The sequence below is a fragment of the Anoplophora glabripennis genome, unplaced genomic scaffold (assembly GCF_000390285.2).
Source record: "Anoplophora glabripennis isolate ALB-LARVAE unplaced genomic scaffold, Agla_2.0 scaffold14, whole genome shotgun sequence".
NCBI lineage: Eukaryota > Metazoa > Arthropoda > Insecta > Coleoptera > Cerambycidae > Anoplophora > Anoplophora glabripennis.
The window spans coordinates 1,465,019-1,575,688 of NW_019416352.1; the positions used below are offsets into that span (position 1 = coordinate 1,465,019).

Here is a 110,670-nt window from a genome sequence, read left to right on the forward strand (position 1 = left end):
TATATTTTTTTTGGACCTATACAAATGCTAGGGTCGGGAAGAATGACTATTAGTGAAAGTGATCGGGCCAAAATAGTAAAATCTTACAAAATGTTAAAATGCCGAGTATGATTTATGGTTATGAAATGAATAAAAGTTATATGTATTTTAAATAGTGTCTTTATTTTCTAATTATTAATCTGTCTCTATAATAAATCACGAGGGGCAATCAGTAAATGTTCATAAATATTCGTAATTATTTGTAAATATTCGTAAATATTAGTAAATGCTAGTAAATATTAGTAAATATTTGTAAATATTCATAAATATTAGTAAATATTCATAAATATTAGTAAATATTCATAAATATTAGTAAATATTAGTAAATACTAGTAAATACTAGTAAATATTTGTAAATATTCGTAAATATTTATAAATAATGGTAAATATTTGTAAATGTTAAATGTGGTGTACACATTTTCGTCAAGTGGTTTACCCCTCGAAAAATAATCCCCGACTGATCCTTTTGGCACAATTCATTCATTATTTTTTTTTTAATTTCGCTCACTAATGGCAAAATAGGTAGGACCTAATAAAGAAAAGTTATTTACGTTATATGAATTGAGCGCATGCGTCATCTGCCCCCTTACCCCGCCCCTGCCTACTATTTGAGAAATTCAAACTTAAGTAATTAATAACAAAATTCAATATTTTAATGTGCAAATATTGGCCGACAGTTTCCCTCTCGTTTAAAATGTCGGTATTGGTCACTGTATTTCTGTGGTTCAATAAACTGACAATAAATCATGCATTAAATTATAAATTTAAATTGACTACACTGCACTAAGATATGTAAAAAATGTACTGCAATAAAGTATTTCATCCGACAAGAATTTGTTAATTTTATAAAATCTTTAATTGAGTGGCATTAGATCTGATAATAATGAATACAGTTTAATATTATTTATTTCACATCCTTAGTGTCGGAATAAAATACGGGATATGGTTTTTGACGAGTGACGAGGAGAAACCGCTTGTTAAAAAATTTGTAGACTAAAATACTCATTTTGAGGGACAAATAATTGTTTTAATACTTAGGTAAATATTATCGAAATATTATTCAAATAATACTCGGCATTAGGTACTCAAATAAGTATTACTTAAGCTTGACATCAAATTACCCATGGGTTTTGGAAATGTTTGGATATAAAAATTAACAGTACTTAAAAAATATTACATTTATTTACAAAACATACATTCTAGAATATATAATAAAAATATTTAAAAAATCCTTTTCTCCGAAAATCTTCGATACATAGGTCTGTTCAAAAAAATGATGGTCGGTCAATTGAAGATGATCCTCGACCAGGAAGATCTTCGACTTCAACTGATGTCTCCCACGTTCAGAAAATCAAAGATCTAATGCATGCAAATCGCTGATTGGCTGTCTGAGAAATTGTGAAAGAAGTTAGCATCATAGCCATGAAATTTTAACAGAACGGAAAGAAAATCTGTGGACGTTTGTCGGCAACTAATTGAACAATCCAACGACGATGAAACATTCATTCAAAGGATCATAACCGGAGACAAAGACAGGGTTTACAGCTACGGCATTGAGACAAAAGTTCAATAATCACAATGGATTGGCAAAAAAAGTGATGATCACTGTTTCTTTCGACTTTAATGGAATTGAGCATTTTGAATTCTTGTCTCAAGGTGAAATAGTGAACCGTGTGTAATATCAAGGCGTTTCACAGTGGTTACGTGAAAAAATCCGCAAAGAGAGACCAGAGTCGTGGCGAGACAACTTATGACAATGCGCCAGCTGCATAAAATTAATAATAAAGTTTAAAAAAGTAAAGTTCGGTTATTTTATGTACAGACCTCATACTTAAGAAACCATTACAATACTTGAAAAAACGAAACTAATTTAGATTAAAAAATTTTAAAAAAAACAGGATTTAATAAGTACATATATGATTATTAGTAGATAAGTTCAATTCATACCAAAAAGTATATGAAACTTTTCTACAATCGATGCCATAATTACAGGAAGAACTATATAAACCCAAACCAAATATCGATTTACAATAAATAAAATATTTAATATGATCGACCTTTTAAAATGACTTGTGATAAATTATGGCTAGGAAATAAACTCTGAAATCACATACCCAAGTACAGACATAAACCGTACTTTTTATTTTTTAATAATTTTGCCTATATTTACACAAAACGTTATATAACAATAGAGTAAATATATAGTCCGTAAATTTACTACATTGTTTGAATAAGAAACAAATACTTAATACATATGAGAAGGTAGATAAAAGATAACCAACAAAGTTACGAGAATCAGAGATTGGATGATGTGAATTTTTTACCGTTTAATAATTTTAAAAATATTTTGGAGAAAAATTTTCAGAAGACATTTTTAACATCAACAAACATTTAAGAAAACAGCTTAGTAGAATAAATATTAACTGATTATGCAATTTATAAAGATGGACGAGATTAATAATATTTACAAAACAAAAAAAACGAACATAATCGAAAAAAGATCAGAAACTTGGTATCTTATTTTAAGTTCATAAACTCAAATATAAATCTTGAAATACAGTGTAAAAGTATCTATATAAAAATGAAATCAGATTATAAAAAGGAAGCAAAACCACGGAGAAAATTCTTTTTTATATCGACATCAGTCACCCCTAATTTGGCATAACCTGCAATAAAATATATACCTACTATATAATTTTACGAGCAATCTGAGTGATTTTAATGTGCAATTAGAAACGGACAATTTATTTTCGATTTAATGGCAGGGATAAATAAAATCGAGGATTAAATTGTATAATTCTTTCTTACCCACACATATATCTACTTTCTAGGTAATTTACCTATTAATTACGTAAGCGTATCGACATACGAGATTATTAATAATTCAAAGGTCATATTTTCTCTGCATTTTCTGAAAATACTGCAAGTTAAGTGTGCTCTGGAAACGATAAATCAAACCAGAAAGAAAAATAGGCGAATCTACATAATATGCAAATATCACTGCAGTAGTTATATGATGAAACTACAAAAAAGTACTCCGAATTGAAACTTGATTAATGATGCTGAAAGATGGACCAAACCAACATCCATATAAAGAACCATCTAATTTCAATTAACAAAACTAAGTCGTTATTCAAAAAAGGATTCGACAGGTTGCCTACAATTTTAGTCATTTTATGAATAGAAATGAAAAATAAACTTTTACATATGATGTATCCTACGAATAAAATGTTATTTTTTTCTATAAAATTTTAAAATGCAATTATCATTTGACAGTATTGTATATCTAAATAAATGTTAAATACATTCTCTTACGTTAGTCAATAATGAATAAAAATTATTAGAAGGAAATTTACGACAATGCTGTTAATTTGGCGCATCCGCCACCATTTGCCAGACATTCATTGACAAATCTTGAAATGATTCAACTAAGTATCTACATTTTCACCAATATAGAAATAAAAAAATTGTGAATGGGAAACTAAATTCTCAATAATAATAAATATGAATCACAACTTCTACCGTAATAAATTAAGTACAAATTAAAATGAAAGCAAGAAATCAAAGACCTTAATTTAATAAGTACCTACTAGGACCTTATCAAATAGATATCTACATATATCTACATGTTTGTACCTACTAAGTATATTTTAACTATTTTATTAACATTTACATAGTTAAGGGTGGATGAAATAACTCGAATATTAGCATAGTATAGTAGAACACTAAAAAGCTGTAGGTAATAGCCCCAGAATCAAAATAAATGTTATATTTAACATTGTCACTGTTTTATTTTTGCAGTGATGAGTAAATGTTTACTGTTGTCTTAGGTCGGATTATTTACATAATCCAACAGTGTAACAGGCCGGAGATAATATTTTATTCAGATTAAGGCATTTCTCGGAAATAACGACACCTACCTCTTGAAAAAATGCATCCATGAAGCCCTCGCGACCCTCGACGTTGACAGCAACATCATCGGGTCCGACATCGTCATCATCACTTTGCGCCTGAAATAAATAAAAAAGAAAAATAATAACAAATGTTCACATCTGAGCAAATTACTGACAGTTCCTAAGGGGTGGGGCCTGATCTGACATATATCATAGTTCTTTTTTCACCTAACCTAATAGTTTAATTTAACAATCAAACATTTAGCAACAGTTAATTCTCCAGCTGGGTCTGTCAGCGGCTAACTAGATTGATTGAGTAATAAAAATGTCATTGATGTGAAACATTACAAATATAATTCTCACTAAATTTAGTTAAAAAGTGGATAAAAATTGTAGGATTTTGTGAAATATACAAAACCTACCGCAACAAGAGCTGCTAATCTATCCTTAGTCATCTTGACCCGGCTTTGATCACACACCACTTAAAACTTTAATTTTACAAAATAATCCCATTCAAATTGTTTAAATACCACCACAACTATAGAACTAGAACAACCGACAAAACGGAGCGAACGACCACCAGTCCTCCACACGAAAATCGATAGAGTTCTGCAGTGCCGTCAGTAATTTGCGCATGTGCATATGACGTCACGTTTTCTGTGACGTCACTCATTAATTTTGGAACTAAATTTAGTTTTTCTTCTAAATTAGCGAAAAATTTTAAATTTTACCGTAAAAAACACCATTTTACGAATTTTAAGGGCGATACAGCGGCTCCGTATAAATAAACTCTCTAATAGGTTAATCTATTGGCGGGTACGTTAGTCACCTTTCCCTGGCATCTTGTGAACGCCATTGTGAACTTTAACGACTTTGGAAGAAGGCATCAGTAATCGGTGATTTTCTGTGCCATCGGTGTTTATTAGCAGTTTTTCTTGTAAAGGTAAGTTTATTTTTTTATGTAGAATGTTACCTATGCCCTAGTTTTGTGTTTAGATTATTATCAACATAGAAAAATATATGTAAAGTCGGTACTGTAATGTCAAAATCCTATGATACGTTTTTGTAGCGCCATTTAGCTCAAAAATTAAAACTTACTAAAACGTGTTCAGTCATTTGTCAGTTGTCTTAAAAGAAGTACTTGTAAACTTTCAAAATTTTCATTTATTTTCAGCGTTTTGATACTAGTTTAATATTATTCCAGAAATTTCTTTGACTAACATTGTGTTGTATCTTTTAGACTATTCAAATCCTATCAAAACCATGGCTGCAGAACAAGAAATGCCCACATTTAAGTGTGTGCTAGTCGGAGATGGAGGTACTGGAAAAACCACATTCGTAAAACGCCATTTGACTGGTGAATTCGAAAAAAAATATGTAGCCACTTTAGGTGTCGAAGTTCACCCCTTAGTGTTCCACACTAACCGAGGTCCCATTCGTTTCAATGTCTGGGACACTGCCGGTCAAGAGAAATTCGGGGGACTTCGTGATGGATACTATATTCAGGGACAATGTGCCATCATCATGTTTGACGTCACTTCTCGTGTGACATACAAAAATGTACCGAACTGGCACAGAGATCTCGTTCGAGTCTGTGAAAATATCCCAATTGTGCTCTGTGGCAACAAAGTAGACATTAAGGACAGAAAAGTTAAGGCTAAAAGCATCGTGTTCCACCGAAAGAAGAATTTACAAGTAAGTCTTGACTTAGTTTTACTTAATTGTCAAATTTGACAGAAACACGGTCGTATAATTTTGTCGCCGTGTCAGTTTATGTTAGCCATTCTATTCCTCGTTACATATTACGCAACTGTGATCATTCGTTCAGTAATGATGAAAGCACAGTCAGAATATAGAACTATCTTATAAGACTAATAATTATTAGTAAAATAAAAGTGGCTAGAAGAACTTTAAAATTTAGTTTGAACCTTTAGAACTTTTACTTCATATTAGGTAATATTAAAGTAGATTCAAAATAATTGTGTAATTTATTAATAAAAGTAATAACGTAATATTTGCCAATATGAATCTTAAAAACTTGTTTGTTATTTAAAAGTTTGGGCTAAATAATGAAAAAAACAAGTTTAATTTTGTTAAGATTAAATTAAACCACATTTAAAATAGCATAAAGTTATGTGTGTTACTAAAAATATGTACCTACATGGAAAAAAAAATTAAGTTTGACAGCAGTATCCCTACAAACATACAAATCTGTACGATATTTTAGTTGAGATAGAATTCTAAGAAGACCTTAGCATCACTTTCTTAGAATTAACCACATTCAATACCCAAGGAAGAAAGACATTGTCGGAAAATTTCAAGGCATGCCCTGTCGTAAATTGTTACAGTGGTTCCGATAACAGAACTTTTTTGACTTATTCTTTTCATGGAATCATATCAACAAATATTGTATGGATAATATAATATATAACTATAAGCATTTTAAAATAAATACACATTAATCTACCAAAGATTTCTTCTTCTTTTCCTTTTTTTCATTTTGCTGTTAAATATTTACGATTAGCATTCAAGTAAAGCTGGAGAAATATTCTTGGCGATGTTAAAATTTGCTGAAGCTGAAAAAAAATATATTTTAAGGACTTTTAATCCTTTATAGGCTACTCAAAATAATAGTTACAAATACCTCTTGTTCAATCTGTTTTCATTTGATCACTGATTTCATCAATACAATCAATAATAGACATTTGGATTTTCAGTTTTTAAATCATCGTCGATTATTGAATGTTTTTAAATCTAAGTTAGTGGCATGAAAATTTGGAAATAAAAATGTTAATCTTCTATATCACATTCAGTTATGTTAGTCATACTTTAATTCTAGTTTTATTATACAGTTTTCTTTCCTTTACAAACCATAATTTCTTCCAAGCTGATGTAATTCATATTAATTCATTGGGTAATACTTCCTCTTACCATCTTTCACCAGATTCTTCCGTGTCATTTTCTTTGAGCAGAAGGAATATTCCTTGTCATGTATCTTGCAGAACCAATTAAAAACTGTTTCATCAAGACCAAATCAGCAGTTTTTGGAAGTTTTTTTTTTCTCCTCCATTCTTCTAGAACCGAATTTCACTTGTATTTTTCAATATATCGTTAACTTACGTTTTTCTGTACACTAAACTTTTCCATGAGTTTTTGATTACTTAAATTAAATTGTTGGCTAGCCTCACTGAACCAGTACCATCTTGCCAAAATCCGTCTGTTTTTTTTCACAATTCGCAGAGAACTAAAGAAAATAGATAAAAATGTTTTTGGTCTCAAATTACTCGTCGTAAAAAATTAAGATGAGCATAGCTTTTAGTTTTTTGAAAATTTTCAAAAAGGACGCCCAAAATGAATTGAATATTACCAATAAATATAAAATCTTAGCATGTGAATTTTTCTGTCGAATGATTCTTGATACAAAGAGAGATTTATTCTCATGACTGAAATAAGCATGTTGAATTAGAAAATCCACCCTTAAGCGCGCTCAGGGGGTGGAATCATCCCCAAAATAAAAATATCAGAAATAATTCTAAAAATTCTAAAAAAATATATAAAGTTAATTCACATACTAGTGGTTTTTATGTCGATTGGTAATATTCAAATGCTTCATTTTTGGCATTTTTTCAACCCCTAAGTAGGGGTGATTTTTTAAATTTTCAAAATACTAAAAGCTCATTTCAGTTTTCAAGTAATTTGCGACCAAAAACATAATTTTATGTATTTTTTTAATTTTCTGTGAATTGTGAAAAAACGGGCGAAAATCAGGTTTTTTGTGGTCACTCTTTGTCTGATGTTTACAGGTGTCAACTTTTTGGAGGTGTTCGTAGATAGAGGTTTTACCGAATTTATTTGTGATGATATTTATTAGTTATTATCTTTATTTAATTTGATTTATTTGCCACACAGAGAGAAAAGGAATTCTGAGTAACTGCTTATAATAAATTTTGTCTGTTTTAATTTAAGTTTAGAGAATGAAAACAAAAAAGGTTTGATAAGGTTCATGTTCATTTATCACAGTGCTTATAATTAATTCATCCCTAGAATTTGCTGTCTTCATTTGTCGGTTTAATTTCCCGACACCCTGTATGACAAAATTAAAATATTAAGTAAATTTAAAAAAGTAACGAAACAGAAGTTGATAAATTTAGAACTAAACTGTTTGGAGGACTATTTTTTTGATGTAATGTTTTATTTTATTTGTTGAACGTTATTTTATTTTGGGTATTTACTTTCTCTGAAATAAATTTTATTTAAAATTCTCTCGGTGTCTCAAATAAAAAAAAAAATGTGTTTTTTATTTCAGTATTATGACATCTCTGCTAAATCAAACTACAACTTCGAAAAGCCCTTCCTATGGCTCGCTAGAAAGCTGATCGGCGATCCCAACCTGGAGTTCGTCGCCATGCCCGCCCTAGTGCCCCCAGAAGTCCAGATGGACCCCCACTGGCAACAACAAATCGAAAAGGATCTCAAAGAGGCTCAAGAGACGGCCCTGCCAGAGGATGATGAGGATTTATAAATTAATTACCAACCATTTTGTATAATAAAATTTTATTAAGACTTAACTCAAGAACTAATTTATGTTAAATTAACTTGTGTGTGGCCTGATGGCGGGCTGTTGATATTTTTATAAGCTATGCCTGTTTTCTAAATTTGTCAAATGAGTTTGTCTGGTACTGCTCAATCGGGGCGTCTGTATGATTGCGGAAGGATTGAAATTCTGTGCTTAAATTTTTTGTAATTACCTTCAGTTCTTATTCATGTGAAATAGACAATAGTGTTACTTTATTAATAAACCGTTTTTCACTACAAATTTTTTTCTTCAAGATTACCATTGTTTTTTTTTTTTTTTTTGTGGTGCATAATTGAAATCTTGGATACCTTAAGAGATAGCTCAAATTGGGGCGAAGGAATTTAATGACTAATAACTTGAACAGAAATTTGTCATGATTACAAAACTAAAAATTTTGATTTTTAAATTTTTTAAATCTACAGGGTGTCCCGAAATTCATGCAACAAAATTTGGTCAGATTATTCTTAAGACAAATTTAGGGGACCTTTATTTTTTCTTTTTGCCAACTGCCCCCTCTTTCGGAGTTACAGCCCCCTGAAATCTGCCCCTAGGAAGTCTTTTTTATATCTCAAAACCATGTACGAGAATCACTAAATTTGGTACACAGTGGTTTTATGACGTGGAATTTGACAGTGCTACACTTTTTGGCGAGAAACCCCCTTAAGACCCTTTTTCGTGGGCCCCCTTGTCTTTGGAACCAGAAAAATTTCGTTGCAAATTTGATTGTTTTAATATTATTAATTATCTAGAAAGCCATTGAATTTAGAAACTTTTTATCTCTTGATATTTGTTTTGTAAAACGCAATGTTTTTGAGGAAAATGGCGAATCACAATATGCATTCGATCACATTTTGACATTTTTCTTGAAAACGTTGCGGTTTACAGAAAAAGTATAAAGACAAAAAGTTTCTAAATTTAATGGCTTTCTAGTAATTTTCTGATAATTTTTAAGAAATTTAAATATGCGACCAAATTTTTTTGGCTCCAAAGACAAGGGGGCCCTCAAAAAATTGTCTTCAGGGGGTTTCCCGCTAAAAAACGTAGCACCATCAGATTCCACATGTCATAAAACCCCTGTGTACCAAATTTAGTGATTCTCGTACAACAAGGTTCTGAGATATAAAAAAAAGATTATTCTTAGGGGCGGACTTCAGGGGGCTGTAACTCCGAAAGAGGGGACCACTTGGACAAAATAAAATTATGGCTCCCTTAATTTTGTCTTAAGAATCTGTAACCAAATTTTGTTGCATGAATAACCCTGTATAATGGGAATAGGTATGATTCTTAAAATCAAACATTGTTGAGACACATTTGAGGAATTTAATAGCCATTGAATTTGAAGAAGCAACATTCAACTTTTGTTTTTCATACAGCGCCATATTAAATTTTTGCATTCTTTAATGCGCCACATTTGTCTGATTACTATGATGTGTTACATGTTATGGTTTAGTACTTCATTTTCATCAAACTACCGAATTATCAGCTTTTACGAAGAGTGCTTTGAAAACAAAACATCATCTACTCCAAACCAAATTTTGACAGTTCATATAAGTTATCTCTGATAAAGTTTAGAATCTGGTTCAGGCTGAGGCAGTACAGTATTGGGGGTCACGAAGACTTGCAAAAAATGTAATAAAATTTCCAGGGTCTTATTTAAAAAAATTATGTTGATGATGGTCCTGGAGAGACGAAACGTTACATATAAAATTGATTATGCCATTCTATAGAGGGCAAAAAGTGGCTATGAGATAGTGTTCTTCTTTTTCCAATATCACCTCAACAAGGCTGAAATGAAACAAAAACAGATTTCCAAAATTTCAGTTTTTTTCAAATATTTCGAAAACTAATATTATCTTTGATTTTTTAGAGGCATAATGTTGGTCGCCTGATTACGCAACTTTGCCCCCAGTTTTCGAGATCCCTGTAGTGAGAAGCAAATTTGTAACGGCCTGTATAATTAATGTCCTAATTTATACTAAACAGGGTCATTCACAACTTATAAAAAAAATGGGAATAGATGTGTCATAAAAAATCATATCATAAACAAAAATTGTGTAAAATCCTTATAGTTTTTGAGAAGAGTATTATTAAAGTTGTAGTATTTTCAACCTTTACATCGCTGGGCTACTGTAGTCTCTAGCGTCATTTGCGTTATGCTCTGTGCGATTCCTAATAATGAAATCCGATTTTAGTCTTATCGTTATTGCAATAGTGTTTACATTAGTTTTTCAAGTGTTGAGAAAGATTTACGTGTATAGCAACTCCGAGTTGATGGATATCGTTTTAATTTATGGTGAAGCACGACAAAATGCTTTAGCAACTTCTCATCTGTACATAGGCCGATTTCCGGGATATTTAAAAAATGAAGTGTATCGCACTAAAGTGTGGTGATTTACGAGAATGTATCAGAGCCGCTGCCAATAACTTACGAGTTGAAAACGGACAATAAGAACCAGAAACATTTGTGTTAGTTCATAGAAACTGGGTAAGACGGGCCCATCGGTGGAGAAAATAAGGAAAACAGTTGTTACTTGTAACATCAGGTAAATCAAATTAATTTATTAATTAAAACCACAAATTAATTTAATTAGTTAATAATAACAATGCCGGCAAACGCAGTTGAATTTGTTGAAAGAAATTCTTTAAATTTTTTATCCATTCATTTTTTATTACACCAGTTTCCAGTATTGTGCAGATGTGTATTTTTTAATCATTTTCGAACTGCCGTTTTGAATTTTTTTTTACAAAATTGTAAGTCCCCGTACATTCATTAATGCAGTAAGTAAAATGAACAAATATTTTCAAATTTTTCTCGAAAATCATGCTCTTATATCTCCTGCCTAGTTTTTGTGTTAGAAATGCAAGAAATTTCCTAAGTAGGACCAAAATTGGCATAGGAGTGGATTCTATTTTAGATATGTTAGACCTGATTATTATTGAAGATGAAAATAGCAGTTTTTGTGAACGTATTGAGTGAGGTCTTCAGATCAAAACAGATTTTCCTTGTTTTTAAATATTTTAGAGTTATAGCCAAAAAATCTAAATTTTGATATCAAAGTTGCATTTTTTAAATGGAAACCATGATTTAGTTAAAAAGAGGGTGCTTCATGTTTTTCAAGAACATTTGTTCTGTCTTAACTAAGGGAGTATAAAAATGTAGATACCTAAGCCTATTTCTTAATAAAAGAATGGATCAAGTTGGCCATGGCTAAAAAACAAATGCACCACTAAACACATTGATGGATGCTAGATGGCTGGTTTAGGTATCGAATTGTGTGCTTACAACAATGTTCTGAATTGCAAAATAGTTTATTTTTGAAAATATTTACAATACGTTACCATGTCATAAGTAAGAGAAAAAATTGCATTTAGTTTTTCAGGCTATTTTGGACCTGTCATATGAAACCCTCAGTATAGATTTGGGGCTTATTTTGGGCTCACTTGATGTGTGGCGCTGCTTGAGGTGTTTGAATCGATTTACGGCTCTGTGGACAGCTTCAACAGGTGAATTCAAAACATAGGTAAAATTCTCGATTTTCGCTCATTTTCTTTTACTTCACAAGAACAGTTGGCTAAATACCCTCAAGCATCGACAAGTACTTTTGCCTGGGTTTTCCGAACGTATAGGTCTGCAAACGGCTTCGGATGCCAGATTCAAAAGTGGAGTAAAATTCAAAATGCATTCGGGACTTGGAACATGACAATAACTGATATGTCCAGATCATGACCTCGAAAATAGGATGCACTGTACATATTAATAATTCACTAAATAAAGTCTCAAGATTCATGTCTCTAAATATTAATAAATTTGTTTTGGGAGTTTTTTTTGTTGTATTTAAAAAAATAGCCCAATATCTGCATTTCTTTCTTATTTTATAGCAAAAAAATAAAGCCTTGCAATTTTTTATTAAATTAAATCACAAATGCAACATCGTACAGTATATTTAAAACATACTTCTAATTTATTTAAATATCATACAAAACGTTACTGAAATCGGTTCCGAGCTTAGGAAAAAACTAGTTTCAAGAGATTTGCTTATACTTAAACTGTTTGAATAGTAAAAGTGAACATACATCTAAGTTACAGCTAAAAATAAAAATTAATTCGTACTCTTCGCTTTCTTCTCCCTAGCTTTTTTACCCTCCGTCAGTGATTGTCTCTCCTGCTCGGTAAGCATCGGCAAAGTTTTCGTAACAACGCCAGTTCCTAGAGTTTGGGAACCGTCCCTAAGAGTAAACCTCTGACCTTCCTCTAGCACCATAGGCCTCAACATCTTCAGTATCAACCTGTAAAGTTTGACGATAAAGCGAATATAAAATTATTAAATTACCACATTACTTGGAATCTTCACCGGGCATTACCATCTCCTTGTCTGGTACTATCACTTGAGCGGGACAATCCCACGTTCGGCAGAACATTTGAAGTTGGATGTAAGACGTGAAGGGCTTTGGTCGTCCACCCTCTTCCTTGCTGAGAATGTAAACTTGGGATTCTACTTGATCGTAGCTCTTTACCGTACCGGGTTTGGCCATTACCATACCTACAGAGAAACATTTTATTTGTTTACATTACATTTAGTACAAAACAATTGGTGTATGGGTATACACGGTGGCCAAATGAAAACGAAACGGAGCCATTTTCAGGAACTGCGTCATGATTGTAGAAAAACGCTCAGGCCCGTCGATTTTAGATTAAAGGGGGACATTTTTTGCTGGTATTTTGGAATATTTCTTTTGAAAACTCTTACAATTCTCTTTACAACAGACTTTAAATTTTATAATTCCGCCCAATACTTTGAAAAAAATTTACATTTTAAAATTTAAATTATGTTTAGTTGCTTACTTACTTCCATACAAGAATAAAGATTTTGTTCGAAACGTTCGCGCACATTCCAAAGCATTTCCGGAGTGATTTGATGGCATTCGTCGACGATTCTTTGGCGCAAATCTTCCAGCGAAGCTGGCTGTGTTTTATAGATTTTACTTTTTAGGTATTCCCACAAAAAGAAATCAAGGGACGATAAATCCGGTGATCGTGGAGGCCACTCAATGCTGCCTCTTCTCTCAATCCAATTCCGTAGAAAATGTTGGTCCAAATACTGACGGACAATTAACGCATAATGCGGAGGAGCACTGTCCTGTTGAAAAATCAAATGATCTTCATCATACTCTGGAACATTTTCAATAATGTCAGTCAAGGCAGGGTCAATAGCGTCTTCCAGTAATTGCAAATACATTTGGCCAGCCAAATTAGCAGGTAGAAAAAAAGTATCCACTAGCCGGTCACCGAAAATTCCAGCCCATACATTTAATTTTTCCCGTTGCTATGTATGCACCTCGTGAAAAACTCTTGGGTTTGAATCGGACCAATAGCAGAAATTGTGACAATTTACCGTCCCGTTCAAGAAAAAACTGCATTCATCAGAAAAACAGATGTTAAAAAGGAAGTGTGGATCGTTCCCTGCTCACTCACTCATTATTTCGCAAAATTGCAAACGGAGGTCATAATCATCCTCATGAAGTTCCTGGACTTAATGTATTTTGTATGGACGGAATTTATTTTCTTCAAAATGTTTTGTATGCTAGTTCGATAGATCCCAGACACAGATGCCAGCTGCCTCGTACTTAATGTAGGGTCAAGATGAACTTGTCCCAAAACTGCAACTTCACTAGCTTCATTAACTATAGGTTTTTCAATTTCTCGTGTTTTATTGGCTACATTCCCTGTCTCTTGAAATTATTTTACTAAACTAAAACATACTTCCTCCTGACATGTCGATCTTGATGTTGTTCATTAAATAGCTGAGCTGTTCTATTCGCACATTTATTGTTCATAAAGTAAAACGAAATGATATCTACCCTTTCCGCAATGGAATAAACCGTAGTGTTTAATTTTCAAAAACACAATTAAATAAACTACCAACCAACGCTTCCAAATAATACTAGAAAATAATTTGGAATCCACTAATTTTACGTTCATTGTGTGTGTATAGCATTCATTTATGTTTTTTACAATTTTTTTTTTTTACGAAAGTGATAACAAATCGCCAAAAACCAATGTAATGCAAGAAATACTAAATTTATACCATTGGCGTACTTAACTCGAATGACTAACATTTTCACCGTTACTGATTGTTTGTACATAAATTTCAACTTTAAAATCAAAATTTTTAATAAGTATTGGGCGGAATTATAAAATTTAAAGTCTGTTGTAAAGAGAATTGTAAGAGCTTTCAAAAGAAATATTAGTCAACCCCAATGCCATTTAAATATTTTTGGGGTGAAAGTGGCGGAGTCAAAAATAGCAGCAAAGAATGTCCCCCTTTAATCTAAAAACGACGTGTCTGAACGTTTTTCTACAATCTTGATGCAGTTCCTGAAAATGGCTCTGTTTCGTTTTCATTTAGCCACCCTGTATAAAACCTATAAAGTATACCGTATCTTAAATGTTGTTGTACTTACTGGCAAAGAGGGACCTACTAAGTTGAAGGTGCTATGAAAGCATGGCTATCATTTACGAATAAGATTATCTAATGTAGACAATGGTCAAAAATAGAAATAGTTGTGAAAGTCAAAGTAATTAGTCACAAACAGAAGAATTAGTTTTCAAATCTTCCAGACCATAAAAACAAAATTATGTTTATTTTTAGTGATTTTATAAAAACTGTTCATCATGCTTGTAACAAGTTGACCCCAAAATAAAGAATTTTTGATAAATCTACTACTTGGTCAAAAACCGGTGGAGTAAGCTTATATTTTTATTAAAACAAATTTTAATTTATATATTGATATTAAGCAAGAATAAATAATATTTATTACCTCTCTTAACGTCGTCCCTCTTCAGCCCCCTTACTAAAGCTCCCAACTGATCTCCAGCTTGAGCTTCTTCCAAAATTTGATGGAACATTTCCACCCCTGTGACAGTACTCTTTAGTACTTTATTGTAACCTACAAATTCACATTCGGCCCCCTTTTTAAGCACACCCCTCTCCAACCGTCCAGTAACCACTGTACCTCGTCCAGCAATAGAATACGTGTGCTCAACTGGCAACAAAAACGGTTTGTCCAGTTCTCTTACGGGAGTAGGAATGTAGTTATCCACTTCTTGCAACAATTTTAGGATAGCATCTCTACCAATTTCAGGATTTTTGCCTTCCAAAGCACAGAGTGCTGAACCGCATATAATGGGGATGTTGTCACCGTCAAAACCCATTTCCGAAAGCAGTTCCCTTACTTCCATTTCAACTAGTTCTACCATTTCTTTGTCGGCAGCATCAACTTTGTTAATGAATACAACTAAATGCTTCACACCAATTTGTTTCGCTAGCAATAAATGCTCTCTAGTTTGTGGCATAACGCCGTCAGTGGCCGCGACGACCATGATCGCACCGTCCATCTGAGCTGCTCCTGTGATCATGTTTTTAATATAATCTGCATGACCAGGGCAATCAGTATGCCCATAATGCCTATTTTCAGTCTGATATTCGATGTGTGCCACATTTATAGTAATACCCCTAGCTTTTTCTTCTGGCGCATTATCGATATCTTGATATTTCCTAGCTTTGGCTAGTTTCGCGTCTGCTAGGACTTTTGTTATCGCTGCAGTGAGCGTAGTTTTACCGTGATCCACGTGCCCAATGGTGCCTACATTGCAATGGGGTTTCGTACGTTCGAATACCTTTTTTTCGGAGTAAAGTCTTTTTTGATTGCCTTGAGGCAAAACAATTTGTAATGTCCTCGCGCAGTTGTGTAGTTTAGAAATATTTCCATTGTGTATTAATTGCTTTAAACTACGGTGAATAGCTACAAAAATATAAGCCGCATAGTTACAATTTTAACCTAATTAATTAAGTTATTAATTACCTGGAGCCAGGGCTCTTGCCACAATAATCGAGGACATTTTAAAGTAATACTTTTAAATTCTTTTAATTTGTTTGCGTTACATAAAATGTAAATTTTACTTAAAAGTTCGGCATGGGAAAATTATAGACTACACTAATTATTGCTGGGGACGTTTTTATGCGCATGCGTTGATATCCGCGGGACATTTTAAATTCAATTTAAAAGTTTTCAAAAAAGATGTTGACATGTTAGAAAAATTACAGCTATATGAAGTATAATTACATTTTGTCAAACACATAATAGAATGTTACTTGTGGTTAGCAAGTGAAATGATAATAGTTTTTATATCTTATTTGTATGGCATTAGTCTATAAAGTATAAATTTGTTCTTATTTATGTTTCCGATTTGCTAAAAGTTGAACGCAAATTGTTTAAATTCTTAGGCAAATGTTCTGAAACGTTTTGATTAAATTTTAGGATAGTAGTTTCAATCATACACAAAAGTGGTGAACCCATTTTTGTTTAATTCCAAAGTTACATAGGGTTTTGAAATTTTTGGAGGATACAGAATTAAATTCTAAGATTAAACAGAAACTAATTTTAGTCAGAAAAATGTTCAATTAATATTTTTAAAATGCCCTCTTCTGTTGAAAACTTTGTGCTAACATGAGGATTGATGAAGACTTTTCTCTTGTAACAATTAAACAACTTTTACCTTTTAAGTAGTGTTTATTACGTACACAAAACACATATTATGTATTTACAAAACATGATATAAAATTACACAAGTTTATCAAATATTTTATTTGTAGAAGTACCTATAATGACACTAAAGGCCACTTAAACGCATAGTAACAAATGTTTTATTTATAAATAAATGACAAATTCTCAAAATGTAAAAATGTAAATTGAAATAGAAATAACACAAAGCGAGTCTATTCCTCAATTTGCGGTCAGCAAATTTTTTATTACAGAGGAAACAAGTTCCTGGTAAAATTTCGGTAGAATGATCCATTACGTCCATAGATTATGATTACTTCTGTTAGTTTATATCTAAACATAAACTAAATATCAATTATTTTCTTTCGCCAAAAATAATTCAATTATATAGTTATTTTCTTCTTGTTTGACAAGAAAATTAACACTATATTTTCACTTAGGTATAATTTTATTATAACTATTGTTCTAACGAACAGTTTTAAAAGGCTTTAATTACAACACCTTCAAATAAATGTTCTAATGTTAAACCCAAACCTCAAATAGGTACATAAACATATTTAGACGACGCCGTCCTTTCCCGCCTTTCTGCGGATATCAACGCAATACGCATGCGCATCAAAACGTCCCCAGCAATAATTAATGTAGTCTGAAAATTATTATTTAACCTTATGATACAAATATGGCTGCCAGCAAAAGTCAAAACTAGAAAGATAGATGAAAGTTCCTAGATATGCGCGGGTATTTTAAATATACGAAATATTCAGTCTCAGAAAAAAAAAGAAAAGATGTAAGAACCTTGTATTCTGATTTAAAAAACTGGTCTGTATTATAACGAAATATGAAGAATTTTTATTTTTGAATTTCAACCACTTCGAACTTCATACGCAATTACTATGCAACCAACAATTTACTACATTGTCATGTCGATAATATAAATTTAGGAGTAAGTAATAAAGCAAAGTGAACCCGTATCTGATATTTATTGAGACCCACTGGACTCATCAAATTAGATAAATTATTAACAATACTGGGTGCTACTAATTAAGTGCTCTCACTACGCACAGGGCTTACATAATATTTTTGTTCATAGTTTCTAAGGTGGATATTTACAAAAATCTTGAAAAATAATTTAGTACCTAATTCTTTAGACGAAATAAACCAGTAAGTTTTACACTAACTTGTATTATTTTAATTTTTTATAATCAGACATTTTTAGAAAACATATTTTGTTGCAAGATATATAAATGGTTAAAAATATTAGGCTCTATTTCTATACTGCAGTTATCCTGGTATTGCCTACATACTTTCTTTTGCAATTAATTGCTAAATACAGATATAGATAAATTATAACAAAGTATCTATGCGAATTTATCTGATATATGAATGGAAAATCAATTAATTGTCACAAAAATTTGTGAAATAAATAATATTTAACCGGGTAATTAAATTACTACGATTTTATCTTACATATATGTGAGTATGGCTTTCAAAAGTTATGTTAAAATTTCTTATTTCTTGTAGTCATAGTTCTCACAGTCGCTGATAACGACCTGATACAATGCTTCGAATTATAAAAATACAGTTATCGAGACGTATAGGTAAGCATTTTCACACACTGTCTGGCGAGTCTACTGGAATACAAATCAAAATTCTTATTAGAATGCACTCAAATATCTGCCAACGAACAGAATCAAATAATTAGGTAGCATTGTTCCTAAACCCAGACGCTATTTTTAAATTCCATTTTCTCCGTGAGAAATTTTTTAATGGCAACATTATGCCAGTCGCTCGTGGAATAAAAGAGTAGCTGGATTTCTCGGAAAATAATCATTGTTTTCTCAAATATCGTAGCAAATTCTGCTGGTGAACCAAGTACTAAATTAAGGGTGAATTGTGTTGTGTTGAAAGTTATTTTTTCTTATTCAGAACTTGAATTTTTAACAAAACATTCATAGTAGGTGCCTACTCTAGATTTACGCCTTGTTAAATTAATACTTTTTCTTTTATGGTTTTCTGGAGTATGAACTTGTTAAACGGGAGCATACATTTTTTACATGCCACACTATTCCAGTTTTTGTAACAGTACCTATCACGATGTACCTAGAGTACATTTTTTTGTTACACAAGTATGTAACTGTGTTAATTACGCTATAAAATTGTTGTAAAAAGGTTCAATGCTTATAAACTTCATTTAATATAGTGCGATGGAAGGAAATCTGTCCACATTCTTTCAGAAACAACAAACTGAAGACTGGACTGACATTTTCTCACGTCCTGTTATTTTTTATAAATACCTACACACGTTTGTATTTTGTTTTGTTTGTAATAAAATGCCGTGTCATTTTTTCAGAAGCAGGTTTTATGCACGGAATGTTTACGAGTATTGTAGAATGGTTCAATTATAGCCTACGCTAAAATGAAGTCAGATATATAGGAACATAAATAAAATAAATAATTTAATCAGAAGCAGTACTTTCTTTATGGTCAGTATCAGTTACTTTTCATATTGCCATCCAATAAATATTGCTGATATTATTAAGTTTATGCGTTTATGATGGATATTTCGCAAGTCTCTAATTCTTACCCTCTCCAAACTCTGCAGGCTACAGTTAAAATGCAGAACAATTAATAATTCCACCCTTTAAGCAGATTGTATCGGCATTTATACCTAATCCCCTGGGGTGGGAAGTTGAAAGTTGTTGTCAACTCTAGAGAAACTTATAATTTAACGCCATTATCCAAAGGCTTATAGAAGCTTATTCACTAATTAATTGATTCAAATTTACGTTCCTGGCGTGGCTTAGTTGCAGGATTTGACAGGGATCCGTTTGGGAAGAGGGTTGAAGGGATTTTTTAAGGTATATTGACAAACCAGACCGATATTATTTTATCCACATGATGAAACCCACCATATTGACCATTGTTGTACTACAGCATGCGTTGTTATCAAATCTCATCTTCCTTAATTCATATACATACATGATTTTTCGTAATATCTCACATAAATTTAACAATGAAGACACACAAACACACCGTGTCATCACTAAACACTGAAATAAATAACTTTTATAAGGTTAAGTTAAGTTACACACTTCAAAAAGCAATCTATTTTTATAAACATTTTTGTATTGCAGTTTTGCTCTATGCCACTCCATGTTTCATAAACACTGGCTTCGAGAGCTGACCAATAACGGTGTTTACAAGAGTTTGTCTCGACTATGTATTTGATTTTAGAAATATTAATTTTTTCACTTAAAGGTACACGCTGTAGGTATACTTATTAGGTAAAAGTAAAACAAGTCATGTAACCAATGACCTTATAGCCTTGATTAAATTCTTCTTGACATACGGCTTACTTTTTTAACGGTGTGTAATTCAACGAAACTAATAAAACTTCTGTTGGAATCAACTTTATTGTAGTCATTAATTTGTAATGAGAATTCCATGACTTTGTTCTCGTAAGCGTATAAGTTCTTTATATACTCTATAAAATTATATAGCTACATATGTCAGCCGAAGTCAAAGTTTTATTGGTAAAATCTGAGTGCATTTATCCATCTACAATTTTTGACAAAGTACATTAAATTTATTTTATATTATCTAACTCATATGTGGATGAAAATTTAATTGGAATATTTGTTTACAATTATTAAATAATTATAACTCTTTTAGGCTAAAGTCCAATTCTTTAACAATATGCAAATTTAAATCCTGCAAATCCTTCAATATGTTGGAACGAATGACAATTAATAATTGGTTTTAAATATTGTTGAGGAAAATCCTACAGTTTCCACAAGAAAATTTGTTTAAAGCTTACAAGGTCTGTAGTGTGGCAAGTGTACCCATATACAGGGTGATTCACAACATATCCAAAAAAATTTGGAGATAGATGCGTCATAAAAAATGGAGTCAATATCGTAAAAATAAAGTAGTTATAGTATTTTCAACCCTTCGAATCCGAATACTAAAATAGGATTTTAATTTTTAATATTAACTTTTTTGCGACATTGTTTACATTAGCTTTTCAAGTGTGATAAATGGCTTACGTTAATAGCGACTTGGGAGTTGGATATCGTTTTATGTGTTATGGGGCAGCATTTGTGTTATGGAGAAGCAAGACAACATTTGTGTTAGTTTATTACACTTTGCTGCCGTGACGGTCGCCGACTCCATGCTATGCCTTGCGCAACGTAAGTTTTTACAGTGGAGCTGTTTCCAGTTCCGTGCAGAAATGTATTTTTTAATCATTTTTGATCTGCCCATTTTGATTTATTCTTACAATTGTATTGTAATGGTCTTCAGAACATTCAAAAAATTTTTTCTGGATAAGTTAACTCCAGATATAGAGGGTGAGTATATCTGGAGTATATCGCTGTTTTAATAAAAATATCTACCTAAAATATTTTTCAAAATTTGGAAATTATGAAGTATTAGGTATAGTTTTTCCGAAGTCAATTGAAGAACCTATAATTTCAAGGTATGTACCAGGCTCGGTCACTAAACAGCAACTCGGCATTGAAATATTTGAAAAACTTATAAGTTAACTCCAGATATAGAGGGTGAGTATATCTGGAGTGACAAAAATCCTTATGAGACATACGAATTCCATCAGCACCACACATTCAGTCTGTATAGATAGTATGATAGGACATTACCTCATTACCAAGACCTCATATTATACCGCGTCGTCTATAAAAAGATTATTTCAGTTTTTTAGAAAATATTATAAACGACCTTGTTGATGGGGTTCCATTGGGAGTAAGGCAAAATATGTGGTTCATGAACGATAGTGGTGCTCAAGCAGACTACTATCTGATGTACGTCAGTGGTTACATAAAAATTTTCCCAGAAGATGAATTCTCCAATTGCTTGGACACTGTGAAGTCCAGATCTTAATCCTTGCGATTTTTTTGCCTTTGAAGTCACTTTAAAGACCTATTTATTCTACTCCAGTAGATAATTTGGAAAACCTAGATTTTGTTGATATTTACTTAAAAATATGACTAAGCATTGATCGTGTGCCAAATTTGCAACAGATATCTTCAGATGTTTAGAATGTTTTAAGAGAAATTTCTATTTTTACTTTTTTTATTTCAACTTTAAGGTGCTGTAACTCGTTAGGAATATAATTAGGTTCAAACGATCCATTTTGACTTCTGTTTCCACCGAATAAGTTTGGCTTCATATTTTAGAATCAACCTGTATTATAATGTTTACTAGAACATATCAATTATACATAAATTTGTGGTTTATGTCGCATTAGGTACCATCAAATTTCAGACATGGATCAATAACAGCAGATTCAGTAATTGAATTGGCATTAGACACCGATTAGCGACGTATGTTTCCCAGTTCGATAACTGTAAAATCAACAGATGTTGATGAAACTGATGTTATTAGTTATTACAAATTCATCACTATATATCACAGCAAGGACGGGCACTATGTGTGCCAGTTCAGTTTTTTTAATTTAATTATGGACTAGATATAACTTTTTAAGTACAACGATTAATAGCTTGAACTGTTATAATCACATACGCTTTGTGAAATTGGCTTTATTTTATGTGAAATATGTTACTTCGATTAAGTTTTCTGTTCGATGCCTGCTGATGTGATCGGAATCTTAATATCTAGTTCAATTTCTTCAGTAGACCTACAAATAATGGGTTTTCAAACAATCGGAAAAGTAAATAGTTACATTTTTTATTTAACTGGGTATTTCTGACATAATAAAGAGAAACATTTTTAAATAAATAACCCCTTGAATTAAAATGATCAGTCCAGGGGTTGATTTTATAAATTTAATTTCATCCAACCAGAAAGATCTCGAAAGTATAGAGAAAATATATAACTGTTTACGACTATACGATAATCGTTTCGAAAAACCTTCTGATTTTGTTGTTTTCGTTGTCGAAACAAAAACTAATTTAGAGGTTTTTTTAAAATAGTAACTATAATATCACAAGTAAATAATTACAAACAATACATGGTCCTAAGAAGGGTTTACTCCAATAGTTGTTTAAATGTTATTTACAGGTGACAAAATATTTAATAAATAAAGAAAATATCTTAAGATAAAAATTAGTTAGATAAAATATCTCGATGAAATAAATATATTAATATAAAAATTGTTTAGAAAACTACGATATTCAGTTATTAAATTCATTTGTTATGACAGAATAAAAATATTGCACTTGAATAATGCATTTATACATGAAAAAGCAATTTGTCTGACACTCAAGAGCATATTCATCTGAATGTAAATATATTGCATACAAGAAAGTGATTGCTTTTAAGTTAAAAAACATGCATATAGCGCGGCAAATAAATTTTACACTTCTTAGCAGTTCTGGTTTAGTCCAATCCGTCAGTAAAAGAATTGGTAAAGCAATCATAAATTATTTTAAAAAATTAGTTGATAAAAAAAGGTATTTTAATCAATGTTTGGAAAACTGCAAAATCAAACAAGCTATGGAAATTACATATATTGAATAGAGTGGAATATGTATTTTTACGTTTTATATTTTTTATTAATCAATATTTGTCTTTGTTAGAAACCCAAAAAAAGTGTTGCATTTTTAAAGAGAAAATCTTTTGTAATTTATCAAACTCAATTCTTGTATTTCGCTGTCCTATTAAAAATATCTACCTAAAATATTTTTCAAAATTTGGAAATTATGAAGTATTAGGTATAGTTTTTCCGAAGTCAATTGAAGAACCTATAATTTCAAGATATGTACCAGGCTCGGTCGCTAAACAGCAACTCGGCATTGAAATATTTGAAAAACTTGTTCCCATATTTATTTACCAATATCCATACATAGGTCTGGTCGAACGAGCACAGTTGTATTGGGCTTCTAGGCAATAAATCACAGCAGGCGACAAGTGGTTCATAAATTGCCCAGCAGTGCAGTGCAGTAGTGCGGAATTTGGTGTGAATCAGGCAATTTTAATTTATTATAGGCACCTTCTATCAATTATTCATATTATAATTGCGAACGGGAGAAACAAATATTTTTTTTACTAATATGTATTAACACAACATGGCATTTTGGAGACCTTTTGAAACGGAACAAAACAAAATTTACCACCAACGTAATAAAATTGTTTGAGAACATAAATAATTAGAATATGTTGTTGGCCAAATGAACATATAATAGAAATGTTCAACACATTATATACAAATTATTATAATTTTTTACCTTTAACAGAAATTTTTTTTAGGGACGCCTATGAAACTCATTAAATTTTATTACCAGACGTTTTTTGCATATTCAACAGACTTCGGAAGGACTATACTATCCACGACTCCAGTACTCTGAACCATTTATATTTAGATATTTATGTTCGTAGAATTAATCAGCAACATTAAAATCAATTAATTTTTCTTATATTTTATCGTGTTTCAAAAGTTATAGAAACCTTGTGTGAAGATAACCTCACTTTCGAAACCCCAAAACAGTTTTAGATCAAGACACAAGTTGTTTGGTCTAAAACTCTGCATTACCTACTCGTCTAATATAAAATTATTTATAATTTCTATAATACTCAGCTATTTTCTATTGAAGCTCTTGCTCAGAAATTTACGATTTTGACGGACTTTCCAACCGTACTAAAGGCTTCGCGTCTGCCGCCGACAGGCGACAGTGTAGCAAACCGCGACAATCAACCCCCAGCCCCCAATATCTCATGCGACGCACCGTATAACATATCGCCATCGGGAGTCAATCTGTATATCGATCTGTTTCGAATTCAATTGTCATGATGTACCGAAAAGTGGAGATGAGACGTCCAATAAGGACGACGAACATCCTGATACAATGGAGGGACTGCATCGTGGGGTCCTGCGAGTTCTACCCGGTGAGCCAAACAATGGTTGGCGGCTATTCTGCCACTGGTATATATTTTAGTAGATTATGGATCAACGTTTTTAAGTAATTAAGTTGTTTTAAGGTGTGATTAAGATCTATTGTCCAGAGAAAGACAAACTATTAAATGAAATTTGAATTTCTTCACCAGCAAAAGCAAAACGGGGGTAAATGAAAATTTATTCTCCTTCTTTAGGTACAATACGAAAAACTAAATATTTTCTAAATGGTCTGAGATATCGAGATGCGATTTTGGCCAGTTTTATTTTATCTAAATGTTGGTTATAATGACTTAGAAAAACGTATTTAAAATTTCCAAAAAAAAATTAAGAATAGGTTAGGTTTCAACATATCGCCATTTTGCACCTTTTGCCACCCCTAAGGCATTTATTAAATCTGTAAAGTATTGCAATTTAAACAAACCTAATTGCAAGAAAATCCATTAAAGCGATCCGAAAATACACCATTTTTTCAAATTAACAACAAAAATTTATCCCACCCTTTATTTGTCGATAAAATAAAAAATGTCACTTAGAAAAGTTCTAGGAAATGGACGATCGATTAAAACTGATTAAACGTATATCCACGTTAATAAGGCATTTTTCCATTTAAAGTCAATTTTAAAAATTTCTTCTTTCCTCTTGTGGAGATTTGCGGAAAATGAAAATATTTTTAATGAAATTGTCATGGCTATTTTTGTTATAAGAATTTTTTCCCGGAGCCTGTAGGACCAATAGGTTCCCATATATAGCCGGTGGCCGGCCTGAATCAAACATCCTGTATGACTAAATATTCGCTTCCAATAAAGGTTATTTTTTTCTTGGTTTTTTTCTAATTGGCAGAGTGATCAGCAAACTAATTTCCATATCTTCAATATCTCTAATTTTTATTTAATACAATAATTACCTTTGTAGCTAAAAACTCCTATATGTTCCATTAGAATTTTTTAAATTTGTTTATTTTCTAAATCGTGTGATTTTTTAGCACGATTTCCATCCGATTGCCGTTTCAAGAATGCTTTTAATTTTAAATACTTTCCAATATCTATGTTGTAGAGTTGTAGACATTCAAAGTAACTCTGAGCATAACATATATTGACCATAATGAAAACTTCATACTTTTGCTTAATTCAGAAAAATATTCCAATAGTACATTTTCTGAAAAAGACATGCTTGGTAATCAATATATTTTTTATATGTTGATGATATATCTTCTTCAATTTTTCTAGTAACAAATTACACTCTATTTGCTTTGCTGATTAAATTATTATTATTCATGAAAGAAGTATAATAAATAGCTTTGTTTGATGTTATGATAAAATTAAAAATTTTTTCTCCAATGTTTAAAAATTTCTAAGGTTGTTCCTATTTATAAAAATAATGATGTTAATAATCCCTTTTAATTTCAGACCTATCTCTATAATACTTCATCTAGCTAAAATATATGAAACTATCCTAAAAATACAAGTAACTAATTATTTTCAGACTCAGGGACTTTTCAATCCTCAACAATTCAGTTTTCGAAGTAACCTATCGACCACACTAGCCATAGATTGTCTAACATCCACAAAAAACAATAGTTTTGAAGAAGGGAAATACGTTGCTAGTCAATTTTTAGATCTGACAAAAGCTTTTGATTGTGTGTCACACGAAATTCTTATACATAAACTACATTATTATCGTTTTTCGTCGTACAGTTCGGATTTATTGAGATCATATTTGAGTAATAGATTACAGTATGTTGTATATAATAATAATGTGAAATCATGCATAAAAAATGAACAAGGAGTTCCACAAGGTTCCATATAAGATCCGTTACTGTTTCTAATATATATTAATGATTTTCCTAATTGTTTACCTAATGATACTAAAAGTATACTCTTTGCTGATGCTACCAATATAACTAGAACCAACTTAAACTTTGAACAGTTAATGACTTATGACCAACATGCAACGGTAGAAAACTGGTTTACTAGTAATCAACTCAGTTTGAATACTTCGAAGACCGAAACTATGATTTTTAGTCTCCGGAATATGGAAAACTGGGATAATACAGCACGTGTAAAATTCTTGGGAGTTCATCTTGACCCTAAACTGACTAAATTGTTTATGTTAATTATGTTTGCTCCTATATATCAGAACATACTTATTTACTCCGGAGTCTGAAACGAAGAGTCTCAATATCAAGCTTGCTGATAGTTTATCATGGCTATAACCATTCCATCATAATATATGCTATTTTAGTATGGGATCATGCCCCCTCTATGAAAAAAAAAATTTTTACTCCACAGAGAAAAATTATTAGAATCATATCTGACCTTGGTTTTAGAGATGATTGTAGACATCAGTTTTCTAAATTGAACATACTAACTGTACCCTGTGCATATATACTTCAGTGTCTTATTTATGTCAAAAAACACATACATAACTTTGGAATCAGAAGTGAGACTCACTCTTATAATACCCGAAAGAGCACATACTTATGTAATAAATTTCTAGACTTAGTAAAACGCGGGTCGGTACTAATTATTAGGACATCAAATTTTTTAACATAATCCTCACCAAATTCAAATTCTTGATGAAAATAATTTTAAATCACGGATAAAAAAATACTTAATAGAAAATGCCTTTTATAGTTTTGAAGATTTTATTGACAGTAATGTAGCTCGAATGTGAATGTTATCATTAATCTTAGTATGTCGTTTATCCTATTTATTTTAATTATATGTTGTTTATGTATATTTGTAAGTTAGTTAACTGCTATCATTATATGTATTGTTATTTACCACTTTCTTTTTTTTTTTTGGACACGTATAAACACTTTTATGTGTGTAACACTAGCCCTTATAAATAAAATAAAATAAATTAATTAAAATTGATCGTCGCGGCATTAAATCTTGTACTTTACTGTCTAGTTGTATAAATAACTATTCTAAAGAAAAGGTCCACAAAGATTTTTTATCAAGATATGTTGTTTACAAATTCAGTTTTTTAGAAATGAAGTTAATAATGTTTACTGCCATTTGAAATATCGAGTAGATTATTTCTAACTAAATTTGTATTATTGCAATTGCAAAAATATCTGAAAATCCCGTTTACTTCAGTAATAATTCTACATACATATATCGATTACTTCTCATTTCGATTTGATTACCTGGTAACTGCAACCGTTAATAAATTTTTATAGATGCGCTTAATTGCGAAGATTTGCATAAACCCGTCGATCCATTATTGCCCTTTTTAACAAGCCTATGGTTTTACGCTTAGCATAAACCACTATAATCATTCCCCTGAAAGAATCCACATCAATGAACGCATAATTCAGTGTTCTGTATAAGGAAGAAGGATATAAACGGAATCTCTTGTTGGAATGCAAATTAGCACCGTTTATTTAGCGAGCTGCAAATATTCATAAACAAATCCCAACGGAAATGCGAATTGTGTTTGTAGTGATAAAACGGGACACGAGTGATTTGTAAAGAAATTACTGAAAATTGCAGTTAACTTATTTCGGTTTTTACGTCGAGTTACGTCAAAATTTATAATTTTTTTCAGAAAAGCTTAGAGGATTAATTTTTAGTAAATTGTGTTTATTTGGTTTTCATAAAGAATTAGTTGATTTTCTTCAACCATATTTCTGTCTTAGAAGTCAGTTTGTTCAATATCTACGATCTAAATCAACTATGTTTGTAACTTTGTAGGGTGCCCCTCAAGGTTCAGTATTGGGGCCTCTGCTATTCATTTTGTCCATCAACGACATTGTGAAAGACCTGCATTGTTCACCTCTTCTTTACGCTGACGATACAAAATTATCATAGAGTGACAAAAAAATTACATAAATAAATGCATTGCTGTTTCATACTAAAAAAAATTGATAAAATTTAATTTTATTCCAAAGTCAATGGACATGGTTTAAATTGCACAAGTAATATGTCATATTTATAATATCACAACAACTCTACAGATTTTTTCTATTTAGAGACCCTCAAAATATACTTGAGTACCTAAACTGGAATATGATGAATACTATGATATACGAGTATGTATATTCAAAGAAAATTTTTGAAATTCTTAAGCTTTAAAATGGTCACCATTATCCTCCAATTGGCTATAATCAACAATTGCTATTAAACCCTTTAGGATATAAATCATTGTTGCAAAACTTTAAATAAATTTGTAAATGGACTGTCCTCAGATTATTCAAAAAATTAGTTGTAGAATGTCCGCTAAACCAATTCGGTTTACATCATTTTTCCTCGGAATAATATATGTATTTACTCATCGAAATTATCAGATTATGAAAATGACATTTTATATGTGTCTATTAGAATGAATGAATCAATGAATGAATGAATGAATGAATGAATGAAAGCATGAATGAATGAATGAATGAAAGCATGAATAAATGAATGAATGAATGAATGAATGAATGAATGAATGAATGAATGAATGAATGAATCAGAATTGTGAAATTTAGTTGAACACCGATTTCTTTTTTTGCAATTTCGATGGTTGATGTCTACTTAACTATTAGAGAAGGCATGTCAAAAAACGCTGATTATTTCAGTATTAACAATAGTATCAAAATAATCCAATTAGATGAAGGAGACATTCTCGTACCCTTGTGAGTTTTATGAGATCAACTTTGTAGTTTAAACTAGAATTAAAATAAAAGAGAACAAAAATACCAACCAAACTTTGAACTAGATAAAAAATAGAAAAATAACAATAAGTGTATACATAAATTACGGAAATATGTAGTATTAAAAAAAGAATAAAATAGAAATGCTTAGTGTTAAAAAATATATATAATTTTATCAATGAATAAAAATGAGCTCAAGTGATAAATTTCAACAAACAAAAAAGTGAATGAAAAAACAAATAAAAAATATCAATTATGAAAGCAGAACAATCCTTTAATATCTGCCAAATAAGATTGGAATATGTCCAGTCTGTTCTCGGTGTTAATTCTCCTTTGGTGTAAAGAAAACCTATTTAAAACTAAGCCCTGCAAAAAACTCCTTTACTCTTTTTCTAAAAAAGTTATATTACGAATTACATATGAGAGTACTAAATCCAGAGGTATACTCCAACTTGTGTCTTATATACAGTGTGACTCAATTCAAATAGAAACACTCTTTAGCGATTTTTTTATTTAAAATTTAATTACAGCACTGGATTCTATACCCTCTATACCTAGTAAACTGCATGAAATTTTCAGATTGAAATTAAAAATTAATGTTTAATTTGGTACATTTTATTTGTTTATTTCATATATTTATAATTCAATTGGTTGCTACTCCGTTTTCTTGTTTCTCAAAATTTAGTATAAACCACACTGAAGAGGTGCAGGCTCCAGTGGCGTAGTCGGATTTTAAATAAAAAAATCGTTAACAAATTTAAGAATAAATAAAAGTAGAATTTAATTATTTATTTTTATTTATATATTATATATTTATTTTTTATTTAATTATTAATTAAATTAACTCACATGTTTTGTGATGTAAAATATTATTTTAAGCAATATATTTAAAATAAACTAATTAAAACCGTCAATAAAAACCTGTTTTTCCATTTGAGTTGGATCGCACTGGTCAAATGGTCAAATTCTTTAATATTTTACTGTTATGTAAAGTAAATCTCAAATTTTGATATATTCAACAAAACCTCATCTATCCATCACATAGTCACCCAATATATGGTACTTCATCGAAAGCTCATCCCAGAAGACAATAACTTATTGTTAGTGGCGTATATATGTATCAGAAAAACCTTCGTCACCTTTAGGGATCAGGTTTATGAACAAACTAACCTAGTATCTATGGATTTGCCCTTATCCCCAGATTGAACAAATATCAACTTGGAAGCCTTCAATAGAAAGGCTTTGAAGTTGACTTTTAAGCCATAATGCTGATTCAGATGTGTAGGCAATACAAATGTCTTTTGAAACTTGAAACATCGACATGTCTAAACCGATGACGTGGCAACTATTAACCTACTCAAAAGAGAGGAACATTATGTTTATTTAAAACTTAATGCTAAATTTATTTTTATTAAATACAGTTCTATCAACCTTTTGCTATAAGTACTTTTTTAACTTTCAGAGAATGACAAATATTTATTTGAAACGAATTTTACTGCAACAAACTGCAGATTCTTTGGGCAATTCCAGCTTGGTCATGTCAAGCGTTGCCACGAAAGTTTGCTTTATGTAACGGTCATAAGAGGTATTATGTATGCTTGGGTAGCACTGAGCTTTAATAAACGTATTATTATATTGCAGTATAAGTCAACTACCGTAAATATTAGCGTTACGATCATAAAATACAAGTGAAATTAATACAGAGATTCCTGAATGTATTTAACTATTGATAAAGTATCTAAATATATCATTTAAGAAAGTTATATTCTCTCTTCGTATTGACGACGTTATTAATTTTTACTAATTTGAAATCAAAAGAAAAAATAGGTACTGTGTTTTAAAAAAGTGCATTTTCCTTCTATCTAAGGAGATTCGAATTTCTGAAAATGTGTCAAGAATCCGTAATTTCTGTTTCAATAATATTTTGATTCTGAACTACCAATTTTTCCCAGATTTTCTAAAGCATTCTTGAAAACGCACAGTCAATAAAACTTTGAAATCAAGTAGTAGTTCTGTGTTTGGTGTAATTAGCAAGAAAAATACTGCACCTGCATTGTGGTTAGTTAAAATGCATAAATATACACAGATTAAAATCGACATCCGATTTCCTTCCTTCCTTTCCTCACATGGAACAGCGGGAATGATGTCTATCTGAATCTAATTGTAAATGTTTTGGTCGTTAATTATGAAAAATAATTTTTAATGATTCTATTTTCTTAATCAAATTCTGACGACATCTTTAAAAGATATGTTGTGTTTGGTAGAATCAAATATATTAGGATGCTAAATAGTGTCTTTCGTTTTCAATTTTATTGTAGAAATCGCTAGCGGACTTCCCCAGCAACATTTTACAAAATATATCTTTTACGGGCTAAAATTTTTTGCTTCATACTTGATTTACTATAGAAGAAAGAGAGAAAATTATATTCCTGCCGAAATTTTTAAAAATATACAAGAGAAGAACGCAACTGATTGTGTCTTGTATCTCTAAAAGTTCGTTTTTTATCAACTTCTGCTGAAGTGCAGAAAAACTTATTGTTTTCTTAGTCAATCTTTTTAATCATTAAATGAAAAATTATCTCCAAAAAATTCCAGTCTGACAGGGATAGTCTTTTCATGTATTATTATTAACAAAATCGTATTTTCCTTTAAAACTGAAGAGAATTTTTTTGTTGAAAGGGAATTACAAAAATATATTCAAATAAACAAAGAACCAGTGCATTTTTTTTCTAAGTTGGACATCACTTCCAAAGCCAAGCCCCTGGTGGCATAATAAAATTCTAATTTCGGTAAAAATTTGATTGGATTGAAACATTTATATGATACAGATTTAAAATATGGTAGATTTATCAGATATACAGGGTGACATAGAAAAAAGTACATTGCATAGTGCCACACAATAGAGGACACTAAAATAAGAAGAAAAGTTCCTATGAACATGGGTCAGCAAGGCCTTCGGTTAAAAGATACGGGGTGTTGAATTTTATTTTTGTTTGGGTTTTTTTTTAATATCTTTAGCCAGAGACGCAAGAAATGGATAAAATGTGGTATACAGGGGTTTTTTTATCATGCTAAATTCAAATATGATCTTAGTTTTGTGATTACTGATAGAGGGCGCTACATACAGGGTTCCATATCTATTGAATCGGTCCTAACTTTTTTGCTATACACTGTATGTCATTTTCGACTGAAAAAAAATTGTTATCCCTTCTTTATACGTAAGAAAGGTATACCTTGTCCAAGTCGCTAGAAGCAATAGTTCCAGTACAAAAGCCGACAATGCACGCAAATTATTCAACCTACATAACATGCACCATTGGAGTGATGAAAATCCTAATTAAACTATAATTCGGAGTCACCAATATGGGTTTTCTATTAATGTGTGGGCAGGTATAATCGACAATTACTTAATTGGCCCATTTCGATTGCCCAATCGATTGACAGGTGCACTGTATCGAAATTTCTTGGAGAATGATTTAAACACATTATTAGAGGATGTCCCATTGGCCATTATTGGAAGAATGTATTACATGCATGATGGGGCGCCAGCTCACTTTTCTCGAGTGGCAAGGGAATATTTGGACAGGAGATTTGGAAATAGGTGGATTGGTCGAAGAGGGCCTGTACCCTGGCCAGCTCGTAGTCCCGACCTTAATCCCCTCGATTTTTCATTTTGGGGATTTATGAAAAATGAAGTTTATGCTGTAGAAATACATAATGAAGAACAATTATGGATAAGAATTATGGAATCGGCAGATAGATTTCATAATAACCTAGGAATATTTCAAAGATGCCGTAAATCATTAAGAAGAAGAATGGAAAAATGTATTGAAGTACAAGGGCAACAATTTGAACTTCTTCTAAAAACTTAATGTTTTGTTTTAATTAATCATATTTTTCATCATACCATTAAAATTTAATTGTTGAAGTATTTATCATTGTTTTTGCAAATAAAAAAATATTAAAATTCAACACCCCGTATCCTTTAACCGAAGGCCTTGCGGACCCATGTTCATAGGAACTTTTTTTCTTGTTTTAGTGTCCTCTATTGTATGACACTATGCAATGTACTTTTTTCTATGTCACCCTAAAAAAATCAATTTTCAACGCACTGTCGACAGTTAGAAATTGGTTGAGTCCATATTTTTACTCAAAATGTTCAGTAATTTTCACAATACGTTTTTTATGTCAAAATTTGAGTTTTGTATTATAATGTGATGTGTCTGAATTTGTTATTTATGAAAAAATGTACAGATTCCTAAATAACATGTTTTTTTTCCGTACAGATCCATAGAAATAAATTTAGTTTATTTTATTAATGAAATCGATTCACTTCTTAAAAGTGCAAACTGCATTCAATTAGTTTAAATGATGATTTAGTATATTTTTTTTTTCATTATATCGACAATTTCTTTACAAACTCTGGTGTACCACAAGACTCATCTTTGAGACCACTCCATTTTTAATTTTCATACGATTTGCTAATGGAAGTATCATCAGAATGTCTCACTTTGATTGTCAGTGTCAACATTTCAGATAATTAAAAATGCAATTTTTCCACACGAAACAACAAAGCCAGATATTCTTCAAATTAATTAATCGATAACTTTGAAGCTTTACTCTCCTTCATATGTGAATTAGTTTTTTAAACTGCGAAAATGTCAATAAAAATTTTACTGAACTGTCAAAATTTCGTTTGAAGCAACAGTTAGATGTTTTGCTTTCAAAACACTCTTTATAAAAATGGACAATTTGGTATTTTGACGAGAAAAATAAGTAAGTCATGGAAATAGCGCTCTACGGGAGGTCAGGTAATTTAAAAAGCTGATACACCCAGCGCATCCACCATAAAAGTGCATCTCCGAAATCGCGCCTTTTTCGAGGCCACCCTATACGTATCCACTGCAGCTTACTATACTCCATACGGCCCAGCGGTAACATCTTCTTTGGCGATCATTCATCGCGTGCGCCTTCAGAGTTGAACAACGCGCCCAAGAACTTGTCACACGCGCTTGAGGATTCCCAACTCACGCGAGCGAAGCCACATAAAAACGCATTTTCGTCGGTGATTGCGTCGGATCGAGATTTTGTATTTTCTGTACAGAACAAATTTGGTGTTTTATGTGTTTGTTTGACTTTTCAGTGAAGATGAACTTGTTGGTATTTTTGTCCAGTTGCGTGCTTTTGGTAAGAAAGAATTATTACATTTCAATCCGAATGACTTTTCTTAAGACGTACCAACAAAAGTATACTCGTATGAACACGGTTTATCGTAGACTTTATTTCTGACAAATATAAATCCATTTTCTGAGTCCACTTAAATTTAAAATGCAAATTTGACATAATTTTATATGTAAATACGTTTTAGAACACCTTCAAGAAGTTATGTCAGCTTAAAATTTATTAAAAATCAAGACAAATTGTGTGAACTGTCTCTATTTGGACAATACATCATTTTTCGTAGGTACCCTTCATTTCTGCTAGACCAATATAACAATTTCAATATTTATTACACTTGACAGCCATATAAATGATGTAAATATTAAAGAAATAAATTTATTTTAATGAATCAGACCCCGTTCATGGATTAAATGATCTTTAATGTATGTTCCTATTATTTTACTTCGCAATTAGTTTTTTTTTGTTCTTAAGAAGAGGACTTATAAGGAAAAAATACGGATATTACGTATATACGACACCCTGTATATGTGTCCCGGATAAGAACCAACACAGGGCATGTAGAGATGTCCAAAATATTGTAATTTAACCAAACTTACCTATATACAAATTTGCACCCCTGAGGAGTTATTAGCCCCCAAAGTGGGGCCCTAAATTTCGAAAAAAATTATTATCTTTGCAACACTTTACCGTAAAAGAACCAAATTTGGTACATGATTTAGGTTTATTACTGGTCTTCTTTGACTACCTATGATTTAAAGTTAATTGAAGCACTAAAATTGTAGGTACCTAACTTTTTTTGCATTGACCGAATTGAAAAATAGTAGCATCTATTAATTCACAGCAGAATTTAATTTTAAATTTGTCTTTACTCTTGTTAAATTTTAAAAAACTTTTTGGTTCCCAAGACAAACCATATTAACTGACATAAGATTTCAACAGTGTTCATTACAAAATAATCAAAAAGTCAGTAGTAGGCTTTATCTTTCAAATTTGACAATTGACCAAATAAATTTTACTTCACTTTTCTCTTAATTCTACAAAAAGAAAACAAGTACCTAGGTTGTTTTTAAATAAGCGAATATTCTATTAAGTAAAAAACACAAATAAATAATAAAAATAATAATTGATATTTTTTCAACAATCAGAGGCAATTGTTGAAATAAAATAATTTTATTACTAACTAACAAGTTTGAAGTTTCTTAAAATTTAACAAGAGTAAAAAAATTTTTAAAATTAAATTCTGCTGTGAATTAATATTATCATTTTTCAATTTGGTCAATGAAAAAAAGTACAATTTTAGGGGTGAGTCATCCCCAATGAACACCTTGTAGTGCTTCAATTAACTTTAAATCATAGCCAAAGTAGACCAGTAATAAACCTAAATCATGTACCGAATTTGGTTCTTCTGCGGTAAAGTGTTGCAGATATATTAATTTTTTTCTCGAACTTTGGTTAAATTACAGTATTTTAGACACCCCTACATGTACCTGCCCTGTGTCGGTTCTTATGCGGGACACCCTGTATATTTTCATTGCTTATTAAGCATTACTTCTAGCTGTATCTATGAATATTCGTTTAAATTAGTTATTTATTCAGGAATTATAAAAGTTTTAATGGATCTCAGGGTAAGGAAGTAGGATCAGAAATAATTTATATTAAGAAAATAGATGCATTTCTATAATGGGTGTACCGAACAGTAAAGTCACCTTTGTAGTCCACTTTTGATTAGTGCTAGTGACATCAAATTGGATATTAATAAAATAAGCAACGAATAGACTAATTCCATGAAGAAATCATTTCTCTATACTCCTAGTTTATTAAGAAAATGCCACAATTTCCGAAATTTAAATGGCATACTCTTAAATTCTTCTAGAAAATATCCAGATCATTTTAATTTACCTATTGGAAAATTAAATTTTATGCAGACGTCGAAAATATTGCTATTTATATCTAGTTAAAGATTACTAGAGTGATTTTTTCTAATTTTTTTTTCTACTATTATGCCAAAATCACATAAAACTTTAATAAATATACGGTAATAAAAAAAGTTTAACTTTTTTGAAATAAATTGTAACTAAAACGAAGACAAAGTGTTCAAATGTAATTTCCAAACGAAATAATAAAGAAAACATAGCCCTGCCCATAAAAATTAACTGACTCTACGACTTTCGGAACACCCTGTATATTAAATCTGAAATAGTTAATGAAAACAAGTTTCTGTTTTGCTAAAAAAATCCAGGATAATTCTTAACAATTTGCTACATGGTGAGTCCTGAGAATTGCACCAAAGGTTTAGAGGTCAATGGTGATGTTTTGAACATTCAATCAAAGATTATGATTAATATAATATCAATAAATTATTATTTTTTATTGAAATGTGTTTCTTATTATTTTGACGTATAGAATCCATTTCTGAAGTTTGGTGCAATTCTCCCGACTCGCTGTATAGTAAATCAATTTAAAAAAAAATTGAGGAAATAGAAACATTGTTTGACATCATAAAACCGGCCAACAACGAAAAACGCCCTGTAAATATCTTTCAAGGGAATCATCACGTGTTTTTCACCAATCAATTGTATCAAAAATCGAACTCAAGACATATTTTGTCTCCCAACATGTGAGAAACGCACCAAAAGTGCCCAAATTATAGTCCACCCTGTGCATTACTTTTAAGGATATTCTATGATCTAGGTTCAAAATATTTGATCAATAATAATTAATTCCTCTGAATATTTTGTAACCGTCAGAATAATTAATATGGATTTCGTACACCAAACTATGCTAAAAAATTGTCACTTGAAACATTTTATTACAAAGTAACAGGTATACAACCTTTTACAGAAAGTGTGTTATCATGATGTCATATGCAGACCTAATAAAAATATACACGCAGTGGGATTTCGTCCTTCCAGTATAACTGTTCAATTTTTATGTTAAAAAGATGTAAAGTTTTAAGAACAGTGTAGATTACGCCCAGGTTTTCATATAAACTACACTAATTTCCATAATATAGTTGTTGTGACCGTTACTTCCTCATATACACAAATATGAACTGTTGTGTCTGTTACCATACCTCAAGTGTTAATAAATCAAACGATATAAGGATATACCAGCACTATTAGGTGACATACTGAAAGATGTTAAGAAGTATACGTATAATTTTATAACAGAGATAACCTGGTATTATCTTATTATACTAAATTTTTCAAACGTTAAAAGATAATTTTGTTACAAGAACTGATTTAAAAGTAAGACTTACACTGTGATGAGGAATGTAAAAGTACTGGAAATAGAAATTGTTCTGTTCGTTGCTGCAATATTTTGGTATGGTATATGTTAAATCAGAAAGCGTCAGCGTTATCTCGACTTAAATCAGCAAATCTAGCTTCAAACACTATCACTTAGTTGCAAAACATAATTTCTAGTTTGGCAACTAGAGAAGTTTTCTTAGAAATGTGTTTACTTTATGTTCAATAGATTCAAACATATTTTCAACTAACCTAATCCGCGAAAGGAGATATTGTAAGCAACGTAATAATAAACAAAATCAGCACAAGGATAGTATACTGTTAGCAATAAAAAGCAATTTCCTTTGCACGTCCTGTATCCTGTTTGTTAATCAGCCAGTTTTTTTCTTAAATACGTACAAACAGAACCATAAATACGTTCTGTATTAATACTAAGGTTGTAATTAATTGAAGCAGATAGTTTTCATATTGATTAACAGGTTTCCATCACAAATGACTACTGTGACCGATTTTATGCAAAGCAAATCCAAGGAATTAAACAGAGACATTTTTACAATTTTAACCATGTAATTAGAGTGTCCTAATGTTACATATATGTCAGCTTCCAGCTAACAAGCAGCATATGCTTACAATATATGATATTTGTAGCAAATTGTTAAATTGCCTCCTCAACTTTTTTACTTTCAAACTAGTTACATAAAGACGAGAACTATCACGACAAGCATAAAACAGCCGGTTTCCAGGTAATAATGCTGTTTGTTTAGTACCCTACACATTTATGAAAACTTCCGAAGAACAGCTTGAAGGTGCTTGGAATAAATCTTCGCTTGGTCTTAACACCTGTACCGTACCGCGATTTGAAACACCTTTGATCCTTTGAATAAAATTGAATGAGAAACGCATGACACAGAAATATAATGGAGCATATTGATGGAAGATAATGCTGTATTGAGTAGTTGGATTGTTAGATCCTTTGCAGCTGCATATTCCATTGTTGCTCCAAGTATTTGGCAGTTAAAACGCAATGCAGAAGTAGAACGCCAATTATTTTCTGTTTATATAATAAAATTCTGCAACTGTAAAAGATACTGAAACAAAATGAAGGGATATATTAATTGCAGGTGACATTTTAAGTATTATTTTACAAGCATAGTCTTCCGAAGTTAGTTGTACATGTATGAAAACGACTAGCAATAAAAATTAATGAGTTTCATAGGCGTCCCTAAAAAGTTTTCTGCTAAAAGTAAAAAATTATAAATTATAATAATTCGTATATAATGTGTAGAAAATTTCAATTATATATTCATTCACCAACAACATATTTTAATTATCCGTCCTCAAACAATTTTATTATATTGATGGTAAATATCGTTTTGTTCTGTTTCAAAAGGTCTCCAAAATGCCATATTGTGATAATATCCCTCTTATTTCTCCCTTTCGCAATTAATTTTAATATGAATGATTAATAGAAGGTGCCTATAGTAAATTAAAATTACCTGAATCACTCCAAATTCTGCATTTCTGCACTGCACTGCTAGGCCATTTGTTGACAACCAAATTTATGGCCAGGTGGTCCAGTGCGGCTGTGTCTGTGCCCCGTTTGCCCGCGCGCTCATTCTTCAACTGGGCGACTATACCTGTATATGGGCATGGCTAAATAAAAGTGGGAACAAGTTTTTCAAATATTTCAATGCTGAGTTGCTGCGTCAGCGACCGAAGCTGGTACGTATTGCCAACCTCTTGGTTCTTCAATTGAGATCGGAAAGACTATAATAGCAAAAAATTTTAAATCCAATGAAAATGTAATTTACAATTTTTAGTCTGGAATTCAATAAAAGTTGTAATTTATTTTAAATAAAATTGGAATTGCATTGAAATTTATTTGGAACATTGGTAATAAAAATCTAGTTCAAGCTTCATAATGTTTTTATAATTTATTACTGGGAGTGTTAGTTGAAATAGGGTGGCAACCATGGGCGACGCCAGAAAATGCTTATGAGCCTGATTTTTCTGAAGAGGACATTAATGAAAATGATGACGACGAAATTGATATTAATATTGAAAATGAAACTGAAAATTTATAAGATATATATGATTAATTGTTGTTTAAATAAATAAATAATAATATCCAATTACCTAGAAACTTATTTTAACTTTCATATTCACAAAAATACATTTATTAGACAAAATAATACCGAAAGTAATAAAAATTTTATAAAAATAAGAAAAAGTATCGTTAAATCGACACATCTCGTTTGATTTTAATTCTATAAACTTCTACTAGGCACCATTTTAAAGGTCTTGAAACTAGCTTTCATTTGAATATGGCATTACATATACCTAAATTAACTCAGAAAAAAGTTATAAGACGAAAATCGTCAAAAAAGGGCAAAAATTGGCCAAAAATCCAAAAAGTAGCCAACTTTAATCCAATGTATCTCGGTTTCTATTAGTCGTAGGTACTTTGATAAACTCTTATTTTAAAGGGAAAAACATTAACTTTATTTTCTGTGAAGCAATGCCTATAGGTACCTAACTCCTCTCAGAAAAAAGTTGTGGGCCAAAAATTAAAAAAAAACGCATTTTTTTTGTTTTTTTACTCGTTTTTTGGGCATATTTTAGTTAAAAATTAATTTATTTTACTTCAGAAGGTCTCATTTTGATGGAAAATTCAATTTGCCACAACTTTTCTGTTTAGTTGCATAGTTTTCGAGTAAAACTCAAAAAACTGAAAATACCACCTTTTTACTTCGTTCTCAAAAACGCACCCCTTTAAAAGGTAGCACTCTGCGGTTTTACCATTTTTTAGGGTCAATGGAGGATATTAAACAATAAAATTTCTGTTACTTTGTAATTCCTTTGTACCCTCTTTTTTTACATAGTCAATAGCCTAAAACTGAGTGCAGCAAGACAAATAATGCGGTAGTTATATTTTCTGTATTTTCAAGATGTATATCATTCATACTGTTATTACGCGAATTAAAATAATTCTCGTGGAACTCCAAATGAAATGAACAAAGAAACAGAATATAGAACAGGTCGGGAAATTTAAATGGTTATAGATATACAAGGATTAGAAAGGATAAAGGCACATCTAATATGATAATCACTGAAGCAAGTACTTCATCTTAAGAAAATCTCAAATTGTACTGTAAATTGCAGTGATACTATCTACATCCCTGGTTAAACACTTCACTGTTACTTAAAAGTTTGCGGGACTTCGAGTATTTCATATTTGACAAAATTACATCCTGTCACTAGATTGGACGACCAGTTTCGTATAGTGTCGAAATTAGCTCGCCAACTTTGACGCATCCCGTATACATTTCCATAAATTAGCTTCTGAAATGAAAATCGCTTGATATTAAATTGGTTTTGCGTGTCCCTAAGTCTCACTTAATATGCACCTTGCAATTTCCACTCCAATGCATCCAAAAAGGAATGATTAACTTACCGTATATACCCTCTATTTACCAAGCAGCCACCCCAGAATCAAGCGGTTGACAAATCGCGCTCTTAGTCTGGGGTTAACTACCTCCGGACTGTAGATCTCCAGTTTTTGCCGTTTTTTTACTCAATTCGATTTCGTTCCGCGGCAATCATTTGGTCTTTCCGAATTACTTTTCTGATAGGCCCTAAATTCGATTGCCGGTCGTCAGGGCCGTCGTGTGGGCTCGACGAAGGGCAATTTTACTACCTATAAGTGGATTCTGTACCAATTCGAAGTCAGGTATTACTTTTCATTCGATTTAGAGGTGAGTTATTTTACACTCAACAAAACAATTAAAGGAGCAGAAAAATTTCCAATTTTTTTTAGTGATTTTTGAATTTCAGAAAGATTTTTTGGAAAATCAACGATTACTTTGCAAATATTGCGAAAAGTACCAATGTTCGTAGGTTTCTTTTAGCTGAATACATGTCTCTAAATTTTGAAAACGATCTGCCTAATCTTTTTTCTTTCCTGAATCGTCAAAGTTTTATAAAAGATTAAATTAGCAGGTTTAATGCTCCTTAAACATCAATTAATGATTAATAGATTAATCAAATATTTTCTCGTTATTTTTCTCACATTTTCGTGTAAAATAATGAAATATCGAAACTTTTCATATTTTCAACTTTTTTTAAATTCCCACAAAATTTTTTTTCTCTACATTTGAAATATTCAATGTTAAAATTGTAAAAAAGAGGAAGCAAATAAATTTTTAAAAATTTCATTTTTTTTAATTTATTTTTTTGCTGGGTTCATAATTTGCAAAAGAGATACCCAGTCACTTGGAATTAGCGAAATAGGAGATTTTGTTAAAATAGTTCGAGGTGTAATTCAATAAAATACAGCTTGCTGTTTGAAATTTTTAAGAAGTTAATTTTACTCAAAAGTTTAAAGCAATCATTAAAGATAATATTATAATATATAATCAATTTTTGTATGTAACGTTTCGTCTCTCCAGGACCATCATCAACTTCATTGTTTTAAATACGACCCTAGGAATTTTATTACATTTTTTGCAAGCCTTCATGACCCCCAATATTCTACTGTCTCAGCCCGAACCAGATTCAGGTGATTCTTTCAGCATAGGACAAATGTATATCTCTCTCGTACCATTTTGATGAAAGTGAAAAAGAACTAGAAGCTTCATTCTTATTTTTTTTTAAATTATTATCTTCAAATTCTGATTCTCTAGCATATTTCTTCAAATTTCATATGTTTACCCCTCGCAATTGCAGCCGATGAACGCCGCTGACCTGGCACGTGCAGCCATGAGCAGCCTCGCAGGCAATAACCTAATGGGGTGGTGCCAAAAACTACGGCTATATATTTCTGAAGCAAGTGAAAGCTGTTGCACATGGTGTACGTTTTAAGTAATAGCTTGAAAACCACTTGTAAATAAAATAATGATTTTTGCAACATAAAAGATAATACAACTGTAGATAAGATAAAAAGAACCTTAAAAATTGGAATAAAGTATAGTAAGTAAAGGTTTTGATGCAGAATTATTTTATATTTATTATTTCTTTTTTTAGTTTCGTTTTATTTCTTTCTTTAATTTTGGGTGTTTTTTAGTTTTGTGTTTTTCAGTTTAATTTAGTGTTATTGTGTGTTTTTTAGTTTTGTATATTTTAATTTTCTGTTTTCTGATGTTTTTTTTAGTGTGTGTTGTTGTCTGTTTTTTAGTTTCGTATGTTTTAGTTTTGTTTTTTAATGTTTTTTTTAATGTATGTGTTTTGTGTGTTTTTTAGTTTAGTGATATTGTGTTTTTTTTTTTGTGTTTTTTAGTTTAGTGTGTTTTTTAGTATAGTTTACTGTTGTTGTGTGTTTTTAGTTTTGTATGTATTAGTTTTGTGTTTTTTGAAAGTTTTTTTTAGTATGTGTGTTTTATGTATTTTTAGTTTAGTTTAGTGTTGTGCTTTTTAGTTTTGTGACTTTTTTAATGTTTTTTTAGTGTGTGTTTTGTTTTTTAGTTTTGTGTTTTTTAATTTAGTCTGTTTTAGTGCGTTTTAATGTTTTTTTAATGTGTGTGTTTTAGTTTAGTTTAGTGTTGTTGTGTGTTTTTTAGTTTTGTGTTTTTAGTTTAGTCTGTGTTTAGTGTTTTTTAATGGTTTTTCAGTGTGTGTTTTATGTGTTTTTTAGTTTTGTATGTTTTTTAGTTTCGTGTGTTTTTAAATTGTGTGTGTTTAGTTGTGTTGTGTGTGTCTGTTGTGTTTTGTGTGTTTCTAGTTTTTTGTAAAAAGATTTTTAATGCTAATAGATATATTCATCTCTGTTGAGAAAGCAATGAATGGAAGTATATTATAACTTGATGATTACATTTTATTTAAAACTGTATTTAGAAAAAAATCCTCTAAATATTTTTTGCGAAATGAACAATTTTGTAGTCATTTTCGATTTATTTAACTACATTTACACATAATTGAAAAATTTGTTTTACTGTTTGCTTATATGCTGAAGTTTGTTTTTTCTTATATGTACTGTAGTTTCTTTTTTCCTGATGATGGCATAATAGCTGAAACTAGTAGAAAAGGTAAATAAACGTTTATATTAAATTAAAAAGGACCGACATTCAATATAACAGTAGATTTTCGTCCTGAATTTAAAGTATACTATTAAATAATTTAATCTGTCATACTGGTAGTAGGGAATCCCCTCGTGATCCCCTCGTTACTAAATATATTAGGATATACCAACAAAAAGTAATTTTGGAGATGTAATGCTGGTTGCAAGATCGTTTACGAATTGTTTGTTCACGAAGGCTCCAAATTTGAGCCTTGTAGTATTCCAGAATTGACCAAAAATAACATATCCAAATAATAGGTATTAGCGGAAAACACGGAGGTATTTGACATATTGAAATATAATATTGCAAATTTATTGTTATTAAAAAATTGTCGTTACTTTTACTTCTTGCAAAATTAGTATACCTAGTGAAAATAAGACTAATCACAGTCATTATCTACAGTCTTGTTCCTCCTGAATGAGTAAAATTCTTACACTCCGTAAACAAAGACAGTGATCATCCAAGATAAAGAGCAGGTAGTTATACTTGTACGTATGCGTTGCATCAATGTCCCTTGACGGAAACCCGTTAATTTTAAATTCTCATTAAAACAGCGTGTGAAATACGTTCGGCCGTCAACGAAAACCGTTAAGGAGCTGTTATTTTTTTCACGGATCCTCCGTTGCAGTTTTGCTCATCTAAAAAGTGAATTTATTCAAAATGCGCCGGCTTACCTGTAATAAACACCCATAACACGTTATGTACAGTTATGCGTGGCACTTGCGGGTTTATTTTCGGACCACAAGATGTGCGTTATAGCTTGTCATATTTCAACTGCGGACCCCATTGGGTAACCTACATGTCGCCCAGGTAATATTACAAAGTTTATGGGTAGTAACTGAAAGTTTAAGTCACTAGACCGTAAGCAATCACTAGAAGTTTATCTTAGTGGACATTTCTTAAAATATTACTTTTACAATTTTATACAGTGATACCTATAGTTTACAATAAAAGTCATCCAATTAAAATGAACTTTTTTGGGCCCATCAAATATACTAGTAGCAAACGGACTGTAACATCATTTAAAAAACAGTTTGTAGATATATGCTTAGAATATGTTTCCTACTCCAATTTACCATTAATTAATTTTTTATAAACATTTTTATGCAAAAAACGCATTTTTTTTTAGTTTTTTGCTTATAGAACTTAAACTAACGCAGCAATCTGAATGCTATAGAGATAATTTGTAGAGAATCGAAAAACGAATAAAACGAGAGGTCGATCGATCCGTTCGGATAATTAGAAACGAAGAAAACCCGGAAAAATCGGAAAATTTAGCGTTTTTTTAAAAATTCATTACTCCGCCATTTTTCAAGTTGTAGAGCTGATCCTATGCACAAAAGTATTGAATTATACAGGGTGATTCAGAACTTATCGAAAAAAAAAATACTGGATGTACAGGGGACCCTTACAAATACAATTTTGTAAAGAAAAAATCAAAAAGGTCAGTTCGAAATTGATTTAAAAATACACGTCTGCACGGCACTGGAAACTGGTCCACTGTAAAACCTGACCTCGCACAATGCGACCGGTATGGCGGCGTAATAAAAACGGACAAAAACTTTCGCAAGGAAAGAAATATGTAAATAGAATTTTATCGCACCTATTTTATATCGGCAAATTAAAATGCTTTTGCCTTTATTAATTATTATTAAAATTAATTTGTGTTTTTAAATAATAAAATCATTTGACACACCCGATGCTGCAACATCAATTGTTCAAAATTTTATCCACTCACGTGTAAACACATTTGGGTCCGTCTTACTCACTTTTTACGAACTAACACAAATGATGTCTTGCTTCACCATAATACAAATGTTGTCTTGCTTCATCATAAATTAAAACGATATCCATCAACTCTGTTGCTATACACGCAAGCCATTTTTGTCACTAACTACTAAAAAACTGATGTAAATACCACAGATAACAGATAAAAACTACCGCAATGACGGATTTCAGTATTAGGAGTCACATGGCTCTCCACGCGTATTGCGAATGACGCTAGAGACTCCAGAGAGTTGTCCAGCCATGTAGTGGTTTAATGTGCTATAACTTCAATAATTTTTTTCTCAGGAACTGTAAGGATTTTACAAAAATTTTTTTTATAATATTGACTCCATTTCTCATGCCGCATCTATTCCCAAATTGTTGTGGATAAGTTGTGAATCACCCTGTATGTACTTTAGGTGTGCACAGGTGCTGTCGGACCATTAGTTTTGGCACAATTGCAGTTTCGTCTTATTCGTATTTCGATTCTCTACAAATTGTCTCTTTATAGCATTCAGATTGCTTCGTTAGTTTAGGTTTTATAAGAAAAAAACTAAAAAAATGCGTTTTTTCCATAAATATGTTTATAAAAAATTAATTAATAGTAAATTGGAGTAGGAAACATAATATAAGCATATATCTACAGACTGTGTTTCGTAGGATGGCACCGTCCGTTTGCTACTAGTATTTTCCTCACAAATAAAACCTCTACATATTGATTGGCCTATTTTGGGAACGTTAAATACCAATGTGTAAGGAGTGACACCTCGTTGGATAGTCCTTTTAAATAATAATTCTGTGGTGCTGATGTTCCTCGATATATCAAATGATTTTCAAGTGGTGCTCAAAATTCAGTATCGGAAGTCTTTGAAGAGCAATTTCACAAATACTGTTTCGGATATGAAAGAAAAACAATCATCAGGGAATTGGTGTTTAAAAGGGTTATCCACTTCGTCGTACCCTGATATTTGAAAAAATTAGCTTGACGTCTTATCCAGAACGCGACTAGCGCTACCTATGCTTCAAAAAGTGCGGGACAAAAAAGCAAAATCGACCTATTCCGGCATTTTGTATAACAAAAGTTTTATGAATTTTTTACAAAGTTTTTGAACTTATGGTATAGGTATTTAAAATATATTTTTTATACTTAAATCGTCCCTGAAAACTCTCGACCAGCACTGATAAAAATTTAAGGAAGAATTATACAAATACTTCCTTTTACGTGTTATTTTCGTTTCCTTCTCTTTCTCTAAATTTTTTATTTAATTCAGATTAATAATGTGATCGAGTTCCCCAAACATGCTCACTTTTAAATTTTTCAAATTCCGTCTTGTTTGTGTTGAAGCGAAACTCAAGGCGGCTAAATATACTAAATATTTGTCAACGTCCACAAAAATGTTTACCCATACATGCGATAAGTTGCCCGTATATTGAATAAGGGATCAGGGCTAGAATTAAAATATGAGAAAATATTATATTTATGAAAGAAATAATAAAGTTGAAACAATTTAATTGTTACTAGCTATCCTTTTTCTATTTTCCATTATTTTTTGCAATTATCTTAATGCTGATGATTCTGATAAAATCAAATACCTAAATATCTTTTATGTAAGATTCTCGAATCAAATTCAGAGGAACAGTTAGTATTTACTGCAATAATTGTGCACTTCGAATAACACATAAATCGTGCAGCAATTTCACATCCCACAGAGTTCTTGATTATTTAGATATCAGAAATGAATATATTCTAAAATGTGCCTTTTTGTTATCATTGCAAATTTAAGTGCTGTGTTAAACAGCAACGCAAACACATTTTGCCAAAACAAACAAACAAATTAACGACCCACTCCTCTCTAAACGCATAATTAAATATTAACATTAGATTTTGATACACGTATTTTTACAGTTTCAATTTACAAACAAGGTATGGGCACATGGTGTTATTGACCTTATTATTTTTCTACTTAACCAGTCATCCATAGAGAGAAGCACTAAAGGATAATCGTTTTATAATTTTCATTTCTCGAATGCCAGCGTGATCTTGTAAGAAATAATGTAAACACGATTATTATGTAGGTGAATATTTCTCGATCACACGTTTTTATAAGGTAGCAAATTTTTTACTGGGACACTTTTAGCTATACTTTCGTTTTCAGCACATTTTTGCAAATTTGTTCAAATACACATTTCTAACCCTATTCGCTTCTCGTATGATGGTCTAGAATTTCAATAATGTCATTTTTAACTGTCAATTTCTCATTTTATACAAATGACAACATAAAAAGCTAAAAATAAAAAAGGAATACAACTAAAGTTCATCTCATTGAGATCAAAAGAAAGGTTCTGTTCCAAGTTTTCGTGGCATAGTTTTCATTTTTCTTTATTTATTGGGTACTTAGCTACCTGTGAAAAAAATTTGAAAGTTAATGAGATTAACCCTTGCGCTAAAAAGAACAGTCAAGGGCTATTTTTATGAAAATAATTTTTCCTAATCAAAAATCTCACAATGAATAAAGCAGACAAATACAAAATACAAAAAAAGCATATCACTATACAGGATGTTAGAAATTAGTAGGTCAACCCGTTAACCACATATTCTTTGAACTAAAATAATGGGACTTTTCTTGTCACTTTCCATTTCGGAGCTTCATTTTCAAAATATAAAAATTAAAATTTAAAAAATGATTTTTGTTGATAACTCCGGTGATTGTAAAGATATTTATTTGAAATTTAGCGCATATTTCGATCTTAAGTCACCACACTTTTTGTGTAATTTTGGTATAAAATATCAGAGCGCGAACTGAGGGGAGGGGGTTGCAGTACCTATGAACTCCCTATTTTTTTTTTTAATTCGCCTATGCTTCCCGAATATATATTTTTAGATAAAACGGCGTTTTATTCTAATTTTTTCACTCTTGTAAGATTTTGATTTGAGGCTCGGTTTACGAGATAGTGTAACTTTTACGAGATAGTGTAACTTTTTTGTATACGGGACATCAATTTAGTCGATGTTAGACTTTAATTTTTGGGATTTATTTGTAGCTTGTACGAAATATTACAACTTTTTTAAATATGTTAGAGTTAGCTCAAATTAAATACCGGTGATCATGATAATGATCATTTTCATTTTATTCAGTAAATTGAAATAAATAACTACTCAAATCTTTCACATAGCCCCCAAAAATAATGTCTAACGTCGAATAAAACGATGTTGCGTATATAAAAAAGTTACAATATCTCGTTAACGAGGCCCCAAAAATCTTACAAGAGTGAAAAAAATCGAATAATACGCTACTTTATCTAAAAAAATATTGGAAAATTGATTAGAACACCGCTTTATATAAAAAAAAATATCTGGAAAGCATAGGCGTACTAAAAAAAAACTGCAACCCCCTCCCCTCCGTTCGCGCTTTAATATTTTAAACCAAAATTACACAAAAAGTGTGCCGACTTAAGACCAAAATATGTGCTAAATTTTAAATAATCTACAATCACTGGAGTTATCAATAAAAACAATTTTTAAAATTTTAATTATGAAACTGTATTTTTTGCAATAAAAAAAGTCCCATTATTTTAGTCCAAAGAATATGTGGTTAACTGCTTGACCTTCTAATTTGCAACAGCCTGTATATTGTGCACTTCAAAAAGTTTTTAATGTTTCAAAACTCAATCTGCCCTCATCTTTTGAACTGATAATAATAATCTATCCTTTTTAATTATTTTTGACAATTTTTTGTGTGCTTTCACCTGTTTCCATAATTAGCGGTATCATATTATATCTATTCGAATGGGTGTCCCAAAAGTAACACAGGATTTGATTTTTGCGCCATTTTCATTCTGAACCATTCTGACAGCATTGGGTACGATCACATCTTATAGTAAACACGTTGCGGTTAGACAAAATGGAGCGCTGTACCACGGATAAGCGAGTGAATATTGTGAAAATTCATTATAAGTACGGAGAGTGTGTAGCTGAGACTGCGCAACATACGTGAATTTTTTTTTAGTAGAAGGAACTCTCCGAATTAAACAACTGTGGGAAGATTAGTTGTACATAGTAGTAAACTTTGATATTGTAGATATTTTGACATTGTCTAAGTTTAAAAACTTCATGTCCTTCGACTATCGACAAAAATAAAATAAAAAACAAATCAAAATTTTCAGTTTTTCGTCGATAACACCAAAATATAGATATCAAATTTCTCATCAGTAAATTGATAATATTCATCATACTCTGCAACTTTGCCCCAATTGGAACACCATGTATACAATTTTTAAATTAATTGCTGTTTTTTTTTTAATTTTAATATCATTAAGTACGTTTTCTTTTTAAAATATACCAGATTTACTACATCAAAGTACCAATTGTGTCTAAACACGCACAAATCATTATTTTCAGGTCACTTTGTATATTTCTCTACATCTCTCCTCTATTTACAGCGGTGTTGTAGGAGCTTTTAAAGAACGAACAGATTCATCTGCCGTAATTAAGATGATACAGGTGCATTAAAACGTGAAAGCAAAAGCGTTCTAAACCTACAAAGCGCAATAGCTGTTTAACGTCGCTTTGAAATTATTTAGCAAAGTGCACAGATTCCTAACAAACTAGAAGCCTGTTGGACTATTCATTAATAACGAATTAATTTGTAGGTGTACAGCGTAACAGCTTTATCGCTCTGCTTGAAATAATAATATATTATTATTATTATTTTCGCAGCGTTCCATGTATGAAATATGAGAGAAGATAATGGCTTATAGGATCTTCCCTGCTGTTGTACAGGGTGTTTCCAATGTACTGAAACGGGGATAATTTTAAGTAAAAAAAAGTTCCTATGGATATGGATCCAAAAATTCACTATCAAAATTATATTGATAGATGTACTATTCAGGGTGGGTCATTCTGATGACGCATGTATTGATAAGAAAATGGTTAAATGGTAGGACATTCGACTGTGTAGATCAAAATATACTTCTAGATAAACTGGCTTTGTATGGTATCCGGGGCAATGCATAGAAATGGATAGAAAGTTTTCTCTTTCAAAGATTAATTCACAATCAGCAGTTATTAATATAGGCGTACCACAGGGTTCCATACTGGGCCCAGTGCTATTTGTTTTATATATAAATGACATTGGCGATTTGTCATCCTCGGTCAGACTTACTATATATGCTGACGATATTTTCATAGTGGTATCTGACAAAGGAAATCATATACCTACTAAAAATAAATGTAATAATGTTCTGCATGACCTTAATGAGTGGTTTTGTTTAAACAGGCTTTTTCTAAATTCTGAAAAAACATTAGCATGAAGGTTTCATAATTGGCAAAAGACTTGTGAAGAACTTGATCTGCAAATAAACGGTAATCGTATGACAAGAGGTACAGAAAGTGTTAAATTTTTAGGGGTTTCATTGTGAGCATATAGTTATGAAATTAAATTCTGTACTTTATCAGTTTAGAAATCTTAGAACAGTTTTAAACATTAATCAGCTAATAAATCTATATTACGCTGAAGTGGAATCCCGATTACGATATGGAATATGTTTTTGAGGGCAGTCTTCAATGTCAGGCAATGTTTTTGTTGCACAAAAAAGTATATTGAGAGTAATGTTTCATATGCCATCTTTTGTTAGCTGTAGGGATTTATTTATTCTCTTAATATATGAGCTTTGTTTCTTTGTTGTTTCTTTGTTTGTATATATATAATAATCAGGACAAATTTATAAAACATGATAATATCCACTCTATAAATACAAGCCAAAAAAATAATTTGTACGTCACTTTTTGTAGGTTAAATGTTGCCAGCAGATCACCCAATTACTTAGGTCTTAAAATATACAATAAGTTGCCTTCTGAACTAAAAAGTTGTTCATCGACTGGGCTATTTAAAAAGCGCTTAAAGCATCATTTAGTATACAAAGGATTTTATAATGTTAACGAATACTTTGATGTATAATATATGTGTATATGTTGTTTGTTAAAATGTTTATTATTTTGTGTGTTTAGTATTTACGAATTTTATGTAGCTTTTACACTTTTATTGACAATTAAAATACAATTTGTAAATTGTCTAATGGAAATAAAGAAATTGAAATTGAAAAGTAAATGTGGCGTTCTCAAAAATAGTCTGTAACGTTTTTATTTAGAAAAATTTTTTAAATCTTAATAAACTTTATCACAGTAAGTTTTTTCTAGGAATATCAATGTGCATTTAGATTTTCATTCCAACGTTTCTGTTGCGAGAAACCATCATCAACTTTCTTTTTTCGTAAGGGCGCCATATTGAATTTTAAGCTGAGCAAATGGTGCATTTTTGATTTTCTAATGATATGATATAAGTAAGAAATAATTTCAAAAACAACCTCAAAAATCAATATTTTAATATTTTTAAGAAATCTGGCAACACCGCATAAGTTTTCGAAACTATTATAGAATCGTCTCAAATTTTTGTAAAAGCTTATTGTGAGTACACATGCCGCAAGTGACCTATTTTTAAGCATTACGTCAGCCAGCAGGACGCAGTCGGACGCACCAGCGTTTCAGGAAGGGTCTACGGCGGATTGGTGCCGGCGACCAAATGCGTACTCATATACCTACGACCGACTCCACACACAGGGACTCTCCAACGAACACTCAAACCGTCAACACGTCCTTTTCCATACAACTTAGTTTTCAATAAAATACTTTATTATTACCGTTGAGAGAGCGTTTTATTTTTGCTGTACAGCGAAAGCAACCCTCACTTATCATTAATATCACGGTGTTGAGTGAAAAAAATACGAAAATGTTAAAGTGCTTTATTAAAAATAATAGAAAAGCAACTGTTATAAGGATTTTCTGTAGTAAGGATGGTAGTTATGTTTATCCGGTCCGTATAATGGTCTGCTGAAGTTATCATCTTGGCATAAAATCGTTTTCCTGAAGATCCTGCACAATGGTCGGCTTGTATGTATTTATTTTTCTTTGAAACCGTGGTAATTGTTGCCTTTGGTATGTTTATTTCTCTATTAAATACTCTTGTTTAAGATGTTGGACTGTTGTTGAAATAATGTACCTATTATTTGACTATTCCGGTTATTGAACTTCTATAAGTTTAGAAAAATACGGTTTATTTGGTGGTTGTCTTTTGGGATAATTTCCAAAATAATAGTTTAAAGCCATAGTTGCATTTCTATTATTTTTTCACATTTTTCTTCATTAGAATAACGCAAAGCCATTTCGACCATTTTAAAACAAGTGTCACTCTAACAGTTAACAATTAACTCTATGATTAACAACAGCTCAAAATGACAGACAGTTTGAAACAAACGAAAATATTATCGTCATAGAGATTCATAAACTACTAACAGGGCTTTTCTTCTTAAACACGTGGCCATTACTATCATTTTTTCACTCAACGCCGTGACATTAACTATAAGCTTTCACACAAATTTGAGAATGTTCTATAATAGTTTCAAAAAATTATGCGGTGTTGCCAGATTTATTAAATATATTGATTTTTGGGGTTGTTTTTGAAATTTTTTCTTACTTATATTATATCATTGAACAGCCAGTAAATAGCTCTATTTGCTCGGCTAAAAATTCAAAATGGCGCCCTTAAGAAAAAAGAAAGTTGATGATGGTTTCTCGCAACAGAATGAAATTTTCTACTCGTAGTTATTAAAAATGATAACAATCTAATTACTACAATACTTGTGTGTTTACATGACGGCGGACTTACATACTATATTTCATTTTGTTACTACAAAACCGTGAGCATAAATTGGTAGTAACTGCCGATAAACGCCGATACTTATCGATCTTAGTGCGAAATTAAAAATTAAGGACCATCCTGTATTCCCATAAAACCGTCCCATGTGCAAATTATGCGCCGCAGGCCACAAGAAAAAAAGATTGCACAAACCGCGCTGTCCATTTTAATTATTCCTCTAACGTCGGTGTGTCGAAGCAAAACAATTTCATGCGGCCATTAATTTACGGCCGCTGAATATTTAAAAGCCAATTCAGCAAGTGGTTAATAACTCTGGCGATAAATCATGCCGGATGGACCCCATGGGACGGGCACCGAGGTCCGACAACTGTTATACTTCGTGAATAATTCCCATTTTGTAGATCACAATGGTCACACGCTCAGTCGCGGGCGGCTGCGTTCGTTTGACGCGGAAAACCGATAAATCGGGTTGGCCATGGGCAGATTGAAAACAATAGTGGGCAATCGGCGCTTTGGGACAAATGAAATCGGCAAAGATGCCACTGAGTTCACGGAAGTTAGGGAGTTGAAGTGTGAAAAATATTTGTATGCAATTTTCTGCCAAATAATGTGCCCAAAGTATTTTTCTGATATAGATAATAATGTTGCTTGTCAGATGAATCAGCCCGACAAAAAGAAAAATTTTGTTTTTTCTCTGTTTTTCCTATGTATTTTGATGTTCTGAAAACGATTTTCAAGGTTAGAAAAAATTCTGAAGCAGGGGTTTTCCACAAATCACCCTCAATTGCGCGATATTTCAGGTTTTCGGGTATGATTTGGATAACCTCATTCCACTCATCAAGTGTCACATGAACGGAATTCTGATTTTCAAAATTTTTGACATAAGATACTACATATGAAAGATTGAAATACAGATTTCCAAGCTATGGAGTATCATCAATTGTCAATTGACTCTCAATATACTGTCGATATAGACCAACAGATCAAGCATTCTGCAGTTGATGAAGGAGCTCATTGTCTGTGGGTTTTTCAAGCTTCTGATGTCGTTGCAACGGTGATTTATCTGTCAAATGTCAATAGACTGTCAAGTGACGGAACAGTGACTGTCAAAGTAGTTCCAATAGACTCTTAATATAAGGTAACAAGGTTTAAATAGAACAATATATAGATCGATCATCATTTAATCATGAATAGATTACCAAGTGAATAAAACAGTCATCAAGGAACAGATGATGCAGTCAATAAATAAATCATTAGGAGAGTCGGACATAAGATGTTGACTGAAAAATGAACCAAAAAATAGAGTTTCGCAGACACCCAGTTTCATTGAGAAAATGGAGCTCTTGACCACACTATCTAAATTGACAGTCAATTAACAATTGATGATACTCCATAACTTGAGAATCTGTAATTCAACCTTTCATACGCAGTTTCTTATGTCAAAAACTTTGAAAATCAGAATTGTGTTGTCTTGACGAGTGTCATGAGGTTACCCACAAAATACCAAAAAACCTGAAATATGATGATATGATTTGCGTCAGAATTTTTTCTAACCCTGAAATTCGTTTTCAAAACATCAAAATACATTGGAAAATCCGGGGCTAATCTAAAAGACAACATTTTTTTTGTCGGCCTGTACCTATAATTAAAATCTTTTTTATTTTTTAATCGGCGTATTGTAATTTGGTAAACAGAAGTATTTTAAAATCATGGTTCATAATTCACAAACTATCTTGAGCGTGATAAAGGCATTATATTTTTCTTCATTTGTATTGTTTCCATTTGACCAAACTCATTCCAACTATTCGGAGTCAGTTCAGAGAAAACTCTTAAAGTTCCTATACAGGGTATCTTTAAAGGATCTGGATAAATTTCTACCACATATTCCTGGGGCCAAAATATGACCAAGTTCCTTAATCCATACTTCATTTTATTTGTATTCTTTGTCCAAATATTCATCCACAGTTTCTGTGCGACGAATCAATGCGCTACAACATATTTCAAAACATCGGTAAATCTGAGCGTGCCGTCTTGGCGTTCTCACACCATTCATGCTCGATGCGAAACACTCCTCAATGCCCTCGTACGAAATTGGAAGCACGACCTGACGCTGAGCCCGCCGCTGATCAGTGGCGGCCCGGCGAGGACGGCAGGGTCAGCAATGCCGACACAAAATATACATAAGCGGAAATTTATTGTGTAATTTATCATACTTCTATAAAAAGTTGAAGAGCGGCACTAGCCTCATTTTGTAAAACAGAAAAGGCACAGCAAAATACTAAATACGGGTTAATTCCAATAGTTAGTTAATTACATTATGATTATTATGAATGGAAGTCACATAAGTATGACCGCTCAGTGGTGTTAGAATCGAATATAGTTTTTTAAAGGTCTATCCCATGCTTCGTTCAATTCTAAACAATTTTTGTCAAATGGCTATTTTTCTAAAACTTAATAGTTTCAGAGATATCAGGCTCTACAGTCGGTGAGGCCCAAACTCAAGCGTATTTTAGAGTTTCGAATTATTACCTTACACGATGAAATTATAATTATCCAAGTCAATTTAACAGTTTTTTTTTAAGGAAAAGTGAAATAAAATATGCAAATTGAAAAACGTTAAACTGCAAGTGTTCAAAAACATTTCCATTTTCGCTAATACATATTTCAAAGCGAAGTCGTAGTTCCTTATCGCAAGAAAAAAGTAAAGAGCGACAGATAATTGCCGCACAGCCAGCATAAATATTATTTATTAAGTCCGCCATAACTTCTATTGGCTCAGTATACACCATACCTTTTAATGTCTCCCATAGAAAAAAATCAGAAGGTATTAGATCTGGCGCCCTTGCTGGCCATCTAATTAGCCCATTTGTACCAAACCATCTACCAGAGTAGCGTCTGTTCAAGTATTCTGTAACTACCTGTGCGCTATAGCCAGGAGCACCATCTTATTGCTATAGGAATATCTTCTAATAAATTTAAATCGTCGTTTTGCAAAAGATTTAAATACTGTACACCAGTTAATTGGCCCTCAAAGAAAAGAGGACCAATGAGATATCCATCTAATATGCCACACCACACATTTATTCCAAATTTATTTTGATTGCCAGTTTCTTTTGTTCATCTGGGATTATTGTCGGACCAATAATGACAGTTGTGTTTATCGACGAGACCATTATTATGAAATCGATTTTCGTCAGTCCAACAAATTTTTTTAAGGATACTATTGTCGTCTTGGTACAAAACTGAGAAACGAGATAGAAAATCTAACCATCTTTCGGGATCTTTGAGTCGTAAATGGTGAACAATATGTTGTTGGAGGACTATTTTCCACATGTTATAAAACTTCCGCTGTTGCTAGATCATTTGTTACCGTATTTAAACGTTTATTGATATTAAAACTTCCATACTGCAAAAGATGTTACGTGATCAATGAGATACGTATATTATCTGTGTGTCTAACATAACCTATATCCATAGATAGGTTTTCGTGCTGGTCAAGTTCTAAAGACGTTTGTTTGTATTACTTGTTAGCGGTATTTGTATCAAACTTTTGATTCCTGTGGTGGTTATTAATATTACAGTCTATTAATACTGACTTCTTGAAATACATTTTTCCGTTTTTAGTTGCATAGAGCATTCATAAATGATTACAAACCACGTGTCGTAATTTTGTTTGAAACAGTAATTTTGTTTCCTTCGCATTAACAGTTACATTTTTTATTCAACCAGTTGGCGATCGCGTTCTCTCATCCGTAGGCGCAATGGTTTGTTATCATAAACAAATGACTGATGACGCTCAGATTTAGGAACTTTTGGTTAACAATACCAATAATGCAATGTTGGTTGCCTATGTTCGGTGGTCACGTGGCTCGTAATCATTTATGAAGACTCTGTCCAACAGACTACCAAAACAAATTTTTGATAATGGAAACCCAATAGATATTGCCACGAGTCGACACTGCCCCTGATCAATACATTTTACGCTGCAGCGGTTTTATTTTATGAATGATCGACTCGACTCTTGCCTAGAAAATCGATTGCACTTACACACTCCAGTAAACACCACAAAATCCAATACAGTCCTCTATTTTTATCGTGGGTCTAATAAATTGACGAGAGCGGTTTGCACTCTTATTGGATTGTCTGGATTTCAGCACCAGTAACATAATGAAACAATTTGCGTGTTGGAAAGAACACAGTTTTTGTTTCTCCGATGTCTGTGAAGGTCGAGAAAAAACAGTATTGCAGTGTCGGAGCTGATTCATAACTTTTTGCAATCACTCTACAGGGCGTAATAGTTTTTGTCTCGATAATTTCTGAGAGACAAGGTGCCCAATTCAGGTCAAAAAATATATACAGGGTGGCCAAATGAAAACGAAACAGAGCCATTTTCACAGGAACTGCGTCAAGATTTTAGAAAAACCAATGTAACGCAAGAAACACTAAATTTATACCATTGGTGTACTTAACTCGAATGACTGACATTTTTACCGTTAGGTACTAATTGTTTGTACATAAGTTTCAACTTTAAAATCAAAATTCTTAATAAGTATTGGGCGAAATTATAAAATTTAAAGTCTGTTGTAAAGAGAATTGTAAGAGCTTTCAAAAGAAATATTACTCAACCCCCAATGCCATTGAAATAATTTGGGGTGATACTTACCATTGCTTGGGGGTGAAAGTGGCGGTGTCAAAAATACCAGCAAAGAATGTCCCCCTTTAATCTAAAATCGACGGGTCTGAGCGTTTTTCTACAATCTTGACGCAGTTCCTGAAAATGGCTCTGTTTCGTTTTCATTTGGCCACCCTGTATATTTGAAGTATTTTGAGACATTCCTGCCTGCATAGCATATTTTTGTCATGTTGTAATCAACTGCAATAAAATTTTTAATTTGGCAAATTAATCCTAGAAAAGATTTATTTTCTTTTATAAAAATCACCGAAGTTATTTTTCTGAAAAATAATTCACCATCATTGAACTACATAATGCGAACCATTTTTTATTTTTATTTTTTATATTTATTATAAATCAATTTTAAACCTACCTATAACATTTAAAAGAAGTAAAACGTATTAATACAACAACGTATTGAAAAAACACCGCGTCTGCAGCATATTTTTCCAAGGAGCATGCCGCTTATGTTTTCTTCCTCACGTTTTCTTGAGTGTTACATAAAGCATCATAACACTATACTTCTCTTGTTATATCAAAGCGTTACAGCGGGTGACTGACTTTCTTTTAACGCATTACATCAGAGGTAAACAGCATCATTGAGAAAATTTCCCATAACAATGAGTTTTATGTCGTAATAAAGTAATCTTATAGGTTTCATGAATTCTAGTCACTTTAGAATAACTTATTCGTCTTATTTTACAAACATAAACAGGATTCTGAAAAATAATAAAAGTATAGCTCACCTTCCAAAAAGCGAGGCGAAAGAATTTTTGTTTAATGATTTGACCAGTCATTGTTTGTTGAAAGGGAAAAATCATGTAAACTTTATCTAATAAAGTTACGATTCGTAACCATTTAACGACATACTAAACCCACATTACTACGTACTTAAATTATCACCAAGGCACCACAGGGTGCCTTAAATGGAACAGGCAATGAAAAAATTCTTAAATTTAATAAAAAATATACAAGGTGCGAAAGTTATAATAAAAATAGTTTTTATTTTTTCATTTCTAAGTTTTGAGAGATATTTAAACCATATTTTGCACAATATGTAGATTTCAAGCCATAAAACGGAATATTCCTAAGTTCCGAATTCTACCAGCGGCGGAGTTAAGGGTAATTAACGATATTAATACATCAAAAAAGTTGTAAAGACCTGATTAAAATTTTTAAAAAATATCATTTTTGGACGAACTATTTAATTCTAAACAAAAGTTGTCTTTTTCCGTATCAGCAGTCGCTAATAATATTTTTAGGATTTATTAATATGTAAAGAACAATAATTACTGACACAAATAAAAGCAGTTACCTTACACACTTTCTTAAACTATAAACAGATGGCTCCTACGAATAATAAACTACCTTACATTTGTAAGTGGTTCTGGAGTTATTGTCTGGGAAATGTTTCGAATTGCTGTCTTAATTCTTCGCGAGGGTTCACTGGCGTAGCATAAACTTCATTTTTGATGTAATCCCCAAACAAAGAAGACGATGGGTGTGAGGTCTGGACAACGCGGTGGCCATACTACAGGCCCTCCTCATACTAACCACCTATGCTTTTAATTTGTATTAAGCCAATCATATCTTCTGTCTCATTTAAATACTTAACACGGGGACACTCTGTAGAATAATTTTATTTTGTTAATACTTTTTCCCAAGAGGTTTTTTTGCTGTCTGTAACACATGAAGTTATATAAAAAGTAATAACACAACAATGTAAGATTAATAAGTACTTGTTATTTTTTTATATCCTTAATCGATGAATATTTTTTCTTCACAATGAATACATTTACATATCATCGTTTCATAATTTCCTTCTTCCTTCAATAGTAATTGATTAGCGCAACATTGTTTTTCTTTTGTTTGTTACAAATACTGGTCTAGAATTATATTACGGCATTACATACATTGTTTATCTACTATTCATGTTTTTTTTTTCAAAAGATGACTTGTCTAGTATGCAGTTTTAGTTATTTTGTGAATATTTGGGGGTGGAGGGGGAATAAACAATATATGTATAATTAATAATACCGCTACACAGAAGTGGACGTTTGTGTTCACTTTAAAGATGCAAGTATGAAATGATTATTGTTACTCGTAATTTGTAAACATGTACCGTTAAAAATTAAAAAACTACATAAATGGAATTTGTCAAACCATTGAGAAGGGTTGCAAAATAATATACTGCTAAAGTCATGTTTTTATGATCTATTCGATACTTAAATAAACAACAACAAAAACCTGAAATGCATTGCTAACGTATTTTTATGAATTGATTTATTAAAAAGAAAATTCAATCTCATAGAAAGATGTATTACACTGTTTCTCATCTTCTAATTGCAATTATCTAAATCAATACATTAAGTTCTTCATAAATTTAAACTATAACATGACAGTTGAGGGATAAAAAACCAGCGCGTACACTCGATTTCCTATTAATTATATAATTACGGTCTTCTCATAAACATAAACAAGCCGCTGAACAACCGACAAGTACTGGCTCCAGGTTATAGACTGGTGAATCTACTGGTACAAATATGTGGTTTGTCGTAGGATTTGATTCGCTTTGCCCAGTCGTCTCGTTTACCAATGAGGTATTACACTGTAAATTGAACTGACTCAATTGAATATGTTGTCAAAAGATTTATTTAATTTTCTCTTTCAGCACTGCAGCACCGCATTATGTCAAAACATGTATGGAATAACAAGAAACAGAAAAATCTATTCAAGAATTTATTTTTTAAACTTATTTTTGTAAAATACCATTGACGTCTCGATTTTTTTTTGCGTAAATATATTTTTAATAGCCATAAAATATGTTTTTCTTAGTTTATTTGAATATTTGCGTCAAAACTTATTGAGTTACATAAAAACAACTCTTGACTGATTTCTTTTTGTGCGCGGATTTATTTAAGAAATTGTTCACAGGGGACAAACCACCCAAATAATATGAGAAAAAATAAAACTGTATCACAAAGAAATAACTTCGCACAGTAAAACGTACTGTTGGATACCCATAAATTGCAGGTCTTTAAATGCACACCTGCAGTGTAGGAAATATGAGTAGGGATATTAAATTTGACTCATTTACAAAACACTGCTATATGTTTTGGCCTAGGCAAGTATTTGCAGACACAGAAGACTGGAAAATGTAATAGTATTACAAATAACATCACAAATAAATACTGAGTCTCACAAGACTTGGCAATAGGCCCATTCAGTGATATATAATTTTAAACTTTTTCTTTCATTTTCTGATAGTATTTAACCACCTAAATATATCTTAAAAAAATTAGGTCAATAGGATTAATAATAAGTGATATATTTAATTCTGAATTTGTAAGACCCTTAAAAAGGTCAACACTGCGAGAGAACAGGTAATGACGTCACGATACCGGCCACTCGCCAGCAGTCGGAGAGATAAATCTCATTTTATACGGCTTCTAAGAAAGAGACGACAGTCTGTTTTCGGCTGCCTCGTCTAAACTGATGTGTAGATATTTGCTATACTTTTACCTATATTATATATCTATATTTTTAAGTGTATAAATAGAAAGTGTATAAGAGATATACATCAAGTCTTGTTGAAATGCATTTTTCACACAACATATTTATTATAAACATAGAATGTCTTGGAATATCTAAATACATTTTCGGATTTTTCTCAATGACGTAATTTTGCCTTCCATTTTGTGTACAAATGTACCCAACGTACTAGACTCGGTACTTGTGGATGTATGCGACGACGTGTATGTGCGAGCAACTCAGAACCACCCTCGTTTTTCTTTGATTGCCCGTCTATATTATTATTTAAATAAATTACTTATAGGTGCCTCTCGCAACGTATTTCGAAATTTTTGTGGACGGGAACGTTTAGATGGGGTAGAATTTATTTTTTCGACATAAATTTGAAAATTCTGCTCTAAATGTTTAAATAATAATATTTATAACCTCTTAGACGGGCAACCAAAGAAAAACGAGGGTGGTTCTGAGTTGCTTATAGGTCCCTCTCGCCGACGTATTTCGAAATTTTTGTGAACGGGTACGTTTAGATGGGGCAGAAATTTTTTCCAGCATAAATTTTATAATTCTGCTCTAAATGTTCAAATAATAATATTTAAAACCCTCTAGATGGAAAACCAAAGAAAAACTAGAGTGGTTCTTAACTGCTTATAGGTCCCTGTCGCCGTCGTATTTCGAATTTTTTGTGAACACGAACATTTAGATGGGGCAGAATTTATTTCCGGCATAAAGTTGAGAATTGTGCTCTAAATGTTCAAATAATAATATTTTACAACCCCCTAGACGTGCATCCAAAGAAAAACGAAGGTGGTTTTGAGTTGCATACCGTGGCTGGGGAAACCGTGGATAACATCACACAAACTTTTCATTTTTCGGTAATGAAATAAATATTTTATTCGGAGTCGATCCTGAGGTACTTTTGCAGCCTGGAACTATACAATATTTGTACAATCCTCGGTTTCGACCCATTTAGACATAAAAACAATAATTAACGAAACTGCGAATCGATCCACATATCGTATGTATTAACACAGAATGGGAAGAGAGCGAGCGTGAGCGGAGTGCTCTATTATGACGTCAGGCAATGGTTGCTCAACGTTTTTCCGCGCTCTGTTTTCATTAATTTATTTCACACATTTCTCGTTGAAACAAAAAATTGATTTTTGGCATACTAACTAATTAAAGGTTAAACTTTTGAAATATGCAATAAAAAATTTTTACTGAATGGGCCTATTCAATTTGTGTCTTCAGTTTAAGTATAACAAATAGATTTCTTTTTCATAAACGTTATTAGTTTGAAAATTTTCCACATTTGCTTACTGACCAGCATGAACCTGATCATTGAAAATAACTTCCATAAGTTTCGAAGCAGAATTTTTTTTTATTTTTCAGCATAAACCAAAATGACTTCTTCACCTGCATTTTTTACAACACCACGTTATAAAACCCTCAGTTATCAGTTTTTACTCAGTTCCTTAAAAAATTACTCATAAATTTCGCCATTAACACTCATTCGAACAGTTTGCCCCTCGACAACGCCGCTGTCTGCAATTATCCGAGCCAGCGGCGGTCGCGTAAGATGATTCCACTTACGCTTGTGGCGCTACATGTGCAATTAGTTAACAGCTCTGTAAATTAGTGTGGCGTTATTGCATTTCTGTGGAGCTTCAACATACTAGTATAGAGAAAACGGTTGAAAAGAAAAGTACAACGTTTCGAGCATGAAACCACCGATTCTGCAGCGCTGGTCGCTCTAACGTGTTATTAACATTGTTCCAAACGGGAAGCAAGTGTGAGTAAGTATACAACATTGCAATCTAGACACGTACAATGAAAACGCAGTATATTTAATATACAAAAATAGATTAGTTTTCGGAAAACTATAGGTAATATAAACACGAGTACCTATGTAGAAGCAACAATTAAATAATACACACACTTCATAAATCTTTACAAATTTATTATTGTTTCAATAACTTTTAATTTTACCGAAATTTGGTTGCCAACATGAAGGAAATAAAATTACTGTTCCACACAAAATCGCTGGCTTGTAATCATTTACGAAGGCTCTTATTATCAAAACAATTATTGAAGTTTTCTATCTCACCATGTAAAAAATACATTTTTTTTAAGGATTGGCTCATCAAAAGCTCATAGTGTTACAACTAGTTGGCCTTTTCTAAAAAAAACTTTTTATAGGTTAGTTTGAAGAGCTACATTTTGACGCCAAGGGGTTCGATATATTTTTTTGTTATCAAGTTATTCGCAAATTAGCGAGCAAAAATAAATGGAAAATAATGAATTGAGGAACACGACGCTAATAGCTGTTTTACATTGACAATTTATTCATGAATAAATTGACGAAGTTCTTCATTAATTAATTCACGAATTTATTGGTAACACAGTGTGGTTTTACACTGCTACAGACTTTGTCAAGTTTTTTGACGTATGAATCAGTTCTACCAATGAATCAAAGAAGCAAATAAATTTCAAATATGTCACCTTTCCATTCATGATTGTAGTGATACAACAGCGGTACCGTTCTGACACATATTATATAAATATTAGTTTTTGTAAGTAACAAATCAGTAAAAACAGTGCAAAACTAGCACGACGCACAGTGGGACGAAACGCCACTGTCGCATTCAAATTACTCTACACCCCACATAGTTCAACTGTTTCGGGTGAATTTTTTTTCAAAATGTTCGATCCGTATCGATCCCTCATTTGGAATTTTTTATTTCGCTGTTCATTTTTTTGAAAATTGAAACCAACATTCGATTTTTATGAAAAAGAAACTGATTTTCAGCGCAAATGTGGTCCTACATGGCGCAAGTTGATGTTTTTCGAAACTTTTTTCAGCTGAAAATCTTCGTTTTGAAAATACTACAAAACTGTCTGCGTGAAAGTCGGGAGAAAAATTTTTCATATTCGCAAAAACGGTCATAATGTTCCAAAAATTTTCGTGGAGAGCGGTTTTTTAATTCGAAATTTCGCAACCTGGGGAAAAATTAGATGAACCAAAAGTTGTTTAGAATCACTCGAGGAATACTCAAAAAAAATTTCCAGAATTTTTGGACACATTTTGGGGCATTTCCAAAAATGTCCAAATCCTAAAATTTTGAAATATATCCAAAAGTTCTGAAAAGCTTGTCCCATATTTTTTGAACAATACTGAAACCTTTTTGACCATCCTCTCAAAAATGGTCATTTTCCCATTAAGGGTCTTTATCACTCCATTTACGCCCAATCGATACTGTTTGACACGCGAACTAAAATGGGTCTGAGAAAAATTCAACTCTATGTTTTAGTATGTAGTTTGCGCCCCCTAGCGCCCGAGCTACGAACTTGAAAACTATTACCAGGTATTTCTCTTGGTCAATTTATTATTCAAAAGGATTTTCCCGAAGTTTTAGGACCTATACTTTCCCTAATATCGTACCTCGCCAGCCTTAGTGGGACACCCTGTGTAAAAACACATGCATATTACAATGAAAATCAGTTACGAAATGAACTATGTAATATTTTCATTTTAAAATCGATTTCATAACATTATTTCGAGTGTATTGAACTTGACATAAAGCATTTTTAAAGATAGATCTAATCGCAGTTAACAACTGTTCAAATGCAGGAGCACCGTTAGCAGCCATATAAAAACTCATTTGCTATTGTTTGGCCACTTTATTGTTTCTCATTAACCTGATAGCAGAAGTGGATGATTAATGACAGAAATAACAATAATGACGCTGCCAATTCGTCTTCCACAATCGAAGAAAATGTACATGTCCTCAAGCTATACTGATTGTTTTATTGTTAGAGAAAATGATTTTTACTTTACAAAAAAAAAGTGAATAAAAACCTGCTCAACGGCTAGAAACCTAGAAACTTTGAGCTAGGTATATTTACTACGAAATTGTTTTGAGTAACACAAAAAGTCTCTTCTGTTTCCAGTTCCGAAACTGACTATTCAGATACACCTGAAAATACAGGGTGTTTTTGAATGGAGTAGCATAAATGATACCAGTGAATCTACATTGCAAAAGAACACGATCTACAAAAAATCGCGTTAGTAAAATGTTCACCCCTGAAGAGATATGGGCCATCAAAGTTTCCAAAAAAATGATGAAAATTAGCTGTAATTTGAAAACCGAACAAGGTACAAATAACAAATTTTTTACAGGTTGGTTACTAATACAGATGCGAGTTTTCAACTATTATTCGAAAATTTTAACCCCTCGAAAGGGGTTGAAATAACCACCGCTCAAGCCATTTTTTGCCATAACTTTTATATTTCGTAAAAACTCGATATCCAAAAATACGCATTAGATAAACTGGTTATTTTAGAAACTTTTACCTCTCTGGCAATTTTCCTTTAAAACTTTTCGTTTATTAATAAAAAAATAAACCGTATTACCATTCACCTCACACCGTATATGATTGCAATCAATCAAAGAAAAACTAAGTGTGCTACTTTTTGGGTGTAAATTAACAAGAATTATGCCAAATTTTACTAATGATGAATATGTGGACATGCTACAAGTGTATTTTGAATGTCGCAAAAACTGTGCTGCGGCAACAAGAGCGTATAATGAGAGATATCCAACTCGTCAAGTTCCCCACAGACAAACTTTTTCGGCGGTAGAACGAAGACTTCGGGAAACTGGAAAAATTCTAAAAGAACCAGTTTATCTAATGCGTGGTTTTAGATATCGAGTTTTTACGAAATATAAAAGTTATGGCACAAAATGGCTTGAGGGGTGGTTATTTCAACCCCTTTCGAGGGGTTAAAATTTTCGAAAAATAGTTGAAAACTCGCATCTGTATTAGTAAACAACCTGTAAAAAATTTGTTATTAGTACCTCGTTCGGTTTTCAAATTACAGCCAATTTTCATAATTTTTTTGGAAACTTTGATGGCCCATATCTCTTCAGGGGTGAACATTTTACTAAGGCGACTTTTTGCAGATCATGTTCTTTTGAAATGTAGATTCACTAGTATCATTTATGGTACTCCATTCAAAACCACCCTGTATATCAGCAGTGCTACATAGTTGTGTATGTCCAGCCCCTGGAAGCTATAAAAACGAGTTTATTATGCCGAGCCTGCATACTTCTGCATGTTGGGGCAATTTCCGAGTAATTCTACGCCAGTTTCTTATTGATTGTAATTTGCCTTTGCCTCATAAGATGCCGAAATAAAAATTGTACGCAAATTATTGTGATGGTCGTGACCGGCAACCTGCTGGAAGTTAAGATATTCATATACAGTTAAGGACGTAGAAAGTACTCTAATGTCGGGTCCACACTGGCACGAACAGTGTTAGTTGTTTATTTTGTCAACTTTGAACCTTTATGTTTTCTTTATTTGTTAACGAAAACAGCATATTTATGTCAAAACTGAGGTAAAATTTTCGGGGATATCGAATAATGTAATTAGGTTTGAAAAAAAAATAAAACCGAACTGGAGACAAATGTGATAAGTGATAATATTGCCTCCAACTGTTCTTCTTGTAACAACGATACTGACTAAAAAAGTGAGTTACCAGAATTTTAATATTTATTAAAAATAGTCTAAGAAAGATGACAATAAAAATTAACTTACATTACTTTTACAATTGATTTTTAAGTTAAAATACAGGGTATCCGGAGGCAAATGAACCATTCCATATGAGTAGTTTTGGGTGAAAATAATTCATTCAGTCATTGAAGCTGAAAATCAGCTGTAACCTCCGAATTCTTTGAAACTGCATTGATTTGCATGAAAATTTAGAATAAGGCTCATCTCAGGCTCAAGTTCAAAAGTGACATAAGTCCGATTGACGCTTTTTGTTTTTTAGGGGTAAAAACTACCCCTAAGTGAAAAAAATTGAAAAAATTAAGTTTTAAGCATTTTATTGATAAAAATATTGTTCAATAACAAAAATTAAATAATGTTCCATGTTCTCGAACATGTTTTATGATATATTTGATCTATTCGACCCTTTATTTAACCCTTAAAAACTACCCCTATGCAAAAAATAATGATAAAAAATTACTTTTTAAATATTTGGAATGATTAAATCGTGCAATTATTTAAAATAAACGTTACCTTATAGCTAATAAAATAATTTTTCCCTTTCAAACCCTAAAAATCACCCCCGTATTGATATAAATTCCTTCATTGCTTATGAAAGAATTTGTATCTCATAACACTTTTCAACCCTTATAAATCATCCCTGTGCTAAAAAAATGATAAAAAATTCCGTTTTAAATTTTGGAATGCTATAATGTGCAATAATTTGTTTATGAAATAATATTTTACTTTTGCCATTTTCAACTCTTATAAATTACTCTTTTACCAATATTAATGTAAAACATTTTTATTATAATCGATTTTTAAATATAATCAATCATAAAAAAAATTGCTACGCTGCATATAAATAATCACACTAAATTTTTTTACTTATTTTATTTGTATAATATAATATATAACATATAAAAATGAGAAAGCCTATTTTGCTCCGAAAAAATGTCATTGTCATCTCTTTTATTTTTTATGATATAGGAATAAAAAAAGCAAGATATTTGTTGAAAAAAAGCTAAATTTTTGTTGTCCATCATTATTTTACGTATCTTTCATAGTTTCAGAGTTATTATATAAATAAGCAATTTTTTTTTAATAATGAAAAATACGTTTTCAACTTTTAACGTACATTATTAAAAAAAGACGCATTCTAAACTGGTCTAACTTCAGGATCGTATGAAAAACACTAAAAGAAAACTAATTGTAAAGGGTCTATGATTCATTTTAATTCTGATGGAAATGGTACAGCGTTTACTGTTCATTTTTCCTTAAAAAAATATGAGCAACCCATCTGTTTTTGACGATAACTCCTTCAATTTTGCTCTAATTAACTTCTATAGTGCTCACTTTTAAGGTCTTCTTGAGTACTACAAGAAACTCCAGGAGCGTTATACAAGTAAAATTAATCCTTTTTCCGTTATTTGACGTTGAATACATTGATTCGAGTATTCCCCCCAAAATAAATCCCCTTCCACTAACCATATTTCGCTTTCCATAGGACGCACAACACCTTTTAAAAAACGGCTTTCTTTGTTTATTTATAAACTACATTTTTGTTCATTACACTTTTTAAATAAAATGCGTAGTTTTTGAGTTATTCGCGAAAAATACTTTGAAAGTGTTTTTTTTTTAACTCAAAATTCAATCGTGAATAACTAAAAAACTATTGATTTCTCGAAAAAATTCTTCGAATATTTTTATATATATTATATTATATTATTTGAAAAAAAATATTATATTTGAAAAAAAAAATCCACCCCCAAGAAGGGGTGTCAACCCCCAACAGGGTGGAAGCGTCAATCAGTGCTATGTCACTAATGTTCATTGACCTTTTCTCTGACTATCTGCCAAATTTCAAGTCGATTGGTTCAGTTTCAAAGAATTCGGAGATGAAAAGCTTCAATGACTGTACGAAGTATAAATACTGTTTTAATTTTATTTTTTAAGGTAACTCCGTCACTTTTAAATATGTTCCAACGAATCTAATGTGGGGGATTTTTTTGGCAGCCAAATCAATTTATTTTTTACTTAAAACATAGAGGTCGTTAAATCTTAAACAGTATTTTGTTTTGTTCATATTTTTTTAGTGGTATAGATTTTGAAAAAACGGGATGAACAAGCCTATATTTCAACGAACGATGATTTTTTAATAGAGGTACGTTGATCTAAGCAGTAAAGGAACAAAGTTCATTTGTATTAGAAGACTCTCAAATACTCGGCAGATCACAATACACGAATTCAATAAAAAAAAGCGGTTTTTCAGCTACAACTTTCAAACGCTTTGGAATATCAAGTTGGAATTTTCAGGACCTTTTTAGGGTACTCTACCGCTAAATTTACTAGTAAAATTAAGGAAAAGTTCCTCCTTTGGGATAGGTTGTGGGAGGGGGTAGATTTCAATCTGAGATTTCAGAGATTTTTTCATCCCTCAATATTTCATTTTCAACTTTTGCCCAAATCATCTACATCTACAAAGGTATTCTTGGTATTCCAAACTGGTAAATCGAACCGTTTACGAGTAATTGTGTCTAAAATCCGAGCTTGCATAACTGCCGAATAATATTGTGTTGTTTACCAATAACAATTATAAGATTTTATTAAAAAATATAAAATTCATAATAATTGGGTAGGTACATTTCATGGAGGAAATTTCTCTGTACATCTATACAGCACCATTGGCATTGCCCCAATATTCACCCAACGTGAATTACATGTCGGTGTATTCCGCAAAATATATATTCTCCCTTTTTCTAAATATACAATTACTTTGGATACTTACTTAATACTACTGGTATACAATAGTATAGCTCTAACTTACCCCAAAAGAGGATTTTCTCATTTTACAACTAAAGGACCTCGCATTAATTATATTAAAAAGTGGTAAAAATTGAAAATTGCTGTGGACGAGTTATTTTTGGTCTCTAAAATTAACTTCCGATCATAAAAACCTCAACAGATGGTTTGTTTGTCTGTGTTTTACTACTTTTACTCATTTTTTCAACATTTCAGACACATGTGTATTGTGTAGATGGAGTAAAAACGCAATACGGATAGCGACGTCACCTATTTACAAACACCGCCCCAAAGAGAGGTTAAACGCATATACCTGTATAACTTTTTCCGCCTCTCACATCTAATTCATCGCTCTTTCTCAAGGGAGATAAAGCCCACGCCATCCGCATCCCAATGGCCAAGAACCAACCCCACAAGGGGTTACACACGTATCTGATCTGTTCCTCCGACCGATTCTCCTCCATCCCTATTTCTAAGGATATTAAACTCCACAAACATAATGTCACGCTACCTCGATTCTCTCTAACCACTCAAACGCGCCAAAATCACCCTCCTTCAAACAGGTGAAAACGCTTTTTGTATATCAGTGTCCAAATCTACTTATCCAAAATCTACACATGCGTGTTTTTTTACCTCTGTTATTCCCTTTAATAGCAGAGTTCCCCTAAAATGTCCTAAAAATTTCAGCTTAGTACTCCAAAGAGTTTGAAAGTTATAATCAAAAAAAGGCGTTTTCACAACCTCCCCTATTCGAGACGTGCCATTAATTTTCAAGATTCCATCCTCTCTTAAATGATTTGTATTGCATTTTGAGAATCACATCGTATTAAATTCTATAAATGGAAATTAAAGGGTAGAATCCAGTTTCCATCGCGTCCCTGCAATTCTGTTGTCTAAATTTCCTGCATTTCGAGACCCCCCCCCCCTCTTTCGAGGGGAATAAACTTGGTGGTGCAATCCTGCAAATTAGAATTTCGGTACGCAATCCATCTTCCGCTGTTTGTTTAGATTTTTGTGGAAGACAAGACAATTACCATTTGAGGGGGACCGAGCTGTCGTGTTCCGAATTAGATAGGGTGAGGATGAGAATAAATATCTCTATTCCAGACGAGAACGTAATTTATGCGGTATAAATAAGACGTCTTTGCCGAAGACGTCGAAGGGGGAAACGGCAACGGTTTCGGCTAGACGTATAACTTGTCCATAAACGTATTCAAAATCTTTTTCTAAGCGACTGGATTCCGCAGGATTTAATATTGGTGAAGTGGTTTGCGTGGCGTTTTGGGAAAATAATTTAAAATGGGAACGCGGGGTGGGAAATTTACGAGGGGTTTTCCACCTGTGTCGACTTTCTCGGCGTAATGAATTGGAAGTGCATTTGGAATATTAAGAATAAAAGGAATGAGGGCATTCATACGACATCGTTTATTAACCAAATATCTTTTATTGCGCAATGAGCAATATATATTATTAATTGTTTTTTTTTACTATTTCTTAAACATTTGAAATATTGTTAGTAATTGTTTTAAAATTTATTACTTATTTTACACATTTTCATTTATTTCAACGAAAAAAGAGACACATACCTACTAGTCGAATCAAATTATTTTTTCAGGTGACAAAAAATAGTTCAGTAATTGAAAATATGTAAAAATTAGGAAAAATTCCGTAGAATTCAATGACCTACTTTACCCCACCTGAATTTTTGGGATTCATTTTTAAAATGGCGCCCAAAGTTCACAAAAAACAGTTTTTTTCATTTATAAAAAAAACTAAATATTTTAGGAAAAAAAGTTTCATACAAAAGTTGCAGAAACTTTTAATACGGTTCGAATAAGCGCAAACCAGTTTTGATGGATAAATAAATTTATTAGTTATTGCAAAAAAGACGCTAAAAATCGCAATTTTTTCAAATAGCTGTATCTCTTTCAAAAATATTTTTTTTTAATGAAACTTGGTGAAAGGATAGCTCTTGGTGAGCAAAATAAAATAATTTTTTTTTAAATTGAAAAATATTTTAGTTTTTGCAAAAATCGAGCTTTTCGAAAAAAAAAAATTTTAAAATACCCATAATTCATAGGCCGCCACATCTTTAGGAACAGGGTTGAGCTTAAAATTTTCTTTAATAATTGCACTGTTATGTGCAAATATTGCGTGAGCCTCAATTCGCTTTTAAATAGCACAAAATACGATTAAAAAAATTGGGGGCCATAAAACTTTGATTAACTTTTTGATTTCAATTCGTATCAAAATGTCGATACTGCCATTCCAAAAAAGTTGACATTTGACATTGATACGGTACAAAATGCGTATAGGTATTTTAACTAAATCTCACTAATTAAGCCGTGCGAGGCCTAGTTACACATGGACAATGTTATGGGGTAGGTCGTGACAGTGACAGGCAGTAATGTCATGAAAACATTGTTATTGATTGACAGTTTGTATCAATATTTAATTAAAATGGGTTACACAGAAATTGAAAATTTAAATAATATTAGGAATTAAAATATAGTATGGAGAACTTTACTCTATTTTAATTCCTAACATTAAAATTTATTTGGAAATTATTCCCAAAAAATAAAAAAAAAACATTTAACATACTGTATATTGAATACTAAGCATTTGTGGACCCACGTTTATAGGAAAAAAGTCTTATTTTGACCTCAAAAATACGCCCCTAAATTCTTTGTACTGAGTTTTGAACCACCCTGTATAGTGAATCACCCTGTACACACTCGAAAACTTATAAAATGATACGTTTGATGCTCATAAATATACAAACCTCGGAAAACTATATCTAAAAGATTTTTCAAGAATTTTCAGAAATTTTCTTTTCCCTAATTCACTTTTGTTATTTAAAAATGAATTGACTATTATATCTTGGCTCCAAACCCTTAATCTTCACATAATCTGCACTTCATTTAAAAAATATACGGAAAAACTAATGGCAAAGCCAAATTTTTCATATCTTTTATTTGAAACTTTTTTTCGAAAAAATGCATCTTCATTGCGATGTTCGCAATTTATGGACAAAAAATGCGAAAAATCATATATGTATATTATACCTATATTGACACTGTTTTCTGACCTCAGAACCTACACTTTTCCGTAAAAAAAATGTCAGAGTAAAAAAGTTCTCTCATCTTTTCCTTATTTTCCTGGATTCTGTGAAAAATGCTCGAAATATAGATAGCATGTTTTAAAAATATGTTAAGAAATTCTTATATGTAAATATAGTCCAAGTGTGTATTCAAATATGAATGTAGTGTGTAAAACAAATTTTTGATGTTATTTAGTAGGTTTTATGTGAGACAGTGTATATAAATAACAAAGTGCTAAATAAAGTGCTATTACATTATATTTACTCGCCTGATTTTTACAGCATATGACACACTTAAAATCTTGTGACTAATCTTTCAGTACTGATACCAATATCCTTTTCCTCGGCGTTTAAAATTTTTGTAAATTTCTCAGTCTCCGAGTTTGTTCTCGTCAACATTACATTAAAAGCTCCCAAAATCTCTTAAATGTTGAACCAATCATACAATATCAAAGTCATATTAGCTATTCCGGAGAAAATCAATTTCGAAATAGGGATCAATTTTTAGTAATACAAGAGTTCACTTACTACCAATTAAAAACATTTTTATTAACATATGTTTGTACTACACTATCATATTATTTTCATAGAATTTTTTATTAGTCTACTTAAAATTCTCAATTGTACAAAAATTGCTTGTTACCTTGAATACACATGTATACGATGATATAAATCTTGTCTATTACATAATCTTCTGTATACGCAGACAGAATAGTTTACAGAGAATAAAAATGAAAACATTATGTTTGTAAGAATTGAAAAAACAAACTTACACGTCTGGAAAATGAATGCAGAATAATAATTCAACATAAATACATTTAAAAATAAATTATCTCAAACTCAGTCCTCTTTCAGATTGTCTTTTAATTGGACATTATAGTCGAGGAAATACTGAGTGCCTGACGGCAATTTTCTTTAGTATCTATTATAACTTTTTTTCAGAAACTTGTGCGATTCTTATAGGGAACCGATTGCATGTTTCTAAGATCCAAGCCGTCGCGTCGTGAGCTTAGATGTTTGTCTCGAGATGGTCAAGTTCGATCCCTGAATAATAATCAATTCGTTGGAACAGTTACCGGCCATTTGCCTTATTACGGCAAATTTGAGACAATAAACCCGAAGCAAGAGGTAATAAACCTCAAATAAGGATCTGCTACAGGGCTATATATTAGCGGACGGTACAGTTCTCAACGGAGAACATGAAACTGAGACTGACAAATCTTTCTGCTACAAACAGACCGTTTATGCAACGTCGATGAAAGCTATTTTGGAAATTCAATGGCAAATGGCATTTATTTTACTACATAAACAATAAATTGTTGTCTTCAAGGGTTTACCACTGTTTAGATGTGGCTTAAATAATATGACACTTCGGTAAACGCATTTAGAGACCGATAGAAATAAGTTTGCCTCTGAGATAGCTCCGCCCTCAAATGTATGTTTGTAAATCTACGTTCCAGTAAATAAGATCGAGTACTGGAACTGTATTAATATTTCCAAAACGGCTTCTGACGCAAATCAGGCTATCAAGGAACTTAACAAGAACGAGTTGCTCTTACGGGCCAAATAAACAAGAGAAGTAGTCAATACATCAGTCAAGTTTTTTAACACCGAATAAGAAACAGCCAAAATCAGCTCCCAAGATCGACTTAGAAGATTTCGATATGCCCAAGTTCTCTAGAAAGCACCAAAAGACTTTTCAAGAGAATGGGATTCCGGTTGGTCAAAACGAGAAACAACCGAAAATTTTTTATGGAGAAACCCGAAATCTACCTGCAGCATTTCTTAAGAAGCATGAAGCGTTATAGAAAAAAAACGGCTCAATTATTTTCATGGACGTATAAAAGTGGAAAGATCAAAGACTTATGTTGAATGCTGAATATGAAAATGGATTCGTGCCCAATGCATACTTACGTTCAAAGACGTGGTGACTGGTGACTGTCATAATGATATGAACTTTGAAAATTATAAAAAGTCGTTATTGGAGAAGTTTGTACCCAATTTAGAGCTAAAAATTGTGCTAGAGATTGACAATGCTCCATACCACAAAAAGAAAAGTGTTCTAAGATGTGTTCACGTTAAACGGAAACAACAGTAGCAAACACACCGAAGCATATCTGATACAGATGACGTATTGAAGCCCGATTTATACAGTTTAATTAAAATAAACAAACCGACAACATGTGTAACATTGTGGTACTTAGATACAATTTTAAATCATCACGAACATGATCCTTTACGGCTACCACCGTACCGCCCAGATTTAAACCCCATTGAATCAGTTTGGCCTGTTATGAAGCAGTATGTGGCAAACAGGAATGTTAACTTTAAATTAATATCCGCTGACACCATTCACGATACTGAAACAAAAATTTTCAGTAGAAGAATGAAGAAGACTTTTTTTTTTATTTCTATCATTGCAATTCTTTTACATCTATCACTATTTGCTTATAATTACCTACTAACACAAAATACGAAAAAAAAGTATAAACAAATCACGTAAGAAAAGCAGTTTTACTAAACTCATATAGCTTTACTCGAAAGCTATATTCGTTTAGCAAAGCTTCCCTTTTCGAAACCTGTTGTTTAATATACTATTAAATTAACAAATCAATAAATTCCAGGCGTTTCATTTCCTGGTTTTCATCGTCAGGAAGTGCAACTCCGCGAGAGCATGAGGTGAATCGTAGGATCCCTATAAAAGGAAGTGCCGGTATTGCCGTTTGCTTCAGTAGCACATCGAGTCAACAAGTCTTGCAAGTCACGGGTTTCTTTGATCTGCTGGCCGGTGAATGATGTTTCTCCAATATTTATCATTTCTAAGCGGTGTCTTCTAGTGTAACGTTAGCAAGGGTCCCGAGTCGCTGACCGCTTTCAACAATGTGTCTCGAGTATTTCAAGTGCATTTTTATTGTCACTGGCCCACTCAATTCGTTAAACGCCATGCATTGGGGCTAATTTATTTGGGTTTGCAAGGGCTGTGTGTTTAATTATTAAGCTGGTAGTTCAAAAATTGATTTTTAATTTTAAATTGAAATGGAAAATTAATTATCATTCGCAACTAATCGCAAACATTATTACGTTTTGTTACCCATTATAATTCGATTTATAAGGCATTTTATTAATATACAATATACCTAGTCACAAATATTAAATGATACAAAAGGTGATTTTTCAAAAGGCTCTAACTTGGCCAAAGATCGTCATAGAGCAATAAAAAAAGCTAATTGAAGATTTTGAGGTTTCAATTTTCATAAGATCAACGAAAAAAAATTCTCAACATTTTTGCTTCCTTTTCAAAAAATGGACGGGCTTCAATAGATTTTTTGGCAATCTCATCTGTCAGCTCTTTTAGTTTGATTCATCCTCTTTAATTTAAGTTGTTCAAGAGCTTTGTACGATGAGTTATCATCGTTCAAAACAAAAATGATCTTTTTGGCTTCTATAATAAATTTCTTGGTAACAAATGATCGTACAGAAAATCTAAGCAGGGTTTTGAAAACTTCGAAGTATTCTCTATAAAATTTTCTAACCGATTTCTTAAAACAAATTTTTCTGAAACTTGATTCAAAAAAGTAAAAAATAGCATATTTAAGGATTTTCGCTAAAACTTGAGACAATTTTAGAAATAGTGATTAGACTAAGGATATTTTCATTTCAAAATATCCCAAAGAAACCCTCAAGAATTCAATCCGCTGTAATATTTGTTTCACTGCGATCCAAATGATTGAAATTGTCACTTTTGCTAAAAATCAATAATTAAAGGATAAATATTGCATTTTTTATTCATTTTTTTAAATTGGAAATGTTTTTATCGCAAAGATACATATTAAAAATGATAAAAAAAAATTAAAGAAATGAAACAAATTTCTCAAAAAAAATTTTGAATACATTGACCTTCATATACAGGGTGATTCACTTTTTATTTTTAGAAAGAGATATAAGCTCTTGAAGAAACATTTGTTTTTGTTGGTTTTTATTTATTTTTTCTTAAACTATGGAAGCCATTTGTTTTATATTTAGTATGAAGTGTACGAATGAAACGCTCTATCGATTTTACAAATTATTGTGAAAATAGATCAATCATAGGCGTTCGTAAGGGGTTCTGATAACACCTATTTTACGTTTTTCAAACATAGAAGATTTAAATATTTACTCCACAACTTACCATTACTTCTATGGAGAAATATTTGGATTCAGATAGATGGCGCTCCGGCTCATTATGGTCCTCAAATTAGGCAGTGGCTCGGAGAACACTATCTACGTCGTTGGATCGAGCGTATCTTGGAAATGAATCATACAGAACGTGGTACCGGTCCCATTGCTTGGCCGCCACGAGCGCCAGATCTAAATCCCATGGATTTCGTTTGGGGATTTATTAAAGAAAGAATGGACAGTACAGATCACCAGTCTGTGCTCTTGAAATGTTGTGAAGAAGAATTGAAAATAATTGTGAAACTCTTAAACACAACCTCAATATGATTGGAGAGCAGTTCAAAGCTTATTTAGACGATGTGAGAAATGCATTGAGGCTCGAGGACAACATTTCGAACATTTGTTGTGATACTTTTTCTTTTATTCTCTTTTGTTAATTTTTATTTCTGTTTGTTTCTCAATATTAAATATTTTATTGTGTATTTGTTTGAAAAACGTAACCATTTCACATGTAATGAATCCATAAGAAGCCATTTTCTCAAAAAACAAGCATTTTGTTTAAAAATAATAAGAGACCTTTTTGCTGTAGAATAAACCGCAATGTAAAAAATATATTCATTTTGAAACATTTTCAGTGGCGTACAAATTAAATTAAAAATAGGGGTTATTATAGCCCTTCGAAGACGCCTATGATTGATCTATTTTCACAATAATTTGTAAAATCGATAGAGCTTTTCATTCGCACAATTATTACTAAATATAAAACAAATGGCTTTTCTGTAGTTTAAGAAAAAAATTAATAAAAACCAAAAAAAAAATTTTTTTTCAAAAACTTGTCTAAAAGGAAGCCTTTGGAAGAAAAAGTGTATAATTTAAAATTACATTATTTTGACGAGATCTATGATGGTTAAAGTCCTAATCATAAAAAGTGAATCGCCCTGTATAATAAAAAATTTTAGAAAACAAAAGTTTCAAGCATATTTACTATTCAAGAGAGTTTCATCCGTTGCAAATGGTTTCAAATATGTGCCAATTCAAGAAATTTATCGAAATCAAAAGCATATCGTTACCGCTCAAGGGTGTGTTCGGATAATAATCCTATTTACCGTTAAAATCAATCCTGTTTCGCCTGAAGATGATATACTTTTAAGACGTAATAATGGAAGTGTCACCGGAGGAAATAAGTTGTGCAAACAACTTGCTCCACTGCCTCTATAAAGATTATTTCAACCAGATAAACCGTGTAAAGGCAATCTCTTGATTGACTGGACGCGTGATTACATTACAATGTTTAGAGATATTTTACATTCTTTTGGAAGCATACATCTTACTGAAATGTATGAAAATTCCAAACTTCTTTTAGAAAATTGTTTATATTTTGCAGCATAAATGCATGTTTTAGCTTGTATTGTACACTACTACTAACAATAACTGGTTCTTTTCTTCACTTCCAGGTGTATAGACAATCTGCAACAGCCCACTTACTCGGAGATGAGTGCAACAGCGACTGGGAATGTAAAGAGGACATCTCCGGGTCTATATGTCACAGGGGTCGCTGCTTGTGTCAACCGTTTTACGCAAGAGTCAATCAAACAACGTGTTTGCAATGTAAGTGATATTTGATGTCATAATTTTGATGATCAGTAACAGCAACAAAAGGTTTCTTCCTCTGATTGATAGTAATTAACAAAAATAAAGTCTAATACCTACTTAGAAGTTATTTGCTTCTAATTTTGATGGTACGTCTCGATTTAAATGGGTGTTCTCGAAGAACTCTAACCAGATGAGCATGATTTAATTACACACACAAAGTTGTGTTTACTGTTTTTTATCTTAAGTAATTAATAATAGACATGGATGTACCCATGGGCATTATTTTTCATTAAGCAGAGACATTGGAAAGAGCAGCAGCGAAAGAGGAAATAATTATAAATCTCATGACTCTCGGGACAAGATAACGTGGGAATCTAGGAAAATTAGCAATGGGATAGCTCTGAAACTTATAATTATTCCATTAACAAGAAGACATTTTTCTTTTGTTATTAAACCCAGTTAAAACTATTTACCTACGGTTGTTTCTTGAGGTACAGCTATCTGGAGGCTGTCTTCGAATTGATTTTAATTAACGTTAGGATAAAATAGTTGCATGAACTAAAAGAAAGTTTTTATTTCAGGGTTTCTGTCTTGAGCCACGATTTTGTGGCTCTTTCTAAAGTTTTTTTGTTTGTAACTTCCCAAGAAACACACATTAAACTAAAAAATGTTTACTAGAGATCTAATTGTCTAAAACCGTCTGAGGAAATAAATTCGATATTTTTTAGTTCACATATAATATTTGTCTAACTAACCTATAATAGCTTTGGTTGCTATCTCGTCTACATAAAATTTACCAATACGAAATTATTAGTGTAAAAAATAAAGTAATTACGTAACACAGAACTAAAGAGAGTAATACATCTTTAGTTAAAATATTAAAACTTTTCTTTATAATTAAACGTTATATACAGGGTGTCTTTATTCAGGGACGCGAATCTGAGTATGATTTTAAGTAAAAAAGTTCCTATAAATATATACCCGTAAATCATACGTTACCATGGTACACCCTATACCGTGGTAAAGTTTCAATAATTTTTCTGTTTTTTTCTTTGTATCTCTAACAATTTTTGAGATATGTAGTTAAAATATGGAACGTAGGCTAAGTTAGATTACTTGCATCATTAACCCTGCCTAATAGTCGTCACGATTTAGAGGGTGAAACTTTTTCTGGTGTCGGGCCTCTTTCCAGTTCCCCCAAACTTTCTTCCGGTATGCAACTGGTCCTTTCTGGATTAAGAATTTAATTTCCTGTTCAATTTAGAAACTTTTTTGTCACTTGCAATGTTTTCGTATCTGCGGCCGTTTTCGAGCCAAAAAAATAAAAAATGATTTTTTTGTAACTCGCTAAATTGAAGTCCGGTTTTACAAAATTCCATTAAAAGTTTTTGAAAAATAAGTGAAAAAGTGTGTCTTGTATTGAGATGTGACTAAGACTAAACTACTTCTACAAATAAGTTAATAACATTTACAATAATTGCTGAAACAATTTTTTTTTGGACGCCCTGTTTCTCAGGAACCACCCGTTGCGGACCCATGTTTATATGAACTTTTTTTATCTTAAAATTAGTCGAAGATTCACCCTTTACAATTTGTGCAAGTACCACCTTATTACCACCATATTTTTCACTATTCATAGTGAAAAAAAAACGCCCTGTACAGAAAATTAACAAATAAATTCTTCTTTCTGCTTGAGCAGAAATATCTATAAAATATTCGAAGACAAGTATGAATATTTTTTATGCGTTTTACTTACATCAGTACGTTATTTGAGTTAAAAACAGTTTTTATTCGTGAACTTTGAAAATAAATACCCCACCAAATCAGCTTAAATGCGTAGAATTACAGGAACTAATACTAAAAATATTCACGATACACAAAATAGATGTTTTTTTTATTATATACGACAAAATATCGCGTCGTGTGAAATGGGCTTTAATGTTATTGTTTGTTGATTTACTGATAGAATTGCTTCATGGCTTCAAGTTACATTTTTTTTAATATGTTCATAGACATTCTCTCCAAATTCCATAAATCGGCAATAGATAGATAGAGAGAAACTCCTTAAATAGCTTTTATATTTTAAGAGATACATTACATAGCAAACTGCTTGATAATGAGATAATTGTATATAATTTTGAACCTATTCTAACTTAAGATCGTTCCGAGATATGTTCCGATATAAGATGACATTTTTTGTGTACAGATAGCTTATAGAGATGCCTAAGATAATATATATTTATATTCGTTTTAATAGTGCAGGAAATAATCTAGACGAGGACTACTTTCAATAATTCGTTTAAGAAAATATCTAAAGGTGGCTACATAGGATGTATCTTCTATTTTCTTTCTTCTTCTTTCCTCTTTCTTCTTCTTTCCTCTTTCTTCTTCTTTCTACTTTCTTCTTTCTTCTTTCTTCTTTCTTCTTTCTTCTTTCTTCTTTCTTCTTTCTTCTTTCTTCTTTCTTCTTTCTTCTTTCTTCTTTCTTCTCTCTTCTCTCTTCTCTCTTCTTTCTTCTTTCTTCTTTCGTCTTTCGTCTTTCTCCTTTCTTCTTTCTTCTTTCTACTTTCTCCTTTCTCCTTTCTTCTTTCTTCTTTCTTCTTTCTTTTTTCTTCTTTCGTCTTTCTTCTTTCTTCTTTCTTCTTTCTTCTTTCTTCTTTCTTCTTTCTCCTTTCTTCTTCTTTATTCTTTCTTCTTTCTGTTTCTGGCGGAACGAAAACAGAATGGTATCAGGATATTTGTAATTTGAATGTATTCTTTGCGTCTTTATAATTATTCTTAACAAATATTTTATTATTTTTCAGCGACTCTTCTTGGATACGACTGCGTCGTGCCCGAGCAGTGCTCGCTCAAAGTAGCCAACAGTAGTTGTCTGGACGGAGCTTGTCGCTGTGTGGATGGCTTCCTGCAGTTCCGGAAACACACTTGTCTGGGACGTGAGTATAAATTTTAACTAAGACCGGACAGTTACTCATTCATAATTCTGGTGAACGATCATCGATGAATCAAAGAAAAAGTATTTCGACTATTTTTTACGCTTCTACGCTGAGTAAGGATATTTTTAGGTTACAAGCAATTCGATGAATCACCAGGAGGATAATTTATTCTAATAATATTCTTTTAGTCGACGCATTAAGGATGATTACTGTGTCTATTTTGAAAAACAATCTGGAGTTCATTGTTATATCAACATTCTCATATTTGTTATGCATAACTTTTGAATAAAATCGTCCATGAATTGTTTGCCAAGAAAATATTGAAAGTGTTTCATACTTTTTGCTCAAGGATGTTATTAATGAACTGACTTATATACAGTGGCGATTGAGTCATTGTAAGAATAATCTTCTGACTATTTAACAACAGTAAAAAAATCTATTGTTTGTAATGATAATTTAAATAAAGACTACGACTGTTTTGTCATCAAGGTAAGAAATAGAAAACTTGTTTCTTTACAAAAGGCAAGAAGTTACGTTTTAAATTGAAATATAATTTAGTGATTTTTTTAACAAAACTTTAATTCGAATAGATAAGTATACATACAAATTAAATTGAATTAAACTGAATATTTAAAGTTAAACGTTTAAGAAATTACAACAAAAAGAAATAGACCATAAATGATATATATTTTATGCTCATTTGAATATATCTGTTTTAATGCAAGAAAAAAACGCATTAATGTTTATATCCACGCATTCGTAAGATAAATTTAAATGTTAACCTACATTTATAAAATTATACAAAGTACTGCGTTTAAAAGGCTTGTACACTTATCACTTTTAGTCATTAATATTATGAAAAAACCTCGTTTTATATTTATAAAAAATACTTAACGTAATGTAGAAATCTGTCAACAATATCTTAAATATTAACATAAAAGATATACCGTAATAACTGGCGACATACATTGATGAAACATTATATCAGCCTCATATTCGGAATGTAACTGGTTTTTATTGCAGTCTAATTCCTGACCTTTATTTTCTAGTATGTTTATCTTAGCATGTGGCATATAGGACATACAAGCAATTGGGCTTGCCATTTTTTTACCACGCGTTATTGATGGATTGTATGCAAACAGAAAGTAGGCTTTATTCTTTGAGTATCCAAAACATCAAGAATATTTGAAAACTGAATTGGTCGCTAATAATCATTTTTTCCACCGATGATTTTGCTAAACAGTATTCAGAAAAGAAACTTTTCAAATAAAATACTCGTCTACTATAAGTTACGTATGTTACAAGATATTTACGTCCGTACAAAAGATAAGAGAATAGACATTGTATGTTAAAATGTTCTCAGCTATCATTTGTTTAACAAGAGTGTACGTTTCATGGCATCCTAACGGTCTACGCTATCTCAACTTAAATATTATTTGGATGAACAATATTTGGGACTTTAACTGTGTACAATTTTTTACGGTACTTTTAATAAGTTTCGAGAATGGAGAAAGAGCTTTTTTTTTAGTGTTAAATGTGGGACAACATATTATTTAAACATGATTTAATATCTGTATTAAAAACGCCTTTGGTTTAAATAAAAGTAAATATTAGTTACTTATACTGTTTTCTAACATTAACATTTATTTAACACTTGCAGACCTTATCAAAAGTGACATAATTTTCAAATAGTTATACAGTACCTATGTCTCAAAATGATGGAACATTTTTTGTTTTCAGTTGAAATTAAAAAAATCGCTGAAACAGTTCACTTAGTAAATAGAAATTGTCACTTTTCTGCATAAAAAGTAGTACTAAATTATTGTTTTCATTTAATTCCTCAATTTTTTGACAACTATAACAAAAAGTCCATGTAACCTTATATCCCTGAATTCGTCTTTAGAAGGGCTATCTATTTATACCATAAAATATTAGCGTCCTATTAAAAAAAATGTCAGTAATGTTATAGGTCTATCAAAGATGGCTCAATTTACTAATTGACCTGTTTCAGCGATTTTTGAAGATCTGAACTAGGAAAAAAATATAAATTTTGTTCCATCACACTGTATAATGCATTCTCTAGTGGTATAGGAAAATTATTTTAAAACTGCCTTCCCTCGTCATTAATAATGACTAATAACTTATTACAAAATTGTGGCTGTATCTTCGTTATCTTAAGTAGGTCTTCTAGATAATACAAGATGATCGATCATTAGTTGCAACGAATCTCCATTGTATAAACTATATATATGCCAGGTATTTAACTGTAAATTGAAGAAGCTGGCTGTTCATTATTCTCATACGCTTGACAAATAATATTAATTTAATTAATATCCTGGAATGTCTTACGAAATCAACGCTGAACTTTTATAAATAGTAATCACGAGGGGTTCTCATCTAGAAATCTAAAATGTATATTTCTAAGAACTTTAATTTCAAGAAGAAAATTTACAGCTTAATCGCCTAAAATGTTTTCTTTAAACAGTTTCTTGATAGATTTTAAAGACTGAATTTGACTTTAATTCATGAATGATAGTTTGTTGTCTCGAAGCAGGTGAATGTTCTGTAATTCTAGACAAATTTCTAGACGTTACCATTTGCATTATGCATGTATATTAGTTCCTCTTTGGTATTTCAAAACGCCATCGTCACTTATCGCGAAGAACTAGCTTGCGTAGATGTCCATTCAATTAAATTACAAATTTATTCATGGATTATTCACAGAATTGTATATTCAGCTGCGTTTTTTTGTTCTACAGACGAGAATATACAGTGATCGTGGTTTTTTATTGCAATATTACATGTTTATTTTGAATAATTAGTTTTACCGTCAAAAGAACAATGGATGCGTGTTTACTGAAGGTATAGTTTGCTCATACGTGTGGCATTATTTTACTTCAATTTTTCATGTTTTCCAGCAAATTGAATAAAGGCATTCATTAGAGCGTCTATGTGAGTGGTACGAAATCGCCTGTGAAATTGTATCCATCAAGTAATAGTATTAGTCATTCAAATATTACGTTACTGAAACTTCAATCACGTATAAAATCAGATCAATTTGATACACTCAAAGTACAAAAATCTCATTAAATTCTCAAATATAAATATCTCTGCTATTATAAAACTTACTAGAGTGATTTTTATGCAACATTATTTTCGCATCAAATACCCCTTAAATTTAAAACCTACCTCCTTTATACACTAAGCTAATTATTTTCTGTTTCTGTAGCCGCGAGGCCGGGCAACGTTTGCTACAGCAACGCCCACTGCAGGCTATGGACGGCGGACAGCCACTGCGACTTCCTGATCCCAAACCTATTTGGTCGGTGTCAGTGTAACTCACCCTTCAGACAGGTGGGTGATTCCTGCGTCCGTTCGGCCTTCCAAACCAAAGCCACCACCACTACTACCACCACAGTCACCTCCTCATCTCCACCACCAACCAAGGCTACGTCTGATGATGGTCCCGAAATCGAGTCCAATGTGATCGTGGACAATGTAACTCCCTATACGCCGATTCTGGTGAAGTCGACCTCTAAGGGGGTTAGAACGACGATGAAAATGGTTAAGTATATACATACACAGGTTTATACTTAAAAAAAACTGGAGGGGGTGAGTTTTTCTTGGAAAAATAGTAGTGACGCCAACGCTGTCGCGACGCGGATCGGCCGTCGTGCAAATGAGTCCTTTATAGACTGTAGGCCGGCGTGGCGTGGCAATCATCTTTTTCACCAATCTTTCGAGTCTCCCGACACTGGGTGGCTGAAACGACAACAGCCACCGCTAGTCCTATACCTAAGTTGGCAACGTTATTGGCGCCTGAATTCATTTCAATAACGATTCCTTCTTAAAAGGTTATGACAACTTGGATAACGATCTTGGGCACTATATTCTGTGTGGCTGACTACTTCGTAGTCGTAGTAGTACCTAAAATTGCTTGACTTTTTCTACACCCTTAACAAAACTCCAGTATCTTGTCGAACAAGATTTGTCATAAAAGTTCGTGTCCTTAATTCCTGGTGAGTTTCGATTGATGCAACAAACTTTGCCTTTCACGAGCTCCATTTCTCCCCTATCTAATCTATCGCTCAGCAAACTGGTTACATGGTTTGAATATAATGTGGTGGTGCACCGTCGTGTCTAAATCATAGGTCTCTTCTAGTATTCAAAGACACATCTTCAGATAGACCTGGCCAAACTGATGATCTAAATGGTACACAATTATTGCCTTTGGATCATTGTCACTCCATTTGTAACTATCGTGTACTTATTATTCCATTTTTGGCAAAACATGACTCGTCAATAAATAGAACTGTATTTCAGAAGTCCAGTCATTGAAGGTAAATTACGGCGCTACTGTATATTTTTCCCAAACAGCACCGATTTGCAACAAAATTTGGATTTAGGTTCTACTTACCCTCCACTTCAAATTTGACCCCGTGCCGAGGGTTGCTTTTTATTTTTTAGGGGTGAAAACTACCTATTCGAAAATAATTATAGAAATGTAGATTCGAGCGTGTAATAGGTTGGAATCATCTTTAAACAAGTAATTATGATGAATTGAAAATTGTCGATCCCTAAAAACCACCCTCTATGACAGTAATCATTAAAAAATAATGTTGAAAAATATTATTCAGCAAGTTGGAATAATTTAATGATATAGTGATATTAAATTAAGATTTCTTTACTGTTTTAATTTTTTTTATTGCAAATAACATATAAATAATCAAAAATTCTCTTCACTCTCTAGTCCAGGCGGTATCTGTCTTACAAAGGGTGTACTTGGGTAAAACGCATATGATCGGAGATTTTTGCTTTAACTGCTTCTAAATAACATCAGAAATGATAATTTTTCTATGCAAATAAAAAAAAACTGTTATTACAAAAAAGTATAAAAAAATAACAAAAAAAATCATTTTTTTCTTGGATTTTGAAAATTTATATCTGGAAAGTACTCGGAATAACAAACCTATTGGTTCAAAAAACAGCCCTTATAGTTTTGCTGTAAATAAGGGTTAACTTTAACGGGCTAAAACTCCGAAAATAATGGGCGGATCATCAGGTTTTTTTTAAATACTCGCCTTTCCGAGTACTTTTCAAACCATATTTTAAAATAAAAAAAAATTTGAAAAAACATTAAATTATTGCAATTGTTTATAAGCGTGAAAATTGCGAAAATGTTTAAACAATCACCACGGCTCACCTAATCGTCCGATTTGAATGTTTCAAAAAGCATTTTAAAGCTTGAGATCTCTTCTTTTTGTGGTGAAATTTTCAAGTATTCAAAGGCTTTAGATTTTTAGAAATTTGATTTTGAAAATTCTTTAATTTAAAAAAAATTAGGTATTATTCAAGTGTTGTTCAAGGGCTATAAGATCAATTTTCTTTCAGCCCTTATTTTTATAAGGGTTTGAGCTGAAAGGGAAAAGAAACAAAATTTTCAAAAAGCAAAACCTACAATTTTGTACTATAACAAAATTTTCATTTTCATTTTTGAGTTATTTTGAAGAAAAGACAATTTTTTCCAAAAATACAAAAATTCTCTTTTCACTTCAAGCTGAACTTTTTTCAAAACTAAGCACTTTAAATCGGTCAAACTTTTAGAGAATATTACAAGTACATAAATAAAGTAAATTGTAACGTGGTGACGATTATTTTCAATTGGGGTGGTAATTAGGGGGTGTTTTTCATGTTTTTTGTCGCCGAAAAAAATGCGAATCAACTTTATTTTCGTCATAACTCGCTTAGGTTTGATGCTAGGGACTTCTATAAAAAATAAAAATAAAGGTTTTTTCAAGCACTTTAAAAAAGGTACTATGAGTATTTCCTGAAAAATGCATTGGTTTTTGGTTATTTCACGTTCAATCTTTCAATTTTGGCGTTTGACGAAGAATAAGAACCAACATTCCACAAGCTATTACTCCGCTTGTATTTGGTCTAGACAGCATAAAAACACCATTCTTTTTGTTTTTTTTATAAGCTACATTTTTTATAAGAATAATTTTTTTGATAAAATACTTACTTTTTGAGTTATTCGCGAAAAACCGTATGAAAAAGTGTTTTTTTTTTTGGTTAAAAAATTTACACTCACTCGCGAATAGTCGAAAAGTATTGACTTTCAGAAAAAATTTTATAGAACAAAAGTTGCTTAGAATTAGTCAATATATCCATTCCCGGAGTTATTTTCAATGAAACATTTTCCACCCCCGATAAGGGGTGGCATCCACCCCCAGGGTAAAAGCAGCCCCCGGTACAAGGTCAACTTTGAAGTTTTTATAAAATTGGTGCTGTTTGACAAAATTATACGGAAAAATGGTCATTCACTGGACTGTATTGTTTATTCTGAATCTTCGATTAATTACAACAAAGGTATTAAGAACTTCCCCTAGTTTTTTTACGTATAAACAAACACAATATTTGAAATACGTTAGTCACAATTTTATAAAAGCTTTGATATGTGTTGTGACAAAAAGATTAGCTACATATCATTAAACTTCACTTTATTATGCAGACATTTGAAAAATTTAGAAAAAATTTATAAAACTTTAATTAACACTTGCATTTACCGATTTACAGAGACCTTCTAACCCAACTACCACCACCACTACTGAGTTGCCAATGGTCCAAGATGTGACAGCTACGCCTCTAGACGTCACTACAAGGATTGCTGTATCTAGCAGAACGACAGTGATGGAGCCTTCTTCAACAGCATCTCTTGACATTATCATCCCCACTTCCACTTCAAGTACGTATCACTTGTCGATGCTAATTTTCTACCAATTTGTAAAAACCAAAGAACATATTTTACACTGATTGCTTGGACAATATAGGTCTGTTCCAACAGGAGTCAGGAATTGGTTCCGAGCCGTTCGAAATGTGCATCCAACTAATTCTTGCGATATATTCACTGAGGACACATTTAGAACATAACTGGCCAAACATTTCGAACGATTCGGAACCAATCCCTGACTCTTGTTGGAACAGACCTTATAATTAACACTGCAGCTATAAGAATGAGTTAAATGGTGGTGGTGGTACTACTTCTGATTTATTCCAAAAGTCAACCAAACCGTCAGTTGCAAATTTTCTTCTATTTCAGCTGTACCTCCCACTACGACAGGCATCAGAACTCGCGTGGACCACGGTGATGGTGCCGTGAGTTTGGGACTCCCCTGCGTGACCGATTTACAGTGCAGAATAGCAGATCCTTCCTCTAAATGCGTTGAGGGTGTTTGTGATTGCATGATCAAGACCAATGACACCCAAGCTTGTTCGGCCAGAAATCGTGGATGTATTCCTGGAACTTTCCAGGTAAATATGTCACATCGTTATTTAATTCCTTATGTAGAAAGAATGCTACAATATACTGTGTCAAGATTATAGAATTGTCGTGCTGTGTCAGTAAGCACTAGATATTAATGAGATAATAATACCAAAACAAAGCACTAGTTTATATTTCTAATATATACATTCCGCATACTTTTCCGTCATGTGGGGGTTGACCCTTCCGAACAAAAATTCGTGGATGTTAATTTTGAACGTATTAACCAATAATTTGCACTATATTTCGCAACTATGATTTATGTTGTTGTTTACGATATCATATTGACGCTGACGGATACAATGCCGATTGAATTATTAGGCCAAATGTGTTTGAATTGGTTCATTGAGAATTAGGTTGCAACGGATAAGACTAAATCAACCTGATGACGTGTTCTTGTAGGATGTAGATCTAAAACTACTAACAAAATTAAGATTCATAATTGCGATAAGAAAATTATTTCGGTGCAGATTTTTATAATAGATGTATATTTTTTCAGTGTCGCAGTACAGGAACCTGCATCAGTTGGTTCTTCGTCTGTGACGGCAGAAAGGATTGTAGCGATGGATCAGATGAAGATTGCTCGCCAGCGAAGTGTCCGGCAGAATCTTTCAGGTATAAGGGAGGCAAAAGTTCATATTATGATACCTTTTTTTTTAAATGGTTTATTTACCTAGACGTATAACAATTCCAAAAAAAAATTGGAAAGAAAAAATTGGAAAAAATGGAAATAGTAAGGAAACTCCAAATAAAAACACTTGAAAAGATACTAATTAAAACAAAATCTTAATTTTTTTATAACTTAAAAAGAAAAGACGCTGATCTTTTTCTAGATAATTAAGAAGAAATGCTCCATCACGTTAGAATTTTTCCCTAAGTTCAAAAAAAAAAAAAATATATTGTGCATTTGTTACCATTAAATTTAGTTTAAAGCTAGTTCGCGAATTTGAAAAATCGAATGTTATCGAGATAGGTTTTCAAAAAATATAAGCATTACTGGTCAAATTAATAATTAATATTATGTAATTTATTTTGACTGAATTTAAATTTCCTTATCAAAGTAAAATCAATATAAAGATTTTAAAAAATTTCTTTTTTGTGGTACTTTTGTTTTTGGGCTTGGCATATGTTTTTTTTTTAATTGGAGTAGGTATATATTTATCAATATTATAAATGGAGTTGGGTTCTTTTCCCATAACAAAGTTCTTGATAATTTGATCAGAAGAATAATATTTCTTATTTTGAAACACTAAAGGCATTAAAAAAAAATGAGAATATAACAACTTTTAGTAGTTACGTTTTTTAATGCTGAATTTATTTTAATACGAAAATATAACACACATTTTTGAGAGAACATATTTATTAATTTTGGCTGAATAAAATGCGATGATTATTTTGTTAAAATAATTTCCAAAGGTATTTTTTTTATAAAATAGTACATATATTATTTATGTTGACAAATATAGTGACCAGAACATTTTTTAACCTAGATTTTAACAAAAGTTAATTATTTACGAATTTCTCCATTTTTTTTTCCAATTCTAAAAAAAAATCCGACGATAAATTTTTCCGCAAATGAATTTGAACCTATACATTTAAGTACATCATTTCAAATAAAATCTTTTTTTTTTTTCTAAAAATCTTATAAAATAAAGCCAAACAATGTACTTCGTTACCAGAAATATGAATACGCCCCACGGACAAAATTAAAAAAAAAAATCTTTCAAAGAAATATCTTTTATTCTTGTTATTCACATCACCATTGACAAAGAAGCCTTTTTTGGCAGCAATAAACATGTTTGACCTTATTTAATACAGTTTTTATGAAAATTTTTTAAATTTATTTAAATTTTCTAGAAAGATTTAATAATAAATATGCATATAAACAAGCCAGCTATATTTACTTCATTTTAGTAGAAAAAGATTACAAAATATCATAAGATTTATTGAAAATATATTTTTTATAATTATTTTACACATTAAAGACAACTATATATTTACCTTTTTTAATTACAATGTATTAGTTATCCCTCTTATTAACCCAATTTTTTAAATCGTTAAGTAATAATCCTTTTAATTTTTGGTAGGTAAGTCATGTATAGATATGTAGTTATTTTAATTTCAAGTTTATTTATGCCAAGACTTAGAACAATTGCAAAACCGTTATCGCTACCGCTAAATATTTACACATATTTTTTTCATAAAAATTTCTAACTTCCATTCCGTTTAAGTACATGATAATTCACATACCTTCAACAAAGTTGGTAGCCTATCACTCTTTTGGGGTCAGCATAATGTAAAACAAAAAATAGGTATCTACATATGTTTTTTATACGTAAATGATTTACATAGTGAATACTCTTATTTCTTGCAATCTCAATCGCAATTACATTCTCGTTGATTGATTTAACTACTAGGTAATTCAAAAGAACTTGCTTCATCTCTTATATTGGTGATAATTTCAAACTGGTTGCCTATCAAGTAAACCAGTATATGTATAAAATATAAATACAATTTTACAATTTTTATAATACTCATGTTACATTATAGACATTTAATTATATGTATGTCGCATTAGATTTATCTACAATATACACACCTCGAGACTCCAAGATATTAAATACAATAAAAAATCTTGCCACTACGTATACAACGTCTTTCTGAAATGCATGTACCAACACGGCATCATATATTCTGTGAGTACAAATAAGTAAAAATCAGACCTGAATAGTTGCTATATTATATCGTAGAATTAAGTGCAAGAGATTAACAAATCTAAAAATAACAATATCTTCGCACTCAGCTCGTTCAAATGGTCATTTTAGATGAAAAAACTGCGAAGTGCTATTAAATTAGAGGGTGAAAATTGGAGATAGGGGTGAAAATGCACCCCTTTCAGTTTTTTAATTGTAGCTCGAAAACGAAGCAAAATTTCGCTATAGTTCGTAGGGAAAATTATTTAGAGAATTGAATTTCCTGTCGAAATAGCTTATTTAAAAAAATTAAAAGGAAAATTTTATGCAAAAAAATTGTTAAATAATTTGAAAAAAGCAAATAATTCGATTTTCTGTTTTTTTTACTTTTTTGTCTCTTGTTTTTTTTTTGAGTAAAGATAGGTATAGGCTTTACTTCATAGAATAAAAGTAAATAAAATTTCCTTCAAAACAAGAGGTTGTAATGTATTTTTGGATAAAAATTGACTGATATATGGCCACTCAAACTTAGCCAATTTTTCTATTTTTGTCGCGTTTTAATTCTCATTTCTTGCAAAAAAGGAAGGAAATAAGACGATCAAGGATTTCCATCACATGACTTGTTCAAAGGGTCATTAAAAATGAAAAAACCGCGGGGTGCTATTAAATTAGAGGGTTGAAACTGAAGATGGGGGTGGAAAAGCACTTTTGCAGTTTTTTAAATATAGCACGAAAACGAAGCAAAATTTCGGTATAGTTCATAGGAAAAATTTTGTAGAGGATTGTATTTCTCATCGAGATGGCTTATTTAAAAAATGTAAAAGGAAAATTTTATGCAGAAAATCGTTAATAAACTATTTTAAAGAAAGCAAAAAATAAAATTTTTTTGAAAGGTTGAAGGATTAGGATATCACACTCTAAATATCGTAGCCGATTTAGATTTATGTTGTAATTGTTACTTTTAGTGAATAAAACGGGTTCATTACTATGAGGATTGTATTCGTTTTCCTTATTTTTTATTTTAAATGTGACAAATTAATTGCATAAGTGTACCTTAAAATTCCTAATAAACCACCATTTTTAATAATCATTTTGAATATCAAATCGACACCTTTTGGCAATATAAATACTAACAATACCTAAGTTGAGCATCCTAGTTTCCAATAATGTACATATCATTGTTATTTTATTATTTATTATTATTTCAGCGGTGTTTAAAACTTCTACCTTTGAAATTACATCGATTTTTCTGAATTTCGCGCTGCTGGGGCCAGTTTTGGTTAGCTGACCCATCTTTTAGTTCAATACCCAGGTTAGATTTCATCTTCTTCTTTCAGCTGTAAATCTTCCGGAAGATGCATCTCCAGAGCAAGCCGCTGCGACGGATCTAAAGACTGTCCCTTCGGCGAGGACGAAGCGGATTGCCAGGCTCTAGGAAAAAGAGGGTGTCCACCGGATACATTCCAGTGCGGCGACGGCAAATGCCTTCCCGAGTACGAATTCTGCAACGCCATCATCGGGTGCAGTGACGGAAGCGACGAGCCGGCCCACGTGTGCAAAGGAAGGGCGAGGAGGAGGAGGACGGAGTACTGTCCACTCAGATGCGGAAACGGAAGGTGCAGATCCAGCGCCATAGCTTGTTCCGGTAGAGATGGGTGCGGGGATGGCACGGATGAGAGTCGTTGTTCAGTTTGCAGTAAGTACCAGTTCAACTTATTGAAATAGGCAACTTTTTCGTAGGACTTTTTTGGAAGTTCCGAAGAATAAGCGAGAAGAAAATAAAATTTAATAATAATAAACATAATTCGGAACTGATAAGTCTCTGTCCAGTGCGTACACCTATGTTTTCTTTGTTGTTGACGTTTTTGTTTTTTTTTGCCTTCTCACAAATTTATGAAACTGAAGAGAGGGGAGTGTCGTCAAAATCCGGCCGCTGCTTCTCGCTTATACAAAGACCGACTTCATCAACAATATTGCACTTTACCCACTAATAAACCACCCTGTCCAGGGTATTTCAGGATTAAGTCGACAAATTTTAAGGATATTCCTCATAGAAAAATAAGAAAAATATCAAGGATAATTTTTTTTCCAGAGACGCTTCATTTTCGAAATATAGGGCGTTAAAGATTTATTTTTTTAAAAATTCGAATTTTTTTAAATAACTTCTAAATGAAGAAGGCTATTTAAGCCAAATTTGGCATGACACATCTTCTTATAAGATACCATTTTCCCATAGAAGTAGAAGTCCCGCAAGCAACCAGTGGCGGAGTTATGGGCACCCAGACTCATTAAATTATAAAAAAAATGAATACGGATCTACTGAAAATAAAAAATGATGCTGTTTTTAGATAAAACAGTGTGTTATTGACAAAAAGTGTACATTCACTTTTTTTCCTAACTCTTATAGTTTCATGGCAAAATTGATTTTTCGGAAGGGTGCTTCTGGATTCTGTAGATAAACTTTAAAATGAACCTCAACAAAAATTTTCGAGTAGGCTGCTGTCAAGCAATGTTAATTTGACGTTTTAAATTTTATTTTGCGAATTGTTGCATAAATTATCCATTAGATAAAGCGTTCAAACTAATAATAAAAACAAGTTTAATTATGCCGTCCATATTTTCGAACAATGAATATGCTGATATGGTCTTTATAACGAGCGTTCAAATAAAAACGTGGTCAAGTTGGTTCTGAAAATTTGGACGTAGGGCGTAGCGTATAGCAAATGAACTTAAACGTCATCTGTCAAAGCGCTATATCGCCGCTATCAATTTGAATATTTTCGTTTTAAAAAGCGTTTAAAATGGTGTTTTCTCAAGAACAAAAAGTGTTTATCATAGAGTCCTACTTTAGAAATGGACGCAAGATTGATGGAATATGGAAGTATTCTATTGAGGAATGTTTTATAGAATTTCAAAATCAATTTCCCGGCGTTGTTGAGTGCAAAATTTTTCAAAGTGCAGTTCAGCGTTGTGTTAATGTTTTTCGTGAAACGGGCAGTGTAACAAGAAAAGAAGGAAGCGGCCGACCTAAAAAGCGGACTGAAGAATTAAAAGAAAATGTCCAACAAATAATGGAAAATGCGCCAACAACTTCTGTACGTGTTTTATCACAAAAGTTGGGAGTATCAGTCGGTACCTGCCACACAGTGTTAAAAAAAGATTTGCGATTGTTCTCCTATCGTTTAACTTGTCAGCAAGAACTTCATGAAGTTGATTTTCCGCGACGGGCTGTATTTTGTGAATGGTTTTTAAACAACTACGGTGAACTTCATAATATCACCTTTTTTTCTGATGAAGCCTGGTTTCATTTAAGTGGTTACGTAAACTCACAGAATATGAGAATGCGGTCTTCTGAAAAACCAGATAACTTTTTTGTCGAGGGCCCTCTACACGCTCAAAAAATTGGAGTTTGGTGTGCTCTCAATCGAAGGAGGATTTATGGACCTATTTTTTTTAATGGTACTCTTACTGCGCAAAGGTATAGAGAAGAAATTATCGCTTCTTTTGTTAACCAGCTGGAAGAAAACGAAATTACAAACTTTTACTTTCAACAAGATGGCGCAAGGGCACATACGGCAGGCGAGACGATGAATATGTTCAGGGAAGTTTTCCAAAATCGACTAATAAGTTTCAATGCTGAACATGAATTTCCACCGAGGTCATGTGATATTACGCCGTGTGATTTCTTTTTGTGGCCTTACCTTAAAAACACTATTTTTGAACTGCCTATTCCTGATTTAAACCATCTGCAGGCTCGACTTATAGACAAGATTCGTGAAATTAACAATACCCCGAGCATCTTAGAAAATGTCTTTAATTCTTTGAGGAACAGGTGTGAAAAGTGCTTGGAACAAGGAGGGGGACACTTTCAGCAGCTGCTTTAATTTATGTTATAACAAGGAGGGGGACACTTTCCGCAGCTCCTTTAATTGTTTGTTATTGTTATCACGATTATCCTTTAAAATAAAGTTATATAGTCATTAACGTTATTGAAACTGACAGCTGCAATACAGCTCGTTGAGAAATGAGGTTATGTTGGTCGCTATAAGCTACTCCCTACGTCCAATGTGTTAGAGCCAACTTCGACCACGTTTTTATTTGAACGCTCGTTATATGGTTTTTGTGATGGAAATGCCACGGCGGTTCGCCGTAAATATGCAGTAAGATTTCCTCACCGTAGGCTACCAGCAAAGGAAACATTTCCAACGACATTCAAACTGGATCTTTCGGTATTCCAACTTATGCTGATGGACATTTTGCCTCACTTCAGGACGAAGTAAGATCGAATATTATTTTAAACCATTTCGATGAAAATCCATCCACGAGTGTCCGAAAATCTAGCTATGAGCTGGGTATTTCGTCAAGTTCCATTTGGAGGTCTCTTCGGGCTGGTGGACGCCATGCTACCATATCCAGCGTGTGCAACATTTATTGCCTCAGAACATACGATGCAGGCGCGTGTTTTGTGACTGGATTTTAAACCAAGAGAATGATGACCAGTTTTACGCAAAAAGTAATGTGAACAGATGAGGCAACATTTACTCGAAGGGGAATTTTAAACCAAAGGAACAGCCATATTTGGTCCACGAGAATCCACGGGCGGTAAGGGAACATATTTTCAGAATGAATTCCAATGTAACGTATGGTTGGGTGTGTTGGACAACACCATAGTTGGTCCCCACTTCCTTCCGCATCGGTTAAATGCTGACATGTTTACCGAGTTCCTTGAAAATGGTTTTCAAGATCTGTTAGAAGATGTTCCGCCTAATACTTGAATGAACAGTTGATTTCAACTAGATGGTTGTCCTGCCCATTTTGGTAGAGGTCCTAGGGAGTGGTTAAACATTAATTATCCCAGCAGATGGATTGGTCGTGTAGGACCTGCAGCGTAGCCCGCACGTTCACCGGACTTGACACCGATGGATTATTTCGTTTGGAGTGCTGTTAAATAAAAAGTCTACGAGGTGCCAGTTGATACCCTAGAAGATCTAAGACAGCGAATAGTCCAAGCGTGTCGAGAATTAACTTCAATTCAGTGTCGATCGGCCACTACCGCCATAATTAGAAGATGTCTACAGTCCGGAGGCGCCCATTTTGAACAAAATATTTTTTTAATCATTTCATTTTTGATTCACTTTTCGCTTTGTGTTGGTATAATATTAATTGGTAATTTTTTGGTTGTTTCAATTTAGAAAGAAATTTTCATGTATTGTTTGCCATCTTATTTTATTTAAAAGTACACAACACAAGTAAATGAAGCGAGGGGCGATCCGCTGATGTAATCTTCGTACGTTTGCCCTGGAATCTTATGTAATCGTTTCTGAAATCTTTGCAATCTCCGTGTAATTAAGACGTTTTAATATTTATCTTTTTGAAATTTTGTAATCATGTAAGAATCTCTTTGAAATTGAAATCTATGAAATTTTATCTGTAATCTACGTAATCGTATCTGTAATCTATGTAATCTCTCTGTAATCTACGTAATCTTATCTGTAATCCTCGCTGTAATCTATGTAATCAGCTAATGAATTTCGTCGATGTAGTCGTTATACAATGCCCCCCTACCTCAATTTCCAAAGGATGCCACAGAAACCTATATAGTGTGATTGGTGTGTTCCGAAGGGCAGTCCTCTAAGGAAAAAATATACGAAGATTACAAAATTTCTGAAATCACTTGTAATGTATCTGCAGATTTTAATATCAGTTCAAAAAAGATTACAGTAAATTACAACAACAATATCTTTCAACAGATTACAAAACATTTCAGGAGATTTCAGAGTTATTTTAGTAGATTTCAATGATTATTTAAGATTTCAATAGGATTATTAGAAATTAAAAGAAGATTTCAAAATTTCTTAAGTTTTGAATGTCCATTTGAACAAAAATAATTGAATTAACTTCAAATGTCATTCATTTCATTCATTAACAATAGTACTTTGATTAAGAATTTCCAGTATCAGGCATTTTTTGGGCAAAAATTGTAACATTCTGATTAAGCTTTTGTTGGAATGAACGTTAAAAACTTTTTATCATGACAAAAATTATAATGCTATTTTGAAAGTAGGTAAATATTTTCCCAAAAACTAAATAAAAAATATATTAAGCTTTTATTAATACTTGCATTTAATAGTTTACTTGTATACAGCGTGTTTAAAAAAGACGCGGCAATATTTAAGGGAGTGATTGCCTAGGTCATTTTATAAAAAAGGGTCCTATAAACATAGGTCCGCAAACGCTTCGTTACCGATCTACAGAATGTGAAATTTCATTAAAAAACAGTAAAAATTAAATTTCTCTAAAACGCAGCCCCTTATTATTACCTACTACAAACAACAGTATGTACCACATTTCAAAAATCAATCAAATTTGATAATTTGAATTTCTTTGTTCAATAATTTAAATTTCTCAATTAAAACAACATTGGGTTTAGGTGCGCAATAAAATGTTTTTTATTTTTTTACTCAATAACGGTGTGACGTACGGTGCGTATAATCTGAGGAAAGCTTTCTTCTTCATAATTGAACAAGGAATTAAAAAATTATATTTTTAGAAAAACCAGCGGGGTCCTATTTTTTTCATTAAAAATAGCTAGTCACTGGTAAGACTAAAAAATCGTTTTGTATTGCAAAGTACGCGTCTGCCATAGCTATTGACAGGCCTAAAATTTCATTATAATATCAAGAGGTTTTGGAGAAATTTAATTTTTACTGTTTTTTTAATGAAATTTCAACATTCTGTAGATCGGTAACGAAGCGTTTGCGGACGTATGTTTATAGGAACTTTTTTTTATAAAATGATCTGGGCAATCGCCCCCTTAAATATTGCCGCGTCTTTTTTAAATACACTGTATACAGGTAAAGTATTAAATACAAGTGTTAATAAAAGCTTAAAATATTTCTTATTATTTATTTTTTGGGAAAATGTTTATTTTATGTTACTTATTTTTTTTTTATTTTTATTAGTTTATTGGATTATTATATTTTTATCTTTCAATAAAAATATATACTTACCTACTTTCAAAATGGCGTTATCATTTTTGTCATGACAAAAAGTTTTTAACGTTCATTCGAACAAAAACTTAATCAGAATGTTACAATTTTTGTAGTACTACTGTTAATGAATGAAATGAATGACAGTTGAAGTTAATTCAATTATTTTTATGCAAATGGACATTCAAAACTTATTGTAATCTTCCCGTATTCCTTGAAACCTTATTAAGAAATTTTGAAATCTTCTTTTAATTTCTAATAATCCTATTGAAATCTTAAATAATCATTGAAATTTACTAAAATAACTTTGAAATCTCCTGAAATGTTTTGTAATCTGTTGAAAGATATTGTAATCTTGATTTTTTATTTGAAATTTGTAATCTTTTTTTAATTGATATTGAAATCTGCAGATACATCACAAGAGATTTCAGAAATTTTGTAATCTTCGTACGTTTTTTCCTTAGCGGATCGCCCCTCGAAATGAAGTGACTACAAACCGCCTGAAAAAATTTAGGAGTATTGCAAGGGTCGTTACGTTGTCGCATTATGACATAGTCACATTAGATGTTAGGTACTTAAATATTTCTATTGTTTTTATAATTTTTTTTTCTAAAAAAAACACCCTATATCTCAAAAACGAAGAGCATCTCCTAAATAATTTTAATACTATTGGTTAAACCCAAGGGAAGGGGAGACAAAAAGGCTTATTTGACTTACATATACACGAGACTAAGACCAATTTTAATAGGCACTATATTTTTTTAGGTTTTATAAGGAACGTCTTCCTAAAGAAGCACCCTTCCGAAAAATCAATTTTGCCATGAAACTATAAGAGTTAGGAAAAAAGTGAATGTACACTTTTTGTCAGTTCTATCTAAAAACAGCATCATTTTTTATGTTCAGTAGGGCCGGATTAATTTTTTTCATAATTTAATGAGTCTGTGTCCCCATAACTCCGCCACTGGTTGCTTGCGGGACTTCTACTTCTATGGAAAAATGGTATCTTATAAGAAGATGTGTCATGCCAAATTTGGCTTAAATATCCTTCTTCATTTAGAAGTTATTTAAAAATTTCGAATTTTTTTTAAAATCTTTAACGCTCTACATTTCGAAAATGAAGCGTCTCTGGAAAAAAATTTATACTTGATTTTTTTCTTATTTTTTTATGAGAAATATCTCCTTAAAGTTTGTCGACTTAATTCTGAAACACCCTGTATAATAGAATTTCCCCTACAAACAAACTTGACTGTTGTCTTGAACTGTGCTTTTTTGTGTACCTCTAAAATATCTCTTTCACTTTTCAGGGTGTCCTGTAGCGAACAGCCGAGGCTTATAGTTACTTTTTAATTTTTTTTTATAAAATGTACAATGCCAAAAACTTTGTAAATTGTTTTTATTATAAAAGAAAACATACATTTCGTATTATATAGTTTAGTACTTATTTCATAGATATTACATTAGTTAGATGTTTGTAATGCTCAAAGAACGTTTAATTGTATTTTATAGATAGATTATTTATTTACCGTAAAAATATTAATATTTATAATGTAAGTTTATGTAAAGAAATAAATGTCTTATGTATAGCATTTTGTTTATGAAGTTTTTATACGTATTTTTTCTCTCTACCTTCAGGCATTCCATATATTTTTCCGAAGTCAAATGATGAACCAATAATTTCAAGGTATGTACCAGGCTCGGTCGCTAAGCAGCAACTGGGCATTGAAATATTTGAAAAACTTGTTCCCATATTTAATTAGCCATACCCATAAACAGGTGTGATCGAACTAAACGTGGAGATGATAGAAATGTATACGCTCAGTTGAAGAATGCGAGCGCGGCCAAAGGAAAACGAGCACAGTTGTATTGGGCTTCTGGGCAATAAATCACAGCAGGTGACAAGTGATTCATAAATTGCCTAGCAGTGCAGTGCAGCAGTGCGGAATTTGGTGTGAATCAGGCAATTTTAATTTATTATAGGCACCTTCTATCAATCATTCATATTACAATTGCTAAAGGGAGAAATAAGAGGGATATTTTGTTTACTAATATTATCACAACATGGCATTTTGGAGGCCTTTTGAAACGGAACAAAACGAAATTTACCACCAATATAATAAAATTGTTTGAGGACATAAATAATTAAAATATGTTGTTGACTAAATGAACATATAATAGAAATTTTCTGCACATTATATAGGTACAAATTATTATAAATTTTTACCTTTTACGCCTATGAAACTCATTAAATTTTATTACCAGAAGTTTTTTTGCATATTCAACTGACTTCGGAAGGACTACACCTTCTAGATTTTTAAACTGAAATAAAAATAATACAATTGAAATATAAGTCTGTATAAAAAAAACTGTTCGGCAAGATATTGGTTTTAATTGACGTTGATTGGGGCTGAGTAGGCAGACTTTTTAATAAAAAATCGTTTAAAGTGATTGATGTTTACTACGTATACAAAGAAAATCATTCGAATGTTTAGTCCAACAAACTTTTTAAGGATGTATCCCAATTTTAATGGGCCACACTGTATATGGAAGATAAAAATATCACCATATTGGTACTATCTTTTATCAGTTCAAATATTACAATAATAAATAAGAGGCTATTATTCTAAGGTTAAACGATATCCTAACGACGTGATTCCAACGAGGAACATCCTGTCTTATAACAAAGATTAAACATATACAGGGTGTCCCGAAATCAGGGAGCAGTATTTCTATAGGGTGTTCTATGTCGAAAGAGATTACTTTATCTTTATATAAAGGTGGGTCCAAAAATTCTTCCTAGGGAAGTTATAGCCACTTAAAGGGGCCACTCTGATCATGTTTTTTTCTAAATAATTCCGAATCCAATTGAGATAAATTTTTGGAATTTGGTAACTAGCTTAACTCTTGCGTGCTCAGTCCGCTACTAAAACGAAATTTACAAAATTTCCTCGTCGCCACTGTGATGGCCTCGTGCATCTCACAACTTGTTAAGTACTAATTATAATTCATATAAACGGTGTTTCCAATATTAACATATACAGGATGATTCATTAACAATGGGAAAGTCGAAAGCTGAAGATACTATACGTGAAATGGTGACCATTGGCGCAAACATCCGAAAGTTGATAATTTCGGAAATAGCTACATGGTGTTGAAGGTTAAAATTTCAAATCGTTTTTTTGCGATTATTCTGAAAATATGTAGGTTAGGAACTTGAAAATTTGTGAAACTAAATTTTTTTAGACGACGAATAAGATGCGTGTTGTAATTTCAGCATTGCTCATAGAGGGCGCCACTTACGACCAATTTTACCGAAAATTAAGTTAATAATTTTTTACCCTGTATTTTTCCATTAATTGTGTATTCTTGTTTCATTTCGGTATCTCGATCCGTTTTCGAGAAAAATCGATTTAACGAACACTATGTTTTGATAATACGAGAAATTAAAAGCGAAACAAACCAAGTGTTTCTTCGTGTTATTACAACAATTAACAATAAAACAAATAAAATACGTAATAATGACTTAAAATAAGTGTTCCAAGAATCCACCGTTGACACTGATACATTTTACACGTTTTCTGAGAGATCTTCGAGTTTGAAACAACATATTGGGATTGCGTCTGACTTCGTTGGCAGCGATTTGTATTCTTTGCCACAACTCTTCACACGAGCCAGTAGATTCTTTGTAAACTATATCTTTCATTCGAGACCAAATAAAAAAATCAATAGGATTGAAGTCCGGACTTCTGGATGGACAAGCAAAAATGCTTACATAGTCAATCCAGCGATTTGGAAAAACTGCATCTAAATATGTACGCACTGGCCAAGAAAAATGCGGTGGAGCTCCGTCGTGCATGAACCACATGTCTCTTCTTAAATAAAGTGGAACTTCTTCAAGCCGTGGAAGCATTTTTACTTGGCCACCCAGAAGTTCCGACTGCAATCCTCTTCATTTTTCTATTTGGAAGAATCTATTGGTTCGTGTGAAGAGTTGTGGCAAAGAATACAAATCGCTGCCAACGAAGTCAAACGCAATCCCAATGTGTTGTTTCAAACTCGAAGATCTCTCAGAAAACGTTGTGTAAAGTGTGTAAATGTCAACGGTGTATTCTTCGAACACTGACTTTAAATCATAATTACGAATTTTATTTGTTTTGTTGTTAATTGTTGTATTAACACGAAGAAACACTTGGTTTGTTTCGCTTTTAATTTTTCGTATTATCAAAACATAGTGTTCGTTAAATCGATTTTTCTCGAAAACGGATCGAGATACCGAAATGAAACAAGAATACACAATTAATGGAAAAATTATTGTCTTTTCAGGTTTTGAATCAAGTTCCTTGTTAGACATACAGGGTAAAAAGTTATTAACTGAATTTTCGGTAAAATTGGTCGTAAGTGGCGCAATGAGCAATGCTGAAATCTTCATCTTATTCGTCGCCTAAAAAAATATAATTTCATAAATTTTCAAGTTACCTAACCTACATATTTTCAGAACAATCGCAAAAAAACGATTTAAAATTTTAATTTTCAACACCCTGTATTTCCGAGACTATCAACTTTCAGATAAGGCATGTTTGCGCCAATGGTCACCGTTTCACGTGTAGTATCTTCAGCTTTCGATTTTCCCATTGTTAATTAATCACTCTGTATTTAAGAATATTTTGCAAAACTATTTTGACATTTACGTTTGACATTGATGATCTTATATCAATAACTACCAAAAACAAGGAACGTATGCGCAGCCGCCATAATACTATAGTTATTAGTCGAAAATGCAACATTTTACGAATGTAGAGCTAGCAGATATTCATAGTATCCATTTCTGGTCAGACGAAATTCCACGGGCAATACGGCTCACAAATTTTCAAAATAGATTTGCAATAAATGTGTGAATAGGAATTTTAGGGGACCAGCTACTTGGACCAATTCAGTTTCCCGTATGTCTGAATGCAGAAGGCTACTTAAACTTTCTGCAAAATGATATCAGAGATATATTGGATGATACACCGTTAAACGTACGCTTAACGTTACACTATCAACAAGATGGGGCACCACATCACTTTACCCAATGTCATAAATTGGTTAAACGATAATTTTCCTGGTAGGTGGATAGGTAGAGGTGGCTCTATTCCATGGCCACCTCGATCTCTAGACCTAAATCCTCTAGGTTACTTTCTGTGGGGTAGGATGAAGGCTGTAGTTTATGCTACAGAAATAAATCCTTTGGATGAATTACAACGGAGGATTCATTTGGCTGCGAATCAAATCAGACAAAGTAATTTTGAAATTTTGAGGTCTTCGCGGGCAATTGGATGTCGAGCTGGAAAATGTATTCAGCAAATTGGAAATCTTTTTGAGCATTTGCTATAAAAATTCCTATTGAGATAAAGGTAAGTTTTATTAATAGTGTGGTTTTCAATTATTTTTGTTAGTTTATTGTATTACTATTTAATAATTTCAATGGTTTCTTTTTTACTTTGTCAAATAATAATTTACAAAAAAAAATTCTGTTAAAATAACAATTCGCAAAAAGTAAATAACTGAACTGTCAATGCAAATGACAACAATCGCGTTTTTTTCACAACCCGCTACGATAGAAAATATTGACAATTTCGATTCCCGGTATTAACACATGTAGCATTATTTTTAAACGGATTTTACACAAAAATGGAACATTCCACTAATATGGATCAAGAGTATCTTTTTTTACTAAAAAACTCTGAAATTTCATACTTTTCCGTCAAAAGTAAAAAAGTCAAAGCATAAAAAACTTATGGTATATTTTACCCACTCCCCCCCCCACACTGTTAGAACATATGTGATGAAAATTTGTAAATTTCGTTTCAGACACAGAACACCCTGTAGAAATATTGCCGCCTAATTTCGGGACACCCTGTATTGATCTAAACATACCTACTAAATGGCACTGGATAAGTTATCCACGAGTATATATTTAGTAACTTAATAGAAATCTCAATTCACTGTTAAGAATATCCCATTTCATGTTGACGAACAGATTAAGGAATACTTCAGATTATAGAATTATCAAACATACTTTTAGATAAAATATTATCAAAATAAATAAATCACACATGTTTACAGTTTCAACGTTACCTGATGCTCACTAAAATGTTAAAATGTATACTTCTATCTATAGAATTTGGCGAAGAAGATGCAGGTAAGCAAAGAAATATATAATAGTGTTCCAAAATTTACGCACGATTTGAATTTTGCGCCATTTGTGCGGAAAAGTGTTACCAATGACAAAAAAAGACAGTATGATAGCTGACAGTTCAGGATTATTAAAAACGGAGCAATACAAAAAAAACAACGCATTTTCATTGTTCAGTAATATTTTTAAAATAATGAAGGTTTGGTAGCTACAATTTTCGTACAAAATATGGTCGGAATAGTGATTTATCTGAAGAGATTAACTGAAAAATTAAACACTCTTGGACTTTTTCTTTGGGTTTTTTTGAAGTCTAACATTTATACCAACAAATCCATGACCACCCACGTCTTGAAGGAGCAAGTTGAATGCTGAGAATGAAATTCAGCAGCATTTATGTAAAACGATTTTGGAAAATTGATATACTATTCCATACATTACTCTATACTCTATACTTTATGAGTCAATAAAAAATTTACAATTTTTAATTCGCTTTTTTGCTATCAAAATTACATCTTGCGTAACCATATTTCGTAACACCCTTTAGTTATCACTTATTTTCTTCTGTTTCAATTTCATTACTTTATATAAATTCTCAAACAGCTAATGTTAAAACAAAACACAAAGCTAAGTAATCATTTAACCTGTATTAAAAGTGGAGAAACTTCAATTGGTTTGTGCTTCATCTATCAAACCGATGTACGCATTTAAAACTATTGAGGAAATAGAATACATACAGTTATAAATTTTTCAGCGTTAGTAGACGACTCCTCAAAATCACAATACTGCTGATGTTCCTTTCATGGGGCCTAATTTGGATTATCATATACTGTACCAATTACAAGCTGGGATCTATTGCAAACCTAAGTCAATTCCTGGGAAAAAAATTTGGTAGGTAAAATAATTTGTATTCAATAACTTCACTTTTAAATTTAAACGTACTATTAAATTAAAAAAAAAGTACTTGGTTAATTTTTGGTAATAAATTATCGAGAACAAATAAACATTTTCATTTCAGAACCCATCTACCTTGTGAATAGCACAAAATGTCAAATAAAAAATTTAAACGCCTTCAACGAAGACGCCATGAAATTCTACCAACCAGAAAACTATGAACCTTGCTCGGAGGCCCCATTGCTTACTTATGTAACAAATGTAGACAACATTGTTACTCTCCATGTTGATGATGGGGCAGTAACGTCTTACGAATCACGCGGCGTCATTTGTTGTTATTCTAATGTGACCAGGAAAAATTCCATGGACGAAACGGATAATACCGTAACGTAAGTAAACTCTTTTTAATTGATTCTACAGTCTCACAAAAAAGAAAAGTGGTCTGTTCCAAAGATTCGACCCATGTGTCCTTATGTATTACGACGCGCTGACCGCTGACTCTGAATCTCGCTTTGGAGGAGTCAACATTAGGTAAAATTGTAGAAACTGACTAAAAATAACTGCCAGGATCATGTTTATACAGGGTCGGAAAGTCCCCATGGTTCATCAGCCGTTACGTGAGAGCGATAAAGAAAGTCATAGAAATCCGTGCGATAGAGAAAGATGGCTATAATGAGAGCGTCTAATAGTCACCGCCCATTTCGCCCTTCCACAAATAAGATCCACTTCTTATTTGTGGAAGAGCGAAATGGGCGGTGACTATTAGACGCCTTCATTATAGCCATCTTTCTCTATCGCACTGATTTCAGACTTATTTTATCGCTATGTAGGTATTCTGCCATCATATTAATATCTCAATTTCCTTGATACCGACGCTCTATTTGATTAAGGGTTCGCGGATGATGTTTTTCAACCCTAGATGAAAATCTGTTCTCTTTGGAGATACTTTATGTTCGTTAGATTCTTTCTGTCTCTAATATACCATAGAAATAAGAAACAGGGATGAAGGATAAAGTTGGTCTTCGCGATTTTAAAAAAAATAGATGGTAATTGAGCAATTCTAGCACCAGATAGGGATACATGGATCTAATCTTTGGAACAAACCACTGTTCTTTTTTTGTGGGACTGTGTTCTAAATGGTTCATTTATCAACGAGAAAAAATTAACAATTGTATTAGGATAATATATTTACGTTTCGATTTTTTTCAGGATGACGGAATGCAAAATGTTTGAAAGCAGTGTACCAATATACCACGACACTATCTACGTGAGATGTTTTAGCAGAGAAGAAGCAGACATAGTTTATGAAAATATTCATGCCACATACTTCGCAAATTGGAATATCAAAAGGAAATTAGCCAAACCAGCCCCAAATAAACAAATTAGTGTGCTTCTTGTAGGAATCGACAGTTTATCTCGACTGAATTTCATCAGAGCCCTCCCAAACACATACAAATACGTGGAAAAGAATGGATGGGTTTCTTTGAAAGGGTACAACAAAGTAGACGATAATATCTTTCCAAATTTGATAACTATTTTAACTGGACATAACAGTAGTGACATAAACGAAATCTGCAATCCTGAAGAATTAGAAACGTTCGACCTCTGTCCACTACTATGGAACGATTATAAAGAACTAGGTTATGTTACGAGCTACGCGGAAGACGAATGTTCGATGAGCACTTTCAACTACAAAAACAAAGGTTTCAAATACCCTCCAACAGATTTCTACTTTCGTCCTTACATGTTGGCCAGTGAGAAACTAAGGACGAGGAAAAGGCAAGGACTGACATACTGTAGCGGACCTGAAACCTCAGGAGAGAGGATTATGAACCTAACAAAAGATTTTGGTATCACTTTTAAAGATCATCCACATTTTGGCTTGTTTTGGATGAACACATTCAGTCACAATCAACTCAACGCCGTAACCGGAATGGATAACAAGATCAAAGACTTTTTGGAGGAGCTCAGCAAGGAACAAGTTCTCGAACACAGTGTAGTTATATTTTTCAGCGCTCACGGGATAAGATTTGGAGGAATAAGACTGACGGAAACAGGGTGGTTCGAAGAAAGACTTCCCTTTATATACGCTTCCTTTCCTTCTTGGTTCAAGAAGAAATTCCCAAACGAATACAAGAATTTTAAAATAAACTCAGCTAGATTAACCTCACCTTACGACTTACATATGACTTTGCAACACTTCTTGGTCCTGTCAGGACACGATTATACCATCATCCAAAGTCCTAGTTGCCCGTCTTGCAAGTCTCTACTTGAAGAAATTGATGTGGAAAGATCGTGCGGAGAAGCTGGAATATTGCAGCATTGGTGTACCTGCTCTAAATATACTCACGTCGAACTAGATAAAGACGTACAAAATAAGGTTACTGCTTATGTTCTAAATGAAATTTATAAAATAATAGAATCCCACGATGAAGGTTGGATGTGTGCGAGATATTTGGTCAACAACGTCACTACAAGTGTTTCAAGGGGGTTTTCGCGTACCAGCGACACTTACCTGCTTCTGAAATTTAGAACGATGCCTGAAGCAGTATTTGAGACCACTATTAATTACAAGGGTGATATCAGTGATTTAAACTTTTCAATTTCGGGGTCGATAAGTAGACTCGACCAGTATTTTTCAAGTAGCAACTGCGTAACGAATAGAGAATTAAAGAAATATTGCTACTGCGTACAGTGATTAGTGAATAATTCTATTAAACAAATGAAACAAATCACAATCAAATTACATTTGTTTGATTTGAGTTAAAATGATCAGTGCTTGTGTTAAAACTGCTTGATTGATAAAATGCTAAATCAATCTACTTTAATAAATGAACTTTTTTACTAAGATTTTTTTTATAGAAGTGTGTAGGTTTTGAGGTAAGAAATACATATGTCGCACGCAACCACCAGCAACAGACAACGTTTTGAGATACAGAAATATATAGGCTGTTACAAATTCGCTTCTTACTACGGAGATCTTGGAAACAGAAAGAGATACGAACTAGCTTAAATGGGGACAAAGTTGTATAATCAGGGGACCAACATTATGTCTCTAAAAAAACAAGGCTAACATTATTATTTTCGAAATATTTGAAAAAAAAAGAAATTTTGGAAATCCGCTTTTATTTAATTTCAGCCTTGTTCGATGTGATATTGAAAAAAGAAGAACACTTTCCCATGGCAACTTTTTGCCCTCTATCGAATGGCATAATCAATTTTTATATGTAACGTTTCGTCTCTCCAGGACCATCATCAACTTCATTTTTTTAAATACGACCCTGGAAATTTTATTATATTTTTTGCAAGCCTTCATTACAGCCAATAATGTACTGCCTCAACCCGAAGCAGATTCAGACGTTTTTTCTCGAAAATATTATCTTCAATAAATTTTAGATTTCCTACAAAATTGTTCCTATGAAAATTTCGATTTTCCCATTAGTTTTGCCGTACATTTTTGGAGCCAAAATAATGGACAATTCATTTTTAAATAACAAAAGTAAATTAGAGAATAAAAAATTGCGGAAAATCCTTGTAAAATCTTATATAGTTTTCCTAGGTTTGGATATTTATGAGCATCAAACGTATCATTGTATAGGTTTTCGAGAGTGTTCATTACAATACATACATACATTAATTATACAGTTTTTAATATTTTTCTTCGAAATTTGTAATTTAATGAATTTGAAAATATTTTGATGACAATTGGAAAGGAATTTTCTGGAGCTGCAAAGATAAATAAAAAATTTACATCAATATAATTTAATTTTTATTTATTTATAATTAAAAGACAACTTCTTTTATTTATTATTTTTAAAATTTTTTATGTACTTTCATACTTAGGTTTCTTTGTAAAACTACGTCGTTGTCACAAAAACATTTCAAAGAAAACATATTTTTCTGGAAAATATTAAGAAACACATAATTAATTCGCAATGTACCCCATAGAAAATCTATAAAATAATACGTTTGATGCTCATAAATATTCAAATCTCGGAAAACTATATAAGATTTTTTGAAAAAATGCATATTCTTGGGGATATTGGCAGTTTTAGGTAAAAAAATGCAAAAAATTATATATGTTTTCTGACCTCAAAACCTATACTTTTCTATAAAAAAAATCTCAGAGTAAACAAGTTCGATCATTTTTTCCTTATTTTCCTGGACTATTATGATTTCTTTGAGTAAGTGTACAGCTATTGACACATTTTTTTAATCACTTAAAATGTTTATAAATATATGTACATTATATTTATTTTTATATTTATTTACTTTTAAAATCTGTTAATAATGGAACTTGGATAAAGACATAGTTTGTAACATTATTTTTTGTGATTTCTCTAAATTATTTTTTATTTCATACTTTTCTCTTGGATGAAAAGACAGTAAAACATATTTTTTTTATGTTAACTTTGCAATTTATCATATTTATTTTTAAAACATATGTTTTCCTTGTTTGATCTCATTAATAAGTTCATAGTTTATCAACTAAAAACAGTTTGTTGATAAATACACAGCTCTTACAGGACCAGACTAATATATTATTTACCCCAATTTTAAATTTCATTGGCGTTTAAGAAACGTATGTTTCTTCAAGGTTTTTTCTCATTTTATTTAGGTATTTTATCACCTTCAGAACTTTTTAAATTATATGATCATCAAATGTTGATTTTACGAAATTATTTTTGCCAAAAAAAAAATTAAAATTAAAATTAATAATAATAA

The 110,670-nt window shown here is 31.9% G+C and overlaps 5 protein-coding genes across 6 annotated transcripts in view; 3 read left to right on the forward strand and 2 right to left on the reverse strand.

The window, feature by feature from the left end:
• The window catches only part of LOC108904058 (syntaxin-1A), a 150,018-nt gene extending 145,485 nt beyond the window's left edge, over positions 1 to 4,533 (reverse strand). For both annotated transcript variants that reach the window (XM_018706442.1, XM_018706443.1), the window contains exons 1-2: positions 4,355 to 4,533; positions 3,960 to 4,049 (exon numbers count right to left, since the gene is read on the reverse strand). In XM_018706442.1, the coding sequence (XP_018561958.1) occupies positions 3,960 to 4,049; positions 4,355 to 4,387 (123 nt within the window). In that variant the 5' untranslated portion in view covers positions 4,388 to 4,533. The remainder of the gene's footprint in view (positions 1 to 3,959; positions 4,050 to 4,354) is intronic.
• A 181-nt stretch (positions 4,534 to 4,714) lies between these two features.
• On the forward strand, positions 4,715 to 8,744 carry LOC108904059 (GTP-binding nuclear protein Ran). The gene is made up of 3 exons (XM_018706444.2): positions 4,715 to 4,875; positions 5,173 to 5,627; positions 8,239 to 8,744. Exons 2-3 carry the CDS (start codon positions 5,196 to 5,198, stop codon positions 8,452 to 8,454), a joined length of 648 nt encoding a protein of 215 aa, XP_018561960.1. The 5' UTR covers positions 4,715 to 4,875; positions 5,173 to 5,195; the 3' UTR covers positions 8,455 to 8,744.
• Positions 8,745 to 12,399: 3,655 nt separating this feature from the next.
• On the reverse strand, positions 12,400 to 16,530 carry LOC108904031 (elongation factor Tu). The gene is made up of 4 exons (XM_018706400.1): positions 16,372 to 16,530; positions 15,328 to 16,311; positions 12,848 to 13,049; positions 12,400 to 12,795 (listed from the first exon to the last, which is right to left on the reverse strand). Exons 1-4 carry the CDS (start codon positions 16,406 to 16,408, stop codon positions 12,609 to 12,611), a joined length of 1,410 nt encoding a protein of 469 aa, XP_018561916.1. The 5' UTR covers positions 16,409 to 16,530; the 3' UTR covers positions 12,400 to 12,608.
• Positions 16,531 to 34,556: 18,026 nt separating this feature from the next.
• LOC108904045 lies at positions 34,557 to 100,395 on the forward strand. Its single transcript, XM_018706420.2, has 9 exons — positions 34,557 to 34,766; positions 78,805 to 78,958; positions 81,748 to 81,879; positions 85,109 to 85,443; positions 88,456 to 88,624; positions 88,979 to 89,190; positions 89,700 to 89,815; positions 93,231 to 93,589; positions 100,187 to 100,395. Exons 1-9 carry the CDS (start codon positions 34,701 to 34,703, stop codon positions 100,216 to 100,218), a joined length of 1,575 nt encoding a protein of 524 aa, XP_018561936.1. The 5' UTR covers positions 34,557 to 34,700; the 3' UTR covers positions 100,219 to 100,395.
• Positions 100,396 to 106,075: 5,680 nt separating this feature from the next.
• On the forward strand, positions 106,076 to 109,004 carry LOC108904042. The gene is made up of 2 exons (XM_023454218.1): positions 106,076 to 106,334; positions 107,155 to 109,004. Exons 1-2 carry the CDS (start codon positions 106,138 to 106,140, stop codon positions 108,641 to 108,643), a joined length of 1,686 nt encoding a protein of 561 aa, XP_023309986.1. The 5' UTR covers positions 106,076 to 106,137; the 3' UTR covers positions 108,644 to 109,004.
• The last annotated feature ends 1,666 nt before the right edge of the window (positions 109,005 to 110,670 follow it).

Excerpts from the sequence above, each read along its gene's own strand:
- LOC108904042 (XM_023454218.1), top strand. The coding sequence starts at position 106,138 with ATGAAATTCTACCAACCAGAAAACTATGAACCTTGCTCGGAGGCCCCA. Across the intron at positions 106,335-107,154 it reads GAAACGGATAATACCGTAAC|GATGACGGAATGCAAAATGT; the intron begins GTAAGTAAACTC and ends GATTTTTTTCAG.
- LOC108904031 (XM_018706400.1), bottom strand. The coding sequence starts at position 16,408 with ATGTCCTCGATTATTGTGGCAAGAGCCCTGGCTCCAG. Across the intron at positions 16,312-16,371 it reads GGCAAGAGCCCTGGCTCCAG|CTATTCACCGTAGTTTAAAG; the intron begins GTAATTAATAAC and ends ATATTTTTGTAG. Across the intron at positions 12,796-12,847 it reads ATGCCCGGTGAAGATTCCAA|GTTGATACTGAAGATGTTGA; the intron begins GTAATGTGGTAA and ends CAAACTTTACAG.
- LOC108904059 (XM_018706444.2), top strand. The coding sequence starts at position 5,196 with ATGGCTGCAGAACAAGAAATGCCCACATTTAAGTGTGTGCTAGTCGGA. Across the intron at positions 5,628-8,238 it reads ACCGAAAGAAGAATTTACAA|TATTATGACATCTCTGCTAA; the intron begins GTAAGTCTTGAC and ends TTTTTATTTCAG.
- LOC108904045 (XM_018706420.2), top strand. The coding sequence starts at position 34,701 with ATGTGTTTGTTTGACTTTTCAGTGAAGATGAACTTGTTGGTATTTTTG. Across the intron at positions 81,880-85,108 it reads GAAACACACTTGTCTGGGAC|CCGCGAGGCCGGGCAACGTT; the intron begins GTGAGTATAAAT and ends CTGTTTCTGTAG. Across the intron at positions 89,191-89,699 it reads GTATTCCTGGAACTTTCCAG|TGTCGCAGTACAGGAACCTG; the intron begins GTAAATATGTCA and ends ATATTTTTTCAG.